Source organism: Pezoporus wallicus, unplaced genomic scaffold, assembly GCF_028554395.1.
Source record: "Pezoporus wallicus isolate ANWC-B61680 ecotype Strahan unplaced genomic scaffold, APGP_CSIRO_Pwel_v1 contig_818, whole genome shotgun sequence".
NCBI classification, from domain to species: domain Eukaryota; kingdom Metazoa; phylum Chordata; class Aves; order Psittaciformes; family Psittacidae; genus Pezoporus; species Pezoporus wallicus.
The window spans coordinates 1,630,336-1,774,514 of record NW_026636248.1 but is presented as its reverse complement, the minus strand read 5'-3'; the positions used below and the strand labels follow the sequence as shown (position 1 = coordinate 1,774,514).

The 144,179-nt window shown below is 42.6% G+C and overlaps 2 protein-coding genes across 2 annotated transcripts; one reads left to right on the top strand and one right to left on the bottom strand.

The window, feature by feature from the left end:
- Positions 1-27,759: 27,759 nt before the first annotated feature.
- Positions 27,760-115,798, top strand: BMP6 (bone morphogenetic protein 6). Its single transcript, XM_057399277.1, has 7 exons — positions 27,760-28,596; positions 91,568-91,760; positions 103,736-103,884; positions 105,119-105,316; positions 111,815-111,891; positions 114,084-114,194; positions 114,285-115,798. Exons 1-7 carry the CDS (start codon positions 28,170-28,172, stop codon positions 114,432-114,434), a joined length of 1,305 nt encoding a protein of 434 aa, XP_057255260.1. The 5' UTR covers positions 27,760-28,169; the 3' UTR covers positions 114,435-115,798.
- Positions 115,620-141,715, bottom strand: TXNDC5 (thioredoxin domain containing 5). The gene is made up of 10 exons (XM_057399278.1): positions 141,428-141,715; positions 136,626-136,775; positions 133,781-133,886; positions 132,418-132,514; positions 129,025-129,140; positions 126,704-126,790; positions 123,234-123,374; positions 120,268-120,350; positions 118,039-118,168; positions 115,620-117,291 (listed from the first exon to the last, which is right to left on the bottom strand). The coding sequence occupies exons 1-10, from the start codon at positions 141,670-141,672 to the stop codon at positions 117,169-117,171; spliced, it is 1,278 nt and encodes a 425-aa protein (XP_057255261.1). The 5' UTR covers positions 141,673-141,715; the 3' UTR covers positions 115,620-117,168.
- Between the last annotated feature and the right edge of the window lie 2,464 nt (positions 141,716-144,179).

Here is a 144,179-nt window from a genome sequence, read left to right as displayed (position 1 = left end):
TTATTTGTATTGTTTTGTGTTACAATAGTGAGTAGAAATCTGAACCATTTTGCTAGATGCTGTTCGAATACACACTACAGGACAATCCCTTCCCAGAAAGTTTGCAAGCTAGTTCCTTACCCTGAGAATAGAATTTAATTCCTGGATTTAATTTCTTGGTACATTTGAGTTCTTGTATCTCAAGAAAACTCAAATTTTCTCTGTTCTCATTTAATCCAAATTACTGCCTAATTAGGAGTTAATGTTTTTGAAGGGGGACTACCAAGAGAGTTTTCATGCAACTTGAAGCATTCAGGATTCTGTGAGCTAAGTTTCTACAGATGGTGTGTGCCTACAGACACAACTAGATCTTTCTAAGACATTAAGGAAAAGTTTAATATGTTTCATTTTGTACAGGGGGATTAGTGGTCCCGAGCTGTGCCTGAGACCATCCATTCTTCACAGCTGGTCATTCTTGTTAATCCCCAGGAAATGGCCTAGGTTCTAATTTCTTGTTTCTTGAATACAAGCTGAGCAAAATACATTCAAACATGATAGTGTAAAAATTGAAATCATACTTTGTGATGGATCTCAATTGTGAAGAAGTAACTTCTGTGGGGGTAAAAAAGTAATACCCTAGCTTCACCTCTGTTGTTTGTTTTGAAGGGTCATGGTAGATAAAATAGGAGAACATAAGCATCCCAGACACCCTTCTTAATGAACCCGAATGTATTTTTAGTCCGACTGTTGTTTTTTTTGTCTTTGAGAAAAGAGGTGTCAGCATGGAAAAACAGTAAGCTGTTATGGCAGTTGGGATTAACAGTCCAGAAGCCTGTTGATGTTAAAAAACGCCATAAACCAGGAAAATGCTGCTTTACTTTACTGATGTTCAATATGTTTGAAGTGGATTGCTGTAGCTTTGTTTCCTGAAAAAGGTGAAGTTTCTTAGGACTGTCAGCCCTAACAGTAGATGGTCAGCAGATTGCTACGGTATGACCTCATTTAGGGTTTTGTGTGCTTTCTAACTGTGTAAGTCCAAGCAAAAACCAGTTTGTCTCTTTGTTCCTCAAATGCTTATTCTCCAGTTGTAGGGACTGTGCCTGGCCATCTTTGTTGTGGCCTTCTTAGTTTGTGTGCCTGAGGCTTTAAAGAAGGAATTAAACTTCTCTTAGTTCCCTCCCAGCCAGTGCTTGGCTTTTTCCAGACTTCTGATTACTTGAGCACTCAAATTTATCATCCTGCTGGTCAAGAACAAATCACAGTTAGAGTGGAAAGTACATGCTTTGAAAAAGAACTTGTAGAAGCACAGGCTTTTCTCATAAGCCATATAAGAATATTAGAGACACAGCAGAGTGAGCAGCAGAGGAATATAATCTCTTAGCCTTACTGCTCCAGAGGCTTCCAAGGGCTTTGGTTACTCTGCTTGAGAAAAATATGCAGAGTTGTTCTTGTTCCTGCTTCTCCAACTGCAGCAGTTCTTTCAAGCCCCAGGTCAGCTCTCTTCCTTAGGTTGCATTTGTGCTTAAAGGAGTTAATTTGTGAATACTCTTCTTTTTCTGGCTTTTTTTGCTGCAGAGTTTTTACTTTACCAGCTCCTCCTTAGGAATAGCTAGCTAGCCAGAGAGTTGTGTTCTAGCCATGTTGAATCCTTTTCTTTCACTGTGGCAGAGCCATTCTGCTGGCACTTGCCAATGATGTCTCAGTTTTACTTTGACAGCGTAAGCTGTCAAGGGAATGCTTTAACACACAGCAGTTCATGTAATTGTAAATGGCATTTCTCCAGGAACAAAAACAAACAAAAAAAGAATTATTCTATAAACAGTGTGAAACTAATTTTATTTATTTTATTTATTTATTTTCTAAAACAAGATTGAAATTTGGAATTTTCAGTATAAAAATCTCTGTCCTGATCTCCCCATCACTGCATATGCTAAAATGGTTGGACATTAGGAAATGAAAAGGACTGAGTTTACACCTCTACTGTCTCCTTTGCCTTCCTAAAACTTGGTTACATAAATGAGTAATGAGATGTAATTTGCGTTTACTTAAGGCAAAAAGTTCTTAGTTCTCTACAATTTTCAACAAATGGATGAAAATTGGTATGTGAAAAACCTCAGTTATGAAATACTTAACATTTTACTTAGAAGTCCAATCATGTATTTGAACTGAAATTGAGGCTAGGTGAAATGTTTAAAAATGCCATACTGATTTTCTTTGGTGCATCTTTGATTTGTCTTGAACTAGTAAGTCTTAGTTTTGTCCTCTTAAAGATGTAGAGCAACATGTGAATCAGAAAATTCAATATCTATGCCTGATCCATTGTAAAACAGTGTGGCTTCCTTCTTTGTTTCCCACAAAAAGTCTAACCTGGTAATTATTTTAATTATAGTGATTGGAGTACTGTGTGACTTCTGAGAACGTTTATTTTCTTTGCATGGAGGCATGGCTTATATGGAATACCAGAAGAACCTAGTGACCTGTTTCATTCCATGCTAGCACATCTGTGAGGGTGAAACATAGGATGCATCTCGATTAGCAAATTACTTTGGATCAGGGATGTATTTCTGAAGTCTAGCTCCTGAATGTCCTCTCTTACTATGTTTTCTTTTATGTTTTAAATACAGAAGCTAGGTTGCTTCCACGTGACACTGAACTGGAAGATGCACTTCAGCGGCTGTGCTCTAACCACTGCCCAGTGTTCTGTACATGGGACCACACCAGAACTAAAGGAAAGTAAACCCACTTTGAAATGTCTGTAGTGCAGACATTGTATCCTTAGCAGTAATAATTCTGGGTTGCTCTACTCATTAGCATAGCCAGGGCATGTGAATGCAAAACCCAAAATAGGGAAAGCAAGTGTGCATGTTATTTAATGTGTCCATCTTATTCATACTATATTCATTTATGTTGAAAGTTTAGCAGCAGAGTAGTGGACAGGTGGTATGTAAAACCCAGCTCTGGAAACTCCAACCCATTGCCCCACTTCAAAGAATATATCAAAGAACTTTTGTGAATTGTCAAACAAAGATAGCAAAACAGGGAGAGACATTATTAATTGCTAATTTGAAGTTAGTGCCCTGCTGTTGTCTGGGTGGAGAACATTTGTATCTGTTGTTTATCATTAAAGTATTAGGAATGCTTGCTGCAGTTCCTGCAGTGTTAGTTCAAAAGCAGTTATTTACATTTGCAGGGAAAATCTTAGCAATGACACCTTGCATTTGGTTCAGTAGGACCAGCACTTATAATTAATTGCCCATATTATTATATTAACTTGTTTTTCTGCATCTATGCTCTCGTGCTCTGGTTTACCTTAGAAACTATCCAGCCTCAGAGCTGATTTTATCGTTGCTGTAAGTACAAAGAGAGTAAATTGAAGGCATATTCTACTCCCAAATTAACTAAGCTAGCAATTTAACCTCATTTCTCTGATTTAAAATATTATGAAAGATATGCCTGTGGACATATGTGTTAACATACCTGGGTACATATGGATGAGATTGACACCCTAGAGTATCAAATGTTGATTATTAGCCTTTAAATATCATTAATAAAATTAAATAACTCATTTTTATATGGCAGATTTTCAACACACTTTAAAAATACAAACTAAATGAGTGGGACTCTGTTTCTGAACTGGAAAAGTCCAAATCCAATCTTCCTGTCATTTTTGAGCTAAAACAGCTATTTCAGGGAAGAAGCAGTTAAACACCCAACCTAACATTACAGTTCTAAGTTTGGAGATGGCCAGGCTTTTGCAAGCTAGTTTTCTCCAGTGCAGTTCATTTTGCTATGTTAGTGAATCAAAGAAAATTAAATTAAAACTTAATGTGTCTTTACTTCTAATTACAAACCAAAACAAAACAAAAAAACCCAAACCAATTAGTCAGCTGTATAACATCTTATTACCCAGTAACTGCAGATACAAGCACCCTGCTTGTTGCAACCTGCTGGGATCTTAGATTTTCTATGATTTTTGTTTGAACTGAAGCCATATATGTGGCAATATAGCGACTAGCAAGGAGCACATTTGTCATGTAAGTCATTCTACTTCTCAAAGACACACAGAAACGATGACTATATCAGCATTTTGATTTATCATCCCATGAGTGTCAGAGGAGAGCCTGGAGCTTCAGGAAGAACAGCTCCACTTCCCTCGTCCTGGAACAGTGTTGTTCCTTCTCTCCAAGAAAAATATGCTGGGCCAAATTGACAGTATCTTCATTTACCTCCATAGAGTTGCAGCCTCCATGAATTCAGCTATCTTCTGCTCTCATGTCTCATGGTTTCTGTAGTGTGATTCACAATATCTTTTTTTGTTCTTTTCCTGCAAAGCTAGTTAACTCCCAAATCTTGAAAAAAACACAGGTATTCTCGTTATTCAGAATGACATTGTATTCTCTGCAAAAATTTCTATGTTCCTGATATAACCAGCTGCTTCTGAAATGTTAATTCCTAAGATTGTCTATGTTTTGTTTTGTGGGAAACTCTTTCTTAGGTTTTGCAGTGCCTAAGCCAATGGCATCCTTACATGGTCTGACTCAACAAAGGCATAATTGCTCTGCTTGTGCTTTAAACTAGACAGTCATCATGACCTTTTGGCTCTGGCAGAGCTTTTGTCTCTATGCCTGTGGGACAGTTGCTGGCATCCTTGGAATGAGGTAGAGAAAGCATTTAACCACTTGCAGTGTCTGAATGACCATGTCCTAAAATACCTTTTGGACAAGTAATGCAAAGGAGTACTGGCCACCGATTCAGGAAAAAAACAAACAGCAAAGCATCTAAAATACCTTAACTTGAGCATTCTGAATCAAAAGCAGTGGGAATAACAAGTAGTTTTTTGAAAACATCACCCTGAGCTTAACTATTCACTTTTTTTCTCAGTTTCCAGACTATTGATAATTTTATAATACTTATGATCACAATACTAACATGTACATAATTACAAAGCCATGCCACTTCTTATCCAAAAGAAAAAGAGGAAAGGAAGGAATTGGAAGCAGTGATACTGTAAGTACTACAAATTTATGAAAATGGTTGTAACAAACTTATAAAAAGAAAAGGAGGAAAAAAGAAAGGTACTTGTGTGTGATTTACAGTTTTATTTATTGGGGCATATGTGTGAGTTATATAGAGCCCACAAATGAACGGAGTGAGAAAATGATAACATTGAATTTTGTAGCCTTTCACAATGGTTCTGTCTGTTAAACTGCACATGGAAAATTCCTGCTTTCCTTTTATGTTCTGGAGAGTTTTGTGTTGTCATACAGTCTGGTATTAAAGTAAATGCTGTGTTCTGATTTCCATCAGTGTGATGTAATCAGCAGCTGAGTTTTCTTGCAGCACCTAAAAATAACAATACCTCAGTCACCCAAAAATGAATATAGTTTTCTCTGCCTGGCCCAGTTGCATGTACAGAGGAGGTATACCCTCAGTAATGAAACATGGCTGTGGATTGGAAGGGGATATATTTCTAGCATACACTGTCAAAACTCTCTGGAAGTATATTAAACCTTTTATTCTGTGTATCCATCCTTAAAATGCAGGGCACATGGCAGTTACAAGCCTGCAGTCTCCCTTTGTATTTCATGGTACATACACAGCCTTGAGAAGTGCATACCATCCTCCCTTGTCCAAAACACTCAAATTACATCATTTGCCTAACCTCCCTTTGGGTACCCCTTCATCTTGGCTCCAGTCATTGCAAGGCTTGCTTTGGCTCTGTGCTTGTTCTCTTTTCAATGCTTTGTGGAATGTAGTATCTCTTCAGGGCATAATCAGTCAGGGTGCAAGAAAAGAACATGGGACAGATTACCAGAAAAATCACTGCAATGCTGATATCTTGCTGATAGGCAAGAATCTCCACCATCAGCGTAGCAAGCATCTTATTTTGTTTAATTGTTGTGTTTGCTTTTTGGGAAGCAATGTCTTACTCACAGTGAGCACATGCTCTGTCTCTCTAGTCTTGTCTCAGTGCCAATGGTTGCAGCACCAAGACATTTGGCATTTTCTCTACCTTCCAGGAATCTGTGGTTTTTGCATGGATGCTCCATAGTGACAGTCATTTCTTCCCACTACTTCTTAGGAGGGGTAGCAGGAAATTCTGGCAGTGAAACAGTGTGTTAGACTGTAATTCAGGTGTTCCATATGGTGGACACGAACCCTTTGTTCCTTAAAGAGCCTGTCCTGCAGGTTTGCTCAGGATGCAGACTGGGAGTTAAAAGTTTTGCCAGTAGACCCCTGGCTCCACAGACATCCTGGCAAGGTTGATTTTCTTAGTTCTTCCAACTCTGTAGTTGCTGTTGGTCTGCAGCTGGAAGAGAATTCCTTCTTTCATGCTACTCTTGAATAGGGATTTGTTCTTTAAAATCTTTCTGGAGTAGAGCACATATATTCATAAACTAAGAACTCGGGTTTGCTTCTGTGTCCTTGGTCATTATCTTCTGATTTTGGGTAGGTGTGAGAGAAACAGCCCTATAGTGCGAAACTACGAATTCTGTGGGGTTACACATCTCAAGAACAGAGGTGAGGAGTGCACTACAGAGAGCTGCCTTTGCCTCTCATTCACAAAATATGTCGTCTTGGATAACCTCTAAGTTTGTTGGCCAAAGCTCTTTAGACCTCCTTTGGTACATTACATTGTTCTTCCTAGTTCAGACAACTGGGTTTAATTTTCAACACATAATCATTCTACACTTCTTTGTGCATTCCCTCTTCATCTCCCCCAGACTGAATGCATTTTGACAGTTACTACCAAGAAATAAAAAATGTTATATTCCGTGGTTCATTGGATGCAGTACTGGAAAGTGGTTCATTCCTTTCCTGCATAAGTGCTACCATATACTGTATTGACTGCTGATGTAGAATATATCACTGTGTCTTGCCTGATCCTATATACCCCTAGGAATCTTAAAAGTTCAAATGTCCTATATAGAACACGTATTTGAACATTATTAGGTCTGGTCCACAATGAATATCGTTATAGCCCTAGAGCCTTCCTCAGACACTGTAATTTTTAAAACCTGCTTAATCACAATAGTTGAACCCTCTCATGTGGCTTTCACAGACAGATTTAATACTTTTGAACAGTAGTTCTTGGAGACTCTTTTTAGCCAGAATATCCACTATTTTCTTTCAATCATTTACGACAATCTTCTTTTTTTTTCCCCCAATTTTCCCCTGGTTTAGATTTCTATACCTGATATTTTCTTCATCTCATTCATACTGAAAGCTTGAACAGGAAGTTAATTTTGTATCGGCATCTCTTTAGCATTCATGGTTGAAAAAAACCCTTGGTTATCTTTTAATAAGCTTTCAATTTGGGATGCAGGTAGGCGTTAGGTTTATACAGCTGTTACCAACTCTTAGTGTTCATTAAGTGCTCCTTTTAAATGGCTTTCAAAAAGTGGTTTCATGGAGAGATTTGCATGTTCATTTTTTAATCTGCCACAGCACTGGGACTAACTCATATGCTGAGATCTCTTCTTTCAAAGACATTTTTTACCATCTCAGGGATGGAGAACCAGCATGACTTGTTGATATATTTTTCTACTTTAAATATGAGGGCCTTTTCCTTTGGTGAGGGTAATACATCCTCATTTTTCACAACATGCCCAAGAAAGGTTCAGAAGGTAGTCCAAAGTCATAAATTCATTCTTAACCTATTGAGAGGAAATCTGACTCATTAGAATTCAATACACTGTCTTTCAAGAAGCACCCACGTCCTGGAGCAGAACATCTCTTATTGTTCATTATGGGGAGACACCACTTTGCAACGCTCATGGTGCAGAGGAAAACAAAATCCTTTTCATCTTCTCTTCTTGATGTAATACATAAAGTGACAAAGCTTTAACCTCAATCTACAATTTTGTCATTTATTTATTTAACAGCTTGAATCAGCTGTTTGTAACCTTTTTTTATAACCTGGCTTTAGCTGGCCCTTCAAGCTGGTTGCATTTTGTGGCAGCCATTCAGTCTTTGTAGGCTTCTTTCTTTCTGCTTTTCTTTATTCATCCATGTCTGGAAAGGCTGCTTTCTTCCTTGTGGGGAGATGAAATACTTGCTCTCTTCTCTCATTGTAATACTTTACCATATGGGCAGTAGCTGAGCAATAGGAATCCCAACAAAGAGCAAGAACGCCATTTATCTGTAAATTAAGGGTTTTGGATGGGTTTGTTCCCTGGAGAGACATGTTTTTTTCTATCTATCATCCATCCACCATCCATCATCCATCCATGTGTTGTTTGATCATGGATTCCAAGTTGTCTGCTCGCAAAGCAGTGGGACAAATTTTCTGCTGGTATGCCTTATCACTTCTCTGTACTTCAGAGGATACGCTGACTGCTGCTGGGGCAGGACCTTGCACAATTTTCTTAGCCCCACAGATAGAGCTGTTTGCTTGGGGTGAAGACACAAGTGTTCACTTAGAACTTTAGGAGTTGTGATTCAGGACTCCTGTAACACATGCTCACATGCTGAGGCATGTGCTTATCCAATGAAAAAGGCCTTCAGGAGGTGGCAAACATCAGGCAAACCCGTATCAGAAAAGAGGCTCGTCCCTTCACTGCTGCCTTGGGTTAGAGAGCCCTAAAGTGAAGAGTGAAAAGGGGAACTATTAGGCTATTGAGAGAGAAGAATTAAGATTACCTGTAACAGCTTTCTCCTCTGCCCTCTTATATATCCATTAGTGCTTAAAACTTGCTTCGTTACCACACAGTAGTTCTCCAACCTGCTGTTCAGTAGATGTAAAAAAAGCCTTCTACATGCATTTAGCATATTGCAGTCTTGAGTTAATGGGTGTTAATGAACATGTAGTGCTGTTAACAAGACATGGAGTACTGCTGCAAGCTGCTCAGAATATCCTATGACTTTTCCCTGCAGTTTTTAGATATAACTTACACCTTTGTAAGGAACTTTGAATTTCCATGGTGGTGTGAACAGTTATTAATGTGAATGAAAAAGGAGTACTTTGTCTTCTCTTACTTGTATTTTATAAGCATGAAAGAGAGATCTGTATTATAACTGTTTCTTTGTGTTTAAATATTTCTAATGTACAAGTCAGATTTCCATCTAATTTAAATTAGCGTAATCTCAATGATATGTCCAGGAAACTACTCCAATCTACTGGCCTTATATCTCTAAATATTACTTATAGGGCCCAAAATCCCATTGAATTTTAGAATTCAAATAATGTCTAAGTGAAACTAAAACACTCGAAGGCAGGATACCTGATTAGCATCTACCTAGGAACTTATTTCTAGCTGTTAGATTTTTCACAGAGTTTGAACAGATCTATCAAATATTATAAACCATTATGAAATGCTGTAGTCTGACCTAAAATCAGTTTTACAAGGGTGGAAGCTTCTAGCAACTCCTTCTGCCGGGAAGCAAATAACCGAAGAAAGCTCCTAGCAGAACTTAGTTGCAAAGATGCACAGTGACCATACTGAGGCTTTCACAGCCAGGGATCTGAAAGCATGGGAATATCAGCCTGGTGTCATCCAGGGTTAAAGTTGCTCCCATTGAAGCACAGCTGCAGTTCTTACACAGTTGGGTAATGTGTTTTCAGACTTTTAAAACTCAGAGAGTTTGACTCGGTATGAATTAAACTGTACGCTTTATTATAGACAATAGACATTGCTGCACTTATTAATTTGTTTTGAAAATAATGCCTTCCTAGCAATGTGCTGCGGGCAGTGAATGGGTTGGAAAAAAGTGATGATTGCCTAAGATTTATGTGTAAATTTTTCTAATCCAAGTCTGTTGCTTTAAATGTTCATACATTTTTTTTTCCTCCACCAAATTCTGAATTAGGCAATTGAGGCAACATAAATTTCCAGATAAAAGCAAACAGTGTCCTTTCAGCCTCCCCTGAAACAGCTCTTGGACAAACTCTAAGGGGAAAAAAATGTTAACGATGCTTAAAACTGCACTGACCCCAGAATGAAGCTTTCCTGGGTTCGCTGCTGCATAGTCTCCCTTTTCCGCGGTGTTTCGTAGGAGGTAATTTCTCTGCTGGTTATGATTTGAAAGGGCTGGCCCACAACCCGACCTCAATCAAATTGGAACAGCATGTCACCAAAGGTCCTGCTCCCATGGTATGTGCTTGGAAATACAACTCCCCAGTGCAGAGAGGTTTCTGGCAATTCAGTGAAACTAAACTCAATTTCCATGGTTAAAAATTGCTGCAGGAGCATTTCATTGTGTTGCAGTTGTTGCGCTCTCTGTGTGTATGTGGGGGTGTGCGAGCTTGCATGTGTGTGTGTGTGTCACTGCTTTACTGCTAACAGAGCAACTCTGAAAGTTTGATTTGTGGACAGAAATGACAAATTTCTGTTAAATTATTGACACAGAAGGGAAAATACTTTTCTCCTTTGAAGTTAACTACAACCAAATGGGATTGTTTCCCCACGGGAAAAGTAGGAGTTTAGTTATGATGCATCCCCTCCCAGAAATCTTTCAAATTATACATACTGTACCCTCTGTTTATATAAATATGAATTACATGATTGTGTGTACAGGGTCATTTGCAGTTCAAATGGAAATGCAATGCTGCTAGGCAGAGGCTGTGGAGAGATCGAGGGGATTCTAGGATCTGCCATTTAACCCTTTTCAAACATGGTATATTAAGTGACTTTGAGTAGATCTTCAAGAAAGCTTTGGCCCACTGAGAAACGGAGACAGCCTAGGTTTGCTGGTAAATCTGGATTTCCATGCAGCTTTAAATGAAGGGAGAGAGGCTGGTCATTTCTCATTTACGTGGTGTGCTCTGATTGTACATTGTTGTTGATGGTGACAACCAACAGTTTATGCTCTGCATTAAATTTGCTTATGTGTTCTCATTCAGCTGTGAAGTTCAAATTTTGCAAGGGATGTTTTCCCACACGCAGGATAACAAATTTGTCAGATTGACCTAAGGGTTGTTCTTTTCCAATTTGCCAGTGATTTCTTTTTAATTTCAGCTAACTTAATAATAGTTGGCTTAAATGTCTTTAAGCCATAAATAAATATTCTTTTGAAATGATTTTTCTCTGTCATGCCATCGGATTTCTGCCATGTATGTCAGTGGAGATACATACATATTTCAACTGGGTGTTTTTCTGTATTTCATCTCTAAGAATGCCTCCTCTGTGCAAAATTTCCCCCTTAGGTGAACTTTGCCACTGCAGGTGGGAAATAATCATAACTGGGTACATGCGGTGTCTCCTAAAGATTGTCAAGATCAGGCTAATGTATGTGTCCGTCTTACTTTACGTAGGCAAAACATTTCTCTTGCTGCAAAAAGCATTTATAAAACCTACAGGCATCTGGTTTATATTTGTTCTAGGTTTGCAAACTTAAGGTTGCAAACCTGCTTGAGAATAAGACCTTAAACCCTCATGATGTGCCATCCTTACTTTTTCTTTTGTCTTCCTAAAGCTCTAGAGAACTGGTTGACATTGATTTGGAGATACTTCTCAGCATGGGCAAAGAAGACAGGGCATCCAGCAAGCGCTCCTCAGCCACTTCTTCAGATGTCTGTTATTTTGCTGTGTTGGTGGCAAGCAGGGTGCAGGGTTTGTCTGGTGTGTTAAAAGACATAATTCACTCCTTTTGCGGGAGTCCTTTCTACTTCTTCTCCTGCAAAGGCATTAGGAGAGAAGTCCCTGCCTCAGAGGGATAAAGGCTGACTGGAGAGCCAGTGCTCCTAACACCAGTGTCCTGTACTTTCTGAGCTGGCAGAGGAAGGACTTGTTTCTTACCAAAGAGGCTTGGGACAAACTAGTCTGTTACTGGCAGAGAGCGTCAGGCAAGTGGCTTTCTACACTGCTGCTGACCTCTTCACTGCTGCATGTACTGTGATCATTCTCAGTTCATTATAAATCATTTTTTTGCAATATCAAGGGATGTGTTTACATTTCCATTAGCAGTGAATTTGCCAGAGGCACATTCATAGTGGCCTGTTAATAAAAAGCAGTGTAGGTGGATACAATTTCAGAAAGGAAATGCTTGAATTAGATACACGGGTATCAGTATTGGATTCACAGGTATCAGTATCTATTGACCCAACACTATATCTCTTCTGGTCTCACCTCAGGTAATGTTAGAGCCAGCAAGGTCAGTAGGCTTTTCCAGTTGAAATGGAAACAGGGCACTTGTATCACCTGAAATTTGTAGCAGCTTCTCTCATTTGGAGATTACTCTTGGTTTTTGACAGACATGTAACTAATACAGAGGGCTTGCTTTCTAAAAGTTAGTTTTCCAGATGCTTTATTTATGTAATCCTAAGACTCTTAGCCTCAACATACTTTCACTGAGCAAAATACCCAGGCTATTTAAAGTGTGTATGGATCGTTGTAAACAGCATCAGACTTATGTTCTTCCCTCTTCTGTTAAAGGCAGTAAGAAATCTGCTGCAGGCTGCTAAACCAGTTTGTGTTTGACTGACAAAAGATGTAGGCCAGGAGCTGAACACTGTTTTTAAAGTACTGGCCTGCTGAGAATGTGGGTTGCATTTTCTGACTCTACTCTTCACCTGCAGAGTCTGCAGCATCGAATAAGAAGCATGAGTATAAACTGGCCAGGAGTAAGTTTAGGCTGGAAATAAGAGGGTTCCCGGTATCAGAGCTCTGGGCTTCTGGAACAGTTTTCCAATAGGAGTAATGAGGGCAAGAACAAACTGACTAAATACTTGAAAGACGAATTATGATTAATGTACAGGACAGCATGAAATGAGTATGCAAGAAGAGTAAAACTCTGTGGGCTGACCACAGGACATGATCACATAGGTTATTTCTCTACTAAGTTATCAGTGATGCTTAGATGCTTAGCTCAGTGCTTCGCACTGTCCATTTATCCTTAGTTATTGCAGAGATACTGTAATGTGGATCTTGAGCAGAATGGGAGAAATCAATCCAATCTGTTAAACAAGGTGATATCCTGTCAGTTATTGCTGTCTTTCCCTACTGTAGCAACAGGGTTCTAGGGCTGTGTTGTCTAGCCAAAACCATAATGCAGCAAAGAACCTGATTATGTGAATTCAGTCAGTATTACCCAGCATTTTTAGATTGCTACCCTACTCTAATCTTCCTATTTTATATAATGGTGTTGAACTTCTTCTGCAGCCCAGTATTTAGCCGGCTCTAACACTCCCAGCTCAAACCCATCCTCTCTTCCTACTCTTGCACTCTGAGCTCAGGTAGACTAGCCATGGTGATAGTCAGCTTCAGTCCTCTGAAATCAAAAGACTCTCTTTGTCAGTGAGGTGATGTTAGGAAGAACTAAGGTAGGTTAGAAACAGAGAGAGAAAGATCCAGCCTTTTAAAAGCACAATCTGAGCATTTTACAAACATTTTCACATTTGTGCAGTAACATGCTGAACCTTAACTCTCTCATCTCTACAGCTTTAAAGGAACATTTTCTTAATGAGCACAGTAGAAGTAACTGCTTTTAGCTGGGTATTTATCAGTGGTAATTTAAATGTTGTTTTGTTCTTTGTCAGATTTGTGCATTAATTCAAAGCTCAGTTCAGTTCTGAAGAAGGAATCAGTGGAAGAGGCAGTGAGAAAAGCTTCATGTTCATGGACTTTCTTGCTCAGTTTACAAGTAAAAGTATTGGGTTTTCTAGCTGGTAGCACCTAAAAAACTTAACCTGGGCTGGGAAAGTCAAAGAGAGTTCTTTCTTCTATCTACATGACAACCAGTAACAAAGTTCCTTGTTGTCCAGACTGCAATTTGTGCAGCTGCATTTTCTAAACTAGAGATTTTCAGCTTGCGTTGCTCGGATCTTGGGGACTTCACAGATGGCTTCTACGCCTCTATGAAAAGTAACTAAGAAAATTGGGTTTGATAGTAGGCTTAAATTTATTTCCAGAGCTGCACTTCTACTGGGGAAAAAAAAGCCCCAACAACCAGTGTTAGCAATCTGCAAATACATAAATAAATAAAATTGTCTAAAGTTTATCCTACAGTCATATGGATGGTAACAGCCAAAAGACTAAAAGATCTTACACAGCTGTTACTGGGGACAGATGTGGTGTTGTGTATTTGGGCTTAAAGTTGTATTTAGCCTGTATAGGGAAGCTTTTATGTTGGGGATTAGAAGTACACATCTGTTAACTCTTGCTTAACCATCAGTAAAATCTTTGTCATTGAGTGGATTACCTTTTCCCTCATGCAGGTCTGATTAGATGGGAGTTGCCCTCATTCAGTTTCATTGCACTGATTGGTGTTTGGTATATATCATACCAGAACAGTCTCCAATAACCTAAGCAAACTGTACAAATAAAAACATAAACTGATTAAAAGAAATCCAGGATCAGCATGCACAGCTGGTGTGCAATGGTTGCAAACGCAATTACTGCAATGCAAAAGCTAGCAAATACTCCAGGTCAGGCATGGGTCTGAAGTCTTGGATGAAATTTTTGCATCCTTCATCCTATTTATCCAGTGAAGTGCGTTTAAGTGGAATTAGATTCTTCTGTAAAAACAGTATATAGATGTATATATATGTATTTTATTATATTTATTTCAATTACATTCTTCCTCACAAAAGTTTTCCTAAGCAGGAGCTGCTGAAAAAAGCAGTTCTGCAGTGCTGGTGGTCTTGCAGTATCTATTCTAGCCCACCAACGTGCTCTGGAGGAAAGAGCTCTTTGGAGTCCTCTGTGTCACTTTGATGCACTTTTGAGAAAGTGTCCATAGAAAAGACAAATGCTGAATACCTAAAAATGCTAAATTCACAGTGTGTTCTGTGCACATATGCACACACACAGATTTTCCATAGACAAAACCTTTCTTTTGCTGCAAATAGCATTCTTAAAACCTACAAGAGTCCGGTTTACATTTGCTCTAGGTTTGCAAACCCATTTGAGAATAAGATCTAAACCCTCTTGATGTGCCACCCTTTTTCTTTTGTCAGCTTTTTTTTAGTTGCCAGGTTTAAAGGCAAGCTTGAAAAAGAAGAAACCTTACAATGACTTCAGTTAACATAGTGATAAGTGCAAAAAGCCTGAGTTTGAATGAACCTTGGACATGTGTTGGCAATGCTAGCAAGGGACTTTGTTAATATATAGTAATCCAAGATGACTGTAAATTAAAATCAGTCCAAGCTGTCAACAGGAAAAGACAGAGATAATTTGCAAATGCTGGGTTTGGGAAGTGATGTGAGAAAAGACCATCATTCAGTTGGATCCATAAAAAGGCCAATTGTACTAGAAGTGAAACAAAGGAGAGACATTTATTAGATCAGTTAAGTACTCTAAATAGTTTGAATATAGTGATAAAAAGATATTTTCAAGTTTGTAGTTTGAACATACCAATTTGCAGTGGCAATGAGTAAAAAGCACCTTTTAAAAGATACTAATGTGCTTGTTGCCTAGAGATATACTTTTTAACATGGGATTTCCTGAATTTCGTAGATTGTCTGATTCCTATTTAAATTGATGGGAATTCTTTTTGTGATTTTCGAAATTCTTCTAGTGCCTCACAGCATGTTTGGCCCATAAATGTGTTTTAAAACCCAGCCTAAATGACTGAAGTAGTATTATTTCACCTACTTATTTACTGCCTGGGGGGAATAACTTACAACCTTCCTTTGGATTTTATGTTTATGGCCAATATTCATGGAGGTCACAGTCACGACACAGGTGTCCAAGGGTATCAGGACAAGTATCCCAGTGAAGGAGCAGTGGTGTACTCAGGGTGATTTGGCCATGGGGTCAAAGGGAGGACAGTTAGAAGATGCTGGCTTCCTGCACATGAGAGATGGGAACTTCTGCATCCACTCCTCAGCAGACAGGCCAAAACCCCAGGCAGTCTAAAACAGGACAAGACAGGCTTTTGGGTAAAGGGCAATAACAAGGGGAAGCTGTGGAAGCAGTTTTTCTGAGCTGTTTGGAGGACAAGTTGTGTTTTCAGTAGCTGGTTTTGTTGAACCAGCTTTAACAATCCCCAGTACCTCTCTGGTGATACCCACACACAGTTTTTCCTTCTGATCCAGTCCCTCCAGCTCTTGCATTGATTGTGTCTTATTATTTTTCTGCAACTCTTCCCACTCTCTCTACCCAGTAAAAGATTCAAAAGCTTTTGTAAGTAAATAGTTCACTTACAGTGCTACCATGACATAGGATGCTTCATTTATGCAGTTACTGTTAATTTAAATTTGACTAAAGGCATGCCTAGCAATTGTAACTACAACTAACAAATATTCTTCAACTAAAATCCTGTTAGTTCTTCCAGCAAAAATAGTTTGTGCACCAACAATGAAAATGGAAATTAGAAACATTAAATATGTTCAATTAAAGTTATAGCACAAAGTCCTATGATAGCTTATCCACAACTAAAGCTAAACATAACTTTCTGTTTCAAAAAACAAAGCAAACCCCTTATCCCAGTGTTTTCCATACCACATCCTTTAAAGACAGAGATATCTGGGAAATCCTGTTGAAGCAGACTGCATGAAAGCATTTTATTGAAGTAATTTCTTTTGTTATCCTTGTGGGAAATATGTTATGAAGAGAGTAGAGTTGTAAGATTACAGAGCCCCAGGTAGGATTTGCAGAGGCAAAAGTAAGTTTGAGAAAGAGAGTGTGGGGAGAAAAGAAGGGGAGAACTGTAGGCCGTCTCTTATGAAAATGCCCCTGACATTTGGGAATGCCTTTGCTGGGAGATAAAGGGAAGTTTTGATTAGTGCTGTCACTGTTACTTGCCTAGTGTATCTTAGCTGAAGTTTCTGTAATTCATGCATGTCTTGCACTAAAAAAAACCCCAACCACCTCCATAAACAGTTGCAACTGTGTTCCACAGTAGAAAGTTGTGTGCTCTGACTTAAACAGACAAAGATTTTATTGATGACACTGTAGTATAGTCAACATACGGGCCTCTATGTAAAAGGAAGTACTTGATCAAGGATACATCTAATTATTCATTTGTCAGCAACCTGGTTTGTTCTAATACTTTCTTGGATCTGAATTACAGTCAAAAATTGACGATGATGATGACCGTAGGGTGCCTGGGAATACAAAGCACTTTCACCACACTGGCTTCAATATGTTGTCATGTTATAATTATTATAGCTTATTCATTGTCACTGACCTGTTTAAATATTTGAGAACAAAGTGGTGTGGTTATATAAAACTTTGTGCAAGAAAATGCATCTCTCAGGATCTCTTTTAGGAGCTGCTGTTGTCATATGCAGTCCCCTTTGATCCCAACCACATATCCACATAGTAGCTCTGAGGATCTGTGAACCATTTCTCCCTTTCTCCCTGTTTCAGATTGTGGCTGATGCTGATTAAAACACTTCAGAGCATCTCTTTTGAAGATACATGGTGGTGACAGTGGCTGATCAAGACCCAGATGCTCAAAAACCTTGGTGGAGGAAGGAAATCCATATGTCAGAATCCTGTCACAGCTTGAATCTGTTATTGGAGGAAAATTAGGCTAATGCTTGCACTGACTGGGAATCAGAAAAACAGGGCTCAGCTCTCAGTTTCCTATCTAACTGTGGAAGGACTGTTTTCATTCTCTCTGTTCCTTAGTTCTTGAGGTGAAAATGAGTCTTTCTCACAGAGGATTGTAAGAGTGATTTCATCAAGTGCTTGCACAGAGCCAAGGCCTTTTCTGCTCCTTATCCCACTCCACCAGTGAGCACGCTCTGGGTGCACAAGCAGTTGGCAGGGGACACAGCTGGGACAGCTGACCCCCAGTGACCAAAAGGATATGACCTGTATGGTGTCATGCTCAGCCTATAAAGCTGGGGGAATAAGAAGGGGATGTTTGTAGTGATGGTGTTTGTCTTCCCAAGTAACCGTTACATGTGATGGAGCCCTGCTGTCCTGGAGGTGGCTGCCTGCTGATGGGAAGTAGTGAAGGAATTCCCTGTTCTGCTTTGCTTGTGTGCATGGCTTTTGCTTTACCTGTTAAACTGTCTCTTACCTCAACCCACAAGTTTTCTCGCTATTACCTGTCTTATTCTCTCCCCTGTCCAACTAGGAAGGGGGGAAAGTACGTGAGTGGCTGTGTGGGGCTTAGTTGCCAGCTGGGGTTAAACCACAAGAAAGGAATGAAATACTTATTTGCTGAGTCCAGCCTCATAGGGCCCCGAATCAAAAACTGGGGTCTCTTGGCCCTTTCATGATGCAAACAGTAATTTAAGATACATATCTGGCACAGTGCAAATATGGAACATCCAACATACATCGCATTCTGTTATCTTGCCTTGCTGCTATTAGGTTATTAGTATTTAAATATATCTTCCACAAGCTACTAGCCATAATACCTTGTTCAAGTACCCATTCCGTTTATTGCCACAAACTGTCCTGAACATCACATAAATGAAACTGTAACATCACTTGATGGGCTGTTATCATATTTTATTGCTTTATTTTATTTTAAATGGGAAGAAACCTGCCAAATGCTATTGTACAATTTGAAGAAAATTAAATGGATTTCCCTATTATTTTGTGTGAGGGGAGTCAACAGAGGCTTTTCTAATGGAGGTCAGCTGCAGGCGTTTGGTTCCACACTAGCAAGGGCCTATATGCTGTCACTGGTATATCAGTTTTGTCTTATGGCTGTAAGGGTCTGGAATGCTGGCTATTTCTTTCTTTCCTTTTTTTTTTTCTGTCTTTTATAATTAATTATCTGCCTCTTCTATCTCTTCAAAGCCGAGTGAAATAAAGACGTTGTAAGAGACTAGAATTACTTGAAGCAAGAATTTAGTTTAGAAAGGTTTCCTTCCCAAGTTGAATGCTGTATTTCCACTGGGAGCTCTGCTCAGCAGTTAGAAACAACTGCCCAAGACCTTGGGTAGCCTTTTGAAATGAGTTGTGGTTTCCACTCACATCAACTCATATGGTAGTTGCCTACCCAGGGCTGAGAGCAGTGCCCTTCTCCAGGTTGCCACAAAGGATGCTCACAAAGCAGGCAGCCTGCATGACAGTTTGGCAGGTGCTTGTGCTATGTCTGTTCCCATACATCAAGCAGTGCCTCTTTATGTTCTTAGGTCCTGGGACAGGCCAGTTGAACAGAGCAGTCTCTAGCACTATTTTGGCCTGTGTAAATAGTGCCATTTCAAGTGGTTCCTGAGATGAGTGGATGCTAGCACAGACCAGCGGCAGTCCTGGGGAATAAGAGAGCAGTAGTGTAGACATGAGCCTTTCCAGCTCAGGGGCTCAGTTCCAGAGAGCAATCCTGACAACGTTTACTTTCAAAGCAGGGAAAGTGTATGTCCAGCAGCCCTAGGCATGCTGGGGCTGTCCCACTGCCCCAGCTCAAATGAGCTGGAAGGTACCCGCAATGCTCTGGCTAGAAAGCCTCAGCAGAGCATCATGCTAATGTAACTATGCAGCTTCTGCTGTCTGAGCTGTGGCATTCAGAGTTACACCAAATACCTCAAAAGTATTTGGAAATGACCTTTTAATTGCTTGTTTGTGAGGCTGTTAGTCTTTTGCTGGCAGACTCCCCTAGCACAGAGTAGAATAAGCTATTAGAAGTTGGTTGTGCATCAGTCTGACAACAAAGGATCAGTAAGGTGCAGAGACCTTGTTCTGACTGTATGTGAGGTGCAAAAAGAAGGAGATGATGCTCTGGAGCTGCCATAGCAGCTCTCCCCTCTCCCCAAAACTCCTTTGAGCTGAGCTGCCTTCTTAGGGCAGACAAGGTGCACCTATACACTGGAGGTACTTGGTTTTAAGCTAATCCTACCTTCTAGCTGACATTATTTATTTATTGGTTTACATTATTTATTATAGTACGGTACTTGTTAAATATGAAAACAGTAACAATACGTTAGTGGTTACTCTTTCCACCCTGTGCAAGTCACCCTTTTACGTGTGAGCAGAGACCCACACAGTCCTGGAGCAGATTGGCTGCCCGAGTCTCTTCCAAACAGCTTGCAGGGGCTGGAGCTGTCAAGGGCAGGTTTTACCTGCTTTTCAGTGCCACGATGGCAGGCCTGCATCCACAGTTGAGCTCACCTGTGTGGATATGCTAGCTCAAGGGAGCAGTCATGCTGCATTACAGCCCAAAGACACAAAGTGGCCACATCCCAACCAGGTTTCCTACCTCGAGCATCAGCAGCTGTAACCTCTCAGCCTGCATGCTCTGGGGACTCAGCAAGGTCTGGGCTGCTGGCTTCCCACAGGAGGGATGGAGGCTTTGGAGCTTGTGTGTGAGCTGCCAGAAAATTTGAGCTCTGCTTTGGGCCAACAGTGCAACAAAGACAAGCCTTGCATTACAGGCATGCTGTTGCTCTGGAAACTTGAAGCCTCTCATAAGCAATGTAATTACTAGCTGGTTATCACTTTTGCTTCACCAAGGAGGATATTTTGTTAATTTAGAGAAGGCTAAGAACATAGAAATAGATTTTTTATAAGGCTTTCTCCTTCCACCCTTTAAAGAAACCACATTTCTTTCTCTGTGATTACTTTGGGATGTACTTCCAGAGAGCAAATGTATGAAATCTTTTCTATCAGCCTCTAAACATTTCCTGTAAAAAGAAAAAAGATGACTCTCTTTTCTGAGTCATCATCTTGAGCTGGCATGGAAACTTGTTTAGTGCACAGTAGCAGCTTTATCTCTTCAGCTTAAACTGATATACAGTCAGCTCTTCTCTTGACTTGTTAACAAAATGATTATTGCAATGTGCACCTCTTAAATCTAAGTATTAAATGGTGTCTGGGAACAACACATGTCCCTTTCCTCCTGGCTGAATTAGTTCCCTTAAATAACTAACTTATCTATAAGGCTATCGGTCATGACAGTAAGTAAGGGTGTTGAAAAATATCTTCTTAGGGGATGAGTGTTTTGTTCCTGAAGCATGGAAGAAAAAGCTCAGCTGTAAGACAACAGGGTTTTAAAGCTTTTTAAGCCACTACAGTTCTTGATGTCTAAAAATGCCTTTTTAGACTTGCTGCCCTGTGCAGTGTCTTCTGAGACCCTGCTTTTCCCTAAAATACCTGTGTTTGGGTTGGCACCATATGAGGCGCTTTTTAAAGCAAATGTGAATGAAAGCAAGTGGTATCTACTGAATGTCTGTAAGCAGCAAAGAACGTAGGAAATGTGTTTTATCCCCCAGAGCCCGAGGAGGCCGTAAAGCAGAAAGCCTCTTGGTGACAACTCTACCACAAGGTGGGGGAACAGAGGCAGTGGGGAAGCCTTGGAGATGGATGAGGGTGGGAGAAGGCACTGAGCTGCCTGCCACGCTCCCTGCAGCTACCCTACCCAGGAGGGAGATGTCCACTGGGGTTAGGGTAGGATGGGTGAGAGGTGGCTTGGCTTTCTGGTGCAAAATGACTACTGAGCCTAAGGCAGCAGGGAATGGTCTCTGACACATATTATCTGAGGGTGTTTAGGGACCATTGCCTTTGAAAGCTCACCTCTGTCTGCATACATGTAAAGGGAAAGGCAGCCCGAGTACAGTCGCCTCTACAATGGGATGCTGCTGGGAACGGTGTTTGTATTTTCAAATTTAAATAATCTGGCAGTCCCCACTGTGGCCTCATGCTATTTGGGTCTATCCCAATTTTATTGAAAAGTGTTGTTGAGAAGACATATTTTGCACACTGGTCAGAGCAGACTTTGTCAGAGTTACTTTAAATAAGATTTCAGAACTTTTTTCCACCTAGTTTTATTCTCTCCAGGATATTTTCCAGTCCCATTCTGCAATACTTGTTGGCAGTATTAACAGCTGTTCTTTCCTTAATTATCATTGGTCTTGTTTTCTTTGGTGGGTTTTTTTTTGTTTGGTTGTTGGTTTCTTCCCCCCCCCCCCCCCCCCCAAGCACAAGGTGATGATCAGGCCTGTATATCTCAAATGCACACTTTTTGTTTGTCTGTATAAAATGTGCATCTCTGGAGGTGAGTGAGGTCAGGTGTTCAGCCCCAGGAAGCAGTTCTAGTTGCTGCTCTGCAACATGCAGCCTCACCAGTATGTGTGGTCGCAGATGACACCAGGACGAGGTAGAAATGGAAGGGAATTGTTTCAGCCAAGTATGCTGCCTAATCCTGTTCTGTTGATGGGGAGTTGGATAGTGAGGGAACTAAGCAGCAAGTACCCTAGGCAGTATGGCATGGGGAATACACCTGAACCTCATCCTTCCCAAACCTGAGAAGTGTAACTCCACACAGCACATTCGGAGGTTATCGGTGGTATTGGAAACCATTTGTGGTTTTCCCAATTTCCAGTTTCTTTACACCTTCTTTCTTGTAATTTTCTGAATTACAATGGCTTTTACAAGCTCCAGGCTCACTGTTTACAATGCCCATTGCACAAGGGCAGAAATAGCAGCTCCTACAAACTTTGAAAGACCTTTCAACACTTGGAAGAGGGCTCATATTTTAATTTAGCTCCTTCTGTTAATTTGTTACGGTTTAAAGACAAACCAACCTAATAGAAAAGCTTTCTGTTTCTGTGTGGCTCTGTGAAAAAAGAACAGACATTAATTGCTAAGTAAAAACGTAATCCAGATTTAGGATTACTAATGCATGTTTATTAATTTAAAGCATTAGAACTTAAATCCAGACCAAATATTTGAAGATGGAGAGTCTCGTAAAGATCTACGTATCTTTTACCTTTTCATCCTTTCCCAGCCTTAGCCTATCATATAGACATCTAAACATTCATTCATTGTACCTCATGTGAGCCTAAAGGTCATGATTTGCCTGCTAAAATCAGAGTCAGTCAGTTCATCCTCACATTATGAGCTACCCTAATCAGTGTTTAATTTTTTCTGCTCACTACAGTAGACAACATAATGGCAGGACATCGGCTGACAGCTCACCAGCTGACACCAGCAGAGGATAGACTGAGGACCTCGCCTCTTCTCATCATGTCTTTTTGGCAGCATTCATGTGCTCACAGCCAGGTACTGCTCTAGTTTTCATCCTTCAGAAGAAATTAAGTTCTTTCTCTGAGACCCCGCTATGCAGGCTGGACAAGGTGCTATGCTTTTTGTACTGGGGTAATCATTACACAGCAGGTATAAGCATACCAGCACAGCGGTAGAAGGTCTGATTACAATACAGGTATGCCTGCAGCCAAGTTTATATGGATTATGATACGCATCATTGCTGCTGTTGTTACCTATGACAGCAGTAATAGTGGGGACCTATTCTTACTAAAATCTCATCTTCACTTTCTAGAGGTTAGAGGTAGACTCTTACCTCATGCTGGTTAACGTATTTCTACATTTACTGACCTTTCACTTACATCTCAATAGTCTCAATAACTCTTTTCTAGTCTAACTTGCAGCCTGTACAAAGCAGATTTTGCTGTTTCCCTTTTACAGTTGATGATTTGCTTTCCTCAGTTTTAAACAGAAAAAGCATTACTAGCAAAAATAAAACAACAAGATTCAGAAAAAATATATTAATGATAGAATATATTAATATTTACTTAATTGCTGTCATTTCAGGTCAGTTTCCCTCAATACATGACACTGTTGACTTCAAATAAACTAAGCTATAATTGTTTGCACGTAAGTATATCCCTGATAGGGTGGAGATGGTGGCCAGGGGCAGAACAGAGTGGAAATTGTTTGTGAAATACATGTTGGGACTTACTTCACTTTTAACTGTTTGCTTTTGCTAGGATAGCTGTCCAGTTGTGTTGTTGAATTAATATTTATAACCATTTTTTAAGGTGTTCTGATCTGGGAAATCATCATTGCGTATTTTTAGATGAGATTTCTGAGTAAAGAAAGTAGTGGTTTGCTATGTGCAAATAAGATGATGTTACTATTTTTCAACTGTCCCTACTTGCAGTGGAGAAAGCAAGTTCAGCAAGCGAAGGGAAAAATTTGAGCTTTCATAGCAAATACTGTTTTTAGCCTGCTTCGATCTTTGAACTAAGATTATACTCAACCACTCTTTCTCATTTCACAAGTAGACCTTGGAAACCAGTATGCTAAAATTAGGAGGCATGTTTGCATTTTCAACCTCTCCAAGGGCAGCACTGCAAATAGACCATTCCAGCTATGTCATTATTGTACAGCATAGGGTTTGGGTTTTTTTAGAAAGCAAAAAGTCATTTTTATTACTTACAGCTCTTCCGTGTTGCTTAAAAAAAATACCTACACTTGCTTAGCAAAAGGATTTTGTGAAGACAGAAGCTACCCTTACTTCAGTGTCCTTGCCGACCCCGTAAGCGCAGGAGCAGGGCCTGATGAAGGCGCTTTGGCGGCTGATGGTTCAGCTGAAGGGAAGGTGGGAATGCCAAGTTATAAAAGTCAAATGTCTTTTCTGTTTTCAGGAGGTGGAGAAGGGATCATTGGAATAGTAAGTTCAATACTATATTCAAAAACATAATTTTAGTCCTGAAAAAAAAGAAATTCAAGGTGTCTTGTTCTGCTAGAGTCATGAAATCCTGGCACCTGGGAAGCTGTACACCAGAAGCATTGAAAAAGGTTTTGCATATACCTCTTCCTGATTACAGATGAGGTGGTGTATTTTAAGGCATAGTAATGGAACCTCTCTCTTGTTCTTAATTTTATTCTGAAAGCTTCCAACTAAACTTAAATTACCACTTCAATGCTTTATCTGCCTGGAACTGCTTCTCATGATTTATCCATAGAATAACCAGGAAACCTAATTTGCTTAAACCAGAGCGAGGAATGATTTGCTGAATTAAGACAACAGAATACCCAATGAATCCTATTCAAGTAGAAACAGGTAGCCCAGCTTTTAATTGCATACAACCTAAACACTGGCACTGCCAGATGAAATCAAGTGCTGTAGTTAATCCTTGCTGGCACCATGCCACGTCTTGGAACAGGAGTCCTGTGGGGTATGGGCTCTGTTCATGGCCACTTGTACCACACGTTCCTCATGAAGCACTGAGCTGGTGCAGGTTTTTGAATACATACTGAAATTTTGTTTACAGAATGAAAATTAAATAAGGACTTTTCAGGGGTATGTAGAAGACCTCTTTAATTATTAGGGTTATGGTTTTTTTCGGGGGGGGGAGGGGGGTTGGAGTGAGGTTTTTTTTTGAGGAAAAAAGGTTTTACTGCTAACTTGCTGAGTGGACAGACCCGAGTTTCTCCGCTTTTCCACCAGATGTCCGTCATGAGCAGGAAAAGCCGGTGACCTGAACGATACCCAGAAGCCTGATTCCGCAGCATTTTTGAAGATGAAAGTGAAGACAGTGAAAGGAAAGTTAGAGTGAAAGTACATGTTACCGCAGAGCAATGGATGGAGGATTATACTACGAAGGCTCCTTGGCAAGCGAAAAATTCTGCTGGTAGCACTACAATATATTTTCAATTAACTCTTAAAACATGTGTCAGCCTGCAGCAGTTGATGAATGCAGAGCCTTTGCACTCCTTTGGAGAATTAGGTATGCAGCTCTCATCCGAAGTCTTAAAATTCTTTGCAGAAACTTGCTCTTTCAGATGGGAGGAATATCTGAAACCTGTTGCTGTAGGTGACCTCTGTAAAAGAACTTAATTCTTTCTACCCTGCAACAAGTTGCTGAGTGATGCAGTGACTTTCCTAGGTCCCATAACATTAGCTGGAACCCACAGTAAAGCATTCACAACTAGAAGTGAGATGCATTTCTGGGGATAAGTAGTGTACATCTTTGGGAAGCACTTCTGAAAAAAGTGACAGACTTATTAATTAGACTTAACAGAAGGTGCAATGACTTCCTAAGGAGGGCATTAGTTTCCTAGCTACACATGGGAACTTACCTTAAGAATATGGTAACTTAACAGGGAAGTACTGGAAAGTTTGCTGTGTCCCTGTCCCCAGGCTGCATCAAACTCAGATGCCCAAATGCTGCCAACTGTTATTACAGCTGCAATTTACTGAAGTGATCCCTATGCAAATGACAGTATTTAAAATATTTTTCTTTTAGAATAAAAACATAGAGGTGATACACATTTGAGCATCAGAGAAGCAGAAATGCCCAACAGCTGTCCTGGAATTCGCTAAAATGCTGTCTGCTGCTAAATATGCACCATCTTTGCTGGACTTGAAGGGAAGTGGGGGACACTTTGGATGGAAAGGTTCACACTTTGGAGATAATGGTATAATGAGACATTTCCCTCTGGTGCTGTCAAAACAGGAAACGGAGGCTACAAAGCTCTGCTGGAGACAGCAACATGAACTACATCCAAATGGGCTCAGACAGGGAAGTGAATGGCACAGAAGTAGCTGCTCCCTTTCCTCACCACCTGCGGGATAAGTGCCTGCCTGGGAAACCTCCCTCACTGACCTCAGGGCTCTTGCACTTCCTCCCAGCCTCCAAACGTCCTTCCATAAGGCTGCTATAACATAACTTCTTGGTGGGCTGAGAGGGATGCAGGACAGCTTGTGCACTGGGCTCTCTGCCTGGGAGCCTGGGTTTTCCCCAGTGGAATCCCACACTGCCTTGCAGAAGGAGAGGGATGTTGCTCACCTCCTCTCTGGGATTGAGCCCTCCTCTCCCTCTTTAATCAAATCATCACTGCTGCTCTAAGCTGATAGAACTGAATAAATGAATCAGCAGCACAGAAGTTTCTCTGAACACTGGCTTCTCCAGTCCTTAAGGGACGACAGAGACCTCTTTCATGATGGTAATGAAGTCCAGTATAGCAAAAGGAGCACGTTTAGTCCATGCTGTTGGACACACCCTCACTTTCAAATTCTATCAGTAACTAAGTGGAAAAAATAGGGGGATAGTTGCAAAAGTGACTTCCATACTCTTCCCTCCCATCCCCGTGATAGCTATGCTCAAATCTCCTTAAAGATGCATTTTTTTCCCCTCCAAAACAAGCTTTCAAATACCTAGTATTACAGTGTTCCTTAACTAGTGCAGTTAAAAGAGCCATCTGCGACCTTGCTTTCACAAAGTGAACGCTTGGAGTAACCTCCACTTCTGAAAATAACATACTCAGTCTTGAATATTCTCAGCTGTGTCTCTGGGAAACTGAATATGAGCTTATTGCCAGATTCTGATTCTAATAAAGTTAATGGAAATTTTGCCAGTGACTTCAAATAGTCCAGATATTACTCTCAAGGCCAACTCCTATGAAATTATCCCAGTTCAAACCTAGAGCAATTGCGCTGATTTCAGCGGGGCTAGCCTGGATTTACTCATCCAACCCGAGCAAAATCCATTAAGTCAGAGATCAGCATATGGATGAGCTGCTCCCTGCTCAGCTTCATTGCCGTTCTTAGAATGCTCGACGGTGATGGTGGTGGGGTTATGTTTTATGAAAAGGCTGTAATCACAGCTGCAACCTTAGCATTTGACTTTAGGAGTTGGTATGTTCTTTTACAGCGGTTCAGCCTGTTTCACAGTGCACAGACACAGGCTGGTACTTCATCAGTGGGGACTGGGTGTGGAGGGAGAGAGGTACCTGCACCATTTATCAGTGCTCAGTGCTTACTTTTGCTCGGTATTCCAGAAAAAGGGGCGGGATGCTGTAACCCGTTCAGATGAACGATAAGTTTTTTTTCAGATTCAGAACAGGTACCACTCCGCTTATTTTCAGGAGAAATAACCTACGTGCTCTAAGTGCTGGGAGCGGTGACCGAAATCCTCTTTTACGAAGGAACAAGCCAGGGGAACCGCCGAGGCCGAGGCGGCCGGCACCGCTATTTAGCGGAGCGCTGCTCCAGCTCAGCAAACCAATGATAACCGACGGGACTGGAGCTCCGGAACCTGCTCTGCCCCCCTCCATCCCCCGCCACTGTCCCGCCCGCCCCGCGGGGCCGCGCTACCTGCGCCCTCGCCCGCTCCCCGCCCCGGAGGAGCGGCCGCCCGCCCCGCCGAGAGGCGGGCGCGCTGGTGATTTGCCTTTGCCGGCAGCAGCCCCGCTCCGGCCAGCCCGCGGGAACCGGGGCTGCCGCCGCAGGAGCCGCTCGCTCGCTCACTCCGTGGCAGGGGGAAAGTTCGCTGCTCTTCCTCTTCTTCCTCCTTCTCCCCCGCACACGCAGACCCCGCGGAGCCCCCGGGCAGGGGCATGGCGGACTGACCGCCCGGCCAGGGCGGGGGGCGGCCCCGCCGCACCTGAGCGGCTGAAGGGAGGGGGGAGGCTGCCCCGTTGTGCCCCGGGGGCGGCCATGCGCGGCGGTGGGGCTGAGCGGTGAGCCCCTCTGGCTCTGGCTGCCCCCGCCGGCCCAGCCGATAGCCGCCGCGGGGGGGGGCAGGGCTGGAGGGCGGCGGGGAGCCTCCCCGGGGAGAGGGGGAAGTGGGGACCTCGCCTGCCTCCGCCCGGCCGAGCGCCATGCCGCGGCGGCTGGCCTGGCTGTGCTGCTGCTGGGCGCTGCTGAGCGGCGCCTGCCGCCCCGCCGAGCCCGCGCTGCCCGCGGAGGGCGGGGAGCCGCCGCCCGCGGCCGCCTCGGGCTTCCTGTACCGACGGCTGAAGTCGCACGAGAAGCGGGAGATGCAGCGGGAGATCCTCTCGGTGCTGGGCTTGCCCCACCGGCCCCGGCCGCTGCCGCGGGACCCGCCGGCCCCGGCGCCGGGGCGCCTGACGGCGGCGCCGCGCTTCATGCTGGACCTCTACCACGCCCTGGCCGAGGGCGCGGAGGGCACCGCGGGCGCGGAGCGGGGCCACTCGTCGCCCCCTGCCCCGCAGCCGCCGCTGCCCAGCTCGCAGGACAGCGCCTTCCTCAGCGATGCCGACATGGTCATGAGCTTCGTCAACCTGGGTGAGTGCCGCGGTGCGCGGAGCCCACGCGCACGGTCCGCAGACGCCCGTACCCGGGGAGGGGAGGCGGACGGCTGCTCCCTGCGGAGCGCGGCTGGGTCGGCGGTCCGCGGGGTTTGCCGGGCGAGACCTACCTTGAGCTGCACGTATGTCGGCCAGGAGGGCAGCTCGCTTCGGTGAAGGGCAAACCTACCATACCTCTTGCCAATGAGACAAAACCCCGCAAAACCCGAGGGGTACAAAAAAGAAGGGGGCATGTTATTATCATCTTCATTAATAGCATTTTTGCACTTGTTATGCTGATAGCCATCAGTCCGTCATTCAGGATCAAATCCACCCTACTCTGGTTTCTGGGCAGCGGAGTCGCGTTCACTGCGGAGCGCAAGTTGCGTTCGCTCCGTCAGAGGTCCGGCGACGCACAGATGTCTTTCGGGCTGGAGCGAAGTACAGTCGCCCCGTGCTGTCCCGTCTCCTCTTTTCTCTGAGGAGCTAAGCTAACATGGTGATGAATATGTGATTCCGTGTAGGATATTCTGGTGATTGAACCCAGGAATGTGATAAAAAACAATATGTATCTTGTTGGAATCTTGAAATAAGCTCTGGTAGACATCAACCTGTTCTTCGAACAAATCGTACTGTCAGCGTGTTACTGATGTGAAGGGCTCCAAGTTACCATGTCAGTGGGAAAGCCATTAAGCTTTTTACTTGAAGGAGCCCTCAATACTAGACTGCAATTGTAAAGAAATGGTGTAATTAGATTCAACCTAATGTGGAGAATGAAAATATTTCAGTTGGCGAATTGCAGTTCCTTTTCTAGGGAATTCCTGTGAAGCTCAAGTAGCTTAGCCGGTCGTCTGAAAACTGTCTTTTCACTAGTGCTGCCAGAGCTATGTGCCAGAACGATGACACCTGTGAACAGCTTGTCTTGTTTAAAGCAAAATACAAGTTGTGCATTTCCTCATCTACAGCAGTGATAAGTCACTGCAGTGGGAAGTTTCTCTGAGCTCCCATAACGGGTAGATGTGTTCAATAGCTTTGTGCCACAGTGTATGTGTTCAGTACAAGAGCTGGGTGGCTTTTGCTCTTGATGAAAATCCTGTAGTATGGTGGAAATGTGCCACTTCTGCTGCAAATGGTTGTTGAAGGATTTGTCTATGTTGAGATTGTGGCGACTGCAACTCATGCAGGCACAACAGAGGTGCCTGGGGTGCTCAGCCCCTGCAGCAGTGCACAGAGCCCTGTGGACTCCACGTACTGCAGTTACCCCTCTCAAGGTCTCAGCCTCCCATTTAAAATTAGCTCAGAGATGTTTAGTTGGTGCTGCTGTCTCGGAGCTGTGATGCTTTGGATTGAGGCATCCTCAAATCATCCTTCAATGAAGCCAGCGTGATCCTCATTTGGCTTGGACTCCAGGGTGTGGGAATACCATAAAGGTTTTGAGTCCAAAGAGCAGCTGCTTCTCTTTTTCTCCCCTCCCAGTTTCCCCAAACCTCTCTGTCCTCTGAATACACAGAACTGTTGCCACACTGTTCCTTGCCTTGGGGAGTTCCAGGACCTATGCTTGGAGCTGTGAGTTTAAGAAGTATGGTGTTGGCTGTAGATGCCTGTTAGAAATCCCTGTAGCACATTTTATTTAAAGGATGCAGAGCAAGGTACTTGCAAAGGGCCTGGGTGGTACCCAGAGGAGCTGATTTCAGGGAGAAATGTGAACATGTGGTGTTTTAGAAGGTATTTCACTGCCTGCTTTATAAAGCACCAGGAGAGAAGTATTAGACAGTAACCTGAAACTATGTTTCTTTTAAAAATAAAAAAACCTAAAATCATATGATTCAGATCAGTTCTGATAATTTTGGATCTAGACACTTATGTAACAACAAGGAAAATTATTCACGTAATGTAGTAAAATAGCATGATTGAAATGCTAGTTATGAGTCTCAGGAAGTATGAATCAACTGCAGAAATTTCTCATCAACTTCCAAGTTCCGAGTCATAAACCATAATGTCATTTAACGTGATTGTTTGTTACCAGAGTGTTGGCAAATCGAGGGGGTGAGACTGAACATCTGTTCAGCTGTTTTCTGTAGCTCCTCTGACGTGTCAGGGATTTTGGGGGGTCTTTCACATGTGTATTGACGTTTGCTTTTCCATTGAACAATAATTCATTCTATTGCAACGTAGAAACCAAAGGTGTGATAGGAAAGAGCCAGCCTGGGATCTATTAAAGCAGCCTATTAGATGTAGTCTAGGAAATGCAGCAAGAGATGGTGGGATTACAACAGAAAGGAGAAGCTCCTGACCTCAAGGACACTGACTATTCCAATGAAGTGTATGCTATGTGACCCTGAAATCCCACAGCTGGAGTCTCCTTATAAGCAGACACTGCTAGAATTATTTACTTGGGGTTTTCTGCATGTGATCAGACCTATAATAACTTCTGCTTCATTAAAATCGGCTTCTGAAGAGCTTTGCCTGTGTTCAACATTAAAGACTTCCCTTTCTACTACTGAAGGGCAGCTAGCAAAGTGGTGTGAGGAGCCCTTGGTGCTCCCTTGGGGTCAGGAGTGTATGGTATTATATGGGCAATACCTGTGTACAGGTGCAGGCTACCCTGAAGACGTGTGGGGCTGCATGGGTGTGAAGTCAGTGTGGGTGACCTACCTTCAGGTGCTGATAATTGCCTCTGCTGCAGCCCAGAACATTTGATGCGCCTGGTTGTGCTGGAAAGCCATCAATCTAGGTCAGCTGTGCAGAGAAGTCTTGCTTTGTCCTGAGAGTTTGCAAGTGTTAATGTTCTTTTAAAAGTGTGATTAAATTTTCCAGCCCTGTAGCCCCAAAAGAGTCAGTAGCTTGTAGTCACTGCTGATCTTAATGTGCAGTGCTCCAGCCCTTCCTGACCAGCACATATATGCCTTCAGTCTGGGGCTACAACTGATGTGTTTTCTGTCTGGGGAAGGCTATGCTTCCATATGTGCTCAGGGTACCAGTCCTCCTTGTCAGTGTCTTGTGAAGCCAAGGGACACTGGTGAGGCCTCAGATTATTCGGACAGCTCAGACTTGTCCCAGGCTCCAAGGTGATGTCCTGGGAAAGCTTCTTTTAAAAATAAAAAAAAAGAAATAAAATTTAAAAAGGAGGGCATAGAGGCATGGATGCTCTCCAGCTGCGGGGAGCTGCTGTCTTACATGAAGGACAAGAAACATCAGTCTTTGAAGCGCAGAGTCTGGGATTTGTCTTGCCTACCTGGTGATGTCTGCACTGTAGTATGGACTTGAGAGGTATGGGCAATGATTCCCAGTGGGGCTGACTATAGGAGAACTTTGAGTGTTCAAGGTTTCTAGGAGATGCTTAGCACTTTGTTTTATAAGGCACCTGAAGAGATGTATTGGGGAGTAGAGATACGTGTTCTGTTACAAGTAAAACCACATGTAAGATACAACCAGTTCAGGTAATTTAGATAATAAATTTAATTTATCAGCTTAGATACCAAAAAATAATTTGACAGAAAATATCATCTATCTTCAGTAAATTTGGTCCCTATTTTTGGAAGATGATCCTAAAAGTGCCTATTTTGGATATTTTCACTAGTTTGAGGCACCTGAAAAGTGCCTGTTTCTTTCCATTTCCCACATAGGAAGTCTGGATACTAGTACATGTAAGTAGACGGATATAAGGTGGATATAAGGTGCTGTGGAGCAGTCCTGTGTCAAAATGAGGAAGAAACTTTCCTGGTGATCACCCATGCCTACCTACCGTGGCATCCACACCAAGAGAAAAAAGCCACATGCTTCCCACAGGAAAACCCAAGGAATCCAGTGAGAGTCTTTGCAGGTTTCTGCTATCACCCAGATCTGGAGCTGCTGACAGGTGGATGTCTGTGCAGGAAAAGCCTGAACCCAGCAAACCCTCCAGGGGTAAGGACCATAAAAAGTGTGCTTTTTGGGTCTGGTGCCTGGTTGTCCGCAGTGTTGTGCCTTTTTGTAGTGGACGAAGAGCATGGATTCACTGTATCCCTGTATTTTTGGAGAGCGGGTTTCCCCTCTAAAGCAAGACCTACAGGTCTCCTGGGAGGACTTCAGGCAAAAGAATGAGGGAAAAGCACAGCTGTTTGCCAAGCAGTCCTACAGGCAGCCCTGAAGCTTTTCCATGTTATTAAAGTTGGGATCATGGTGAAAAGCCTCTTTGATCTTTGAATCCCCAAGCCCTAGGTGATCCCTTTCTTCCCTGCAAGACTTCAAGTATCTGCTGGGGCAAGAGTGCTCCCTTTCAGTGCAAAGAAGCCGCTCAGAGGTCAGTGTAAGGCTTGCTGTGCAAATGCTCTCTCTCCCATGGCCTATAAAGCAGCACCTTCTGGACGCGATGTCTTCCAAGCAGGCTTTTCATCTTTTTGGCAGCCATCACCTACCAGATTTCCTTCTAGGAATGAGCTTGCACAAATCCATGGCAACTTAGGCGAAAGCAACATGCTTTCGCTCCACATGGCCTTTCACAGGGGGGAAGCAGCACTACAACATCCTTATGTATGTTTCTAAAGCAGGTGAATTTTTTCATCTGAAGGATTTGATCGGCCCACCTGTCTTTTTCCTGGTATCATGCTTGCTGTCAGGGGATGTGAAATGAGGCAACCAAGATGTATCAGGGACGTTGCGTGATTATATTGATGGGACCGTACCATTCATACTGTCATCCCATCTGTTTATACTCTTGGCCACATGTTGTAAAGGTCAAGACATCTACTCAAAGGGAATAACTGGAGTGTGTGATGCTGCAGATCTGGCTGTGTTGCCAGCTGGCTGTGTACAGCCTTGTGCTCTCGGCGTGCGAGCAGCGTCCTCCACGTGTGTCCAGAGCAGGCCAGTATTAGAAATCATGAAGCTGATGATGGGAATGAGTTTACTGACTTCTGCCAAGCCTTGTATACTGGGCTTCGATGCCAAGACAGATCCCAAGCATTGGAGAGCAGCCTTACATTTGCTGTTCAACTGTTGCAGCTCAAGGTCCTCATTTATGTCATCTCCTTGAAGCAGTTGTTTGAGAGCTGCCTGCTAGTGTGCAGCTGCCTAATGACATGATTAAAACTGCAAATGGTCCTTTAGAAGTCCTCAGCTACTCTAGACTGAATTCGAGGGACTGCAGTCCTCCTTCTGCTTTTGGCAGGAGCCCTGCAAGATGCATAGCTCCTGGTGAAGCTGCTCTGCTGAAATGAGTAGAGTGTCACATTTATGTAAGGGCTAAGTGTCATCTGGACTAAGCTACTGGAACCAGACCATGTGGCATTAGTAGGACTATTCTCTATCTTGCGAAAGCTTTTCAGAGCTTGAAAATTTACCGTCTTATATTTGGGTGAAATGTTGAAGTCTTACAACAACCAACAACAAAAAGTGGTTGTAATTGGAAAAAGTCAGGATTGCCAAAGCAGTTTTGATGGATTTGACTCAGATTTGTATGTGCAAATAGCTACGAAATTGTATTTTGAAATACAAACCCAGGTGTGGGGGTTGTTTGAGTTGGTTTGTTTTTTGAAAATAAAAGCAATGCTTCCTAGTTCTTTTCCTCAAACAAGGTTGAAAATAAACCACTTCTTATGAAAAGGTTCTATTTAGGCAATTTTCTTACAGCTGGACATGGCTTCATCAGCAAATTGCTTGGGCAGCTGTTGTGGATGCCTTTTGCTGAGCTCCTGCAGGGACTTCATGCTGGAGGCTTGCACCTCTGCTGAAGAGCTGTAGGTCCTGCCTGGTCCAGCCTGGTGCATCACAGTGGTGACGTGCTCTCTTGTAGTTTTAAATATAAACTTTTAAGTGGTGTTTGTGATTTAGGAGGAAGGAAGGTGGTGTTTAGACTTTCCGTGCTGCAGAGGCATGATTCTTTTTAAGTCATCTTGCCTCATGGTGGACTTCGCGGGGGTTAGAGTAAGGTACGAGTTACTTAGGGCGTAAACAGTCCCACCGTGTGTTTCTTCTGCTGTATCCCAGCAGTTGCACAGTAATGCTGTTAAGTACAGTCCACCTACTAATCATTTAGTGTTTCCATGCGGCCATTTATATAGCGATGTGAAACAGAGAGCAAGCACTAATGCCCGCTAAAACAAATAGGGATTCCCATTTGTTTTAGTGGGCATCAGACCTCAAGAGGCTGTAAGACAGGTTAAGGACCAAAAACTCTTATGTGAGCTGGTGGAGTGCATGGAACTTTTCTATTCCAGTGGGGCAATGGTTTTAAACTGAAGGAGGTTTAGGTTGGATATAAGACAGAAATTTTTTACAGTGAGAGTGGTGAGGCACTGGCACAGGCTGACTGGAAAAGTTGTGGCTGCCCCATTCCTGGAAGTGTTCAAAGTCAAGTTGGATGGGCCCTTGAGCAACCTGGTCTAGTGAATGATGTCTCAGCCCATGCAGGGGGTGTGGACTGGACGATTTTTGACAATCCCTTCCAGCCCAAACCACCTGTGATTCCAAATGTGGAGAGAGCGTTTGGGACTTGGGATTCTCCCGTCTGTGATACACCTAGGGTGAGGGGCCATGTGTGAAAACATTCAGCAGGTTGTTTCCAGCTTTTTCCAGCCATAGTTGGCAGAGGTTGAGGAGTGGTGCCTCCTGCCACCCTGTCTGCAGCGCTTGCAGCAGGGCTGGCCGGCACTAGCACGCCCAAAAGGCGCCTGCTCCCTGAGAGCCACGTGGTCCTGTGCTTTGGAACCAGAGCAGGTTCCTAAGGTGATGGCTTTGGGAAGGGCACAGGGCTCTAGCTGCCACAGGGCTGTTGCAGGAGAAAAAGTTTAATTAAAGAAACAGCCCCTCTGGGACTGGAGGGGTGTTTAATACATCATGTTGGACTTTGATTCCTAAAACCTGCTATGGATTTGGGCCAGTATTTCCGAACTTTCAGATACTTAAGCAACAGCCTTGTAGTGTTGAGTGGATTTTGGAGCTGGTTTTTGTTTGTCGTATTCATGGTGGGTTTTTTTGTTGTTGTTGTTGGTCTGGGTTTTTTTTCCTTGGTGATGGCAGGAGATTACTTTTTGTTGTTAAGGGCACAACGATTTTGACAGCCCTGCCTTCAGCTCTTTTTACTTTATGTTGCAGTGTTCATCATAGCACAATGACAGAATTGAATCAGTGGTAGCAACAGTGGGATTTTTTTGGCAAAAAAGGATAATGTAGACAGAGCCGAAGTGTTCTGCTAACTAAAACAGTAGCTGTATTTTCAGAGAGCTAGACGTGACTGTTTTGATCCAATGTGGTGTTAATCACAAGAATACATAACTGCTTTCCTATGAACTTTCCCCTTAAAAATATCCAGTGATATCACCTGATGTTTTGCATGAATGCTCAGTATAACCAGAATTTAGAACAGCTGGCTCCATGTAAAGGTGGAATATTCATAGGTCAAATATTAGTGTATAAATAAAAACATTTTGAAAGTGAAAACAGAAGCACAGTATTTGAAATATACTCAGCGTGCAGATGTACTTCATGGCTTGAATAGCTTTGCAAATTCATCAAGACAGTGTTAACACTTGTTCTGAAGAAGTCAAATTTCCCGACAATAAATGAGAAAGTGTTTTTCAAACAGTATTCCAAAGTTGTTATTCCATGTCTTTTAGTGGTCATTTGCAGTATGAGACATGCAAGTTAGCTATTTGAAGCCCCCCTTTAAAGAAGATATATTTGATCAATCCAAAATCTTAATGGTAGCAAATTGAGAGCCACAATTTCTTTTATCAAGTGCAGGCTGTAAAATACACCTTGTTTAAAGCATGCACACAAACGTTCCTGGTGCTGTGTGCTGCTGTACGCAGGCGCAGATGCAGTAGTCTTATCTTGTCACTTACTGCATTGCATTCATGTGGCGTATATGGTCAAGGTATTAGACATTCTGTTTGTACAAGGGCTAAGGAGTGACATAATGTCTATTGAAGCACAAGCGTTTAGCTCCACACCAGGCAACAAGGCACACTTAAAAAGTGAGAGCAGATTAGAGTTTGTGGGCAGGTTTTGATAGTCACACCCATAAGCCAGGAGAAAAGAGTCTGCAGTTTTGGTGTGAAACGGAGCTGCTTTCTTGCACCCTTGTGTCCTCTGGGCTTTTCGGACCACTTGATAGATGAATCTGGAAGAGTAAAGCTGTAAGCAATCAATCCCAGTCCTCTTACAAGGAATAAAATTGTCCAAATGAGTTGGAAAAATGTTGGGCTGTTACAAGCATGTACCAGATGCAAAAGACTTCTCTGCCTCTAGCTTTGTAAACTCTCTAATAAAAGGTGTTTGGGCATGAACACTTAACTGCAGCATAACTTCCATTTTTTTCAAACCGTGTTAAAAGTATCTGGGTTAAGGCGCTTTATTGGGGAATAAAGACATGGTTGCAGCTTTAATTCCTTGTGTCACAGTGGTCAAACTCACTCTGGCTGAATCCAGATGAGCAGAGGTTGAAGCAGCAGTCTTTAATTGTCAGAGGCTCTGCAGGAAAAAAAGGAGGAAGCGTTTTCTGTCCCTTAGCGTATGCTTCCCATTCATGTTTCTTCTCTTCTAATGCCCACACTGGTGGCGTACTCCGTCTTAGCTGTGATAAACATTTCTTGGTGCAGGAATAGGCCTTATAAGCTTTTAATATACCTGTGTCTTCATCATGATGCCAAGGCCAGTTCATCAACATGAAATCATACAATGGTTAGGGTTGGAAAGGACCTTAAGATCATCTGGTTCCAACCCCTCTCCCATGGGCAGGGACACCTTCCACTAGACCATGTTGCCCAAGGCTCTGTGCAGCCTGGCCTTGAACACTGCCAGGGATGAGGGATTCACAACTTCCTTGGGCAGCCTGTTCCAGTGCCTCACCACTTTCACAGTAAAAAATATCTTCCTTGTATGTAACCTAAAGCAGTGAGAAGCTTTTCTGAGGGCCTTGTTCTGTATGCACAATTTGGTGCAAAATGGTAGGAGTTCTAAAATTTAAGCCTATTTTATGAAATTTTTATGAAATTGTCACTTGAATATCTACACAGAGGTTTGATCCACAAGTACAGAATCCAGGTGCTTGACTTAAACAGTGGAGCTTGGAGAAGATACCTTTCATTTTAGAAACGCAACAGTCTCTTGCCCACAAACAGTCATCCTGAGACTGCATTTCAAGAATGCAGACCCTTCTGCTTAATTATTGTAACATCAAATGTCTTTGACATGAAAGGGACTAAGCAGTGGCTATGTAAGATAATGACTTGTTTATAAAAATAATTTAAACAGCATATGAAAAGGATAAACATGCATGTCCTGCCAAAATTCACTGTATGTTCTACAGGCTTTGGTGATTGTGAATCTCTTGGCTTGCTCTCTCAATTTCTTTTTGTTGTTTTTTTCTTCTTAACCCACAAAGACGAAAAAGCAGAGGGGGAAGGGAGTGAAGAAAAAGGGAGCCATAAAGCTGTTTAGGGAAGTTCTAACTTACTGTGCTATGGAAAATACTTTTGCTTAACACACTACAGTAGAGATTTTCATTCTGAGATGTCTGTGTCTTGTCTCTTGCATGTGGTAGTTTTTACACTTTAATGTTTGTAGCAGCTGTCCTGTCCAAAAATGTGCCATTCTGCAGAATGTGTAATGCTTGTTACTTACTAGACAATGTAAAAATACTGCTCTCTCTCTTATTCAGGACCTCAAAGCATTTAGTAAGTGTTGAAGTCTCACATCGTGCTCTGACAAACATAAATTGTTACTATACTTGTGTCCAAATGGCTAAGCTGAGGCTTGAAGAGCGTGACTGGGCTGGGGCTGTGATGAGGTCTCTGAAATTCTTGCTTCCAGTCCTGTGATCTAACTGTGAAACTGAGCTCTGTGTTACCATCCTAGCAGGTCCCTAAGTGGCCTGTGGAGTCAGTGGAATACTAGGGTCTTATTTGGTGAAACCTGCCCTTTCTCAGGTTGCAGCATCAGCCAGTTGGAGACCATAGGTTCTCACCTGGCATAGGCTTTAGTACTTCCCACGTGTGTACCTTGCTCATCCATGTTGCCTAGTCTGAGCCTTCTGCAGCCGTGCTCTGTTAGAGATACGGCTCCTCAGACGAGCTTGCAAACAGCAAACACCTCTGATCTTTGTGAGTGCTACCTGAATGTGAATTTCCACCAGGCATCCCAGAAATCACAGAATTGTTTGGGTTGGAAGGGACCTCTGGAGATCATTGCTCCAACCCCCTGCCAAGGCAGGGCCACCTAGAGCAGGGTACACAAGGAACTCATCCAGGCGGGTTTTGAATGTCTCCAGTGAGACTCCTGGGCAGCCTGTTCCAGGGCTCTGCCACCCGTAACATAAAGAAGTTCTTCCTCACATTGAGGTGAAACTTCTTGTGTTTTAGTTTATCCCATAAGTATAGTTTCCCCCACTCCCACTGTATGAATCATCCTTCCACCTGTGTTGTGGTGTAGACTGGTAAGAACCTAGTGCTTGGGGTTGAAACCATCCCTGGGGTTTTCATCCCATACCTTGACTTCCAACGCCTTAAATTCCTCCAACTGCATTTTCTTAGCACATGTTTCTGCTGCACTGGGACAGTGACTGGGTGCTCAGGAGGTTCTTCTGCCCAGCCAGCTCTCTGCAGCTCCATCAGGTTATCTGTAGTCCTATGGGGGCAGACACAGCTTTGAGCAAAGCCATGGGCTCTCCCCTGCCTTAGCCCAACCGCCCCACAGGTCACTTGCACATCTCTTGTGGAGAGGTGTGATCAAATGCCCTCCCATTTGTATATGATGCCTACTATTTGCCCTAAGTGGTACCTTTTGGAAGAGAACAGCTTTTCCTTTGTGGTCTCTGAACGATGCAGGAGACACTCGGGTGCAGTGGATGGTAGCATGAGCGTGAGGGCAGTCTCTGGTTTTATGTGTGTGTTGAAGTGCGGTACATTGGTGTAAGCAGGCACCCCCAAGGAGCCGGATAGGAAAAATTAAAGCAGTCAGAGGCTAGCACAACTGTTGGAAAGCCTAATAAAGGTTCGTCTGGCTTTTGGTAATACCCATGATAATGGTGATGTCCATGCTGTGGGGTGGTAATGTTTTTTGGTGATGTCCATGCTGCAGAGTCATAATGCCTTTTGGTAGTGTCCGTACTGCAAGGAAGGTAATACTAGGTAGTCTTTTGAGTTAACTGATAGTTTTGTTGAGAAACTCCAAATAAAAATGCAGTGTAATGGCTGAAGTCAGTATAATGACTCCTTTATGTTTCAGAAGCTATTGGGATTGGGTCTGCCTGATACTTTTGCTATTGCTAGTCTCAGTAAAAACAATTTTATGGGGTCCCAAAACAGTCTGTTGCTTCTGGCAGCCGGAGAGCTGGCAGTCCCGACTCACTGAGGCTTGAAGAGATAGTTCATTAATTCATGGTACTTTCCAGAATAAACATGGCAAACCTCCTCTGAAATAACAGACGGTAAATTCTCCTTGTCACTCAAGACTGCACATTTGTCTTCAGAAAGGGGCTGTGAAAGAAGCTGTCCATCTCCTAATGAATGAGAAAATAAATAGAAGAAGAATTGTGCATTGTGTCATGCTTGACATGGCGAAGCTTCGGGGTGGAATAACAACAAACCTTTCCTCCTGTCTTATCCCTGTTACATGTGGACCTAAACCAAGCAATGCCCATTGGGCAGGCTATCAGATGGAGTAAACTTTCATAGCTCTTCAGCAAGGCTCCCTGGTGGGAACAACTGCCTTTTTTACTTCTTTGACTCTTTTGGGGAAGGTGGATTTCAGCACCTCTCGGCTTTGGGTCCTCAGGAATGGGACCCTCTGGCTTCTCTGTGCTGTGGGACTTGTGAAGGTTGCTACAAGCTGGGGTTGCTTGGAGCGCACAGATGTTTTGTGCAGCTTGTTATTTTCTATGTTGGAGGTTATGAGTCAGATTACTGTTACCAAAATGTTTATGTGAAATCATTTCTGAGTCATATATTTGCATCATATACAACCTGTCTGACAATCAAAACATTCAGTGCTCAGCTAATGATTATACTAAGTTTTCCAACACTCTACTCCAGCATAACATAATTACATGGCAAAGTGCAATATATTACTTTGACAGGGTTCTTCATGCGTCTTGTGATGTCAGAAACATCATCATTGCTATTATTTGAAATTATCAGAGAAATATGGACTTTGTTTGCACGAAACAAAGTTAAGAATAGCGAGAGGCAGTCCCTCAGAAACAAAATGCCTTGCAAATGCTCCTGGAAATGGGCTTTTTCCATCTTCAAGAAAACATATTTCAAGAAGTTGTATAGTGGTTTCAGCCTTGTTCTCTCCAGAAACATGCTTGATCAGGACTTACTGGTGAATTGACAAAATAGTTGTGGATATTTACTTGGAGAAATTGCCTGGCTCCCAGGATTCAGCATTTGCCCTGGGAGGCTGTTTGGTAGTTTCTGTAGAATACATTTTATAAGATAGAACTGGAGTATTTTTAGCAGTGTGGAAGACATAAGCAGTCTGTAAACTGCAACGTAATGCATGCTGTGTTTATCTCTAGCGTAAATAGGGATTGCTTACAGAAGTATTCTGAATAATTAGGGCGAACATTTAAAATTGTATTTACCTTCAGCTGTGTGAGAACTAGGGCAGGAGTATTCGTGGCCATGTTCCAGGGGATTCAGTAACTCCTTTTTAACTGTTTATCCTAGAATGGGATGGGGAAAAACAAAGCACCCCCCCAACTGTGTGCTACGGAAACAGTGAAGTAGATGAAAAAAAGGTAGGGGCATAGGGCTGCTCTTTTGTTTGTTTTTTAAATAACTAACAGTGAAAAAACATATGGATATTGAAATGGAGAACAATTTTAGGGCTGACTTGTCTAAATTTGGTTTGCAGTCTTTTGGAATTGGCTTTGTGAGCTCAATTAAAAGTGTGAAGGGCACTGGCAGGTCCTTTTTATAGAATATCATTGCATTTCATCACTCTTAGTGAACTGGCAGTATGCAAAATGCAGGATGGATTATGATTGCATTCTTTATGTTCCTAGTGAAAACAGTATGGACAATATAGTATTGGACTTTCCTGGCTACAAGTGTCTGAACTGTGCTTAGTAATTAGAGAGTCCACGTTTGGAGAAATAAAAAGCATCCCCATGCAGTTTTAGCAAGCACCATCTCTGCTGATGTACTCTCCTTGGCCAGCGTCAGTGGCAAATGCATAATTGGACTATGAGGACCAATATATTGTGAAGTGTAGTGGAAAATGGCAAAAAAAAAATTTCAGTTGGATAGAGTCCATTTGTCCTGTGCTAATTTCTAGCCCTGTAAACAAACACAGCTGCTGAGTGTAGAATCAGTGCTCAGAGTGGTTAAAAACAGTGATGCATTGCTAGTGAGATCACGGCAGAAAAAATATGTAACATATGAGGCTGCAGTAAGGATCAAGACTATCCTCAGCTCTGATGAATTGTTTCTGTTTGTATATTTTCATCAGTTTATGATGTTGTATGGTAACTGAAATGTAAAGATGGCTTTTTAATATCCAGACCATTCAGCTGAGACAGTTGGAGTATTAAGTATTGGTAACCTGGTTGTGAACTTTTGTAAAAAGGGTCTGAATCAGTGGCCGCTACGTATACGTATGTATTTTATATTTCTCTTTTTCATACCAATGTGTTATTGATTTGGTCATCTGGGCTTTATTGTTGTTTGTTTATATATATGAAGGATCCATGCAGGTTGATTTTCCTATCATTTCATCTTCATTAAAATGTCTGTAGAAGTACTGCAGTCCTGAACGAGGGACATGAGGCTTCAAACAGTAGAAACCTCAGGGCCAAGCCTGCTAGGTCATTGGCAAAGCAGCAGCACTTACACTGTAATTTGTCTTGTGGCCCAGTTATATGTTTTGACATCCCTGAGCTGACTAATTGCTCTGGGGAAAAAAAGGAAGAAAAGAATGATCTTGGTTACTGTAGTAGAAAAGACAGCTTCCAACCTTTTCTGTCCATTGCATCGATTGTTTATTGACTGCTGAATGGTCGTCCCCAGATCTACCAGATTAGGGCTTCTGTGGCTTGACACAATGCAATTATGTAGTGTGCTTGACATCATATTGTGCATCACCCATCCCAACTGGTTATTGAAGAGATTACTTTTTCCTTCTTGGTTTTGAGAAAAGAGAAGACTAAAGGTGCTAGATAGTTCAGGTGGGAAGGAGCGGAGAGTAGATGAGACAGAATATTAATCCCTATGTATGATCGATCAGAGGAGTTGTTGTTAGGGAATCCTCCAGTGCGATGCACTTGTATGTAAGCTGTGTGTTGAGGATGGCTGAAGTAGCAAGGCCTATGTGCTTCATGTGAGGCTTCACCTCTGACAAAGCTGTGGTGGTACCTGTGAAGGCTTTTTGCCAGGTGATTTGCGTGGTCCTTGGGCAGCTTTGTCGCACATGTGTTGCTGGGAGGCTGTGAAGCTGAAACAGATGTCCTGGCTGCTCTGCAGTTTGCTTTGGGCTCTGCAGTTGCAAGGTCTTCATGAGCTCCTGGCTCTCTGCTTCTTGTCCTGCCCCAGTGGCCTTCACAAGCTGCTTAGAAGCCCAGAGAATGGCAGGTTATCTCCTGCTGCAAATCTACATCTGCTTTGTAATATTAAAATCTTCTATGAGATAGACTTCGTCTTTTGAACAGCTCTGGTTTGAAAATTTTGGACATATCATAGCTATCTATGGCTTTGAATCGTGCAAGGCGCTTCACTTCATGCTCTCCTGTGGCGCACAGTGATGCCACCCTCTTCAGAAGCCTCTTGGGGCTTGAGAAATAATTGGGTGCTTGCATTGATGTGTACTGGACTGAGATACCATGAATTTCTCTGTGTCTGCAGGATGCGACCAGGGTCCGTCGGTATCCCAGGTTCTGGAAACTCCCCTTGCTGCTACCCCAGCTCAGCTACACGCTGGCATGGAGAGTTTAAATCTCGAACTGTCAGTCTGGCACTTTCCATAAACACTAAATTGACTCCAAGTGGCTAGGTCTAGTGCTATAAAACATACCGTTCAGGTCTTATTGCCAAGAAAAAAAAATTACCTGTAAATAGCAGACTTACAGCATAGGGGCTTGTTTCTGTGCTTATGCTTTTTACATTTCCATTTTTGCACCAGCTTGGCAAAGAGTTAACGTAAATGTCAAAACTATTTTTATGTAAATATATGCATTATCGAATCTCTTACTCATAAAGCAAATACTACTTTAAACCCACACAAAACAGCTGAAGCTATATATATTTTCTCACTACTGAATTTGGCTTTTAATAACATGGAGTGGACTGTCCAAAATAAAGTTAGGAATCAAGGGCACTTTATTTTCCAGCTAGCAATATATGTATTCTTGGCTTTGGACTGTACCAGTTTGAGATGGAAGAAAACTTGGATTTGCACTACAGATCTTCTCGGCAATTAGAGAGATCATGGTTAAATAAACATATTATTTTTAAATTAGCAAACTTTTCTGGAAGTCTATAAAGGTACAGAAAAAAGATGAAGGATATTAAGAAACCTTGAAGGCTTTGATATGAAACAGTGGCTTTCTAATGTGTTTCTCCTGCTGAAAGTGCAGCCTTGTGCCAGAAGCAGCAGCTACCTGGAGAAAAGGCTGTAATCTTCAGAGTCCCGTAGATTTCACTGATGCTTTTTGAGGAGTAAGGACAGAAAAACCTGAACTTAGCAGGTACAAACAAAACCAAAGCTGAGGTTAGGGATTGTGTACTAAGCCAAGATCATAGTGGCATGGAAAGAGATTATAAAATCATAGAATCAACTAGGTTGGAAAAGTCTTTTAAGATCATGTGCAACCATTACCCCAGAGCTGGCAAGTTGACCACTAAACCATGTCACTAAGGGCCTCATCTACATGTCTTTTGAACACTACCAGGGACAGTGATTTTACCACTTCCCTGGGAAGCCCGTTCCAAAGCCTGACAACCCTTTCAGTGAAGGAATTTTTGTTCTTCTTCTTGGGATTTATGGCTCGTCTCCATGCCAGGCGTTTTCTTGCCCCACTACTCTCCTGCCTGTGGGAAGTTATCTGAGGTCAGTATCAGTTCCCAAAGATAAGGTGGGAAAAGTCACTTCAGAAATTAATGCAGACAAGAGATTGTTCCTGAAACTGAAGAATACCTTGCCTTGCCAAGAAGCAGGGTGGAGGAAGAGGGGAATCCTCAGCTGGATCACATGCATTCTGCCATCCCACATTTCAGTTCAAAGTTTTAAGTCAATTATTCAGCAATTCAAACCATCTTTGACGGGGTTGCAGGATATTTGCCTGCTGCTGTATGTGGCATGAAGGGAACACGTTGCTATTTCTGTTGTTTCTGTTTGAATAAACCCAAGCTGTACTCAAGGAGAAAAAAGGCGTCATGCTTTCTGAAGCAGATGGGCTGCGAAAACTGCCTTGGTTATCTGAGGCTGAAGGTAATGTGAAGCACAACTGTGGACACCCCCCCCCCCCAAAAAAAAACAAAACAACCAAACAAAAAACTTTAAATGTTGAATACAAGACCAGAGTTGGAGCAAATGCTGCAGTTGGTCATGGGTGGGTCACATCCAGCCAATCTCTTGGGCTGGCTACTATGCATACCTGATTTCATGGACATGAAGGAGAGGGGAAACTTTGGTGGCTGGAGGAATGAACTGTAGTGCAGAGAGAGGTACGCATGCAGGTCCTGACTCTCACCCGTGCGGGCAAGTGAATCTGAAGGATGATGTCTAAGAGATTCCAGTATTCTAAAAATAATGTTTTCAGCTGGTTGAAACCACAGCTCTCTCTGAGGCAGCTTTTATTTTGCCTCTTATTCCATCTTTCCTAGTTTGCATGATTCAGACCTGTGTAAGCACTAGTAATGGTGACTTGCTGCTGTGAGAGCAGTGCAGTGTGAAAGAGGCAGGGCTCACATGGGCAGGAGGTTTGCCATCACTGATGATGATGAGGAAACAAGCATGCTCTCTGTCCTAAAAGCCTTTTTGTCCGTGAGATCCCCTGTGCATCTCTGGGTGGTATCCTGCTGAGCTCCCCAGATGGCTGTTGGAGTGAGGGGTTGAGCTGCCTCCGCCTGGCCGTGCCTGGGGCGGAAACCTGAGGAAATGGTGCTGTTCTGCTTTTCTTGTGATGTCCTCTCCTAGGAAACCTGATCATAATGTTCCTTATTCTTTCTCGTTAAATAACAGTGTGTGTTAAAAGGCTCTGAGAGTAGGCTACCCTGGGTTGTATTTAAATGCAAGCCTTAAGGAAAAAACTGAAACAACAGATGAATAAAATGGTTGTGGCTTAGCTTGCTCCATAAACACTGTTTTCCTTTTAAAATGCATTTTTGGAAGGTGAGGGGAAACCAGTTACAATTAAGTTTAAATCAAGCAGACTTTCCTTTATTTGACTGGGATGTGTGATTCATCTTGACCAGCTTTTTCTTCATGTTGAAGTCATTCTGCTTGAGCTGCATTCATTCCCTGAGCTTGTTTTGTTAACCTTGCCACCTGAACAAATTAAGCATGTGTCATCATGTGGTATTGCCTTAAGTATGTACCTGCTGGTCACAGCTGGGACACCTATGGTTTCACCTGCTTCTCTCTGTAGCCATAGGACAATTCATCTTCCAGATTTTTTTCCAAAATCTAATCTTTGAAATTCTTTTCTGGGTATTGTGCAGATTATGTGAATACACTTCAATGTCCTGTTTTTTTCACTGCTTTGAAATTTCTGTGTGTAGTGGGAGTAAGTGCAGAGGTAGTAAGCTTTGGGTCCATAGGTAGTTATCTAAGGTACAAGAGCTGATACTTTCATTAGCAGTGGTGATGCACACAAAAGGGCCAGATCCGAGCAAGAAAGGTAAATTGATGTTGGGACTAGCAAGGACCCTTAGGGCCATTGCGCACAACAAAGTTGTAGGCATTTTGTGAAGCAAGCTTCACAGAAATCCTTTCCAGTTTACCCCATGTCTCACAGGTCTCCTGCCAGCTGCCCTGGCAGGAAAAAATTAAGAGCAAAGAAGTAAAGACCAGCAACTACAGGTGTAAGCTGACTTTACATGTGAGGGATTGTCAGTAACTCAGAAATGGGTCCCAGCAGGCTCTTGCCCTGTGAAAGGCACTGAGGCTCTTTCTCTAGCTGGGATTGATATCCGATGCTTCACAGGACCACAGGAAATAAAAGCTTGGTCCATTGATATAACTCATGAAACATGGGACTACTACAGTGTAATAATGGGACAAACAAACATGGGAAGAATGGTGATCAGAGGTGATTGTTGCACTCTGACAGTACTAACAAATTTGACACCTCTGGCCTCACTTCCCAAGTTTCAGGTTCCTGTTTTAGGAGCTGCAAGAACGTGGCTAAGTAGGACAAAGCACACCCCAACTCTTCTCCAAGTTTTTCATGTGGATATGTATATGCTGTGCTCACTCTCTTGTACTTCCTCCTCAACACTGTCAACTTTTTCTTAGGAAAATCTAAAATTTGCAGCAGGAATGTGTTGGAGGTAGCTTGTGAGAGATGTAGAACATGGGTATTTCCTTGGGGAAATGTCTGCTTTTGTTGAAATTTGGCTTTTGGGTCTGACTTGTGCCATCTGTACTGAGGGTGGTGAGGCACTGGAATGGTTTGCCCGGGGAAGCTGTGAATGCTTCATCCCTGGTGGTGTTCAAGGCCAGGTTGGACAGAGCCTTGGGTGACATGGTTTAGTGTGAGGTGTCCCTGCCCATGGCAGGGGTGTTGGAACTTGATGATCGTAAGGTCCTTTCCAACCCTAACTCTTCTATGATTCTATAATAACACATGTATTAATATTTGTAGAAGCCATGACTGAATGTCATTGTTCAGTGAATGCCCCAGACATAAGTGTTGGTTTAGATGAAGTTTGACATTATCTCCTTATTATGTATATGATGAAGAATGAACTCAGATCTCCAACTCCACGCAAAGTTATTTGAAGCGATATGTGGCCAGTAGGTATCCTATATGAGGGTGACTGGTTTAACTGAGATATTTTTCAAGAAAATGAGACAGTTTAATGATAATGGGTAAAAAACCTAGAGTTTAACTGAAACAGCACTAACAGACTGTTTCTGTCTTGGAATGCAGTCAGCTAACAGTAAAGGTTTTTAAATAGATACAAAATTTAAGTGACCATACTCTTCAGAGAAAAGTAGCTAAATAAGTATTTCAAGAAAATAGTGAAGTAAAATTGCAATAAATTTTATTAGTTAGTGCACTTTTAAGGCCCCAGGACAGGAATATATCTGCATTCAGGAAAGCACTTAAGCATGTGCTTTCCTGAATAGGGACAGTCTAAAGCTTGTACTTAAGTGCTTTCCTGAACATGGGCCAAAATCTTTTAAGAGTTTATTTTAAAGACACTCTTTCCTTAATTAAAACACTTGGTTGAATTTAACAATTAGGTGTCGGCTTGCTTACTGTCACACAGCAGCTTTCTGTAAGAGCAGGCAGTAGCACGCTACAATGACTGAGGTCAGGAAGAGAAGACTACTTCATCAGTTGACACTAGGAAAGGAAACCCAATTTTTATGGGCCTCCCAATAGTTCCCTTCAGCAAGTGCCGGCCGTCTAAAATAAATTGAAGAACTCTGCTAAGAGGTGGCCCAAAACTGCTTACAGGGTCTGCGTTGGAGCCAGCCTGGGCTCAAGGCTTCTTCCCGCTGGTGCTACACAGTGCTGGAGCTCTTGCTGGTGCCGTTGGTACATGTGGCTGGACCGCAGTTGCTCTACCAGATGTTTTGTTCTGTTTATGCAGACATTACATTTTTATTCAGTCATTCCTCACTAGCATCCAGTTGCTCCTTTTCTCACTTTGGTGGCTGAGAGCCGGTTGTGCTAATGGCACTATCAGATGAGCTAGAGAAAGTGAAGTTATCGCAAGGCTGCTTCTCCCCCTGCCGAGGGCCTGACCAGTCTCTGTAGCTCTGAAAGGCAGGATGGAGTACTGCTGACTCTTTCTTGGAGGCAGACAAGTAACTTTGATGAGAGGATTTCCATACAGAGCCCACCACAGGTCCTGTACTTTGGGCATCCTTGTCCAGAAGCGATGTTGATGAAGTGCTGGAAGTGGTGTAGGACTCCTGTTTTGTTGGACTCGTCTTGTAGCAGCCTCAGCTGATCTATGGAGGAGGAAATTCACTCTTTCATTTTCCTGAGTTGGACTTTAAACAAGGTGTATATGGTTTGAAAACCGCTTGTGTTTTCTTTCTTCTTAGGCTTAGTGGACCTGCCGTTTGCTTCCTAACTGAAGCAGTTCAGTGTCTTCCACCCTTCTGCTGCCTGCACTTGGCTCCATTGTTACTATGATTGTCTTGTCTCATTTTTCTTTTCTTTTCTTTTCTTTTCTTTTCTTTTCTTTTCTTTTTTTCTTTTCTTTTCTTTTCTTTTCTTTTCTTTTCTTTTCTTTTCTTTTCTTTTCTTTTCTTTTCTTTTCTTTTCTTTTCTTTTCTTTTCTTTTCTTTTCTTTTCTTTTCTTTTCTTTTCTTTTCTTTTCTTTTTTCTTTTTTCTTTTTTCTTTTTCTCTTCTCTTCTCTTTTTTCTTTTTGTAATTTGAGATCTGCAATTGCAGCACAGCTTGCAGCAATCTAAGCCGTTGCGTATGTGTAGCTATCTTCCTATGAGTGACACCTGCACAGGGTTTTCCTCAGGTTGCAATAACCTGGGCATTTAATTTCTGAAGTTGATAGGTGTTAGCCATGGCCAGGCTTTTAAAGGTAAAGTGAGATGCGATCAAGTCTGTGCCACATTCAAAGCTTCTCCTGAAAAATTTTCCTATTTGAAATCTCATGTGCTGCTGTCCCCTCCTTGTCCTTTTGGACATGGTTTCTACCTGAGCTACGGAGGACCTGAGGCTTGCTCTTGGTGCCTTCTGGTAAGGAGGCGAGGAATGAAGGAGAAAGTATTTTTTTGTGAAAAAAGACAAAGGAGGATGTAAGGTTTGGTAACCGAAGACTGCAAATTGGATCCCTGATAGGCTGAATTTTCCATTTTATGGAGAATGTGCCAAAACACTAGAATAAAATACATACTGTTTTCTCCGCCTTCCCATTGTAAAACTTGAGAGTTGTGGCATATTAACCAGAACCAGACACATCCATTGAGTTTCCATACTCTGAAGCAGTATAGGGTGGGGTGAAGCTGGTGTTAATAGGTCTATTCATCACAATAAATTTTCCTGGTAGATGTGGGTGGTTCAGACTCAGTGAAGAAATGGCTCAGAAGTAATCAGCCTCCACCCAGAGAAGCAGGAATTTGTAGTAGGGAGTGTCCCACATACCGGTAATAAAAAATGATGGCTAACTGAAGAGTCTTTTCCTCAAGGGTTTGATTTTAAATTCAGGTGCACTGAGGTTTAGTTAGCACCAAGACTTATTTTGATTTCCCAGCTGTTTTCTAATGTAATCACCGTAGGTAAATCTGCGTTTGATTAGGAGCTGGCTTTAGGCTGTCATCTTCTCACTTCTGTCCCACTGCACCATAAAAATCCCTATAAAATATGGAGGCTCTCGAGGGAGTTGGTGTTCTCCGTGCTGACTGACATGAAACCAGCATTTTTTGGAATTTGTGTCATTAAGTTGTACATTCTCTTCAGAAATTTATCTATTTATTCTTCAGTTTAATTGCCTTTTTTTTTTTTTTTTTTGTAGTGGGGCTTGGAGTTTGTAATGAGAAGTCTGTGCTGGGCGTTGTACCAGTACATAACAGAGAAAGCAGCTCGGCCCTTGACCGCTAAGAGCGCGTAGTGGGCTGACAGGAGTAACAAAAGGGGTGGAGGACAGGGTAACAAAGTGTACAGAGATTAACAACTTAAAATATGTGGCCACCCACATTAAACAAATTATTTAAAATGCATTGTGTTATGTATCAGTTATACAGGAACATCTATTTTGTGTTGTTTCGTATGACATTTGGAGATGTACATGTTTTTTTCTGTTTAAGGAAAAGTAAGATTGAACAAAATTTATTTGTGTATATGTAGAGTAGTTTTCAGTACCTAATCACTAATGCCATGATGGTTGGGTTTAGAACTTGGATATCTGATCATGAGGGGATGATTTGAACTCTGCTCAGTGGAGAGAAGAAGGGTCAATCTATCGTGAAATGATGAATTTGTATTGATAATTGGTCTCAGCAGAACATACAGAATCATCCTGCTTTTTGGAGAGCATGGGCATAGAGACTTGGGAAGAGAGCGGGCAAATCTCTAGTTTAGTGCGAAGCCAAATCATGGATGGAAAGGAACCTTTTCCCTTCAACTTCATCTTTTGGGAGGATGGGAAGAGTTCATGTGGGGTTTGTGACATGAAAGAGTTTCTGAGTTAAAGGTAACCTGCCATTTCCTGCCTACACTGTTTGCTGTGGGCATCTTCAGAGATTGTAGGGATAGCTTTGCATTTGGTGTATATTCTGCAGGGGAGCTTATGGGCACCCCATAGGTTAGAAGCACATTCTTCCTGCATCTGATAGATGGACTTTCTGGCCTTCCTCCTGTGAATAGTCATTTTGATATCTTCACTGAGACCAGGTGGGACTTAAATAGGGGAGATTTAGGTTAGATATAAGGAAAAAGTTCTTTACTGTAAGGGCAGTGAGGCACTGGAATGGGTTGCCCAAGGAAGTTGTGAATGCTCCATCCCCGGCAGTGTTCAGTGCCAGGTTGGACAAAGCCTTGGGCAACATGGTCTAGTGGGAGGTGCCCCTGCCTATGTCAGGGGGCTGGAACTAGATGAGCTTGAGGTCCTTTCCAACCCAAACCATTTTATGATTCAATGATTTCTTACAGTAAAGCTGATGTTTGCCTCAGCTCTGAGTTTCTTTGCAGCAATTGAAGACAGTCTGTGGAAGAATTTTGTTCAGCTATGCAGTGGCTCGTAATTTGATCAAGTAATTCTGAGATGGTCACATTTTTGTGGATGAGTGTGGGAGGCTGTGTGCCACGTCACACCCTTGCAAACTCTGCTTTTACGGTTTAAACCTCATGTTTGCTGATTACATGAACACTGAGGTTTCATTCCTAAGGCTTTATTTCTGGGGCTTCCTATTCTTCACTCTGAAGAGAGCAGCCACCTCCACCGCAGTCCAGCCAGTGTTCACAATGTGCCTTCTAGGCTGGCTTCATACACCATGTAGTTTGCACTGATGAACAGCTGGTCCTTGTGGGTGAGACACAGTGGGTTCTAGGGTGAGTGTCAGTGCCTATGGGTTCCTCTGAAATACTTGCCATTGAGGAATTCAGATGGTACATCAGGCCCCTGGCTGGTGGTGGTGAGAAGATACCAGTGGTAAGGCAGGCTAGGGTGGGAGAAGTGGCGAGAAGCTGAGGACAGGCACCGGTGTTGGTCAAGGATGGAGGGGAGAGACGTGTTGTCTGGTAGAACAGGTGAGTTGGCAAGTTAGATGAGAACATTTCTGCAGAGATCCCTGGGTAGATGGCCGAGTGAGCATGGGAGTGAGTAAGGTGGTTTACCAGCACCTGGGCAAGCAGGTTAGGTTTCACAGTGAGCAAGGGTGCTACTGTGCTTCTGACATTAGCTGGGACAGCATTGCAGAAATGCAATGATTTTTGTGGAAGGGATAGTAAATGGCGACAACAAAGAAGTTGAAGGAGTGTTCTTAAGAGTAGCGAGATGCTGAATCAAGCAATGTATTGCGGGAGTGAACAAGTTTGCAAAGCAAGTTGCTGTAATTTGCTGCTGTTGACTTTCACTGGTGCTCCAGGCTAAGTCTCAACCCTCTCTGCAAGGAGAGGGAAACGGCTCTTGGGTGCTGAGTGCCAGGGTTCCTGCTGCAGGTTGTCTTTTGTCCTGTCCTCTGCCAGTCAGCCTTGGATGATGAGTTGGGTGTGTGCCTGGTCCTCTCCGCTTTCGAGCACCAGCTTGAACATCCCTGCCATGGATATAAAATTATTTCAAACCCTTCTCCAATATATTTGATGGAGGGGGATGTCTGGGCACGGCTTTTCCTTTCCCCTTCTTCTGTAAATGATAGAAAGCACCAGCTTGTGATTTTGGGGTCTTGGTTGGTAGTAGCTACCAGCATTAAGAAGATACAGTTTGACTTGAAATTCCTCATACTTCTTAACTTCAGAGGTGAGAGATATCATTATGAGTAGTTCTTGTAACTACTTATTTTGGTATTGTGTAAGTATGAATTTTCTTGAGTTGCATTGCTGGAATTTTGGCTTTGTTAGTCAATTTTTTTCAAAAATTAACATCTAGCTTTTTTTAACAAAAGAGCTTAAGTGTTATGGTTTGGGCTTTTTAAGGGAATTATTCATTTTTCTATTGAAACGGAAATGAAAAAGGGAAGGGGAAGAAAATGAAAAAAATAGAGTGTCTTTTTCATTAAGAAAGGTTATTTTTTCGATCCCTTTACTGGCGTATGTGGTGGATATTTCTAACAGTGTTCTTCTTTTTTATTTTTTTTTTAGGAGCCCCCAGCCGTATTTTCTTGGAGAAAATACTATAAGTATGGAAAAATCTTATTTTTAATTTGCTTCATTTTGGAGGGTTTTTTCTTGCTATGAGCTCAGTTTACCAATTGGAGTTACCTAGTTGGTCTCTTGAATCATTTTTGTCAGTGGATCTCTGCGTAACAGTTGTCCTTTTTTTCAAGAGCAGGGTTATGATGAGAAAACCAGCCAAAAGATACAGAGTGGGCCTAGGTTAAACTGTTTAGTCCAGACAAATTAAACATAAAATGTGCATCTCATGCACTGTGCAAAACACCAGGGGCAAAAAGTATCATCTTTTGAAGGTTGGCTTGTAGAGTGCAAAAAAAATAACTGGGTTGCTATACCTTGGATCAAATTTTTGGCTTCTTTTTAAAAATAATTGAAAAATTAGTTCTTTTCATACAGTCATGTGTAAGTATTTCTTTCAGAGTGTTGATCTTGCCTTTTCATAACTTTTTCTTGCACAGTACTTCAAAAAATTCCTTTGCTGTCTTTCTCAGATTTTATCTCGGAACATGTGTTTTTCTCATTAATTTCAGTCTTATGCATTCATTGTTTTACCAACTTTTGGTTGACTTACAGTCTATCTGCAGACTGTGTGTATCTTATTTCCAGTCGCTGTTCAGTTTGTCCTATAAGTGCGATTTCTTCCCTCACTCCCCAAAAGACTCACTTTTGTAGTGCATCAGTGTTACATTATGGAAGCCATTGCCAGTGGGTGTTGTGGAGGCCAGAGATATGAATGGTTCAAAAAAGGATGGAAATAATACATGTGCTGGTAACTGATAAATGTGATAATCTTCATTTTATAGAATCATAGAATGTTTTGGGTTGGAAAGGACCTTAATTAAGATAATCTATTTCCAACCCCCCTGCCATGGGCACGGACACCTCCCACTAGACCATGTCGCCCAAGGCTCTGTCTGACCTGGACTTGAACACTGCCTGGGATGGAGCATTTGCAGCTTCTGTGGGGAGCCTGTTTCAGTGCCTCACCACCCTCATATTAAAGAACTTTGTCCTTAATTTTCCATGAGGCTGCTAAGCTTCTGAGGGATGGAAGACTGCGTGCCAGGGTGCAGATACTTCTGTGTCATCTCTTGTCTAGTGTTTGTTCTGAAATATTTCTTACTGGCCACCCTTGGAGACAAGATGCTGGGCTGCCTGTGCCTTTGGTCTGGTGTGTAAGGCTCTTTCTATGATCTTGTGAATCTGACTTTGGTTAGGGTTCTGTAGTTTGTGGTGCAAGCCGCATGTAGGTCCTCAGTAATACAATGGTGGAAATCTGTAGGGAAATGTTATGTATTCCTCGTCTTTGTGACTGCAGTGTTCATACTTTTAAAGCTGAAGAATAGAGGTAACCACTATTAGAGGTGAGCAGAATGACAATTTTCAACCTCACATAGGCTCTTAGATGACACTAAAAGGATATTTACTTGTGTGCTGGATGAACTCCTTAGTGAATTCATTGTGCACACAAGGGAAGGATTTAGCTCTTGTGTCTTACCTGCTTTTCTGATGAACCATTTCAGTGCTCAGCAGAGGTGATGATGAATCATTTGTGAGGCTGTACCTTCTCTTCAAAGTACTCGACAACCTGGGACACCAAGAAGACCCAGAACTGGCAGTTTGCTCTGCAAGAGGGCTAAGCTGAGGCATGAAAGTAAATAAGCTTGAGTTGCTCAAGGTCACGTCACAAGGTCAGCCTCAGCCCTGTAGCAGCCTTTGGTGACTGTGTATTTTGATTAAGCAGTTAAAATGCAGGCAGATATTTCAGCTTTTGCGCTTGTCATTGAGCATTGTGAGGAGACTGTTGGAAATTGTTCCTTTGCTCAGTTGTTCCTGGTGGTCTTTCCTGGGAGGCTTTGCTTTGGCATTGCCTTAGAGAAGCCTGCCATCAGGACAAGAGCTTGTGAGCAGACTGTGATGGGCACACAACCACGCCTTTTGTGATTTTGCCCCCATCAGCTTTTTCCCACATGAAAACTGAAGGGAGTAGGGTTGCCAGCCTTTCTTTTTGTGTATTTCTGGAGCAAAAAAGAACAACAAAGATTGAACTCCTTAGGTGGTTTTCTTGGCTGAAAAGAACAAGATGCTTAATTTTTTTTATTCTTTGCTTTTTGGTTTTGGTGTGTTGTTTGTTTTTTTTGTGTGTTTGTTTTTTTTTTGTTGGTTTGTTGGTTTGGTTTTTGTTTTTGTTTTTTTTTTTTTTTTGTTTGTTTGTTTTTTTTTCCCCTGAGATTTCCTTTGGAAGCCTAGAAAGATCATTATATAGATAATTTAATAGTAAAAGGAGTTGGCTTTAGTTGTTGGCTCAAGGTTTTTGAATATGTGAAAACAAATAGAAGTGTATTATCAGACTTATGATAAAACTGCTTGATTTGGAAATGAGATGAAAAGCAATATTGATTACACAAGGCCATCAGCTGCACTGTGGCTGCAGGGAACCCCTTCCTGTTGGACCACTGGACAGATTTTGCACCAGGCAAGGTGTGTTACGCTGATGAGAAATGCATAGGTATCAGTAACTGCTATTTCAGTCCTAGACCTGTTCATTAAAGGTCCTTGAGCATATGCCCAAGTGATAAACTACGTATCTTTCAAAAAAGTAAACCCATTATTAATATGAGTTTTATGTTACAAGAGAACACACACAAGTAGTAACCTTATGAGGCAAGATTGTTTGATTTGGACATACCTACAATTAGATAAAAAAAGTGCAAACAGCTGTTTCAAGGTTTTGTTTTGAATAAACATATCCAGTCTTAGGTCAGGGTGTTTTTATGCCAAGTTCTGGTTCAAGGCCTCAGGGAGATCTTACAACTGACTTAAAAAGTCCCGAAATGACTTAGAAAACAAGAGCCAGCACAAACTGTAATGGTATGGAAGGTCATCGCTGACCCCTGGTTACCACCTTTGCCAAGTTATCGTACTGCAATGGGACTGCTTTGACTGGCCCTGGTGCACATGCTGTGTTTTGGGGGCAATGCCGTGTTTTGTGTGATTTTTGGATCTTGCAAGAATTCACTTGTTTGGGGGCAGCTAGGGTGGTGGGTCAAGTGAGTGGGCAAATGGGAAACTACCTACATGAGAGACAGATCCTGATACTTGCGTTGTTGGGACCTGGATTATAACTATTTATAGTGGGAAATTTTAATCATGTTGATGCTAGCTATTATTAATAAGAGTGCCTTTTAATTATGTTGTCAACAATTAACTAGAAGGACATGGGGTAAAAGAAAAAAAGTTTCTCAGATAGTTCTTGAAACATAAATTTGTTTAACTGTATGTGTGCCTCCTGTCTTACTGTTTGCGAATAGTTGAATACATTGGCAGGGATGTTGGTGAAGGGGTCAAAACTTGGCTGAATATGCAGTGAATTAGAAAGTGTTTGTGTTGGAAAACAATTAGACCAAAGCAGGGGAAAGAAACATCCCTATCCAGAAGCCTACCCAAATGTCCATGTTGTGGATGCTAAGTATAACAGTTCAAGATTTTAGTAGGGTTGGCTACATGAATGAAAAGAAGCTGCAGATTTAGTGTCCACTGAACAAGCCAGTAGGTTGGAGAGTGAACTGCTGCTGTGAACTGTGTGTCTGCAGCTGGCAGTCCCTGGAATTTAATTGTAGAAAACAGTGGAGTGGATTATTCCAACCAACAGATCTGGGATGTTCACAAAGTGCTCATTGATAATTGGCAAGTGGAGACTGGTAAAAGCAATAACATGTTTATGCTGGTTTAATCCTTGTAGGGTTAGTAACTGAGAACAGCAGTGCTGTTCAAACTAACTAAAGAGCAAACTAGCTAAAGAACATTAGTTCATGAGAATTTTTTTTGTTTCATAAGTTAAAATTCAGAAAGATGCATTTCATAGCAACTTTCAAGGAGAAGAGAGTGTGATATGAGTCACCCTCACCCTCCCTGATACACCTGAGAGGTATCTGCAGCCAAGCACACATCATTCCTCTCTACTCTCTGGGCCATTTGGTTTCTAAGAGGCAAGATTTGCTTCTTCCATACGCTTCTCTTTGGTGCTTCTGGCAATTTATCTCAGACCTTAAATTTTGTTGTGGCCATTTATTACTTCTGTGTGTTCAGAACACAGATGGTGCGAGTTTGGTTTGCAGTTTTGAGGATGTAAAAGGCACTTTGGGGAACTTGGCAGAGTCTTCGACTATATTCAGGGGAGTAGGACTTCGCATATGGATAAATCCTCTGTGAAGCAGGTGTATTAGCTTGAGGAAATACTTGTCAAGGAGGAAATGCCAGTAGTTGAGCCTAGCTTGTTTCGCTTAAAATACCTTGGGCTGCTGAGATACTGCTGAATCCGGAGTCCAGGAAACATTTGCATGTTGTAGCCCTGCCCTGTGGCAGGAAGTGCTGGGAGTTTTGGGGTCCCCAGTCCCTTCGAGGTACAACCAGAGGATCTTGACCATGGTCCCCAGCTGCAGGAAAAGTACATCTGACTTAGTCCAAAACCATACTCGAAAGAAATGAAAATTTCCTGACAACTGGAAATCCTGTTTTTCCACCAGCTCTATACCTGGCTCCAATTTCATCTCTTAATGGAAACAACCTGCAAGATCCTAATTACTGGCTGACAGCTTGGGACAGAAGAGGCAATGGCACTGTTAAATGCAGGAAGCAGATTTCATCAGTGCTTTGTCAAGTGTCCTGCCTGCTCATTCATGTGAGGCAATGACTCAGCTGAGGATCCCTGGTCCAGTCCCAGGTCCCTGCCTCAGACTGCAGTATGGATGTGATCTGGATCACCTGTGAACAGATGACATGGGATTTAATGCTACCTTGTTGCTTTTATGTTGGCTTTATATTACCTGTGGGAAGCGCAGACTGACAGATGACTTGGCCTGGAGCCTGCCAATACAAAGTCAAACCGGTAGCAAAGAGTCAAGCAAGCTTAAACCACCAAAGGAAATTTTTACCATATCTTGGTTCTTTATCACATTTTTTGATTTAGTAGTAGTAGTTTTAAAGCTGGATTCATGGTTCCAGCAAACCACAGCATCAGCATTAATACTGATTTTCAACCCTTTCCCTGTTTTATTAGCTAGATCGTTTTGCAGATTTGACCTGGAGCTTGGCTTCACAGACACTTCACTCAGCACAACGAGGGGCCAACAGCAGCTATCGGGGATGAGGATATGTCTAGAATGGCATCCTGGAAGCAGAAAGGCAGACAGCAACCTCTAAAACTGTCTCTGCCACCAAAGGTTGTATGTAGGATGTGGTGCTGCTCTCTCAGAGCTAAGATCTGCTATCCTGGCTCTCCAGGAGGCCTCAGAGGTTCTTCTTCTGGTACTGACTGTTATTCCCTCCAAAGAATGGTTCACCTTCCCTTCTTCTGTTTTTTGTTGTTTGGGGTTTTTTGTGGGTTTTGGTTGGGTTTCTTTGCCCTCTTTTTTCTTTCCTTTGGGTGTTTCAAACCAGTTGTTCATGTTTTATTTCTTGCTGAAATTCCTGACAGTTTATCATTACAGGCACAATTTACATCATTTGTTTTGAAGCCCAGCTGATGGGTCCTCTCTTGTATTGAATCTCACGAAGTGAACACAGATGATTTACTAGTACAATGTAGAACCTTTAAGTGGTGATTTTGTGTAGGACCTTGGTTCTGAGATAGGCTCATAAACAGTAACCCCAAGTGTTCTTTATTAAATCTGTGCCCCCAAAAATGTCATTTTAAGATTAAATGTAGATAGGCCTAATATAGATCTTGCACATACAAATGTGTATAAATGCATGTATATGTAAAAAGGGAATTGGATGCAGCTGTACGGAGGACAGAGCATTGGTTTTTTTTTGTTGGGCCACTACAGTATTGATACATTTAAAAAAAAAAAAGGGAAAAAAACAAACCAAAAAACCCAAACCCAACCCCACCCCCAGCCTTCTGTGGTGTGAAGACCCTCTGGGCTTTGCTTGCATCTCCTCTCCAGGTCTGGGTGAGAAGAGGTTCAGAGATTTGTTGTCTCTTAACTTCTTTTAAGAGGGTTTCCTTTAAAAATCTGTTTATGGTTGGGGAGGACATGCCTGAAAAAACATTTGCACATAAAACAGCTGTTAAGTGAATCTCCACACACTGAGATCAAGAGAACGTGAAGAAATATGTACTTCCAAGGACCTCTCTGCCAACTTGGAGCCTCCTTCAGAAAATAAATACAATCTCCCTATGAGTCTCTGGTAACTTAGTTACTGAAAAATAAATTGAGCTACTTAGACCCTTCAACCTTCTTCCCTCCCCTTCCCCCTTCCCACCAAGTCTGAAGCAAATGCATAAAATTGTGTTGGAATGATACGCACTGAAGCCAGATAGATTGCTTTTAATGTTCCTTTGGTATGTTGTCAGCTAGTCAAGTGCAGGCAGCGACGGAGTTTGTCTGTGTGTGAACTAACCACTTCCAGTAGTGCTGCTGCCGGCCTTCCAGTAGTAAATTTAAATGTCACAAATCCCTTTTTTAAACCTCCCTTTGATGCCACTTGCCAAAAAGAGTATCACCTATGAAGGGCTGTCAGAGTTGCAGTAGTGTTATTAAGGGCTTTTCCTTATTTAAAGTTTAATTTCTTTTTACTTTTCTTTACATGGCCCCAAAAGCAGAGGGCTTGCTGTGGTGGCACAACTCAGTTTTCCTCTGGTTTTATTTGTTGTGCTGTGGGGTGCTGTTCAGAGCAGTGTGCATCTAGTTGGGGTGTCTGCAAAATCCCAGTCCTCTGCTGGAACATCGTGGCCCTTTAAAACCCTCTGTGGCCGCAGCCAGAGGCAGTCAGTGGTGCGCTACAGATGTTTTTACAGTTCATTTCCAAACAGCTGCTTTTCCCTTCTTTCGTCTGTTTTTCCTTTATTTATCAAGTCCCTGAGGAAGGCTGATGGCTCACAACCCTGGCAGGGGCTCCCTCGTTCAAAGTCCTCGCACAGAGTCCTGGGGCAGACCCCTGGGTGGCACGGGGGGCTCACTTCAGCAGGTTGCAGTGAGCCAGGGCACGTAAGCCAGCGTACCTACAGCTTTTCCTAAAATGACCCAGGAAAAAGATGGAAAAGCACTTGAAATGAGGGTTGCTTGCACCAGGGGTCCTCAATGGCACCTGGAGCCATGTTCTATCTCGAAGACTCACCGTTCAAATAGGTTTTGCACCACTTCAGGTGCTTAAATGAGCTCCGCGATTAAAATATCAAGGCACATCCCCTACCTGTTATCCCAGAGGAGAGTGCACACTCACTTGCCTGCTGCTACTGTCAACCCCTGGTTTTCCCTGATGTGCTGAGATTTGTCCTGTACCAATATAGAATGTTTTGATAACAGGTAATGGGAAGCAGGAAGACCGAAGACAAGCCAGAGCGCCCTATTTGGCCAGCTGACAAAAATCCCCAGGCATTTGCGACTCAGTCCTTGGCTCATGAGCCGGATTTTTTCCCATTCATATTCCCTTTCAGCAGACAGATTTCTGTGGATTTTTCAAGGGAGGGGAGTCAAAAGATGAATCCTTTCTCCACCAGCTCTCTAACAAAGTTTTTTGTTTCTTAACTTGTTCCCAAGTCCATGAATATGCTCCATCTGCTGCTTTTTCTTTTACATTTTTTTTTTTTCATGGCAGTTCCTTACTTTGAAGGGCAAGTGAATGCTGCAGGGGGACTCTGAGGTTGTTGCAGCCCTGTTTGCTGCTGTTGTGTGACGCCAATAAATCCAGCACTGCCTTTTTTCTAAACGAGGTTTTGAGTTTTGTAACAGCAGGTTTAGGACGTTGCTTGGACCAGAAGATGCTGGTCGAAAGTTGGTTGAGGGTCAGGTCCGGCTTTGTTAACTCTGACAGCCTGTCAACCCTTTAGTCATCGTGTTGTCAAGTCTGGTGTGGGCAGATAATCACTTGTGACAACTTTGCAACGCTGAGAAATAAGGTTAATTTTTTCAGTGTGGCAGCTGGAAGGTTGGATGCAAAACCAAAGGGTTTGCTGGATGAAAATGTACAAAGAACAAATGGACAAATTTCTCTCATTCATGCTGGATGAAAGAAATGAGTGATAAAATGATTTTGCGTTTGTGCTGTTCTTTTGAAGAAGAGCTCAACTGGTTGCCCTTCAAGCTAAGTTAAATTAACTGTGTGGTCTTGCGAAACAGAGTGCAATATGCTGCAATTCTCTTTTAATAAATGGCCACCATGCTCTGGCTTCTTGCAGAGCGTATGGAGTTGGGGCAGCATTAGTATGGAAGGAAAAAGTACCAAGAGATCAAATTTGAATAGAATACATTTGAATAGAATACATTATGCGAGCTGGCAGGGAGCTCTGCGACCTGGAAAGGAGTGACAGGGAGCCTGAAGGCTGGGCTTCATCTTTAACTTATTTCTGGAGATCCTCAGCAGAGGCTGTGGTGGATGCTGCTTGCGGCAGAGGAGCAGCAGGGCTGAAGGGCAGTATCCCTGCTGGAGGTCCTGCCTGTCCAGGAGACGGGGAGAAATGGGTAGGGTTGGGTTGAGTTGCTGTCCAGTGTGTGTGTGTGTGTGTGCTTGTGCAGCAGGGAAGCCAGAGGGTAGCAAGGATCTCTGCTAGGGTGGTCAAGGCAGAAACATGGTGGTAGACTCTGGTCTGGGGTCTGAGTGCCAATGAAGGTGAAGGATGTGTAGGTAATCACTGTGAAGACATCCCCATCCCGTTTGTCCATGGAGGAGTACCTGCTACCCAGATTCCTCACATGGTTGAATCAGAGATGGACTGTTCCCTCTCCCACTTGTTGAGCAGCCTACTGCTTTGCAGGTGGTTGGGGATCTCCAAGTTGTACAGTGGATGCTGGTAAATTCCCATTTGTAATATCTTTTAGCTTAGCTCTTGAAAGTGAAGCACATAAGCAGACTGTAATAACAATAGATTGGTCTAGTTGGGGCTGGGAGAATTGAAACATTAACACTTTGCCAGTAAAGAAATAAAACCAATGTCCTGAAAATGGAGGATTACTTCTGCATCTTGCTTTTGCTGGCATTTGAGATGCATCACTTCGGTTAGAATTCCCCATTCTGTATCAATGCCAGTGATTTGCATCTCCCATGCCATGTTAAGTGGGTCCAAGCTGAACATGCCTGAATTGCATGGTACCGTGCAAAATAAAATGCTATTTCTTTGCCTGCTGTGTCCAAAGGAGGGCCCAAAACAAGGATGGTACTTGCTAGTTAACTCACTTCCATGCTTTGGGTATTTGGCAGTAGCTTTGAATTCTTTTGTTTCTCTTCTATTGTCAGGCAAAAGCTACAGCAGTTGGTTTATTTCAGAGCTTATCTGCTGTTGAAGTAAACCGTTCAGAGTTAGTGCGCTGAGAGGCAGTTTGGCAATGGCACAGAAGTTATGCAGCAAGTTTTTCCTGTAGTTTCTTCACTATTACGGCATGCAGTATTAGGAAATGTGCTATGAAAAACATTATAAGGCTAGAAAGGTGTCTTTGGCTTTCATATTTGTAAAGATGTTCTTTAGGACAAAACCACTTGTTAAGGTTTATTAAGATTTTTTTTTACATCCTAAAGTGAGACGCCTAAATTCCTAATAAATAAGAGGTCTCATTTCTTTTTTTCAGTTCATGTAGACCTCCCAGTCCTGCCCAGATGTTAGCTTAGAGAGGGAGCTCCTCTTTCTCTTTAAAACCTACTTGCTTCTGATTTAGGTTTGAATTCCACAAAAGCTTAATCTGATGCTTAAACCTATATACTCAGAGGAGACTCCTTAAAGTTCAGGTGGAATTTCTACAACTTGGAAAAAGTTGTAGACATGAATACCATTTTGGAAGACTGAGGCATTCATGGACTGATGAAGCAAAAATTTGCATTTAGGTTCAACTGAATGAGAGCACTGCTTTGTTCTGTTTAGCTTGAGAAGAATACCCATGCATCTTCCTTTCTGCAACCCCTCCTCTTACAGCATTGTTACTGACTACTTCAGTGGAGGATCTGCACTAAGAAAGTTTGTCGCCTGTGATTGTTGCATTTCAGCGACTAGTAAAAGAATACTGTACGTAAATTCACCCTTAAAGAAGATGATGGGAAAGCAATTAATTTCACTTCTGTTTAGGATTATTTTTGGCCAGAAATTTTCACCAAAAAGGGCTTAGTTTCAGAATACTAAATGTGAAAATCTGTACTGCATGACTTCAGTTATTAACAACAGAAAAGCTGTCCCATATGTTTTACTGGCAGAGAAAACATATTTTTACATAATAGAATTAGAGCAGAAAATATTGTTCCCTCTTGGAAACATTATAGTATATTAAATATGAACTTGGAAGCTACATTTCCAAACAGTTTGATTCCAAAAGCTTATTAAAGTTTGATGTATACTCTAGTATCTTTCATTTATATTGGTTGTATGCGTCCTAATTAGCAAGGAAAACGTCAGTTGACAACTATAAAATTATGAATGCGTATCTCGCCACTCCTGAGTCTTCAAACAGTTCTTAGGGAATACCTTTGTTTTTATGGTGCTTACCAGTGGAAGTGCAGATTTCTTGACTAAGTATGTGAAGAAAATGCATACACGAATGACCTTTTACCCCTTAAAAACTACTCCATACTGGGGCAATCACTGACATTTCTGAACATACTGTTTTGTTTGTGTTATGGTGACATCTGGAAGCCTTGATCCAAACTGGCCCTCTCCTATTGTGCAAGGCGCTCTACATAAGAATCAATCCATGTCTAGGAGAGTTTAGAGTCTAATTAAAACTAGATGCGGTAAGTAACTTTACCTAAAAGCCAAAAGGGAATGGGAAGAGGGAGGTAAAGCGTGGTGGTTTTTGTTGTTTCCAGGTTCACATTTAAGAACCCCCCCCCAAATTCATAGCAAAAGTGTGAAAGCAGTATTTTAAGCTATGAGGCTTGTTGTTTTGCTGGGACACTTTGTATTATTTCACAGATGGATTTATACAGCTGTGTTCAGATGAAGGTTACGATGGTAGAAAGATCTCCTGGTGAGAGCCTGGACAAGTGCAAAGCTAATGGAGAGACTCTGTTGGAGTCTTGGACCTGCATACTGCAGCCTCAACTGTCATCAGCTCAGTCTGCACAGACACAGGCAGAGGACTAACAAAAGTCTCTGCACTAATAACACTCCCACTGGGTATCCTTGACCAGGCATTTAATATATGCCTTGATCTGTTGATTCCAGGTTGCTACTGTTCCTCTCTCTGCCTTTGATTAAAAGCAAGCTGCAGCCCATGTCACTGGCTGGAATGAGCCCTGTTGGAACAAAGAGCACTGCCTTGTCTTAAGCCACAGGGTTGAAATACTGCCTGGTCCTCCTTAGCAGCCCTGCGAGGCCCATTTGGGATGGACAGGGCAATATGTACTTCACCGTGCTGTTCCACTGCTGTCCTCTCTCCTCTGCCTGGGGAGATGGTAGCTGCTTCACTGCTGTCCTCTCTCCTCTACCTGGGGAGATGGTAGCTGCTTCCCTGTTGTCTGTTAAAGAGCCTTTCTGCAGGGGTTGTCAGGAAAGAGTCCATCTGAGATGGCTTCCAGATGCTGACATTTCTTCTAGAACCTGGACTGGGAACAACCACTTACATTTCCCTCACTGTCTCCCTTGTAAATGGCTACAGACATTTCAACAGGAGTTTATTCGTTCAGGGCACGCTTCAGCACAGCAGTGCCAGTAAGGAGAAATCTTTGTGGAAACTGCTAGAAAAGTCACCATTTCAGCAGCACACCTGTGTCATAATGAACTCACTGTTGTTAGGAAAAGGAAGAAATTTCTTGCAACTCTGTACATATGAACTGAATCTTATATTCAGTCTTGGCTTCTTAAAAAGCCCACTTTTTAACATAGGATATTAGGGGAGACAGGGAGGAAAGAACTTTCTTCTTCAGAGAGATGCCTCCAGGCAGTAAGCGGAGATCAGAAAAATATTTAAAGACCTGTGTAAGCACATTTTAACAATACTGAAAGAAACCAAAGGCAAAAATCATGGTGTTCCTTTTGTGACTGCTTGGTTTTTGTTGGTGTAGTAAGTGTGCTTTTCTTTTCATCTCAGCTGTCTGGTCAGAGAGCTTTTCATGCACACATTCATTAGGCAGAGCAAGTTGGAGTATAACTTTTTTTAGTCTCTGTCTTTGTATTGTGTTGTGTGCGTCATGTTCATGTATGCTTACATGAACGTTGAAATCAGAATATTGACTTGGAGCACGAGTAAGTTAGGATTTGATTTAAGATAGTTGACATGGAACATGAACAGATGAGGACTAACGAATGCCCCTGTCAGGTGGGATCAGAGGGACCTCCTTGAAAAGGCTTCAGGCACTCTTAAAAATCCCACCCATAAATAATCCTGCAAAATGCCTCTTCCCTCTGTAACAGAAATCTAGAAGGTGCCATGATTTATCACAAAGCTGTTTCAGTCCCAGACTCTCTGGGATGGTGGCAAGCTTTCAGGCAGATGGGTGCTCTTTTACTTTGTCTTGCTTACCCTAACTTGTAAATGAGACTCTGCGCAGAGTGAGATATAAGCCAAGCCTGTGTGCTTGGCTGAGCTCTTGTGACCATCCTTGGTGGCAGTGGTGGTTGTGAGTGGCACCACTGATGGAGAGATGGACCAGGGGTTTGTAATGAAGCCCTTGCTAAGGCTGCCATTGACACCTTTTGCTGGAAAAGCTTCTGTTCACTTTGTTGGCCTTTGGCTTAGGCTCTAGGTTTTGCAGCTGGTGCTTAATCATGCTGGCACTGAAGAGCGGTGTATTTGTTCTTACCAGCTTTCCCATTACTACCTGTGTTTATGGACTGGTGGCAAGTGCTGTAGCCTATTAGCCGTCTCTCTGTGCCCACGCTGTCTTCATAACCAGATATTTCCGCAACAGAAAAGGGGATTAGTCACAGGAGGAAGCAGGTGTGTCAGGTATAGGAAAGAGCATGATTAAACAGTGGTATTTTCTGCTTAAGGCTTCTCCAGTGAACTGAAGGAGTCATCTTCGGCACAGCATCCCCTGCGGTTCAGCTGCAAGGTTCAGGGAAAGGAATACCCCCAGGCTAACACGTGACGGTCTACCAGCTGCATTTTGTGCAGAAGAATGCTGCCTTTAACTAACCCGCAGGAGGTTTTCTCCTTTATGCTCATGAGCCTTCAGTGATGGAGAAGAAAAAAAATTACTTCTTCAGTTCACTGCAGATATAGTTAAGTGGTAATTCTTTTGTCATTCTTTAGCTAAAGAACCTTTATGTCTTTCCCCATGAAACTATTGGGTTTGCTTTTCTGCTGTGTTTTGCTATCCCCACGACGGGTAGGGATCTGGCCACCCCTGGCTGAGGAAGGTGGTGTGAAGGGAAGATGAGAAGTTTGGGCTTGCTGCCGTTGGTGAGATATGTTGAAATCCAGTTGATACCTGGGAGAGCTTCCACTGTGAAGTTGGGTTTTGCCTGGTTCAGTCTGAGTGCTTTTTAAGGGGAAACAAATCCAGGTGAGGGGAAAATTGTTTCCCCTTCATCAATATTTTAGGAGTAAATTTTGCCTTCAGATTCATCTGTAGAGCTATCCCTGTGGCAAAGGGGGTCAGAATTTGGGCTTTAATGTTGTGATCTACTATGATTAAATACTGAGACAAGGTACAAACAGATTTTACCAAGTCACATGTTACCTACATATTTGTTTTTTTAATATACTCTCTAATAGTTCTAAGAAATGGCTGAAAAGGTCCATCAGAAAGCCAGGGTGTAAGTTTATTGTTATGCTACTGTTGGTCAGGCAATTTAGAGTAAAGGACTCTTTGGAAGAGCCAAAATAAGTATTAGGACTTCATGCCTCAGCTCCTTTCCATAGTTGCTCTGCATATCACTAGCAGTAATGAAGGAATAAAATTTACACATAGTCACTTCCCTCGAGTGGCTTCAAATGTGCAAACAGAATTTATGGAGGTGGCTTGTTGAGGAAACTTTTTTTTTTCTGTGGCAGATACTGCAACCAAGTAAAGAATGGTAAAATGTCATTGAAAATAATCCGTGTGTATTTTGACAGCAGCTTCCGAAACCCCCTATCTAGTCAGAGGATTATCTTAATCTGGGTCAAGAGATACAGCTGAGGATTTGCAGGAGGCAAAATCATTTGGGGTAGCTTTGTTTACTTCAGGCAGCTAAAGAGAGGTCACGGACAAATTCCATTCATAGTCTGATTACAGAGAGTATCCAAAAGGAGTGCAGATGCTGCATTTGGACTGTGCGTGAAGTCCTCTGATTGGAATGATCATTGCTAACAGGGTTGCTGTTTTGTCTGGTGGTCATCCTGGGAGCACTCTGTTGTACACCTGGGGAAAGAAAATGATGATAGAACACCAGAGAAGCAGCACCTGGGGATGGAATTAAGTTAGGGGGTGCCTGAGGAGGAGGCATGGGAAGGTGGCAGGCTCAGAGACATGTGTTGCTGCTGTCTCTAACCCCCATGGTTCAGATATTGTGTCATGAGGATGTGGCCAAAATGTTAGGTTCCTTGGTAAATCAAAGATAATTATGAGGAGCATGACAAGCCACAAATTTTGTGGGGAGGTTCGAATGCCAGTAGCCTTTCAAATACTGGTGCAAACTGATGGATTTTGTTCATAAGCAGAGCAGTAAGGCATAGCCAGTTGGGGTTGACAGCACTTGAAGATGGTCCCTGGAACAGTTTTATGTTCTTTCTGTCAGGGGCAGGAAGCAGGTCTTTTCAATCGAGAAAGAGCCTTGTTCCAACTGGTGAAAGGGCCAGAATCGTCCTTGGAGTAATTGTATCCACTACAAAAGGTTTTTGTGTGTCAAAGGAGCCCGAACTGATTCATCAGGTGGGTGAGGGGCTTCTTTAATTGGTCTGAAATGATGATTTTGGTGATAGACATGGAGAGCAATGATGTTAGGCTTGTCTAATTGCGGGCTTTCTGAGTAGCAATTAACATGTCAGAAACGTAGTTATGCTTGAGGGAAATGCTGAAACTTTCCTTGCCTCCTATTAAAAAAAAAAAAGGCAACCACAAATGGAAGTCTCCTGTAAACTAATGCAAACAATCTGGTAATGCTTCAGGAACCTGTTTGTCAGTGGCGTGACCCACTCGTTGCCTGTTGGGAGATGGCTGTAAATAGGGCTGCCAACAGCTCTAGGTTTGCTCTCACTGAAAGCAGAAAAGATCATGCTGCATGTATGAGGCTTGTTAATACCCCTGGCAGCTGTAAGAATTTCTAAGACTATAAAAGCAGCTTATCTCCTGAGGAGGAGAGCCCCCTCACCACCCCCCTCCAAAATTAGACAGATTAACTTCCTAAGAAATGGAGAGTTATTCCACCCCAAACCTACACTGCTCATTCAAGCTAATCTCTGGAGGGCTGAAAGGCCCCTTGTCTGTGATTGGAATCATATGATAAAGCCTTGCTTGCCTTCTCTTTTATTGTGCCAAAAAGTTTGTCTTGCTTTTGATCTAGCTGAGAGCTAAAGTGGCTTTTAGTGTGTTTGTGTGTCGTATGGAGCATTTTGAGACAGGAATATTGGGTCTTGCCTCTGGGCTTCTGGCATGGCATCTCCTCGTCCCCTGCATTGTGCTCTCCTCAGGCATCTGCTGTACCTTCCCCTTCCAAGTGATGGTTAACAGCACCTCCCAGGGGGGCTTCTCCACTGACGGGTGGGATTTTTCAGACCTGGGGCAGAATGCAGACTAAACAGGGAGGGTAAAGTTGTTATCTTAATTTGCAGATTAAATTCTGCAGGGCAAGGAGAAGAGAATGCTGGAGGTCACTGTGCTCATGCCTCCCCTCCTGCATCCTGGCCCCGCGGTAGGGATGGCACTCGTGTCTACTGCTTTACTTAGGCGTGACCTGTAAAAATGCTAACAGTAAACACTGGATTGTACTAGCTGCATGGTAATCAATAGTAATCAATGGTAAAGAATAGTCTCTGCCCTATTTTTCCCTATAATCTACTAATACTTGTTTGATAGACACTCAGTTTGCTTCTGAAGAGGTCTAGCTTTGGCACAGACATTGTGAAGGCTATAAATGTTATTCCCCCCCCCCCCCCAAAAGACCAACTTTCCACTTCATTAAAAGCTCAAGAGTCTTTTACATCAAAAATCTCTTGCAGATTTTTTCCTAAGAGCAAGCTCTCTTTCCTCCTCCCACCTAAAAAAAGTCCCAAGGAAAAAAGAAATCTTTCCAGTGTTCAATACATCAGGCTTGTAAAAATGTATCTAGCCCTCAGCACATGAGTGAAGTTTATGCTTCCCAGGACTGGATCCTCGTTTCTCTGCAGAGCTTTAGCAAATAGGCTTTGCTTGGATAGGCAAAGACAGCATTTCAGGAGGAGGAGTACTTCCTCCACACCATGTTTTCAGTGCTAGTGCCAGATGCTGCTGATGAAGTGTCCCCTGTGCTGCAGCAGCTGTGGGTGGCTGTTGTAGAAACTTTCTATTTCTTTCCATTCTGACATGAAGAGCCTAACCAGTGGGCTTGTGGCAGAGCCTGACTGTGCTAATAATGGGCTGGTGCTGGGGGAAGCTTATGGATGTGATAAGGGCTACAGACTCCCCCCACGTGGTTAGTCTGTTCTTTCCCAGGGTGCAGTAGATTGGTACCACTCCTGCTTTGTATATTGTTGGCTGGGATTGAGGGTCCTGGGAAAAACTTGTCCCTGAAAGCCCTGAAGGGAGAAAGAAAAGAGGAATTGCAGGGCATGTGTTTAGTTGAGCACATTTTAATTTGGGAACATCAAGGCAGCCTCCGAGGCTCGCTTCTGATAAGATGAAACAATCTAAACTGTGTCAAAAAATGAGGCTTCCAAAAACATTTGAATTTCAATCGCAGCTTGAACCTTGGCTCCCTTCTGACCTTATGTAAATCATGTAATCTCCCTGAAGAAGCATGAGGGGCTTTGCACTTTGAACCTGTGGTTCTTGGCTCATCCCTCTTCTGGCTTTCCTGTTCAACTCCTGGAAGCCATTCTTGTTTGCTGTTGGGTTGGGGAACTGGCTGCTCTGTCTTTGGAGCATTTCACATAACAATGGGAAAGATTCATTCATTCATTCATCGAAAACATTTATCTTGTTTCTGTCACAACCTAGTTTTTGCCTTCCTCATTTTTTTGTATCTGTCTTGCTGGTCTAAAGTCTGAGTGAGTGACAATTCAAAGCTTGCTTACCTAATGTCATGTGAGGAATAAAACATTTTTAAGTAATGGAGGGAAGACTGGCGTTGTTTTCCTGCACACAAGGAAAACATGTGCCAGGAAAACACATGTTTTCCTGATACAGGAAAACGTGATGTTCAGCACAGGGGAACCCGTTATTACCCACTGAGCATGTGGTACCAGGAGGAGAACAGAGCATCTGCCTTGCTTCATTTGAAAGAAATGAAAAATACAATAAAAAGCTTTTCACACGTGGTCTGTACTATGCCACATGCACTTATTCGTATCATTCAAAAGCATTGTTTTTAAAAACTCTTTGCAGTTTTCCATCAATTGATCAGAAATATGGTAACCAGCTTTGCTTGCACTGCGTTTTGCTTCCCCCATCACTTCTGTGAAGGTCAACATGGATGTTACAGTGGTTGCTGTAGGGGATGCTGTCACCGCGGGCTTCCCTTTATTTTATTTCTTTCTGTGATAACTGTAAAAACTTCATGTTTGTTAAAACATCTGTGGCATTTAATGCCCTATTGTTTTCCTGCTTTGCAGGCAGGAAAGGAGAGATGTAGATTTTCCTTTACCACAAACCAGCCTTTGGCAGGTGCTGGCTCACTTGGGCTTGGTGTGCTGAACTGCCGCAAGTGAGTTCATTGTAAATGTCTCTAACAATGTGTATGCCTCATGTTTTTTGGATTATGAAATCATATACTGCTATAACAGGTATGAGAAGGGCTCTGCATCCATTCAGCACAGGTGAGATTGTTATCTGGGCAGTAATTAGCTTGAATAGGACACTGGATTTAACTGCTTCCCTCTGATAACTTTGCACAGTTCAGACATTGAAATACTAGTATTTTTTGCATTACACAGGTTCTTTTTCTCATAGCTTATCTCTGTTTTAAATGGTTCAAAATAGATGGCATTTTAATTGTGCAGCTGTATCAAAGACTCTGGAATGAAACCAGATCTTTCCCAGTGAGGGTCATGCTGAAGTTTTCATGTAACAAGAATGACTGTGAATCAAATACTTGATACTTCATTATGACGAAAGAAAACAAACATGGCATCAACAGTGGGTTTAGCAGTCTTAGCTTTACAAAGAAACTTGCAGAACCATTTAAGGCAAAACAAAATCCTAGAGAGGATCATCAAAGGGCTCAAATGAGAGCATAAAATACTGTACAATGAAAAATGTCAGAAAACTTCAGTGCCATAGATACGTATGTGAAAAATTTCAAGCTGAGCCTTCCCACACTATGGGAGGTCATCAAATAAAGCAGAGTTAGCTCTGTTTATCTCCAGGCAAAGCGACACATGACTTAATTTGGGTTTTAGTCTCATTATTGCTGAAGTGTGAAGTGTCAGGTTAAAAAGACTACACGCTTTCCACCAATAGGATTTGCTCTGTTTTAATGGGTCAGGTCAGTGCTATGGCTCAAAGCGTTGCAAACGATTAATGTTTAATGGATTTTAAACTTCGGTTCGTGAGAATACAAAATTAACCCTGTGGATATCTGTGATTGGGCTTTTTGATATTCACCCGTTTCAAGGAATACAGTGTGCCATTACTGCTGGCAATGGAGAACTGAAGAAAACCCTGAGGAACATACTTTTCTCAAACCTTATTGTTCTTCAGAAAGTGATCCTGGCAATCTTGCCTCCTCAAAGATTGCAAAGATGAATTATGTTACATAGACATGTCAGTCTTGGACTATGTGAGGAGAGCAAGTGTCTAATCTAGGTCAAGCATGAAAATGTTGCTAGTCTTCCCCAAAGAGTTTTCCATTTCTGACTTTGCCTTCTACATTATTCATAATGCATACTGAAACTTAAAAACACAAAAAACAAACAAAAAGGAAAGAAAAAAAACCCCAAACCACCACCACCACAAAAAAAACCAACAAACCCAACAGAAAACCCCAAACCACGAACAACCAAAAACTTCAGCCAAACAAAACCAACCCCCCAGAAAGCCCTTATCCAGAAGGGCAGAGATTTCTACCCCATATTCTTGCAATTTTTGTGGCAAAAATGAGCAGATAGAATGCCCACATAATGTCCATAGGTTAAAAACACTTGATGGGGTTTTCCAACATGCCATGTATTCTCTCTGGTGACTTTTGACATTGTAACTGTAGTGCTGGATGTCTAAAATGAAGAAATCGGGCTATTCTTTTGTCTTGTCAATGATGTTACTTTCATGGTGGATTATCATAGAATCATAGAATGTTTAGGGTTAGAAAGAACTTTACGATCATCTAATTCCAACCCCCCTGACATGGGCAGGGATGCCTTCCACTAGACCATGTTTTCCAAGGCTCTGTCCAGCCTGGCCTTGAACACTGACAGGGAGGGAGCCTTCAGAACTTCCTTGGGCAACCCATTCCAGTGCCTCACCACCCTTACAGTAAAGAACTTCTTCCTTATATCTAACCTAATCTTCCCCTGATTAAGTTTTAACCCGTTACCCCTTGTCCTGTCACTACAGTCCCTAATGAAGAGTCCCTCCCCAGCATCCTTATAGGCCCCCTTCAGATACTGGAAGGGTGCTATGAGGTTGCCATGCAGCCTAAAGCATCATGTCTGTTGCTTACTAATAATGCAGAAAAAGCTGCCTAAGAAACTGCTTAATACGCTGCCTTTTTTGAAGTGGCATGAGGACAATTTGCCCTCATCATAATTTTATAGGAATGCAATAGTCTGGAGTATATAATCTAAGAGGAACAAATTTTTATGGTGGTAACATTCTTTATTCAGACCTTTTTTTTTTTCTTTTTTTTAACCCGGAGTACTGGCACATTTATTTCAGAAAGGCATAGATAATGTCAGTGTTGAGTTCTGTGGCTCTATAAAACAGTGGGGTGATGAGTTAAATTAGCGTATATTGATTTGTGGCTTACTTTTTGTATGGTTTAGTAAAAGGAAGACAAAATTAATTAAATGTCTCAAGATTTAAGGTCAGCATTCTTCTTCTAGATGTATCATCTGTTGGGGTCCTCTAATGGCTTTTGTTGTTCCTGTGTTGGGTGCCAGAGGAAGTACTCTGATCAGCAAGGTCTAATGGAGGGTTGTTCCTAAAGTGGAATTGCGAATCTCATAAATTGTTATTTCAGAGACCTTTTCAGCGTCTTGAAGCTGAACCCAGTGTGTCACAATCTGTTACTCAGAACCAAACGCAACAAATGTCTCAGTCAAAATTCCGGTTTTGAATATTTTATTATTTTTTTTCTTAATTGAACATTTGTTCATAGGAAACAGAAAGGCTAAGAAAGATGTTAATATTTCACCCTCAATGCCAGCACTAGAGTTGTCTATTTTTATTTACTTTGAGAGACAGGGAGAATTGGACAATTGGCTGAACCACAGTAACCAGCGTCACCCGTTTCTCATTATTTCCGATGCTTCCTTAAACTTCTGAAATCTTGAGACTGTAAAGAAATCATAGAGTCATTTCTTTTGAAAACCACACAGAATTTGGCAAAAATTCCAGTGCTTTCAAGCAATAATAGGATATACACTGTCATCTTTGATCCACACGTTGGGAAGGGCTTCACCCCTACCCTATCCCCATCCTTCTCCTCTTTGCTCTATAGTGTGGACTGTCAGAAGTGGTTCCAGTGTGTAACCCTTTGCAGACAGAAATAGATCAGTGTCCCCACAAGCACTAATTTGGCTGGCAGTCCTCAAAAAAAGGTTGGCAGTCCTGACATTTGTATCCCAGCTTATCTTGCTATGAAGCGCTTTGTAGCAGATGATCTGTCCTGAGGAGAAGTAAAAGAGCAGCTCCCGAGTTGGGAAAAGAATGCGCAGCATGGATGTTGTTTTTCTTTGTGGTTGAGTGCAGGCAGAAAAGGATGAAAATGTGGTTCAGAAATCAAATGCAGACAACCACTGTTCTCCTTGGAGAACTGCACAGAAAGCGTGTATGTGCAGGAGGCACTGCTGGTCACTGACCACATCCCACTCACCACCCATTAGGGATTTTCAGAATCCATAAGCAAGACAATGGCAAGAGATTTTTATCTTTATGTTTTCTTTCCTGAAGGGCAATTTATTGTGAGTATCCCTTTTAAGCTTTTGCAGCTGGTGAGCTGGGTTTATATTTAAACTTGAGGCTTCATCTGGGCTAGTAGGGGGTGGGAATAGTAGGAAAAGGTTCAATAGACAAAGGATCAGAAATTTACGCTGGGCATTTGCAAGCTCTTCCTGGGGATTTAAACTATTTGTAGACCTAAACCTCGGATTCAGCTGCCCTTATGGAAGGGGTTTTGTCTTCTCTCTTTTCGCCCCATCCCCAGCTCTTTGAGTAGAGTAGCATAAAGTTTTGAAAATACTGTATTGAATAGTCTCAGTCTTAAAAGGCTTTGTTTCAAAGCATAGCTGGCTATGTTTAGGCAGGTGGCTTAACCCTGTTCAACATGTTACATGTAGGAGTGTGTGTCTAACTCACTTAACACTTCAGAGGTTGAGCTCTGCCCCCCTGGAAACTGTGCGAGTGCTCCCAGATAATGTCCTGACACTCTCAGCATACTATGGGGTTGCACGAAGTTGGCAGAGTGTGAGCACCTGCCAGTCACACTGAGTTTACGTGAACCCTAGAGCTGAACTAGTGAAACAGACTCTTCCATCAGTCCTCTCATTAGCCTTCCAGAGGCCAAACAGAGGCCAAAATTATCATTTTCACTCTCAGAAGCTTTCCACAGCTCTGTTGATTCTGTTTGGTGTGCTTTTCAACATGATTCTGTTTGGCGGCTTTAGATACAACATAAAAAAAGCTTTCCTCCTTGTCCAGCGGTTCAGTGCTAAATTGAACATGCAGAAGTTTTTCAAGTTTCCAAAACTCTCCTTCCATTGATGAACCTCGACGCTTGGCAAGAAAAATCCAGAACTTTGCCACCAGTCTCCTGGTGCTGCAGGTGAATGTGCTGGGGGAACCAGAAACTAATTTCCCTCTCGGACTTTTCAGGGTGCTATTGAGAGAGACACACTTAATCTCCTCTCAGTATCTCACCAGCAGTCTCTGGCAATGCAGCATATAAATGATCTGATGCATGTAACAAGAAGGAAGGGAAGATTTAACTTCATTTAAATTTAACTTTTGAACAATTCTCTCAATCTCTTATTTGAAGAAGGAAGAGAAGTGGATGGGGTATAAATCTGCCATGGAGACACTTCTTGCTTCCTGATGGAGGCAAGTATCTATTGCCTGGAGTTGGTGTAGCGCTGCTTGTATTACGTGAATACAGAGCCATGTCCCTCCCTAGTGAATACCTGGTGGTATGGAGGAGCTAAGAGCTGTACAATGTGCGTGCGAACTCAACATGCAAGAAAATAATGAATTTGTACATCTGTGTAAAACATACCTATTACCAGTGTCTCATCATCAAAATATCCCATCCCACTATTGTTGGTTTAGCGAGTGTGTGAGAGAGCAAGGGAAAGAAACAACTCAGTTGGAGGGTGCAAGAGCAACATGCACAACTGTCCATTGAGAGAAGAATATACAGGCAGGAGTGTGAGCATCTGCTTATAGAGGCAACCATGGTCATGGGTCCTGTCCAAAAGAAGGGAAGTGGCAAAGCAAGGATTGTCTGGGAAGTGTACAAGGCACTTCAGTTGTGCTTACACAGCTCATTTTGCCAGGGATGGCACCAGTGGTGCTTGCAAAGCGCCTGCAAGTACATGTGGCATTTCCCAGAATGGCATTAAACTGAGTTCTGGTTCATCTGTGCTTTGGGAGCAGCAGGGAGAGCTGTAATTCCAAGGCGGTTGGTGAGGGAAGGCAGTCACTTGTGTACACAACGTTTTGAGTCTTTGCAAAGATGCAGGCAGGAGGAAGAGCTGAAGTTCATCTGTGGTTATACTGATGCATATGGTGATCAAATGAGAGGGAGGGTTTCATTCTTTTATTAATGCACCTATACTTGATACCATCTGCTTCTGAGCTCTTTACTGGCTATAAAACACAGTTACCTACAGTAAAAAAAAAAAGGAAGTGGTTTGCAAACACAGTTTTTTTACAGTGTTACATTTGTAACATAGGTAAAAGTATAGCAAGTGCATGCTTGTATTCTAAATGAGCAGTGGAGAGAAGGTTTTTAAGAGGTTAAATAGCTTTTTGGCTAAATAGATTATGCAGTATTTGATCATGTACTTTCTAGTCTTTCTGAATGTCTGCTCCTGTACCTTGTGATGTGAATGGTATTTCCTTCAAATGCAAAATTTTGTTACAGTTTTCTACTGTCTATAGGAATGCAAAATGAACTCTAAACAAATGGAAACTTTCTATTAACTATGTAGACCAAAAAGCAGATGTCAGTCTTTAGTTGGTGGAGGTGAACAGCCAAATAAAGTTCAGCCAATTTTATTGGGAAATGAGGAAAATCAGGTATTTTCCAGTATTACATTGCCTTGCTTATCCAGCATGCTACTGGTATTAAAAATATAGATTTGTTACAGATGCCAGCAAAATGTTTCGTCTTGTAGAGAGAAGAGCATTGTGAGGGAAGCTACAAAATAATTTACATTCTAGTTTCCCAAGGTCTTTCCAAGGTATTTTTTTTTAAACCAAAAGCAAATAGACTTGTGTTTGGTTTTATGTCAGAAGCAAATACCTGCAATCGGTCAAATGACTTGGAGAGAGGTTGCTTTGTGGAAAGGAGTTTTCATGAGACTCTTAACAATGACTCAGGAGTGGAAAGGGGTTTTCATGAGACTCTTAACTTAGCTGTTACAACTTTGTGAAAGGTGTGCCTATCACATCTGTTAGCCAATTTGTCCTATGGAGCTTTTAGTTGAGGAACTATTTAGACTGCAGTACTTCAAATAACTCAAGACTGTCCAGTATAGTTTTGGTTGAGCCTTCTTACCCAAGCAGAGGCAAGACCTTCTGTGTTTCTGATAGCTGTTTTGGCTTGGCTCAGCTCTTTGTGAGTTACCAGAAGTGGTTTAAGTGTACTTTTGGATTCTACCTGGCAAAGCAGCAGCCTTTGGTGAAACCAGGCATGTTTCCCTGAGCCCTTTCTCTTTGCATGCTCTGACCTCCCTTATGGGTAGTTTCAAGCAACACGATGCAAGTGCTGTGATCCACCCCTGTATCACCTGTGTTCTGCATAAAGCTGGGCTTGAATTCCTGAAGAACCCCTGCCTGTGTCTCTCTGAAAGGACCTTTTCTGCTTCTGTCCATAAGAGGAAATACACATAGTGCTCCATATACCTCCACGCAGAGGACTAACCTGTCCTAATGCTGGTGATGGTTATTTCTACCTATTGTGCCTTGAAAGGACAGTGCCACCCATACAGGCCAATGCTGTTAAGCTTTTTGGACAAGGGATTGGTGCTGTTTTGGAGGAACTGACCTCTACAGCACTCAGTCCCTCTGCTGGTCTGCTCTCCCTGTGGGTGTAGGAGTCTCCTCAGTGGAGAGAGCAACCCAAGGGAGCACCCAGTGCTGCAGCTGGGCTGTGGGTTGGGTTGGGTGCACATCTAGGGACAAGATTTTGTTTTCCGCTGAAAAAGAGTTTTCTCTGGAGCAGAAGTGTTTCTCAGGAGCAGGCTGATTTCATTCAAAAAATAATCAGTTCTACGACTTCAGAATAAATTGAGGTGAAATTAGGCTGGAAAAGAAAGGTGAGAAAGGACTCTTCCTTCACTCCCTTTCTTTGGATTTTATTAGGAAAAGTGTTGGAGTGGGCTTTCCAAGGCGCTTTGAGACTAGTAACCATGAGCAGACACTGAGGCTGAAATAGTGTTTGCATGGTCTGGCCCCACTATTGAGTGAAAGTGGTGGCAAAGGCCTGAAGGGCGTCACTGGAAGCTGGAAATTGCTGTAGGGGCTTGGTAGCTTTGCATTGAATGAGGAAAGCAGAAAGAAGGTTGTTTAATTTGCAGAGCATTCAAATCATCCAGTTGCCTATGGGAAAGTCATTTCCTTGGAAGGTGCTGAGCAGCATCAGTCTGTGTGCAGAGATGATTCCCCTCTTGAAGGCAATTAGAGACAGGAGAGGGGAGCTCCATGCCAGAACTGGAGAGTTTTCAAAGGCTTTCTGTCACAGTTCCTTCTGTGTGCAGAGGACAGTTGAGTTTCTTAAAAGCTAAATAGTCATACTGCTTCAGACACCTGTCTAAAGACCTGGACGTTGGCACTCGGTACCCAAACAGGATTTATTTGTAACACAGCCAAATGAAATATATGACTGGTAAATCACAGGTGGTATTAATCTCAGGTCGGTCAGGCTGTTAGTTATCAGACCACTGGCCATGCCCAATGCCTTTTTGAGTAAGATGCAGCTTCAGTAGGTCCTATGACAAATGATGCATTGGATGCAGGGTAGCTATCCCAGCTGCTATTGCTGCATTGGTGCTGCTCTTGTCACCATGAACAGTTATGAATAGATAGCAGAATGGCAATGGCAGAGTAAAAATACTTTTCACAAAACTGAGCCAGAAGTATGAGGTTAAAATACATATTCAAGAGGGTTTGTATCAGCTTTGCTGTTGTTGAGCATCAGCTTTTTTTAATATTCATAATAAAATCTTGTCTTTGAACATGAATATTTCTTCCCACTAAAAATATCTCACTGTGGAGTTTCTGTTTTCCCTGATTGAAAAAAAAGAAAACAAAACTCAAAATCCAAAATATTAACAGCATAATTATGAGAAAAGAATTTCTAATGGAAATACTTACTAGAAAACGTATTGTATTTACCTGCCTTTTTTAAAGTGCTGGCCTTATCTCAGTGCCTATGGTAGAGGCCAAGAGTTCTGTTTCACGCACACTCTTTCTGCCTCAACCAAAAGCAGAGTGCTTAAGCTTCTGATTTTTTCCACATGGTAAAGAAACTTTGTCTTCTTCTCATAGAAGCGGTTTTCTAACGCTGAATGGAAAGATCTTCTAACACTTTGAATAGATGCTATCCTCAATAAGATAAAACTTCTATCTAAAATATTTTCCATCTCAGATTTTCCTCTGATGAAAAGATATGGAGTGATTCTTTCCGTGCGTTTGGGTAACAGGGTGAGAAATAATGTTGCTAGAAGCTCTGCAGGATTTTGAAATACAAAGGTGTTGTTATTCAGGTTTGGGTTTTTTTTGTTTTTTTTGTTTGTTTTTTTAATGTCTTTGGATGAAAAGCGTGGGTCAGAAAGAGTCTGTGAGGTTATATACATCAACACCTCACCGAGACATCAAGCATGTGGAATTCTATATTGCAGTGATTATGCTTTAAAGAATGCCTGAAAGAATTCTCCTCAGCTACCCAAACAAGTGCACGTATATCGGGTAGTCCCAGGTCTTCAGAAAACAAACAAAAACGTCCCCAAAAAGCCCTCCTTGGAGTTGGCCTATTTCCTGTAATTTTCTAACTCGCGTAAAGTAGCCAGAATCTGTGGTCTGGACTGGTTTGTTCTGCAGATAATTTTTTTTTTCTTGGGGATTTACAAACCACAGAGAGTTGGAATGGATCAGAATAAATATTTGCTCTTGCACCTACTGATTAGAGCTTTCAAAGTCCCCAATCTTGTTATAACACACATGTGAGCATTAGCATTCAGGTAGGTTAGGTAAATACAAGGGGTTTCCTCTCTACCCACGTCCCTCCTTCTCCCCCTTCCCCATTTTCAGTATAATGGAGACAACGCTTTAAACATGGTGTGTTTTTCTTTTGGTATCCCGCCGTGTTTTCTGCCTGGCGATTCTCTGAGAGACTGTTATTGTACCAGAGAGCACATTTTTTAGAATCATTTTTATCCCTCTCCCTTAGTATTGAACATATTATTACTCATTGTAGAGCACTTCACACTGCTGTTTCTGAATTGGAGATTTCTCCAAGTATGATAGTATGATTAGCTGCAGCTAATAACATCAATTATACAACATTTAGGTTCCTGGTATTCTATTTTGACTGGAGGAAGTTCTTTACTAGGACATGCCATATAATTAATTGCCCTTTTTTGTGCATTCAGATGTATAAAGCTTTAGCCCTGCTGTCTCTACCTGAGAACAGCAGTAAAAACATTCAGTTATGTGAGCCACAACCCCACTTGTTAGGGTGGTTTAGCATTCAGGGGTAAAAGTGGTTTTAGTAAATGTGCATTAGAAAGGGGTTTGCTTGTCAGATCACCCTCCTGTCTATATATTTGTAAAGAAAGTGCATTGAGGTGCTAGACTGATCCAATGGTTGATGGTTTTCTTACTAAAACACAGAGCAAAACCATCTAGGTATGGCAGCTATCTCCTTGGAGTCTTGCTAACACTGTCACATCTATAGCATTATCATCCTGCAGTAACTTTAAAAATGAAAAAAAAATATATATTTTAAAGGCCCAAACAAACCCAAATCTTTTTTATAACCAATGTGATTGTCACCGAGTCATAAACTAAAATCTGTGTCTGGGCAATTCAGTTGTTGACAATGAAAAATAAAAGACTCATTTTGAGATGAAAATTTGAAATTAGTTGTGGGTATTTATTTCAATCATGATCTCCATATATTTACTAAAGGTTGAAGAGTCTTGATGTTTTTCTTCAAGGGTGGCATGTGACCAGTCAAGGCAAGAGAGGAGGGCAGTGATGACAAGGCTGGGTTGGGTGGGGCAGAGAAATACTGGGGTAGCCAAACAGCACATGAATCGCAGAGTGTGAAGATAGAGAAGCCAAGTATCTAAAAGCTAATGTGTGGGCAAGCGGCTCTGCTGAGAATTTTAACACCTTCTCTTTTCTTCTTTATGAATTCTGTATCCAGGACCCTGCTTCCTTAAATGATCAGTATTCAGGAAAAGGGTCAAGATAAACTGAAAGCCAGAAATGCCTACATACACTTGGTTGGTTTTAAACCAGCGAGATTTACTAGTTTCCTACTTGTTAACCTGAGGACTTGTGGAGTTAATTTATGTGCTGTTACTTTAAGACCATTTGTACGTAACTTTAATTTTTAAATGCCTAGAGCCCAAGGATTGCTTTGTGTATTTGGTGAGAGTGAAGGGATGGTGGGAGAAGAGAAAGGGGAAAAAAAAAGTAGAACTTGGCAGAGATTGTCCTGTTTCCTGCTGGATGTTTTTCAGGTGAACTACCCAGCTATGCTACTGTATTAAAATGAGTCCAACTATGTGGAACTAAGGATTATTCCACAAATCCTCTTTTAATAGTTCTTTAAATGGTGTTTTTCCTTAAGTTTTGCTTTTTCCCTATGAATTCCCAACCTGACCAGGACTTTCCCATTTTTCCCGAAGCACTGCATCTCTGGCTTTTGACTGGGCTGGGCACCCATGCTCCACAGCTGGGAAGAGGAGCTGTGTCCCCCACGGTCCTGGTGCGGGGCTGCGGCCACTGATGGATTTATCAGATGAACAGAGACATTCCAAGTATGCTTCTGGTCACTGGGGGATGTGGGAATATAAAAAATAATGAAAAAGGAAGGCTTAGAGAACAGCTGTTAAGCAAACTGGGGCTTTTTGTCAAGTTTTTTTTTTTTTTGCTTAGTTTAATTTCTTTTTTAAAGGGTGAAATTCTTTACCCCTGTGCAGATTGTTAAAGATGTGTGATGTAAGTTTCCTTTCTTTTTAAATACATGTTTTGAGAAGCTGAAAAGCTGCAGGTTAGGTAAAACTATTAATGACAATTCTGTGACCTCTGCTCCAACCGCCCGTAGCGGCTGCAAATTTTTAGATGTCTGATGGCTGCTTGGCTGTCTGCAGCATCATTATATTGGTTGACAGCAGATGAGATTTCAGAGGTAAAAAAGTCACCTCCCAAATTACAGCCTGGTGGCATGGCCAGTGAGCAGATGAAAAAATAGGATTTCAGTGGTTTGATAGGGTAGGAGACCTGTTTTTACAATTGAGGCATGCCAGGAACCCACTTTGGTTGATTCTGGCTGCATCCCTCCTGTGGGTTGCATAGAGGACAATGTGCCTGGAGTTCATCCTGTCTAAACCAAAATCTGTGTGGTGATAAGCAGAAGGGCTTATACCATGGTGCTTGTTAAGCGAAGGCTCTGGGGACATAATGGGTAGGCTTCCCCCTTCTGCTTCCACAGTTGTCTGCTTCTGATGGGTGCAAGGCAGATGGCAGGGTGGGAGGAATCAGGGTGGCCAGTGCTGGGGCTGCTTAAATCTCCATTTAGAGAGGGTTGGCTTTGCTTGTGTCTCCTCCAGTCCCCAGGGCCACATGTGATGCCATGTAGGTCTTCAGAGCTGTGGCATCTTCTTACCTTGACTCTCCTGGAGACCATTTGCTTTGCAGCCATGTTGAACATTGGGAACTTGTGGCATTTCCAGATTATGATTTTATTCCTTTAATTCTTGCCATCACTTTCTACCCTCTGTAGGTGCAGGGCTTTCTCCTTTCTCATGTCTTCTCTTTTCTCTGGCTGATACCAAGTCCAGTGTCCTTTGTGCTCTCCCACAGAGTACCCTGCCAGTTCCCCGTGGTCTTTTGTGGTTCTTTGGCTGGATGCTGTTTAACGCAGTCCTTTGGAATTGGAGCCCTATGTAAAATACTCAACACTAAATAATAAGTGACACAACAGCATTTCATGGTGTCCGTTAGAGTCATGTCAGTGATGCTGCTGTTACAGTGTGGTGGCATAGACTTCGGGACAGCATGACAAGCTGAAGCTCAGCTGATTTTTTCTGTGTATCGGTGTCTCGAGTGCTGGATTAAACCTTTTCAATAATTTATAAAAACCTTAAGCACTCTGGGCAGAACTTTTACAGGGAGTGATTACACTGTGTTCAGGAGATACCTCTTTCAACTGGGCTATTAAATGAAAAGCTGAAACCTGCCCGTGATGCTAAGAGATGAGTGCTCAACAAAATGAAAGCATGCAACTTACCTTTCAAGCAATTTTATGATGCCAGCTTTCTTACTTGTTGGTTGACTCACAGTCTTACTGATGAACACAAAACCTCGCCTGTGAAAAAAGCAGAGAGGGAAATGCCCATAAATTAAAATAAACCAAAACTTTCTCACTTTGTACAACCTTGGTTTTGAAATTTAGCTCAGACGTGCGAGTGAATTGGTTTGGGCTGCCTTAAATTCCTGCGGAAGGGCAGATAATTTTGGGAGATGATGCAGGATAAGCCAGGCAACTGCTACACCATGTAAAAACTCCTGAAAACGTTTCCAGACCCACTCAGTGCACCCGGGGCAGCTGTGCACTTCCAGGGAGCTGCGTGCCGGTGGCCATGCCAGCAGGAAATATGGCGTGACCTGTGGTGAGCCTGGAGGGTGGGAAACGCTGCGAGCAGAAAACATTTCCACGGGTGGCTCTAAGTGTCCCAGGCAGTTACTGTGTGGGCATGGAAGCAGGAGTAAACATAAAGCCAAGGGAGCAAACAGGAGCAGAGCATGCTTTTCCCTCCACGTGTGTAGCTGCGATGTGCTTCCCATCGTGTGTCCCTGCTCCCAGGCTGACAGCATTGCCTTCTTCCCTGAATGCTGGTCTGCGTGCCTGAAACCTGGCTGTGAAGTAGAAATGGTTTTTTGGAAAGCATAATATTATTTTAATCATAAATTATTTGGAAATGCAATACAGAAATAGCTTCAGATCAGTTCTTCCAGAGGGGTGTTTTTGCAGTCAGGGTATTTATCGACTTCTCAGTGGGAACTGCATTAATATTGCCACAAAAATGCAAACAGTAGTGCCTTTGATAAAGCAATTTGGCATCTCTTAAGCAGAAAGATGTTTTGTTTTCCTAAGATACAGCACTGTTTTCAGTGCAGGGACCTGTCGTATGTGCCAGCATATGGTAAGAAAATACCGTTTTTGTTAACATTTGTGTTTGGAAGCTGTGGGGAGAGGACGAAGGAGGCGGCTGCCTTTGCGGTTGCAAAGTGATCTCTGTTATTGCTAGGGGACAGCACAGGAAGCACAGAAGTGAATGCTGGTTGCAGAGATGCCGGTGGCCTGCAGTCAGCCTCCCGGGCTTAGCTTCCCCCAGACTGTTCTGCCAAAGGCTCTCCTCCTCCTCACATTCACTTTAGCAGTTCCCATCATGTGCCGGAGCAAGGCTGGTCCCCACTGCCGCCTGCCTCCCCAGTGCAGTGTGGAAAAGCTTTACTGGCCATAAAGTAGACATCTCTGTGGATACTGTAAAAATGTCTTTTAGTACTTTCTGTTGTCCCATGGGTATTGCATGTTTGGTTAGTGCATTATTTTGATTTTTAGACTGCCTTTGGTTCAAGAATCCTGAAAGGAAGCTTTTGAGCAACTGTTTTAATCTGATTTTGTAAGCTGATTCCAGCTTGATTCCCAGCACAAAGAAACAAAGAGGAGCTCATTGTATTTTTTTGTCCAAAAGTGAAAGGTCCCCCTCCTTTGAAGATCTTCTATAGAGTTTTATGTTTAGAGAGTGATTTGCTATTGTTTAAATTTAATCTCCATAATTACAGTGGGATTGGATTAATGATGGGTTATTTTTCTGAGTCATTATTTTCTGGCACTTGGGTATTGAGCATAAAGACAGGTCTTCATTGGATGTAAACTAGCATCTCTCCAGTGAAGTTAGTGGAATAATTCCACTTTATATTGTGGTGGCCCAGATTTGATATTATGGCTGTTTCGAAGAAAGCACCCTTTTGAAGTTTGTTGGCCTCGAATCTGCTTATTTTTAAGTTGTCTTGAATCTTGTAGTTGCATTATATTTACGGTAGCACAGCTAGCTGTTGTCTCTAGACCACATCAGCTGGTCCCACGCAGACCAACAAAAGGTGAAATGTCAGATTCAACCGTAAGCATCTTGGCTTTTTTTTCCTGTTTTAAACGTGCTTTTTACCCCCAAGAGCGCAGGCAGGAAAAGTTCATTACTGATGTCTGGTGAGCTTTTACATGCTCTTACCTATGTGAACAAACTGTAAATCCAGTGGCGATGTCTGGAAAGCAGAGGGAAGGACTGCTCCTTTTTTGAAATGAGCTATGTTTGCTCATTCTACTTTTCAGAAGGGGGTGAAGAGGGAAGGGATCTAGGGAGACCTTGTATGTAGGAACATAGCAGCGGGAGCAACAGGCAACACACTTGATGTAGGTGGTGGATTTAGGATGTCTCTGCAGTGGTATAGAGTGCATGTCTCTTTAGCCTGGTATCCAACTGACAGTGGCATGTACTATACATATGTATGAAAACCAGACACGTCAGTGATTCTTTCCCTTATGCATCCACTCTGCTTCCAGGAGCCATCTGTTTTTACTGCCTGATTGCTTCAGGTCCACTCAGTACAACTTCTGTTTCCTTGTTAAACACAGAAAGTAGCTGTGAAGCCTTTTAGTGTTCTGTTCTTTCCATTTAAGATGTTAAACTGATATTTTGTACTCTTTGGGTTGTTCTCTTTGCTCTTTTTTACAGAGTATTTAGGAAATACTGCTTATTTTAGTAATAAAGGTCAGCTTTAACTAGTAACACTACTTACCTAGTTGTGATGATCAGCCAGTGAGGTGGGACTCGATCAAGAGACTTGGTGTCTTTGGGAGACTTGGTGTCTTTCTTAAAACTGACCTAATAGGTTTGGAAGAATACAGAAAAGCCTTTAGGCATATCCTTGGTATTTGTGCTTAATAAAAAGCATGCGCTGCAGGTCCCATCCATGTTGATGCCTGTGTCTGATAGTCTATATAAGCACTTTTTATGCAATAGAGGCAAATTGTAAGACCCAGATGAAGCATGAGTCTTGCAGTCAGGTTGGACATCCTCAGCCTGGATGTACGAAAGGCTTGTGTACCTGAAAGCTCGTTTTTCTGTCTTCCCCTGTCATGTGTCTGTTAGTCTTAGGAAAGTACTGCTAACTTCTATATTAATCCTGCCCTATATGTTGATTCTTACTGCCTTTTGCTGCTTTGTACAGCAACTGTGGCCAAGGTTGAGGGATTTTCTTAAGCTTACATAAATTTTGTCCTGTGTAAACTATTGACAGTTATTACTGAAGAAATTCTGGTGATGGAAGCTGTAAGGTTGCAGCAGTAGATTGATTATATATGTACATGGTCCTTTTATTAAAGGGGACTGTTGGAGCTGTGGTAATGCTTAAAGTATTTGAGGTGTGATCCACCACTTCATTGCTCCAGATGTGATAAATGCCATTGACTTAATGGAGAAAACGGCGACGTAAACCAGAAATTGCCTCTGCACTTACTGTATAGCTGTGGTGGTGAGTCTCCCATTAACATCTCCAGTTTTCTGGGGCTTTTTCATTTTATTAGGTGGTGATCATGTATGAAGGCTGAGAAGAAATGAATGGGAATGGCTTATATTTGTACTCAAATATAACTTTTGTACACGTGTGAACATGTGTGCAAAACTCATAAGCTATGAATACTTTTTATGAAGGTTGCTTTTGCTGGAGTGAAATTGCAGTGGTCCTGCAAAACCAAGTCATCGCTGAAGATCTTGGGGTGCAAAAGACTCTTCAGAAGTTTCAGCCTTGGTGGAGACAGGACGAATGCAGAATGTCCCATCCCAAATAATCATATCTCATTCATTTGCAACCCCACTCCTTCTCTGCCCCCTTCAAGAAGGCAGATTGCTGTGGAAATTATTAATATAAGCAATTGATTTAAAAAATTAATTTCAGACCTCTAAGTTATAAGTATACATATTAGTATTTTTGGCATAAGCTCCTAGAGTATGAGCTAGAGACTTTCTTAAGCCACCATCAAGATTCTCACCTGAGCACCTGGCCTAACACAGCTGAGAGCTGGAGAAAACCACCAGTATCACGACATTTGGTGCTGCTGTTCTGAGTGAAAATTGTGTTTCCGCAGGAGAGATGGTTGTCCTGTTATTTCTGCATACCAGTTACTTTAGATCAAAAAAGATGAAGATAATTGCTATGCTTGAGGAAAGTTTATTTCCATGTGTGTCCTTAGGGTTGTATTTCCTTTGGTCCAAGGTGATGTGACACAGTCAAATGGAAGTTTATTGGTATAGTTACCAAAATAGATGCATTGTGTTAATTTTGTAATTAATTTGTGAGTGTGTGTGGAGTGTTTTTAAAGTAACAAGTATTGTAAGCAGTATGTTATTTTTAAACCAAGGACATTTTGTGCTGAATTTGGCTATTGCAACACTGAGTTAGAATTAGAATACACAAAATTCAAAACCACAGTAACCGTAATTTTGCCATTCTTGCCTTTTTAACTGCTTGACAATAGTGTTGTGTTTGTATAGTATTTAAAAATATTTGTTAAGGGGAATGTAAAGAGCTACTGGCAGGCTTCTCTGTTAACTGTTTGTGCATGCTCAACCACCCTGCTGTAATGAAAACTCTGGGGCAAATACTCCCAATGTCCACAGCTCAGACCCTGCTTGTCATTGCAAGTGAAGGAGCAGCCAAAGCCCCAGCTAGGGTGAAGGCAGAGATCTGCACAGTGGGGCTGACAGTCTGTTTTGCTCAGAGGACAGAACACCCATGATGGGCTAAAACTTCTGCTTACAGTCTCCTTTCCCAACTCACCCTGGTACATGCATACCTGGATCTACAGTATCTAAGGAGCTACTCTGTCAAATGAGTAATAATGTTCAGGATAATATAGCCTGACCATGAGGATGAATTTTATACAGCTACAGTTCATGTAATGACACTACAATCTCTCGTTTTGCCTGGCTTTGTCCTGACGTTCCAGCCAACTCTGGGGAGAGGTTATGGGAGGCCAGTACTACATAGGACTGCTTGCTTTCAACCTGCCCCAGCCGTGAGCCGCTTGATTTTCCCTGCAAGGGCTTTGTGCAGCTGGGGCATGGATGTGTCCATCTTAAGACAGAAATTAGCTTTGGATTTCACGTGTCACCCATCAGAGTGACCTGAATGAATTCATGTGGGAAAAATAATACTTGGAAAGCCGCTTGAGAAATTCTCCTTTTTACTGTTGTCTTGCATTTTGGTGTGCGCTGTCTGCGTTTTGAATACGAGGTCATCTGATGCATTGAATCGTGATAGCAATACAGACTGGGTAATCCTGGGAACCTTCCCTTTCCAAATTTTACTGTTCTAAAACTTGACTTCTTTGTTAAAAATGAACAGTTCCCAGGGGGTAAAAGCCCCCAGAGAAGATCTGTTGGCATTTTATATTTTTAAGCTGTCTTGCTGAATGAAAACAGTTAATTATTAACTTGATGGGGCGACAATGAGTATATAGAACTTAAATATCTCACCACTCCCACAAAGAAAAAAAAAACCCACCGCACCCTCCATTGTATCATGGGAAGATACATGGCCAGAAAAACTTTCCAACTCGTTAAACTTTTATACTGGCTTCATACAAGCTTAATGTAGACTTTTTTCCATCCTGTGATGTTGTAGGGATGCTTCTGACTGCATCTGAGGAGTTCACCATCGACTTAACAGTGTTTCTTTCCGAGCGTGCCTTTCCTATAATAGAAAAAAAGCTAAATTACACAATCTGAAGGATAAAAAAAAAGGTTTCCTTGTTTGTTCCAGGTTGTTTATTCTGTCAAGCCTGACAATGAAATCAGTCTGACAGTTTCTCCTGTAATCAGTCTAGTCAGCTTCTGTGATTGTGTGGGGCATTTGGACAAGGGCAGGGATAAAGGAAGAAAGTTTTAAAAACAGGAAAATACTATTGTAAATGTATCAGGCAAGTTATAAACTGGAAAAGGGTACTTGGAGTCAAGCATCATGCCTGCTGCTACTTTTGATGCTCTGTGGTAGATGTTTTGGTGGGATTTCTTCCCTTTGTGGCTTATGTTTCACTTTTTCAAAGAAGGGTGTGGGAAAATACTGATTTAAAGGACTGAAGTCTGGCTATATAACTTTTAAACTATGTATTTTGTAGTGGAGGGGAGGCTGCTGTAGCTGACTTGAGGTTGAAAAGGAATAACAAGAAGTGATGTTTGGGCTTGTTTTGAGCCCTCTGCCAGGCGGGACAGCTCTGAGCTCTCCCTTGTGTGCTTGGAGAGGCCACGTAGCATCTCACCATGTGGGGCTGTAGCTGGCAGAAAGCATCAAATATTCCCTTTGCTGTTTCTGCCTGGTGTAATTTTAGTTTTCCGGCACCCTGATAGAGCTTTGCTGCTTGCCCTGGCAGTGTCCTTCCCCTTGCTCTTCCTGATCCTCCTTTATCGTGTTCAGCTGTGCCCACAGGTCAGCTTGTCCCCGTGAAAGCACGGGAGGGGACGTGGGTTTTGGCTGGTCATTGCACCCGCGACCAAGGACTTAGCAAGTTCTAAATTGAGAATTGTTGCTTCATGCGCGTGTCTTTCCAAACCCGTGGATTTAGACATTCCCTCACCATTAATTACATCCTCTCGTCTCACAGCAGCAAGTAAAAAGGCTAAGTTGGGCACGTCGTCCTGCTGCAGGCAGATGAAGGTATTTTCTTGTTGGTTGGATGCTTGCAAGTTTCTGACAGTATGTGGCCATGCAGTTTTGGGAGGTGCATCCTGCAGGGCTCGCCTCAGGATGGGAAGTAACCAGGCAGCTCAGGCCCCTTCTCAGAGGGTGTGCATTTGAGTGATACCAGCCAGTCTGGTATTACCAGAGTCATTCTCAATTAAAAGCAGGGGCAGGTGCTTCAAAGGTGAGCCCAGATTGTCAGTAACTGGTGGCCACCTAGGTAATTCCTAGGTGGCACTGGAAAGTGATTCGTACCATCATTTGCCTTGGTGCAGTCTCTGATGGAAATGCTGGTTTTACCCCCTCATTTCTGTAAGCCGTAGGGTCCAGTCACCTGTGTTTGTCAGTCTTTTGACATCTAAACTGCTCAAACATATGCAATGCACAACTGCCAAAATTGGCAGTAGCATCTGGCTCTGACAGCAATTTGCAGGTTTGCCTGTTTGCCCCATGGCAGCTCTTAATGCAGCATTTCCAAGTGCAGTGTCCCACTAAATGTTCGGCAGCAGTCACGCGGAGGTGAAAAGATTTCCAGGCGAGCTTCAAAGAGAAGGATGTGACTAACTGTCTCATAGGGAGCCAGGACATGGACCCAGCCAGATGAGGCAGCTCACATGAAAGGGCTGCCAAAGGAAAGGGAGAGGACACAGACAAAACTGGGGCTGGGGGATGAAGTGGAGCAGGCAGTAAGGAAGGATAGAGGGGATAATCTCCATGGGCTGTTCCCAGCAGCCGGGAGACATAATGGCTCTTCAAGGAGGTAACCTGTGGACAAAGCAACGAACCTTAAGCTTGCTGGCCGTTCGTTGTTCCTGGCTCCACTGCAAGGCTCTGCTGCCTGTCCTTGGACAAGTCACTCTCCTGGTGACTCAGTATCCCAGCTGTAAAACGGGTATTGCTGCTTACCTCATGGGATGTTGTGAGGGTGGGCTCATGGATGCCTTTGCAGTTTGATGTGTTAATTGGGAGGGGTGGGAAGGGGGAGAGAGCAACAAAAAGCAAAGAGACAAACTTCCCTCACCACCTTCTCTTCTGAATGTAATCGTGTCCCTAATGACAATATAATGACGACTTATTCATCACTGAGATACACTCCTTCAGTTGCACTGGTGGGAACAGTTTTTTGGCCTCATTTTTTTCTCATGAGGGTTTTAAAGATGTAATTTTGTATGTTTATGTAATATGTTAATGTTTTAAGCAATTTCTAATCGAAAATTAGAAGAAACGATGAACAATAAATCAAAGTCAGGTTAAACCAAGATGTAATCAAGTAATACAAGAGTGGAACTAAAAGTATAATTTGGAAAGGGAGCCTCAAACAGAGAAAACACAAATCCTGAGGCCTGAAGAAGGAGGGTTCTAGTTTGCGTCTGCCTTAAACCCGATACCTGATAGCGTACCTGAGGAGGTCTAAGACCAGAAAGCCAAAGGGGTCACTCCTTCTCAGCACTCTGATTCTCAGATAAGCTTCTGCAAAAGGAAGGGGATCTCTGGTTTACTTTAACCCTTATAAATGTCACATTAATCTTATTCTGTTCACATGGCAGTCTGATGGCTAACACACAAAACCAGGAGCCAGAAAACAGCAGTTTTTAGGGCAGTTAGGGAACTGGTTGACCTGCTGCTAACACTTTTTTCTGTCTGTGCCTTCATGTGCTAAAGCAAAATGGAAATAATTGTCTCCTCTTTTGGAAGAGGGATGCAAGGCCTAAAGAAATGCTGTAAAGAACATGGAGATCCACAGGTGGAAAACCCTGGGGTGGTCACAGCTTCAGATCACAGGAGCAAAACACATGGTCATATTTCACCTGTCAAAGCTGGCTTTGCTTTAGAAAACAGGAAATCTCAAAGGCATTGGCTAGAGAAGAGGAACATTCATCTCTTCTCAGTACTGCATTTGAAAGGCTTTAACAACATAAGCTTTCCTGGCACTTGCCGAGCTATCTTTGGAGAAGAAAATAGGATTTTTAGGGTTTGTTTTTAGTGAGGAACAGGTGGCAGCATGTGGAAACCTGTTGTTAAATTTTAGTCATGGTCCCTTTTCCCTTTTCCTTTTCCCATCTACAGTTGAGTACGACAAGGAGTTCACGCCTCACCAGCGGCACCACAAGGAGTTCAAATTCAATTTGTCTCAGATTCCGGAGGGCGAGGCCGTCACAGCCGCTGAGTTTCGCATCTACAAGGACTGCGTTGTGGGGAGCTTTAAAAACCAAACCTTCCTTATCAGCATCTATCAAGTGCTGCAGGAACATCAGAACAGGTACGCAGGAAGGGGCTCGCTCTGTGCCACCAGTTGCTGTCCTGGGGAAAGTTAAGCTTGCACATTCATGTTGAGAGGACTGCTAAATAAATACCAGGATTGTGCTCATTAATGGGGTTTTGTTGTTTCCTTGTGGAAAATGGGCATGGCAGAGTGCAAAACGGACCTCAGCTGCAGAAAGTCCATGGTATTGTAGTCCACGTGTTGTCTTTAAATAGAGCAAGAATCTGCTGTGAGGAAGTAGATATTTAAACCAAAGTTGTTATGCTGGCGTTGCTCTTGTGTACTGAAATACATCTGTCCTCTTTCAACCTAGTACTACTGCATAAATAAAGCATAGCCTGTTTGAAAAATACTGGCAATTAGTGCAGACTTGACCTGCATTCAGCTGGACTTACATTTAAGTAAATAAAGCAGAAAAAAATTCAGCATGCTGACCACAGGTACAAAATCACTCCTGGGCTTTCAGTGGCAATGGGGGAGGCAAAAGACAGGGGCAGGGTAGGAAATGTGTTACAAAAGTCCAAACAAGTGTAAATGGAGTAATTAATTTTAAAAGGGTGGTGTTTAGCATGAGGGAATCACATAAGGCTGAAAGCTGGAAACAAAGGTCAATTAAAAGTCAGAGTAATGCTGTGGTACAAAAGCATTTCATTACTTCTGCTGAAATGTGTCAGCACTGTAACTGTTTCTTTTCTCTCTGAAGGTTTCCTGGGTATTTGCCTTTCTGATCCTTCTTTCTACATCCTTTCTGTGTATATCATTTTGGGGGGATCTGCCTTTGATTTGCTGTTGTGAGGACAGCATCAAGTAGCTGGTGGTTGTTCTGTGGGGAGAACATCTGGGCAAATGGAGAGAAATACTGGGTATATAGGCGATGGGAAGAAGGTGTTAATTTTAGATGATCAGCGTTCCCTTTGAGCTTTGAGTTGTGGGTTGCTGGAGTGCCTCCTTGGGTAACGTACGTGCTGGTTAACATGTTACATCAATGCCCACGCTTGAAGAGCTGGTGGAAGTCTGGATGGTCATGCATATTTCCTAGATGTTAGCTGTATTGTTCATTTAGAGCCACACTGAATAAAAAATGGTGAGTGTTGGTCTGGTTTAGATTTCACAAGTAGAGATTCTACTTCTGCAGCTGGAGGAAAACTTCTGCCAAGTGTCTGGAAGCGATCGATATGCTGCTCTGTGATGGTCACCAAAGCAGGGCACAGAGTAGGAGAACTGTCAACTTTTATGTGTATATAGCATTTTTTCAGAGTAAAGTCAGCAAGCACTGTGGGAACGAGAATAAAGTACAGGATATGGCCCCTAATGTACCTTGCTCCTAAAACTTCTGTGAATTCTTTTTTCTGAAAGGGGCTGTATGCAGCAATGATGCTGGCAACTGGTATCTTTGTTTTGAACACCATGCCAGAAACCTGCCAAAATCGTACTGCATTGTGAAGCTGGGACACATGTCCTATGGCACTGGCTGCTATGGCATCTGCAGGTCCTGGGCATCACTGGGTGCTAGAGAGCTCCCTTCAGAGAGAACAGAGGTGTCAGCTTGTGTGGGGATCACCAGGGTGGTCTCTCTCCAGAGCTGGCGAGTATTTCAGGTCTTTCAGGTCCCTTCCATCATGTTCCTCCTGCTGCTGCTGGCTTTCATGGTGAGGGGATCCCACTGTTGGGACTGGGAATCATAAAGCAGCTTCCTCCAGGTCCAGACTGCCCGCAATTCACCGTCCCTCCTGACACAGGCTAGGCGTGAACTGCTGACCCAGGGATGAGTGTCTGTAGTTCATTACTAACCTCTGACTCATCCAGTCCCTGAAGGCTCCCTTTCTGTTTCTTTTTCTTCTTTATTTATTTATTTTTACCGGTGGGAAGGAGGGAGACCTTTGGCTAAAGAAACTTGCGCTTCGGATGAGTCTAAAAGGACTTGTCACATCATCTGTGCAGAGGTGGGTAAGATGTTGCTCACAGATTCTTGCAGCTGTAAAAAGGATGTGCCCTTTTCCACCCTTTTTAGCTTAAAGGACTCTTTCATGTTCATGTAAAATATAAAACCACATATGAAAACATGTGTGCTTGTGTATAAATAGATGCCTGTGTATATATTCTCTGTATGTATCTAAAAGTGTGTATCTATTGATAGTCATTTGTATTAATTGTCATGTATATATTAAAAGTATACAGCTGTTAAAAGACAGATATTAGAAGCTACTTACCACTCTCCATTTGTACCTTCAGTTGAGGTTCTGACTCTGTAGGCTACTGCTGCTGCTGCTACAGATTGAAACATGCAGCTGCATTGGTGACCTGGGTGGGCTTTGGCCTGTAAACATTCTTGAAAACAAATACTAAAAACTTGCATCTAGCTGTTCACTTATATCTCTGCGGGGGGGGGGGGATTTTTCTGCTGTGTCTTAAGGAGCTTTATTCAGCTCATTTGGGTTTTGATTATCAGTTCACTTACATGCTTTTACTGGGGGTGGGGAGGGAAATCCAAAGTGATTTTTTCTCCTCCTTTTGTCTCAGTAGATTAATTTGGAAGATAATGTTTTCTTTTCCTCTTGAGAACACTACAAGGTTAAATTACAAGAGGAGAAGCACTGGGTTTTTTGAAGGAACTCGCTAAATATTTGTAAGGCTTCTGTTGCATTTTAGCAGATATTTTACGAGCCAGAAAATAACAGCTGCCTTTGACTTAAAAAAAGATTTACTAAAAAAAAGTTATGTCACACTTCCTTTGGACAGCCTGATATTTCCTGGCATTTTATGACACTTTATTGCATAAGGAAGAGTCTGTACAGATCTGGAAGTCTAGCTGGGGAACCAGCAGGTGAAACAGAAGGAGTTGACATAGCACATTTTTCCATCTTGTTCTGCTGACAAATATTCCTTCTGGTCAGGAAAATTAGTCTCTGAAGGCCACAGAAAGTGCCTGTTCAGTCAACGTTGGCAGTCTTCATAGAAAGGTCAAAGACACCATGTTAATCTTGGCTTTTATGAGGTTAACAGTTGTCTGAGGCGATTATTGGTAGCTAATAAAATACTTTTGGGCACAAATAATATTTAACAGGGCAGCTGGCATGAATGGATTTAAACCAGCAGTCTGCAACAGAAAGGCAGCATGCAGCTCTGAGGGAAAACATATAAAGAAAAAGAAACCTGCCTGTTCCTCTCAAAGAAATGAGTTTGGGAGGGCAGGAGATAAGAGGAAGCTTCAGTACACACAGATCTTCACCAAAGCTCAGAGACTGGACATATCCCTTGGCTGCAATTACGTGTAATGAAGTGGCTTAATTCAGTGTTACTTGAGCAAAGGAAAAAAAAACCTCATCTGGACAGTTACCACAGCATGAGCGTGTGACTCCAGCCCAGATGTGCGCGCTGCTGCATGGAATTGCAAGGCACTGCTGGCTGATCCCTGATGCCTAAAAAAAAACCACCAAGCCTGAGGCTAAAATTTCTTGCCAGTTACTGAATTATCGAACTGATTTTTGCCACTGTAGACAAGGTTAAAAGCAACGATTATACGGGCCCATTCGAGACTGTCTCCTAGGTAGGGGTGTATGTGGAGAGAGCATGAATGATCAGAGATCAATGCTGACTGAAACAGCACAGAAGCTTTGAGGAGAAATTTGACCCTTTCCTTGTTCAAAGCCATCAGAAATACGAGAACAATACTTGTGGAGGTTCCAGGCTAAGAAATGCACATTGAGGACAGTGTGGTCTAAGTACATTCTCTCTTAAAAGCAAAAAAATTTTTAATACTGACTCACTTGTGTCAGTAATATTTTCATCTCCCCATTCCTTCCACCCTTTGCTAAGGTAAAAAAAAAATAGTGCCTAGAAACTAGGCTTTTGTTTTCTAACTGAACTGCAGCTAACGGCTACATTTTGTGACAACGCAAATTGCTGGAGCTGTCAGTGGGATGCTGTGAAGAGATTAATGAAATCCTCAGGATGGGTCAAGTTTGTGGCCAGCCATCAGCAGTATACATTTCAGATTGCGTGACGAAGCAGCTTTACTGAACAGGGCTGATGTCTGGTTTGCTCTGAGGGGGATGACTGTGGGTTTAGAAGTGGGCTGGGGACTGAAGGGCCTGACGTGGGGAGAGAGAACAGGCAATACCTCTTCGGGACCTTTGGCTTCTGACTCCCAGAGCTTAAGAGACTGGGCTGTTTGAAGGCTAGGGTGGATTTTTCTTTTTACCCTTGGTATGTGCAGAGAGCAGGGAGATTTGCCAAAGCACCAGTTCAGGAAGACAAGTGGCATCAGCTTCCAGCTGTTTATCTCACCGTTACCATGTCGGGGGGGGGGGCATTTAGTTTCAACAGACAGGAGCTGCGCAACCTTGAATCTCCTCTTTTTTGGTGGTAGCGAAGCACAGCTAAGTCCTGCACATGGGCTTACGTCTAAGGTGTAGCAATGATTTTGTGGAAGAACCAGCAAAGCCCTCTGACTTCTGATACCTCTTGGGAGTGGATTGCCATGTAAGTGAGACCTTTGCAAGGCAAAGGAAGAAATAAGTTTGTCCTTGGAAACAGCTCATTAATTTCTTTTTCCTTCTCAAAAGTTTCTCTCTCTCACCCAGAGAGGTGTCAGGTCAGGACTAGGGAGGGCAGTTTATGGTTGATCAAAGATATTAGGCCTTGGTTTGGATCATCAGTATGTTTTCAAGTTTAAATATCCTGCTAATGCAGACCTCGGACCACTCCCACACTGTCCAAACAACTGATCTATGAAAAACACAGTGGCCTGTGTTAGTGATCAAAGGAAGATATGGTACCTTAATGGTCAAGGTTTATTAAACAGTTTTGTTTGCACCCAGAATGAAATATGAGGGCTTGATGTGCAGAAAGATTCTCCTGTATGATAAGACACGTGTGGACCCATAGCTGTGCCTTGCAGAGTGACTGCCTGGGGAGTATGTTCTTCTTCTACTGAGCACTAATTCCTTAAGGGTTAAGGTGCTCATTGGTTTTTAGCTGCCAGTTACAGTGGTAGTAAAGTCTTCCTCTTTGCGACAGGATATTTATACAAATGTGATCCGAGCGTCTAATCTAAAGGGCAAATTGATTTGCCGGCAGTGTTTATAGCTTAGAAAATAAATAACTGTCCTCAACTGCGTTTTGGAGTGGGTTGTGTAATACAAATGACAAAGCTTAGCATCAATCTGTTTCAAGTTGGGGTCAGATTTGTATATAGTGTGCATATATTTGTATCTGATAGAGCTGTTTCCATGATGCTATGGAGAAGTGTCTATCTGCGTTTCAGTTCAGCTCCCACTGTGGGGATGCGATTTGTTGTGGTTTAGGGTGGCTGCTTTTTAGTAGTTTAAAAGTCAGAGTTTTTCTGGATGAAACTTACTGGTTCCATAGCCAGCTGGCTTTTTCTAACAAAATGAAAAAATAGCATATCAGTGCCTTATTTCTTTTCATGAAAGACAAAGATAAATTATTACCCTGTTCCCTCTCACCCGTCTTCATGCCTCAAAGTGCATTTAAATTCTGAGGTGTATTATTGTAGCCTTCACTGCAGCTAGAATACTCCTTAGTCCATTAAATTAAGCAAATGAGAAACACATCTTCTGTCCCTGTAACGACTTTTTCTTTTTTTTTTTTATGTTCTTGTTGGTAAAATGTTCATTCCTCAGAGCCTAAAGCTCGAAACCTTGAGCTAGATGTGGGGGGACACCTTTGCACTCAAATATCAGTGTTGGCTTTGCTGGGGATTATAACAGGCCTGTAGGCTGAGCTTCCCACAGTCTTCGCATGGGGAGACAACATCCACTAGTTCTAGGCTGTCATCTTCCACTATTTGCCAGCTGTAGCCTTGAAACTAGTGTCTCGCTTTGCTGCTCTTCCAGTGAGTCTACAAGTCTTAGCCCTCTGCCCTTGCAGACTTTACTGCCAGGGGCGATGCCTGCAGTGGTACAGGACAGCTGCCTCAGCACATGGGAGCTCTTATCAGACAGAAAGGTAGTGGTGTGAGAGCTTACCTCTCCCTTCTGGTGTGCCCCTGTGTCTTGATACGTCCAGGATGGCTCTGCCCTCCCTGTGCTGAATTGCAGACCCCTTCCAGAGTGTCCCAGCATCCCCATTGTGTGCTTTTTCCTCCACTGGCTGTCAGTCTTTGCTAATCAGTGCCCAGTTGCTGGCCTTCTATTTCACCTTGAAAGTAGGTGTCATTGTAGGTGGACAGCTCTTGGTGTTTCCTTTGAAAAGGCTGCAATTTCGAAGTTTTATCTATTCTAGTTATTAGTCCGTCATTAGTGGATTAAGAGCAAAGAAACTTGCTAGTTTGCTATATGCAGGCAAATTTTTACAGAAGGTTGATGTCAGTGCAAACTAAAGACTCGGATCCCAAGGAAGCAGGAGAGTATTTAGAAAGTGCGTTAATTAAAATGTAAATCCCACACACTTCTGTGCAGAATTCCCTTTTGAGAAACTGCTGCTAGGCAGTCTAGACTATTATGTCAACTTGTCTTTGAAGAAAAGTAAACAAAAAGGTTCAGCTGAGGAAAGTTTTAGAGACTTACAGTAATTAATGCTTTGGTAAATGGCTGTTGATGCGTAACAATCCTTTAAACACCTGGGTAATCGCGAGCTTTGAAGTTAGGCCAAAATGTTGTTCCGAGATCCGTAATTAAAATAAGAGACCTTTAGCTTGGTCATTTTGAAGGTGAGATTTCTGTTTGTTCTCACTGCCTCCCTGGTAAAACTTCTGCCTGGTTGGGGAAAGAAGGCCAGGGAGGGTGGGAAAGTAAAAAACCTACTTCAACAGATGCTTCTTTAAATTTAGCTTTTTATAGCCTTGGTGTTTTTCCTGTAGCAAAGTTCCATGTTGTAATGTGTACCCAGAACAGAGAAATTATTTTAATGTGAACATTTCACTAAGTATAGTAACTGAGATTAAGCACTTGACCTGGTTACTAATTTGACTAAATTCTAATCTAATTAGTGTTCAATTAAAGAGAATTAGCACCCGGAGACATTTTGTTGAAAGGTTTACACAGAGGTTTCAGTTAACAAAATATTTATCTTACAGCGGGAAAAGCACTGAAGTTAAATGCAAGCTGTTTCTCCTGTAAATGCCCTGGGTACATGGTTGGGATGCCGGCGTTAAGAATAGTAGCTATATTTGATATTTATATCTGACAGATCAGCTCGCTCTCCGAGGACACTGGAGCTAAATCCTGCCTTCTGAATTATACAGGCCATATTTCTCCAGTAAACTGTGTACTTTCTGTTTACTCCAGCCACTTGTGATTGCTCTGTTGACCTTTGCTTCTCCATCCTCCTCTAGAGTCCTCTGAAGGCCATGGAAACACCTCCATTTATTTCCTGGGACTTGAGACCATACTTTAGGGCCCTGATCCAGAACAAAGACCTCCTGTTCTGAGTTGGGAATCTCTAACTTGCAACTTCCCGTTTAATGTCCTCTCTTGTCTCAGGAAAGTTGTTTCGGGTCATTGCCTCAGTTTCTGCCATTCTCTTGCTTTTCATTAATAATCTAAGGTTAATACATATTCTGCCTGCAGCACCTTTATTATGAAAATCATTAACCGAACTCATCCAGATGGTTAAGCACAGTGAAAGTAAAGATGAGACTGTCAGTCACCATAGTGACAATGAGATGACAGCAGCTGTATAAAACCACAGAGGCAGGTTTAGACAGAGAGGATGTTAAAAAGCTGCCTGATTTGGTGATGAAATTCATCCTCTGTACACTGAATTTCCTGCTGTGCAGGTGCCAGAGGTCCTGTGATGTCCTTTGACATGTGGGGTTGCTTGAGCATTAAACCTCTGGGCTGACTCTGCTTTCTTCAGCCTGTGTTGAGAGAGCAGGTATTCCTCTTTGCTCAACGATGCTGGCTCATGTATTTCTTCTGCCCTTTCTTTTTCTAGCTTTTTCCCCATTCTTCTTGCCCCCTTCCTGTTTCCCTTAGGTCCCATCTTGCCTCTGTTATTCTCAAATGCTGAAGTTTTCAAATAATCCATTAACGTGACCACGTACATGGTTACATGCTTTTGTTTGAAGGGCCACTGCCAGCCTCACAGCACAGGATCGATGTCACCAATTAATGACTAGGAATTCAAGAGTTTGTTGCATGCACCTTGCACAGCATGTGATCTGTTTCTCACCTTCTTGTCCACTCTTGAGATTTTGCTTTGACTATGGGCTTGTATCTACTTGTGCGTAGCACTCTCCAGCATGGTATCTTACAGCTTCCTACGCTATTTCTTGTTTTGACATGGCTATAAGGCAAAGCTAGTGATGGTGTTCTCATCATGCAGATGAGAAGCTGATGCAAACACCCATGGCAAAAATGGTCTTTGCCAAAATCGTCCAGCAGTCCAGCAGCTGGAGTGGCAATAAGGCTATGTAGCAGCTTTAGGTCTCATGCTTCCCACCTTTCTTTTGCAGCCCTGTGAGAGAGGAATGAAACAAATGTGTTTTCTGTGGTCTTCAGAGAGCAGAACAGGTTGGGGGGAAGAAAATTCCAGTTGTGAACATTGGAGCAAGACTGGAAGTGTAAGACTCACATCACTGACATCTGTCACTATGTTTGTTGGCAGCTGTGTTGCTGCAGATGACAGTGGTAGCAGGTTGAAGCCCTCTGTGAGCCATTGGTGCAGGAAGATTCCAGTAGTTTCCCTACTGCTTCTAGATGCAGAGGGATTCTGAGTCAGGGATAATGGGCCTGATTCACAGAGGCTTGGTGGCCACAAGTACTTTTTACTCTCTTTTCTTTGCAGACTTTTTCCCTTTATCCAGGGTCTGTCCATCCAGCCCTTGCATGTCCATGTGTCCCCCACCACTGCAGCAAATCCTTCACCCTTCCCCTTCTAAATAGATATTCTTTCTTTCCCACCATGGGCCAGCATGGGAGATCTCCCAGTCTCCATTCCAAGATCAGACATTGTACAGCCTTTTTGCAGGAGTAATAAGAACATTTCTTCTTGGCTATGTGGCTGTAGGGAAAAGCAGTTTGCTATCAGTTGGTACATGGTATCTGGTTTATCAAGCGGGTAAGGAGGGAGAAAGTATGTTCCCTGCATACAGAAAGTCCAGAGGATTTTGTTGCTAAACTCTGAATCTCTGTTGAGCCTGTGTGGGCGGCAGTTTTTAAGTTCTTCTGCTTGATCAAAATTCAAGTGATTTCCTTAAAGGAGGAAAGACATACAACATTTAGATTCTGAAAAATACAAAGGAGTGGTTAAAGACACTCAGCTAAATACTTGGGATTGGTTTTTATGTGAGTCATTTTCTTCCCTAATTTTGTTGGAAAGAGGTGACTCTTTTAAAAACCTTCATGCCGTAAAACAAACTAGTAAGAAACTATATGTAATTTTGTGCAGCCTGGTGAAGTTTGGGTGGCAAACATTAATTGAAAACAGGCTTAAGCAGAAAGTATTAGAACGTGTTACCTGCTAGTGTTTCTAGTATGACAAAACCATACCTGTGGGGTGAACCTTCAGTGTTGGCTTCCGGTCAAATGATGCAGAAGTCAGTTGAATAACTGATTGAAAACAAGTCCTGTATGAGACTTACTGCAAAGAGTTAACTGGATTGGAGAGCCCCATTGTCCATTTTTCTGCATGTTACAAAGGAATTGAAATCTTTCCAAAATGAGTGTGACATACTGGGGTAAAGTGGAGCATTCTTATTTGGTGGAATTGTACCATTGCTTTTACTTTCGTGGAGGACACTAAGGTGGGGCAGATCCACTGTAAGGCAGGTCTGAATTTTAAGTGCACCTAATCATGATGGCGGTTCAGTCTCAGGGCAGGGGGAAAGTGTGATTTGGTAGAGAACTGCATTTGGACCTGAAAAATCAGAGATGTAAGTACACCGTAGGAAATGACTGGGTTCTGTGTGGTTCAGCAGCATGAATCTGAGGATTATAGTGGATCACAAGATGAACATCAGTTAATAGTGTGAGTTTTGTGAAGAAGCCAAAATCATATTCTGACATATATGAGTAGAGGCATAGTCTGTGAGGTGCATCAAATGCATCAAGTCTGTGAGATGCGTCTTCCACTGCACTCAGTGAGATCAAGTGAAACACATTCAATTTCCTGGAAAGGTGGAAATTCCTGAGGCTGGAAATCTGTAAGATCATGTCAGGCAAACATCTCTCTGGAGTGATGTGGAGGTAGTTGATCCTGCCTGGAATTCAGGGGAATGTGCTAGATGATGCCATATGGTGGTGCTTTCAGGCTTTACAGCTCTCTCATATCTGCCTTCCCAAAGTGCAAGGCAATGGGGAACGTAAACGCTAAGCCTCTCATGTTTTTGAATATCTGACTACTCCCATGTGGTTGAGTGTTCATGCAGGTTTGCTCTTAAGGAGTTCCCAATGGCTCTCCAGCCAGACATGTTTGGTTTGGGGGGATGTAATGCTGAAGTTACTCTACTCTGGAGGCTCCAGCAGGCATTGTCTGGAGTGGATGAGTGCCAGGAAGATTATGGCACTTAGAGGAGGGAAGGTAGGAAAGGAGATCAGAAAGCAATTGGTGTGAGGGGGAATGTCAGGTGCTGGGAAAACCCCTTTTTGGATATAGTCCATCTCAGGCACTGGAGAGGACCAACGCGTAAGTTGTATTCAGAGGTGGGAATGACCTAGCAGTTCATTCCTCTCTTAAACCTGGACAGGGAAAGAGTGGTCTCAGCTGCAGCTGCTGTTTGTGGTCTCCTTTAAGCAACACTTCAGCTTATATACCCTGCCTGTGAAAGCCCAACTCTTTCAACCCTAAGGTTTCCAAAACATGTAGCAGCTGGCCAGCCCCAGATACTCACTGCTGTTGGAGGTGAAGGTCAGAGCTGTTCCTGAACCCTCTTCCCATTGGAGGAGCCATGGCAAAGACCCCTGTGGGAAAGGCTGCTGAGTCAACCACGGAGTGAGCAGCTACCAGCAAGGCAGAGGAAAGCCTCTATGTTGTAAAAATAGCTGCAGTAGGAGCCCTAATATACTTAAGTGCTTATTTTTCCACATGTGATCTCATGCAAGCCAAGCTGCTGGGCAGTATGACATAGCAGTTGGCCAAAAATAAAACAGAACTCAATCAAAATGTTGGGTTTTTTTCTGAAGTTAACCTTTGATGGGTGGAAGGGACAGGTACCTGTTTTCTCATTTCCATTAAGTTATTGTTAGAAAAAAAGAAATCCAGGGAGGAAGAGAGGTGAAGATGGGATTGACACCCAGTATCCATTTTGTGGTGATGGCCACAGGCTAAGGATAGGAATTGTAGCACAGGAAAGTTATGCCTATAATACTGTGGGAAAATGTACATGGTGCTTCTGGGTGCTTCTCCAGCTGATTTCATTGAACTCATTTCACTGAGTTTTGATAGGCATTTAATGCTGCAAAAAAACGTATGTATAGACTTGATAACATTTGAAGGTGAAGCCTATGAATGAGACCCAGTGCCAAGAGCCTGGGAACAAGGTGCTCTAATCCCTGTTGATATGCCTTGGAATAATGTCTTTATAGTGACCATCACTGCTTGCTGCTTGGCCTGTTAAGTTGAGTTTTATTTTTTATTTTGGTCAATTATGGTTTGTTTGTGTTTTGGAAAGGGGGCTGAAACCATGCAACACCTTTGACCAAGCCATGAAATGCCTGGAAATGCTGTTAGTTTGAGCACTGTCCTACTGGGCTAGCATTATACTCTTCAGGAGAAGAGTACCTTACTAATCCCTTGCTGGTGGAGAATTGAACAGATCTGAGGAGTAGAATTGCTTTTCTGCAGCCTAGAAAATAGTGAAAAGCCTTTGTAATCCTGAATTTCACATGTGCAAGCATGTGCATTTCATGGCAAAACTCTGGATACAGACAGGCAGATTTTAGGTGTTGTTTTTTTTCCTAGCTATTAACATCACTTCTAATGATTTCAAGTTTTGTTTCTGTAACAGCAAAAGCCAGGGGAGGAAATCCCAGACATCACAATATTGTCATTATGCTTTTCCTCTGCAGGGCCTCTGACCTGTTTCTGCTGGACACACGGGTGGTGTGGGCCTCAGAGGAGGGCTGGCTGGAGTTTGATGTCACCGCCACAAGTAACATGTGGGTGATGAACCCTCAGCACAACATGGGACTGCATCTGAGCGTGGTGACTCGGGATGGTAGGTTACGGGCGAGTTAATGCAAGTCACCTCACAGGTCTCTTGTATGATGTCTAGACGTGGTGCTGACAGAGACCAGTTGTGATATGGGGGGGTGAGCACCCTGCCTTTGTAGGCAGCTGTAGCCAACAACACGAGCAACAGTCTGAGGGCACATATAGAGGGCTGTCAGTTCTTGGCTATCCCATGATGGACATGTCTTTCCTGATGAGTGAGGTGAGGTGTCTCTGAACAGTACCAGGATGAGCTGGTGCAAGTGGGCTGGGGTAGGGCACCAATTCTTGGGTTGGAGGTGGAAGGGGGCATGAAGCTGGGGTTCCAGGTGGGGTGAGGTTTAGGGGTTAGAGGAAGAGAATTGAGCAGGGTTGTGGGTATGCACCTCCCCGTGTGGGATTATGGCAACCCTCCTGGCTGCTGCAGCTGCCATCACTGCTCCGATCTCATCAAACCTGAGGTGGGAGATGTGCACTGGAGAAGTGAATGCAGTCTCTGTGTGGGGCTGTTTCCTCTGAGGGTGGCTGCAATGATAGCATTTCACAGTCCACAGAAACTTTGCAAGGTGGAAAAGAAGAGAAGAAACTGCATGAAATTAAGTGTTGGAATATAAACAGTGGGGAAGAATAGGATCTAATGAGCAGAAAGTGACTAAAAAGATGACTATGACATCTGTCGTCCGTAGGAATCGGTCTCCAACCTTAGGTTTTCTTCCTATTGTTTCATGCTGGAGTTTGATGCACCTATGGGGTCAAGTGAGACCAGAGGGGCTATCCACTGTTCTCCCTGAGGAAACGTTAGTGCCAGCTTCCACCTTCCCAAATGGGCTGAGAGCTGTCCCTGTGCTCCTGACAAAAGCACCTCATCTCTTTGCCCTCTGCTCTCTCCTAATCCCATCTCTGCTTCTCGTGTTTCGTGGGCAGCAGAACTAATTTCATGACACATCTGGGCTTTGTAGTTTACATATCTATCTGTATACCTTTTCAGTGCCTAAACTGAAGTAGAGATGCCATTGGGGTACCAAAGACCCAGGTGCTGCAAGCCTCTCATCCAGGATGGATGGGGTGCTGTCATAAAAATATCCATGGGTCATGGTGGCAGGAGGGGAATGCTTAGTGATTAAAAAAGTGAAGTATGAGCAGGAAGAAAGGAAGCACTGCTGATGGGGATGCCAAGATGTTGGATGGAACAATCCAAACGCACTTTTTGTCTAACACTCCGCTTTCTGTTTGGTTTGAAGGTTTCAGTGTAAATCCTAGAGAAGCAGGCCTTATGGGCCGAGATGGCCCTTACGACAAACAGCCTTTCATGGTGGCCTTCTTCAAAGTGAGTGAAGTTCACGTACGGACCACTAGGTCAGCAACGAGCAGGCGCCGGCAACAGAGTCGAAACCGCTCTACCCAGGCTCAGGATGTTTCCAGGGTGTCTAGTGTCACAGGTAATGATCCAACACAGGTCATCATCCAACACAAGCTGGGCCGACTTCTTGTCATGTTTGTATTTGCTCTGAGTGCAGAAGCAAGAAGGGGTATGTAAGCTGGGATGCTCTTGGAGGAGCAGGTTGTATCTGCGAGGAAATGGAAGAGGGGGTCTCACTTAAAATGAGACTTACAGGAGACCTCTTGAATCCAGGGTGGAGTCCAGACCCCCATTTGAAGTTGCGGCCATTGAATTCATGGGGCTGAGGTGTTTTAACCCTGATTCTTGTGCTTCTAGGTTGCTTGCCACGCAGCATTTGCCCGGCAGTGTATAGTAGGTGAAATGCATTTTCAGGCAGGCAAAGAGGATTGTCTGTTTGCAGTGGAAATGTTGCATGTTGCAGGTGTTGTACAGCAGCTTTGTGAGTGCTGTTGTGGGCTGGTGGGACAATACAGTAACTCTGAAATTTTGGCAAAAATTGTGTGTTCTGTCTTCTGAGTCTTGTCTGTTTTCTAGCCACTGTTCCCCGCATCACAGTGCTGCGAGTTTTTCATTCACTGAGTACCTTCTTTCCTCTCAAACATTTCAGCCTGTTCCAAGTTACTTGATTAATTTGCTTATGCTGCCCCCTTCATTTCCAATAGGATCCCTGCTTTTCCTGTGTCTAGAAATGAGTATACCCCAAGGAGGAGAGGTGGCTGTATTTTTTACTCTATGTCCAGACACAGCACAGGGAGATAAGGCAGCATTGCCAAAGCTTAGCCAGCATGAATCAGTAGGCTGTCCCCTTCTCTTGCATGTGCACCCGAAGAGGCCCCACGCGTGGCAGGGCTGGAAAAGTGTTCACTCCAGGATGAAGCAGTATGTGAGCCCAGGGGTGTTACCCTGAAGGCTGTCTTGCTCTTCTAAAGGTGCTGTGATGCATGTGGACCCAAAGCAGGTGCAGAACTGGGATGCTGTAATCCCTTTGTGTGCATCAACCTGCCTGCACATCTTCCTCTCATTATATCTTACATCACATCAGATTTTTGGTCTATGGTCTTCCCTGAGCTAGGATTGAGACTGCCTATCAGGGGTTGAGGGCAGTTTTTCTCCTGGAGAACAAGGCAGCTGGCTGGTGTTGATGTTTTTTGTAGATTGAACCTTCCTTCATGTTTGTGAATACACAGGGCTTGCTTTCTTCAGTATAAAAATGGACCCGTTTCCCAAAAGATGCTGTGAGTTGAGGTGGAGTGGTATGTTTAAAAAAGCCCTATTTACTATCTAAATATGGAAAGCATTTCAAGTCCTGCTGTTCAGAGTGCATGAAGTATGCTGCTGGGCTGGTACAGGATCTGGTGAGCTGGCAGTGGGGGGGTTACATGAAGCCATGCTGCTACATGCAGGACTGGGACCCTGCTGTGCTCCCTTTGATGTGGAGCTGTCGTCCTGCAGTCAGCACCAAGTCCTCAGATACTGAGGTTATGGCTGTGGCATAAGAATCTCAATGGTCTGTATTTTTTCACCAAGGAAGCTCGTTTCCCTGTATTATCAACATGTAATTATGACTGGCTTTATATAAAGCAGAACTGAGTAACCCCCATGGCTATAAACTGCTTTGACAGAGAGTCCTGCATCAGTGCACTTCTGGAGCCAAGCTCTGTTCTTCTGCAGAAGAAGGATGAACAGGAAGAATAAGAAATATGTTCATCTGTTGAGGTGGAAAACCATATGCCAGTTCTAGCCCAGGACATGGAGGAGGAATGAGGTGGATGGGAGGAGCATGCAGGTGTTTCTATTCTGTTGGCTGTAAGACCTGGAGGCCCTCTCTCGGCCATGTCTTGAAATGGGTTTAGCTTGGGCTCTCAGACTCCAGGGCTGCCCCTGTAGTTAACCTAAAGAGCTGGGGACTCTCCTTAACATAACAGGTAGTGAACCTCGAGCCTAAGGACTTTGCTGCTGTACAGCCAGCTCCTTCATGACTTACAGTTCCTGTATGGGGCTGTCTCTGTCCAGTGGTGATAACCCTCCTCTTCTGTCAGACCTCGGGCACATCCCTTCCCATCAGCCCCTTCTTATGGAGAGAGTTGCATTTAAACATCTGACTTGGGCTGCACTGTCTGCTTTGAGTGAAACTCACGCAATACCCCTTTTGGGGTCCTCTGTCGCCACCCTTTCGCCTCTGGAGCTGCTGTGAGGTGTTCCATGAGAAATGAAGGGGCTCTTCTAGTGGCCTTTCCTTCCAGCAGACATGCACGGCACCAGGCAGATTTCCCCACAAACACGGGAAACCGAATACCACAAAGGGCAGCATGCAGAAACACTGAAGGCAAATAAGGCCAATTGCTTCCATGATGGCAAGGGTCTTGTTAACAAACATCATTATCTTGCGGCCAATCTTCCCTTTAGTAAGAGCACTCAGATGCAAACTGGAGCGGTGTGGCCAGCATTTCTGTACGTGCCTTCACATGCAGGTCCACGTCAGCCCGACATCTCCCGTCTTCCCACCCAAGCAGATCGCTTTCATGTGAAGTGGGCTGTTATTAACTGTGTGATCAGTTTACACCAGCTTTATCCGGACAAATCACCAAAGTCAAACACCAAGAAGAAGGGGCTGGCCTCGGAGACCTCTGTCAAAGCTATTTTGAATCACAGAAGCAATTAATTACTGTGTGGAATTTGGTAAGCTGGCACCTTGGGAGCAGCAAGGGTGTTCTCAGACGGATGGACCTCAGTAAATATTTATATATTCTTTGCCAGCACTTAACGTGGGAGAGGATATAGGAAATCTAAGGTGGGTGCATAAGTATCTGTAGGAGGAAGACCATTAAGTCAGGCTATTCTCTCTCCCCTTTCAGCAACACACATGCCAGTGTCCAGCCTTAAGAGAAACATCTGTGCTCACAGAAAGTCAGACTTGCGTTCTGATGAAGGCAGACAACATTCAGTTTTGTAAATCTCTGTTTTAGACAAAATAGTTTGCAGTATGATTAAATGCAGTGTCTTGTAAATGCCAAGCTACTGTTTCTGAATTGCTACATTCAGGGGGAAAAAAAAGACACAATTTTGCTAAACCCACAGTGAGCTTATAGGAGCTCCCTAAACTCACTGAGATTTTGGAGGTCTCTGGCAAACAATCCTTGCAAATCATGTCGTGGCGATGTAAGCTGGGCTGTGGTGGCTATTTGCAGGGACACCACCCCCCCCTCCCCACTGCAGGCTGCCTCCTTTCGGCCCTCCTGGCTCCCCATGGCAGGGCTGCCTGGAAGGGACATGTACCCTGTTGTCTTTTGGCAGTTGGATCTTCCACTGCAAACCACCTCGAATGGCAATTTGGGTTAAAACAGGTGAGCATGATGGATTGGGGTAGCTGATGCTGCTAGGCTCTGGGGAAAATGTGGAGGCCAACTTCAGTAGCTCAGTGAGCTCTATCTCACCAGCAGAAACCCTTTACTGTGTGGGTTCTTCTCCTTTTAGCCTGCATGTACATCCAGTGTGCATGGTGGTAGGGCATATGTGGAGCCCCAGACCATGGGGAATGGATCATTATTATGTATATCTGTATTGCTGCATTTTTTTCTCCAACTCAGAAATCCACTGCTAAGGGTTGATTAAAAGTTTGTAACATCCCTAAAGTTCAGCTACAGTAGATTCCATAAAGTAGACCTGGTAGGCAAACATAGCAAGAAAAGAGGGCGCAGGAGCTTGGGGTGAGGGCTAAGCAGGGGACAGGGCAAATGCCAGAAGGGATATTTAGTATGTCAACATTTAAGAAGGAAAAAAAACTGAGTTTGGGCAAGTGAGAATCATGGAGTATCGGGTTGGAAGGGACCAGTCTTTCTTGGCAAAAGCACAACCTAGACAAGATGGCCCAGCAGTCTGTTCAGCTGAATCTTAAAAGTGTCCAACATTGGGGAATCCACCACTTCCCTGGGCAGATTATTCCAGTGGCTGATGGTTCTCATTGTGAAAAATTTTCCTCTTGTGTCCAATTGGAATCTGTTTTCTGTATGATTCCTTGTAAGAAGGGAGTCTCAGTCTTCTTTGTAGCCACCCTCTCAGCCTCTCCTCAATGGCTTCCCAGCCCTCAGTGCAGAGTGTGAGTCAGGTCACTCCAGCTACTGAGCTGAACCGATCTTTGGGGGCCAGTTTCAGGCAGTGTGAGAGCGGACACGTTCATAACATGTTCTGCTTCATGTAGCTTGTTAAACAGCTCTTTTTTTTCCCCTTGTGTTTTCTTAAACTTGTGATTGCTCACAGCCTTCCTGCCCACTCCTGTTTTCTCTGCCTCCCTTGCCTTCTCCCCTTTCCTGTAGCTGATCTGGGTAAGGTGTAGCTGGATTTGGAATGTAGCATCATTCTGACCAGTTGATTGCGCATAGATCGACTCCACAGTAACTCCCTATCAAATACAGATGGTTTTCCTCTAAGAAAACTACGCATGTCCCATTGAAGAACAACGAAATTGTGGTTTTAGGTACTTAAATGAAAGCCTTTGACCGCTCAAAGTATCTTCTGCTCATTATGTTTCCCCTCGTTATGATCAGATCATTTGGAAACATCTCATGCTAGAAATCTGCTCCTGGGCCGAGCCAGGACTGAAAAGCTTCATCTGAAAAAACCCGCCACACCCTGGTTTCTACTGGGTATGTCTGGTTTGAAAATAGGAAGCTTGAATGGAGAGCCTCACCCCTGTCCTTGCTACCGAGTGCTCCTGAAAGAGCGAATGTTTATGCTGCAGCAGGCTGTTAACCAGCGCTGCTCACCTGATGAAATCCGTGATTGAAGCGAAGCTATTGAAAGCCTGAAATGCAATCCTTACAGTTTAAAACCCAAACTGCTTCTAAAAACAACTCTCTAATCTTTGGTGGTTTGGAGGGTGGGTTTGAGGTGTAGGGTTTTTTCAGCCCTCAGTGTTAACTGTACCCAGCTGTGATGCTGTGCTGCCCTTAATGTCAGTTGGATGTACTTTTAGTATTATAGTTTTTCCTTTGAATAAATATTTGCATTTGTAGTTCCCAAACTTTGGGGGGGTGGTGGAGGGAAGAAAAAGAAAGGCTTATTCAGAGCCAAGGAAAAAGCCACTGAAAATATTTTTCTATCCCAGCTGCCGCATCTGGGGAAAGCTACACTGGGAGGGTGCCCTTTCAAGCCGCATTAGGGGCGCTGGGGGGCTGGATAGCTGAAAGGCTCAGGACAGCGGGATGCAGGCACATCAGCATGTGGCATCTGCCTGCTGATGGAAACGCCTTTACTTGCAAATGAGGCGTGTGAGAGGAGAGAAGGCCCCTGTGGGTAAGGCACTGGAGGAGAACATGGCCAGTCTGTGTCTGGCTCTGGGATGAGCACACACATGTCACCGCGCGGATGGGGACCGGGGCTCCCACGCTGCTCAGCCGAATTTGCTGCCATCTCTTCCTCTTGTGTTTCCCATGGGGGCAAAGCTTGGGTTCGACAGCCGCAGCCGGTGGCCAAGGCACCCACCTGCAAAGGTGGTTTCTGTGGCTGCTGCACTGAGGTCCGACAGCCCCGTGAGGCGTGACGGAGTCAGACACTGCCCATCAAGGCTGGATGTGTGCAGCCACCCAGGGGTGAAAGGCCCTTCTGTCACGGCTCAGCTCCTCCGCGGTTCCAGGTGTTCGTGTGTGGAGCCGCTTCTCATTCCAAATGTAAATGGGAAATTCCACTCGCTGTCAAAAGCTACACTTTGTAGGGCCATCAGGAGCAGCTCCTGCATGGTTGAACCATCCTCATACATTGTGCCATGGCAAGGGGGAAGTCTATGGTCAGGGCTTTGCACCCTGTGCCCTCACTTTTCTATGCAGTGTTGGCATTAAGGAGCAAGTTCATGTTGACAGCGCATCAAATCCTGTGTTATCTGCAGATAAGCAGGTTATGGGAAGGAGAAACTTGTTTTTCAGAGCATTGCTTGTGAAGGTCCAAGAGTGGCAGTGATGCATTGAGTTGTGTGTGATGTCTGGGGCAGGCTGGGGGTAAGGCACGGAGAGGGATGGGGACATGGCTTCACTGCCTATTGGACATCTTAGCTGTTTAAGGACCAGTACAGGGCCACAAGGTGATGATTAACCTTCCCAGGGTTGTAATTCTCTCGGTAAGTATGTGCACTTTGAGCTTAACCACCTAGGGTGGCACACGTTGGAAACCACAGCTGTGGAAGAGGGGTGAGTTTGAGCACCCAGCAGGGATGCTCAAACAGGCCAGCCTGTCCCTGGCTGAAGGAGCAGATTTATTTTTAAGAAGTCGTTTTACAAGTGCTGTTTGTCAAGCTATTGAAGGTGACTGAAGGAATTATAAGCAAGTCACTGTTCCTTGGGTGCTTCCATTCCCACAGGCATCTTAAAAGCTTCAGTCCTGCTTTGGATGTCCCTCAACACCCTTATCCTTTTGGCTGCTGAGGGAGCTGCTGTTTCTCACTGCTGAGCCCACAGCACAAACACATCTGGCCAGCTGTGCCCTCCAGTGATGCTCTGCCTGGTTTACTTTCTCAATTCCTGTTTTGTTCTTTTTCTCTTAACAGATTATAACAGCAGTGATCTAAAAACAGCGTGCAGAAAGCATGAGCTTTACGTTAGCTTCCAAGACTTGGGATGGCAGGTGGGTGATGTTTCTCTCTGGGTAAACTAGACATTTTGTTATGAAATGTTATCTAAACAGTGTCACGGTAATTCCACTCGAGGCTGCCATTATGCTTTAAAATGTCCCTTGTGTCTCCTCACTAAAACCAGTCACAGGGAAGGGCAAATAAATATTGATAGTTGTGACATTTGATAAGATCCAGAGGAAGCTTGATACTTTATGAGATTCAAATACACCGTCATTCTCTGTCACTCATGGGAGTCACAGTACGGGCAAGGGCTCATATTCATGTGCCTCTAATGATAAGGAAAAAAATCTGATGTTAAGCAGTGATTTTAAACAAGTGAAGTTTTTTTCTAGTGATCAGCCCTAATTTTAACCTTGGCCATTGTATTGAAATCCTCCCCGTCCTGCCCCACAATTAGCACTGGCTGCGGTAGGTGGACTGAAGACTGGGTTTAGTTGCAACACCATGAGCGAGGCCAGGGAGTTGTTTAGAGTAAGTCATTTAGGACCATTATGTATAGAGTGTCAGCAAACATCACGTTTCAAAGAATGCCCTCATGGACTCTTTTTAATTTATTTATTTGTTAAAATTCTTTCAGTCAGCACTTCTGTGAGGGAGGTCCCGTTTAGATCAGCCAATGTTTTTACCAGATTGTAATTCAGGATGCCAGGGCTACCCCTGCTGCTTCTCTAATACCCAACACATGAAAATCCTCTCCCAGTTAATGGGACAGCAACATTTTTTTGTAGCTTATGTCAACTTCAGCCCACTGGCCACAAACACTGCTGCATACTGACTCCATTCCCATTACTTGCTAGTGGCTTTTCTTTTTACTTGTGCACAGTCTTTCCACCTCCTCCCTAGCTTGTTTGCCCTGCTTCCAGGCAGGACGTGTGTTCCAGTTGTGAAGTTCATGGACTAGAGGGCACTGCCTTCACCTTTCTAGTTGCAAGAAAGGTAAGATGTTGCCAAAGAAAGGCCACAGACCAACAGGAGCTGGAATGCAGATCCTACTGCATGATGGGCAGAAGCCCCCTGCAGTTGCTGGGTACTGCTTTCTCCTTCAAATCTTTTAGCAGAGCACTTCCCTTATACTGCATCAAACCTCAACTTTAATTACATGGTCTGTACTGGCTGCTGCAGTAGGAGAGTGACTGTCTCATGAAAAGAAGCTCGGTTTACTGGGTGCAAATTACGGGTCAGCTAGTACAGAAAAGTGGAGGAGTGGTTTTGCTATGCCCAGGTATTCTTATGTTAGCAATCAACCAGCAGACATGGCTAGCAAAGCTGCAGCAAGGCTCTGGCTGCTTGGGCCTGCTGTAGCAAACTGCAAGCTAACCCAGGTAATTGTTGTCTGGTAAAGGATCTAAGAATTGCGTGCATGTGAAGTGCACCAGTGCATCCTCCTGCAGAGCCTGACACCAAGGGAGGTGAAATGCCTCCTGAGAATTGCTAATGGTTTTAATTTACCTTTGCCTCTTTTGTGTCAGCAGCAGAGAAGTTGTAATTACTTTAATATCCCCTTGGTGAGGAGTCATCTTCTTCCATAGCATGGCATAGATTGCCAGTGGGGCCACCTGCTTGCACATGCAGCGCAGGCTGGCTGTCCTGTGTCTCCTTTAGGAGACTGGTAGAGGTAGAGAAGCTGTTACGGTGCTACTACTTCCCACCTTAGCAGACTAGTCTCCCTGTGTAAGAGCATATAAGGTAGAGTGTCTGTGAGCACTACACCAGTGTTTTATATTGCCATTCTGGAGCTCCCTGGTTGAACTGTTCATGTGTGCGCACAGATGCATGTACATGACTTTCTCCAGGAGGTAACGCCTCCTGAAACAGTGACTCAGCCTCGGAAAGGTACTTCAGCTAGAGGGCCTAACCTGCAGGAAATACTGGAAAATAAAAGCATCCAAACCACAGTCCCCACAGGGCAACCCAGCAAGAGTTTTAGGAATACAACTCTTAGTTCATGGCAGTAAAGATGCGCACAGACGTGCACCATTCTTTGCACATTAAAATCAGTGTGTCCATGGAAAAGTGATGGCTCACAAAAAAACCCGAACCCTAACAGCTTCAGTGAAAACACATTTTCACCCTCGAGAAAAAAGTTGGTGGAAAATTTTCATCTGCTCTTAATTGCATGCAGTTGTCTGTACAAGTTGGCAACTCTTTAATTTGAATCACGTTCTGTTTGTTTCCTAAAAAGGACTGGATAATCGCTCCAAAGGGCTATGCAGCCAACTACTGTGATGGGGAGTGCTCGTTCCCACTCAACGCCCATATGAACGCAACCAATCATGCCATTGTACAAACTCTGGTAAGGATCCAGAAAGCTCGATGCCAAAGCAATAGGTGAATTTGTAAATGAGTTACAATTGTCTCACTTGTATTTTCTTTTTGGCAACAGGTTCATCTTATGAATCCTGATTATGTTCCCAAACCATGCTGTGCACCTACCAAACTAAATGCCATATCTGTTCTTTATTTCGATGATAATTCTAACGTAATCTTGAAGAAATACAGGAATATGGTAGTAAGAGCTTGTGGATGTCACTGACAAACAGTCTTCACATGGACTATGCGATTCTACCATGAACTTCCACACCACATTCCCTGCTTCGATGAACTACCTGACCTTGGAGGAAAAATAACTGATGGACCACCTTTCAGAACACCATGTATGTGCCTTGTGGGAGGAAGGAGGGGGTGAGGACTACATGCTGGGGTGCGAGCAAACTGCTGGTATTCTTACCGACTGACCCCAGCGCCGCGGTGGCTGCTCAGCATTGCAGAGCCGGAGCGCGCAAAGCAGCAATATGCCCACACGTGCTTTATTTGTCTGGGATGGTCTTAATCTCACATAGTGGCTTGGCATTTAGCAGTTTTGGATGTGTGCTGCAGTTTTACCAGATGGGCACCGGACACCCAAAACAACTGAGTCTTTTTAGGGAGATGGGGAAAGATGAGGGGAGAGACAGGAGAAACTAGAGTAAGGAAGGTGATGTTAGTACTTCAGGCTTAGAGCATCCATCCTGTATAAAATGGATACTAAAAAATTCCTAAGATTAGGAATTGCCTATTGTCTAGAAGGACCAGTTACTACACCTAGCCTGTTAGTCTCCTGAAGTCTGTAATCATCTTAAATCGTGCCAAAGCAAATGTTTCAGTTCTCTTATTCTCCAAGCACAGTTTAAGTCAGTCTGATCCTGAGAGTGTAAGGTGGCTTGGCTGCATCCTGTGTTAGAAACATTAGTGTGAACTCAGGCGCTGGCTAGTCCTTCCCATTCACTACTAGACTGAGCAGTATGACTTCATACACTTGTTCTTACGCAACTTCCTTCCACTCCCCACGTGGAGCTGCCTCATCTACTACCACTTGCCCAGGAAAGAAGAGGGGCTGCTTCGACAGCTGTAATTCAGATGTAAAAGTTTAGGGGCCATTCGTTCTCTGGCTGGACAATTTATTTACAGGAAGACAGAATGTCAACAACATAGGCAAGTCTTTGGCCAACCTTCCCCAATCAACTCACGCAACTAACAAACTGGTATAAAGGACACATTCGTAGTGTAGCCACCGTTTGTCTAGCAGAAGCTAATAGCAAATTGTTTTGATCAATATTAAACTTGTATTAAATGCACTTACCTCTAATTCTTGCATTTAAAAGGCTTCTTGTAAATACAAGCTATAATTTATTGCACTTGTCACTGTATATTCATTGTGCTGTATCATTTATAGAAAGACTGCTTTTTGAAAAAGTTTTTATTTAGAAAAATCTCAGTGTAAACAATTGTACCACTCTGATTTTATACAAGAAACTCATGAGATTGTGCTTCACTAGAAAGTTGTTAAAAACATGATAATAAAGGCTTCCTTTAAGGCAGAAGTATACACATTGATCTAATACATCTGCCAGTACAACACTTAGCTTTCGCTGTGGCTTTTTCACCCTTACACATTTTTAGATTGAACAGAAACAATGTTCTGGACAGACAGTGAAGTACCAGGAGAAATTCACTGATTTAAAAGTTCATTGCTGGTTTGCCTTTTTTTTTTCCCTAAAAAATACCCAACCTACTCCATATGATGGACAAAAATCAGCATCTTGACAGCATAGTCAAATTAGCCATCCTCATTCCATGAGTTTCTGTGTGCACGACATGCAGAATTCAGTCCTTGGTTTGCTGTTCTCTTTGTATCGTGACAGTCTCTGCAGTGTAAATTCTTTGGCTTTCAGTTATTTCTGACACGGAACACCTTATGCACCAAAGAATAGATCCATATTATAATCCAAGGCACCATAGAGCACATGGTCCTGGCATTAAAACTTATCAATGCTTACAGCTTCGAAAAAGGTTAAGGCTCAAGGAAGAAGAGTGGGGAACTATTTTACACTACTGTAGAAGAGCTGAATGGGGAAAAAAAACTAAACATTGTACTATTCAACACAAAGTCTGGATTCAGGCGAGGGTAGGAAACACATGTCATCAGCTCTGAAGTCTAACTGATCATTTAGTATTAACGGAGCAGTTATAATAGCGCCTATTCACTTTAGCTCTATATAAGTAGAGCATAGTTACTCCTCTGGAGCTGGACAGAAGCAGCCTACGACAATCCACCTGACACATGTACACTATGGCATCAATAATGTTCAGGCACATGTTACAGTACCATCACTTTCATTATGGCTAGACCTCCCATGCTGAGAGGATTAACAGGTAATAACCAGCTCAGGGTGGCCTGGTATCTTCCAAAGGTGTGTGTATTTTCAACCTCCCATGACTTTCCATTTCTTACCAGAGCTATATTAAGACAAACAAGGTATAAGTACAGCAGTAGAGGCAAAAGTTACTCAACACCGTTGTAGCTTTTACCTTTCTAGTAATGGTAGGCAGTTTGTAAGGATTACTTTTGAACCAAATTTAACCTGAATACAAAAATATTCTGCTGGTGCCCTTAAGATGGTTTTCTTCATGTATTTTAGTCTCAAAGGAAACCATTTACACTTCATTGCGGGAAGGCAGAAATGCAGTAATACTACCAATGCTGAAAATATTCTCAATTTGCACAGTAACTACTTGTTACTTTTCCTTCGCACACAGGGTAGGATGTCTTTAACACGCACACACAGGGAAGATACCAATGTTTAGTACATTCAATTTCCTAAAAACAAACAAAAAAACCCCGCCCTAATCCCCTCCTCCCCCCAAATATACTATTTGAAAATTAGCAATGATTGAAATCCCTCAGCTACTGTACAGAGACAGCCAGGGATGGAGCATCTAGACTTTTATTACAGTTCATCCCTTGCCTGACGCAAGACAAAGCTATGCAGTGATTCAAGATCTCTCGTGCCATTGTGTTCACTGACTTTCTTTCCACCTCGGAAAAGCAGAAGTGTAGGATAACCACGTACCTTCAAAAGACACACACACAACAGAGACTTGTTACAGATGTCAAAATGCACTGGTATCCTTCACTTGTATTTACCTGACTCTGAAAAGACACCAAACCCCTCTAACACAATAAGCTACTTTAACTGAGAAAAAAAGCACCAAACCAACCCAACCACCACCCCAGAATTTCCAGTTATCATATTCACAAAGTCCAAACAGACATGCTTATTGTATAGTGACAGAGAGGTGCAATAAATAAAGCTAATCAGAGCAACTTGGTCTAGCGGGCGGTGTTCCTGCCCATGGGAGTGCGGTTGGAACTAGGTGATCCTTAAGGTCCCGTTCCACCCAAACCGTTCTATGACTCTAGGATAAGTGACTGGGATAATACATGTTAATCTAGGCTCTTGGAATGGCAGTTCCAGACCTACCGTCAGTTGTCTGCCTACCAGCACCAAAAGACTTATTTCCCCTAGAAATAGAACTTTGCATCAGCTACAAGAAGACTGCTTTGGTGTGCTCTCACAGAGGGAGGCTTCTTAAATTAGGGACTTCTTCAGCTTCATGCAATAATGACCAAGTCTGACAGGCCCGGAAAGAAACTGTGTCACCGGGTGCTGTTCTAACTACCTCTTGTTTGGCTAACGGAGAACACAGCTGTGCTGTCACCAGGCACCTGCAGCGTAGCAGCAGCTCTGCTGCATGCTGGAGCTGCTAACGTTTGGTACACAATACTATCCTGTTCATTTCAGATCTTTCACACTTACAGAAAATCTGCTGCAGACGTTACGTTCCACAGTGCAGTCTACTTCTGCTATTTTGACATCAGTCAAACCTGGAAATTGCTCTTTGGCAAGGTTCTCCCAAGTTGGAGCCAAGTTCTTACAGTGACCACACCTAGAAACAAAAGAGGGAGATCTGTTTAGCAGATACACCTTTCAGTTTATCTCCACTGTCTTGCTGCAATGGCTGCAAGTTTAACCAGCTGCCTTTTCTATCCCCCAGTGATTTGGCCCTCCAACTCCCTTGCACTATTGTGTCACTAAATGAGCTAAGAAAATGAGTGACTTTATGTAAGTGAAGCACTGAAGTAGTTTCTGGCTTTCATTCGTCTCATCTGGAATGCTATTTTGGATGTCAGTGCATTAACATTTTACCCTACAGAAAATATGAAGCCAAGTAAAGACGAGCACAGAGGATATTTAAATGAGGAAAAAACCCAACCAACAAACCGACATTTTAAGTAAGGCATAGCATGTCTGTAGTACAAATTAAATTTTCAGGTAGCATGTGCTAAAGCTACATAGCCCAAGTTTAATTATTTATGAGATTTTAATTTCCCTATTAAATTTCTTCCAGTTCCTAATGGCCTCCTTGTCCAATATATAGTAAAGAATTTTGTTTGTATTTTGAACTTGGCTTAGCCAAGTTCATAGCTTGAACTTCTTACTACTGCCTGCCTTCAAGAATAATTCCCAAAGCACTTCAGACTTTAAAGCTGTACTGCTCATTCTATTCTAACCCAGCTGCAGCTTATTTGGGTTAGTGAAAGAGCCTCGTAATTGCCTTGAGACTGGATCAGGGCATTTACAAAAATAATAGAAGATGTCTCAGCCAGAGTTTTCTTAATGCAAGCCAGTGTGTATTTGAACCACCTTGTTAATATACAGTGACAGCATAAAAGCATTTCTGACCATGCACAAAAACTACTAGAACAGGCTGATTTTATGCTTACTATGCAAGTTTACATTAATATTTATCCAAAACAAACAAAGACAGAACTAGCAAGCAACATAATAGCGTTAGCTGAGCCCTACACAACTTAATCCATTTGGAAGAGGAAAAGGTCCTTTATATGCAGAGCACTACAACTGCATACATGAGCCTGACTTTCAATGTTAAAACTAGGATAGCAGCTACACAAATATAGGAAGTATTTTACTCAACGGTGGATTTCTGAATATTGCAGCAGGGAGCACACTCTGGTTTATGAACCTGACTCTCTGCACCCTGAACCACCATGTCTCAGCTGACTACCCGACACTGATGGTATCTGTGAGATCCAGCAGCACCCCATCAGAATCTCATGAGATGAGGATATAACTTAACTTTTCTTACTAATACTGCACTTAATTAAAAAGGGAGCCTTTCTTTATCATCTCAAACTTTTCCAGAAAATTTTCTCAGACAATGAACTCCTATATGTGCCAACAAGCCCTGGGTTCACAAATCAGACTAAGAGCTGCTTTGTACACAGGTGTAAATTGAATTTACCAGCCAGTTCTGCTGGTGGTGTGGTAGGAGCGCAGGCACAGATTCCATATCAATCCCTCACAGCACACAGAGGGGATAAAGGGAATGAAGAAAGAGCACTGAACATGAAGGGGGTTATGTATGTGCGTATGGGCAGATTTCTTAACACAGTGGTGGCAGATACTTGCCCACATCCAAAAGCAGGTCTTTCAGATATAAGAGAGTACAGAAGTGGCTCTGAAGCAGTAAACCACACAGGTAAAAAAGGTGACAACACTGGGAAAGACTGCATCATTGAGATTACATAACACTCTCCCTGGTACTTTTTGCCTACAATAAGAAACACATGCATGCCTACTGCCAAAGTTAAGCTGCAATCTTTTGATACTCCTGCGTATATTTAAACATGGGTTGCATTTGCTTGTGTTGCTTTGTAATGGTGACCTTCCACTACCATAAACAAAAGATCTTTTTATATTTCATATATAGCGTTAATGGGATGGCTAATGATGAAATCAGTGATGTGTTATCTTTCACACAGCGAAATACAGCTTTATCTCTTCCCCCTCACCAGGCTTCCTTCTATTGACTGAGAGAATGGTCAATGGATGAGAAAGACAGCATGTAAGTTTCATTAAATTCATATTTTAGATCCAGACAACAAATACAATACTACACAAAAAGACCTAAATGCAGTGTCAGTTTAGGCCAGCAATAATCCTGAGTAAGAGGTACAAACTTACCACGGAGCATAGAATTTAATAAACGTGATCCCCCTAGCAATGGTTGCATCAAAGTCTTTTTCAGAGAGAGAGAGCACTGTAGCCTGTTCAAAAAACAAACAAAAAAGTGTCAAGACCTTCTGTATATGCAACATCAGCCAGATGAGCTTTTAGCTACCTGAAAGGGAAACTCAAACTGCAAAAGATAATGTTACTGATAATATAAATGAGTAGCAGGAGTACACCTCACTTTTATTCCTCAGTTACTTTCCTCCCCTGGAGAGCTGTAGACAAATGCGTATTTCACACTGAATCTCATCCATAATTGGAAAAACAAAACATCCCTGTTTTCAAGGGATTTGCCTGTATCCAAATTTTAGTTGCTGAGGAAAGAAAAAAACTAAAAAAAAAAAAAACCCACCACCTTCATTATAATACACTGCCATGAAAATGCTTCAAGGAACAGCCCTGAGAAGAGTTGGCTCAGAGCACATAATGGCCATCTGAGAGTTTAATGAGGTATTCAAGGCATACTATGATGTCTTGACAGCTGTTCTCCCTCTGCTATATCCGTGCATTGCATACATAGAACACTCTTACCAGAAAAATGTATTTGCCTGTCAAGAAAGAGGACATCACCACACCACACTTGCACGGACGCCAGGAGTAATTTTTACTCCTGATAACATCAGGAGCAAAGGCATGGGAGTGATGGGAGGCTTGCACGTATTGCTTACGGACAGTCTTACATGAGAGCACAGAACCATAACAAGTTTCATTTTTTGTGTGAGACCCTTAAGGGTGGGAGGGAATAAAAACCAACCAAACAAAAAAAAACCCCAAAACAAATCTCAAGCCTATAAAAGCTTCAAATTCAAATGAAAGCAAAACAGCAGTATAACTGACAATATTACCAATTCTACTTTAAACATAGTAAGAGTTTTATAAAGAGAAGCCAAAAGGAATTCAAAATCACAAATTACCCATTACCTTTAAACACTTCTGTAAAAAACTGCTAGTTCATGAAATTATTATTTCATTAAACTTAAGTGTTACACCCTCTAAAGAATTATTTAGAAATAACACTTCCTAATTATTAAATAATTACAAATAACTTAAGAAAAAAAATAGCAGTAAATAGTATTCTTCTATTCTGAATTTCCTAAAGGGATATCGGATGTTGCAGACATCATTTACAGTCTAACATACCAAATCTGAAAAACCCATAAATGCCATCTTCCCCATGACCCATATAGTAAAACAAATATTAAAGAGCCACAGATGACTATCAGAATAGCAATGTGAACTATATAACCGTAAAAATAAATTTAGTATTGGATAGCTCAATTTTAGCTTGCTTTCTTAAGAAAAGGCATCTTATGCAATCACATAGTCCAAGCATCTTTTGATCACTCTGCCTTAATCCATTTGGATGAGTAATTTTAGTCATGTCTGGTAGGAGAGAAGTCTCAGGGACACAGCAGTACAGCTTCTGTGAAACGACTGGCAAGTACTTGGCCTATGTAAGACATGGGGGAATCCATGTAGGGGCTCAACACTGAGACAAAAACTTGGAGTCTGAACTCAATTGCTTTTGCTGCCTGTGGCACCAGCTGTGGGCTGCTGATGGTAAATGCTGTCAGTGTGTGCTGGCTACATGGGCTAGCACCTTGTTTCAAAATTCACGAAAACAAAACTAGAACCAAGGTGCACGAAGATGGGCAACCCTAGTGGCATCCAAAGCTGTGTTTACAGTTGCAAAGGCAAGTGGAGCCCTACATTGTGCCTGTTACTTGGCAAAAAGTGCCCCCACAGTTCATTCCTGTTTGTATGTGTGCTGGTGCATGTGAGGTTTAAGTAGGAATCTGCATCACATGTGGTTTGCATTATCTCTATAAAAATAGAAAGACAACTAATTACTTTCTGCACTGTACTAACACCAGCTTCTTGGGATCTCCCAAATATGAGGTCAATTAAAAAAAAATAAAATTGAAGGGCATGAAAACTGCATATACATATCATGTTTGGTAAGCCACTTTATGCAAGATGAGTAACTGTTAGAAAGGTCAGCTGGGAAGGGCAATATTCTCCTGTGAGAAGCTGCATATAAACTGCATTTCTATAATAATGTTGATGCTTTTTAAGTACATAAGATCATTCTGCATCACAAGGGAGTGTAAATCACAAGGGAGTGTAAATCACTGTCCCTTATTTTCTAGGCAGAAGTATGTTTTCCACATTTCCTAACAGAGTATGCTTGAGAGCCATCCTTAATTTCTCAGCCTCACCAATTATACATTCATCTACAAGAAAAATGGCAGATGAAATACCAAAGTGATTATAAAAGAAAACTACACAACATCAAGTACAACTATGCAAAAGTGATAAAAGTTATTCCTGTCAATTCCTTGGCAACACTCACAACCCCTGTAGCCTACAGCCAGGATTAAAATAAGCCTCCCAACCCAAGGAGTATTCTTGTCACAGGACACTTTCCTTGCCACTTTTAGATCAGTCTTTATAATCTTTGCTTGTTTATTGTTTCTGCAGATAGTTTATAAGTATAGGACCCTGGCTTTTTTTAGGGGCTTAGCAGCATGTGCCATCTTCCTGGGTTCAAGTGAGAATCTTGCAAGAAACATTCACCTCCATACTGATGAAACATGCTGTCATACTGACCAAGATGCCAGCAGTTCTGCAGGCCAAAAAAGACCACACTGCTTCTAGCTAAACCATAAAAACAGAGCTCAATTTTTTTTCCTTCTCCTTTATTAACCTGAATTCATGAGGTTAATAAACGCATCACTAGGAATTATGGTCTGATTCCACTCATTAATTACTAAAAAAAATAACCAGGAAAGTATCTGGTACAGTTCACATCTAGAAATCGCCAAGCTATCAGAGCGAGAAACTCATGGAAGACTCAGATGGGCTGCTGAAGCAGTTTGAACATGTCTAACGTCGCTGCAAAGTGCAGAAACACTTACCTCAACATGGGGGGGTTCTGCGGGTGGCTGCGGGGATTCAGCAGGTTCATCTGCTGGTGGCTCTTTCCCAGAGCTCTGTAGTTGGGAATCCACATATTCCTTTAAGGAGTCAAAGTCCCTCTTCCCTTTGTACTGGTCATTCTACAATTACAAAATAGTTGTGCAAGTGTATATATGCAGTTAATCTAGCAAATAAATAATTAGAAAATAACTTCCAGAAAAAACTAACACAGCCAAATGTAAGCATATTCACAATAAATATGATTAGCCAGTAGTTAAACCTTTCCACAGCATTCCATACACTCCACATCTTCAGGATTTGCCATAGATTCTTCAGTCCCAAAAGGGAACAATCTAAAATTTCCTTGAAATGAAAGGTGGTTCAGAAACATAGAAGCAAATTTTAGGAACTTTTCCACCTTGACCCTCATTTCTCACTCTAGTCAGATCTTTCAAGGTCTTTGGTGAGTTTTTTTAACCTAAAAGCTACTGGAAGGAACAATAGCTGCTACAATAAGTATCTATCACTGTTTCATGGTGGTATCTGTTACCATGCGAGCTCTGTTCAGTGCTTTGAGAGGGCTGAAAGACTCAACTTGCATGTCACCTGACTACATAGCTGCCAACCAACACACTTGTCACACATTCTTGGAAAACCCAAACAGTAAGGCAATGGTCTCCAGGCAACCGAGTTAACCTAGGAGCAAGAGACAACAGCTGCCTGCTGTGGGGCAGGTATTTCCAACAGCACCAGTCTCATGAAAGTAAAGTTGCATTTCTGAACCTGCACATAAAGCCCTCAACCAGCAAGATCTGTGAGAAGCCATGGTTTGCCTTAGTTGCTTCCCCATATCTCAGGTACTTTCACAGCTCTAGAGAACAAGAAATTAGAGGACCTCTGAGCAGTTTCTAGTCATTCAAATCCACTGCTGGCCATCTCCAAACTGGCTCTTGCGTGACTGCCCATACTGTTCTTCGTGAAAATCAGTACTATTTTCTCTGTTCAAACACGAGATCATCTCTTGGAGACACTACATATCTATTTTGAGTAGAATTCATGAGTTTTGATTCCATGAGGTGTGGGCTAGAAGATACATTCCCTCTCACAGATGAGGAATAATCTTCAAGAAACAGCATACAATCTTCCATATGTTGGAAGGAGGAAAAGACGCCTCTTCAACTCTTTCCCACATTTTTGGAACTCTTTCTGACACTTTTGTCATTCATAATGTTACTTGTAACTATAGCTACTTTCCCCACACTGGTCTAAATCACAGAAGAATTAATCTGATGAAAGATGCCTGTACCTGCTTGTTTGCATCCATTTCAGCAGGGCAGTGGCAGTGCCCACTCATTCCTCCCAGGGTTTCTGCTGCATCTAACCAAGAAGTATGGTGTGATGCCAGACTTGAGTTATAACAACAGGGCTGGATGGCTGAAGCAGTTCTCCTCCTCCTCCCCTCCCTTACTGAACAGTGTAAGAGCAGCAAGAGAGATTTCCAGGAATTTCTTGATCAGATTAGTGGAAAACTGTTGGAGTTTTGTGGGGATCTTTGTGCTTGTTTGTTCTTTTGTTTGAATATATTGTATCAGCCCATGAAAAAACATGTGATTCTGGTGTCAGTATGCCACCAGGGAATACCACACTGCCAATGGAGAAAAGCCAGCCTGATGTCAACCAAAATACATTGTTCAGACCAACAGCTGAGATTCAGTTTTACCAAATACAAGAGCAGTGATCTGACTTTTTCTTTCACTGCACTCCTGATGAAAATAACTGAGCAATTCAAACTTCAATAATTACAAAGGGTCAAGAAAAAATATTGATCTGGCTGGTTGTGAAAAACCACAGCTAACTTTTCTAGATCAAGACAGTATGGTTCTGGCAAGGTTATCTTGCCATCTGAAAAATAAAAACAAACCAAATAGGTGAAAAACTATCCTGGATAAACAGCAAAACACTTCCCACATTTAATTAACTGAAAACACCTCTAACCTTGGGCACACCACGTTTGACTTGAGCATTCCCTCAGCTTCCATATCTGCTTCCAACATGCGCCAGGCACCACTGCTCAAGATCATGTATTTCTGGTGTGAATCAGGCTGGAATTCAAAAATCCCAGCGCTGCTTCATTAAATTCTCTGGAGCGTCTGATCTTACAAGAGTGCTTATACCAAACCTCACAGGCACTGGTATGTGTTTATGGTTAATTTCTCTTTAGAGCACCAGAAAACTGCCACAGGCAGCAGCCAGTAAACTGGACTGAGTAGTAAAACAACTCTGACACTGTAGATGTTCAAAAGGAATGCAACATGAATGCAAAGCCCTCCAAAACTCAGCAAGTAACAGCTGAAAGAAGAGTTGTAGGTTCTCTGCATGCAGACCTGTTTTTATTTCTTAGATTGGTTAGGGTTGGAAGGGGTCTTAAAGATCATGTAGTTCCAACACCCCTGCCATGGGAAGGGACATCTTCCACAAGATCAGGTAGCTCAAAGCCCCACCCAGCCTGGCTTTGAACACTGCCAGGGATGGGGCACCTGCAATTTCGCTGGGCAACCTGTTCCAGCATCTCACCACCCTCACACTAAAGAACTTCTTTACATCTAATCTAAATCTACCCTCTTTCAGTTTAAAGCCACTACCCCTTGTCCTGTCACTACACACCCCTGTAAAAAGGTACAGATTTCTTGTAGGCCTCCTCTAGGTACTGGAAGGCTGCTCTCTAAGGTCTCCCTGGCTTGTTCTCCAGGCTGAACAAGCCCAACTCCCTCAGCCTGTCTTCACAAAATTGTTGCTCCAGCACTCACTCAGATCATCTTTGCAGCCTTCCCCTGGACTCACGTATTTAATTAATCTTGAAAGTGTGAAGCATATGATAAGCAACACTACTATTTATATGTTTATTTGCTGCTGTTCATGTACATGGTATTTATAAATATTTTACTTCAGAATATTGTAATTTTTTTCATTGCTACAAGGAAAAGTGCCAACTGGGCCCACAGGACTTTCACAGTTATACGAAGTGTTCAGATTTATAAGAAGGAATTTTTTCACTACTGAAACATCACTTAGGTACCACTTACAGATGAAAACCTTCTGATACACACTGTGAAAATTACACACTTTTAAAATTATTTCTATTTCATCCATGGTTTTGTTTTCCGTAGGAGGTAAGGTATTAAGATAAAGTAAACACCGATTTCTCTTGCACAGTAGAATAACTGGAGATACTGTTTACAGATTTATGAACATCATATCAGTTAGTTGCAGAGCATAAAGAGCCAAAAAGTATCATTTATTTGTGGATGAAATATACTTCTTCCAGTATCCAACTGAACCTCCACCACCTCTTCTCTCACAAGCAGACTTTCATATATACCCTCTTGATCTAATTTTCCCATGACACAAACACAGTCCAAGTATTATTCAGAAAAAATGATCTTATCTTTTGCTGAGCTTGCAGACTCACCTTTTCACCGTTCCTAAACCACAGGAGCGTGGGATAGCCACGAACTTGGGTTTCAGAGCAGACTTTGGAATGCTGGGTACAGTCGACCTACAGTTTAAAAGAAATAAATAAACCAGAATAAATAAATAAATAAATAAATCACTGAGCGCATAAAATAAACATACAACAAGCATCATAGCCTCCCTGATGTTTACAATCTCAGAAAAATACAGGAACAAGCAATACAAAGGTTTGCAAAATTCAGTACCAAGTACTGCCTTGAGAATGATTATGTCTGCCTTCCGAACAGTGGTTGGGTTGTATAACTGAGAGGCTCTGTGTCTGCTTGATTATTTTATTACTTTGTTTTAGGAGGGATCAAGGAGGGACAAGAAAGAAGTAGCAGCAGTTGCAAAGAACAATGAAGACATAATTAAATATTACAGTCAAAAAGTACTTGGTACTCTCAATGAATAAAAATCACTGCATGGACAATAAGATACAAAATGCTAATGTGAGAGAGCCTTAAAATGAAGATATATTGGCTCATCCATTTTTTAAAAGACTACTCTTTAAAGACTTCAGAAGGCATGTCAACAGCTACCAAGTTAACTTTACCGAAAGGGAAGTTCCAAGTGCATAGCAACATTCAATTCTAATATGTCATAAACCAACCTGTGAAGTTATCAGTTAATCATCTTTTTTTGAAGCAGGAAAAAAAAGGTAACTTCAGCATTGGAGTCACTGCTTGACACAGCACTTGGATTATGAATTTTACATTAGAAACACTTTGCTCCAGATGACTGAAGATCAATTCTAAAGATCAAAGAGCATCCTGTCAGTGGTATCTCTGCTGTTAAGACACTATCCTCCCAAAATACATGATGGTCATGGTTCAACCTTCTCAGTTGTGTTTCCTGTTTACTTACATACTTACAATCTTAGCCAAGACATGTTTCAAATTTTTCACAATTTCACAAGGCATACAGTTTCATAAAATTGATTAGGTATCCAGACAAATCTCAGTGGCTTTATTAAATGGAACTACCAGTAAGAATAACTGCAAACACGACAGACAAGTGAATAAAACAAAAATTCTGGAAATTTTTTGTTAGTTTTTCTCTGAGTAGCAGAGAATGATAACTTCCAAGAAGCTGCTTAAGCTAAGCAAAGATTTTACCAAGCAGCAAGCAAGGTTCTCAAAAAGTAAATCAGCAGATGCAACATTTGGTACAGACAACATCAAAGGAGCAATAGCCTGCAGTATTTTATTCTAGAAAGAATTCAATTTTATATCCAGGTCTCAATTTTTTTCATACATAAATATATGTATGTCTTCTCTATGAAGTTCAGCCATGCTGACCTGCTCTACACCTGCAGCGTACCTTAATTTGTGGATTTTCAAAAGCATTAAAAATAAGAAAAGTCAAGCTCATCACCCCCAGTAACAACTGAAAGTGCTATGAGGGCAGAGGCAGGGAAGACAGCTGGGTTTTTGTCCCTCTGCAGGACTGACAACACTGCTAACCACTATGCAGTCTTTCAGATCACTGGTATCACTTGGAAAGCTTAAGGATATGGAAGTTGAGCCCTGTCAGTTTTCCACTGTTGGCAAGTACAGAGGGATTCACATCATGAGCACCTGGACTTAGGTATGGGTCAGCAAATAAAGCCAGTAACTGCAATTGCCAGACCACCTCCATACCTCAGCACAGAAGTCACTCCACGTACAAGTAACAAGCTCCCATGGTAAATACACCACAGAACCTGGTTATCAACCCTAAGAGAAATAGTAAAGCAGGACAAGATATCAGTTTTTAAGGTGAAGACCTCCTGAAACCTTTAGAAAGTTCTGGGGAGGTAAAGGGGAAAAAACCCAACCAATCAAGAAATAATTCATCGTAAGGAGCCCTGTAGATCTAAAGCTTGTTAAGGAATCCAGTGTGTTAAAGAGCAAATTAAAAGTCACTTTCCCATTCAAAATAAATACTGACATCTATCGAGTTCTGAAAAAGGGGAAGCATAATAAAAAACAAATCTCAAAATATTACTCCACGCATATGAAGTATTGGACTTATTCCCGTCTCTCTCTCTCTCTCAAACACAGGAAGCTAGCTATGGTTCTAGCAAGTCCTTGCTTAAAATGAGGGAGTCCTGTCAACTGCGGATGTATGGGGGGGGGGGGGAATCACCAAATTAAAATAGAAGCTGTGACTATAAAAGTATTTAAGAGGTGACAAACAAACAACTGTCGTTTGCAAATCAAAGCACAAAAGCTATGATACTTGGCTGAAATATGCATTCACACAAAACATCTTTTAGATGAAGAGTACTTCACCTACCTTGCCAATCTTGACAGTTTCTGAATGCTCAAAGGCTTGAGCCAGCTGTTCCCAGGTTGGGGCCAAAGCCTTACAATGACCACACCAAGGGGCAAAGAATTTGATGAAGTGATTACCTTTTAAGTCGAAGGGGGAAAAATAAAGAAAAAAAGAAAAAAAACAAAACACATTTAACTCATTTGGAATGAATTTGGCTGCAGTTAAAGACTAGGTTCTAATCTCAGACTGCAAATTTATCATGGTATTTCCTGAGTTAAAGATAGGAAACACTGTAAATCAAAGGCCAGGACAGAATGCTTCAGCAATTAGGTTTTCTATACTGTATGCAGTCCCAGTGTTGCCAATTTCCCTGAAAATCCAAAAAGCTTCACAACTTAAAGCCAACAAATGAGATATTAAAGCTGATAATTTTAACCTAACCAATTGCCAAAATGTCTAATTCTATCATGTCACTTGACCTATTAGAGAGCAGAAAGAACCACCAAGGCATGTGTGTTCATAACACCATAAATGAAAGTAATTATTAGACTTAAACTTACATATTTATTAGGAAACGCCACTGCATTAAGCCAATGAACTACCTAAATAATTTTGTTCAGCTTTACATTCTCCTTTTTCTGCCCTGCTCTTTGCATTTTCATGTTAACTACTCAGGAATCACTGCCTTTAGTAGACTTCTGCGGTGGTTTATAGAGACGTTTAGCTTAAAAGTATAAGCTTAGTTGCAGAGTACTATTTCCTCCAATTTCCTTCAAGTAATTTCCTTCAATTGAGATTACTATTAATTCAAGATGCTGCACTGTTTTGTACATATCAAGGCAAGACTGTTAATATGAACTAAAAATGAACTTTATTAAAACAAAGAAAAAACCTAATTTGAAGGAAACGCCAGCAACTGGAGAATGGCTCTTTCTAACAAAAGTATTCATAATCCTTTGAAGACTGCTTTTGGGCTGATACTACTAGAATTCATTTCCAATTTGAGGGCTTGCTCACAACAGGAGGTCAGAGGAAAGACGCCACAAAATAACTAGGAAATGGAAACTGCAGTAATACTGTACTGTAACTTGCCTGGTTTGCAAATTGAAGACTTTCAAATTGATTGACATGCTTTGCTTTGGTCAAGTGAACTGCAAACTGAAATTTCTTATGAATAAATGTCTAGCCAAAATCAGCTATTCCACGCCACATACTCTATGATATACCCTCCTCCCTGATAGAAACAAAATCTTTCTTACCCTAGAGCATGAAAAAGGTAAAGGGAGACTTTTTAAGAACAAAAGTTAACCTTCCAGCTGGAACTGCTAAGCCTCCTGCTAAAATGGTTTGATGTCCAAGAGGAGACTGGTGATGAGTGGCACTCCTCGGGGGTCAGTGTTGGTAATGGTGCCGTTCAACATCCTTATTGGCAACATGAACAGTGGGATTGAGTGAACCATCAGCAAGCCTGCCATCAACACCAAGCTGTGTGGTGCAGTCGACGTGCTGGAGGGAAGTGATGCCATCCAGAGGGACCATGACAGGCTTGGCAGTTAGGGCAGAACAAACCTCAGGAAGTTCAGCAAGGCCAAGTGCAAGTTCCTGCACCTGGGTCGGGGCAATCCCAAGCACAAACACAGGCTGGGTGGAGAATGGATTGAGAGCAGCCCTGAGAGGAAGGATTTGGGGGTACTGGTTGATGAGTAGCTCAACATGACCCAGCAGTGTGGGCTTGCAGCCCAGAAAGACAACTGTATGCTGGGCTGCATCAAAAGGAGCGTGACCAGCAGGTCAAGGGAGGTGGTCCTGCCCCTCTACTCTGCTCTCATGAGACCCCACCTGGAGTACTGCATTCAGCTCTGGGGCTCCCTCAGAAGGATGCGGGCCTGTTGGAGCATGTCTAGAGGAGGGCTGCAATGATGACAGGGTTGGAGCACATCTCCTGTGAAGACAGGCTGAGAGAATTCGGGTTGTTCAGCTTGGGGAAGAGAAGGCTCTGGGAAGACCTTATAACAGCCTTCCAGTACCTAAAGGAGGCCTACAAGAAATATGGAGAGGGACTTTTTATAAGGGCATCTTGAGATAGGACAAGGGAGAATGGCTTTAAACTGAAAGAGGGTAGATTTAGATGAGATATGAGGAAGAAATCCTTCACTATGAGAGCGGTGAGGCACAGGAACAGGCTGCCTCAGTAAGCTGTGGCTGCTCCATCCCTGGAAGTGTTCATGGCCAGGCTGGATGTGGCCAGTGACAGGGATGTTGGAACTAGGTTATCTTTAAAGTCCCTTCTAACCCAAACCTATGGTCCTATGACATTGAAGTACTGAACTTTTTGTAATTGAAGTCAGAGAGGCCTCAGCAGCTTTAGAGATGATCATAAACCTGCTCAGCCACTGGATATGACCATGAGAATATCTCCTCTGTGAATGCAAACAGATATATAAGAAAATTACAATAAAAATATTAAAACATTTACAGATACACTAAACTTAGCTATCGTCTCAGACTGTAAAGTTTTATAATGCTTAGCATCTCCCTGACAGCTTGTGGAAAAATCCACAAAGAATTTTGTTGTAATTATGTGCTAAGCCACACAGGCTGGGAAATTTTAAGTTACCTGCATAAAATGCTCTTTTACACTTGAAAATATTTCTAATCAATGAACGATTGCTTTAAGAAGCTCAAGTATCTACCTCACTGATGGTATCACATGGATACAGAAGATAATTTAATCCAGCCTTTGTTTTTTAGGAAAACAGATATCATCTGTTGTTATGACAGCTCAAGTTGTATGGTAAGATTCTGCTCATTCTTTAAAAAAGCCACCATGTGGCTGGCAAAATTTCCCATGTTAGGTATTGATCCTGGCGTTAATTTAAAAGCTTCCAGACAAAATATTTTTTAAAATGGCCAAACAAGTGAAGTGTTTTACCCACATGAAATTCTGGAGGAAGAAAGCTAAATAAGTGGCCAGACTGGAGTGGGACGGGGCAGTAAGGATGAAGTGGGTGGATTATATTTATCCAGAACAGCAGCCTGGGAGTAAAAATAAGCCAGCACCCAGTGAAAGAGGAAACTGGACTGGCAAAAAAACAAAGTGAGTGGCAAGGCACTCTAGGAAAGAAACAGTTTAGTCAAGCAAGCCCTGCTAGGTTCTTCCATGTGATTGATTATGTGCCTTAATTTTACTGCCTTCTAAGTGGGGTGGTTTTCTTAAACTTTCGCATGGCGTGCAATGTGTAAACACACTACTACATTTTTACACAGTCTGTAACTTTAATCCTCTTTCACTAGGCATCACTGGAAAATAAAAGTGGAAAGGAGGTACCTTGAAAACTAATATTTATGTTGCAGACTTCCTACTATTGATGTCTCTGTAAGCAAGTGTCCCTTGCTCATGAGAAAAATAGTTACCTTCTGCTATGTGCATTTTGAAATTGTCTGCTGAGAGTTCGTACATTCCCTGCTTAGGTTCAGGGGCTTTTGGTGGTTCCACATCAGGTTCTGCATCCTATTAATGAGAAAAAAAAAACAAACTTTTATTTGCCTTGTACAGTAAATAAACAACATTTGATTCCTGTATCACACCATTCTCTGGTAGTGGTGTAAAGTCTGAAATTTTAAATTCCTAAAGCAATGTCCTTATTTAGGTTGATTTAGATATCTAATGTTTCCTAACAAACAACTACTTGAAAGCAAAATGTGAAAAAGACAACCACACAGAAAAGAGCTAGCAGAGCTAGCAGTCACTGGAATTTCACCATGCTGTAGTACAGTGACGGAGCACAATAACTGTTACAGCATTCATCACATCACCATATATTAGTATTCTTAGATTACATAACAGTTCCTTCCTAGCATCACACGTCTGCCATTGCACCTGTTCCAGTGGTCTCTGGGCTATTTAAAAATAGCTGGTGAAAAAGATCTTTTCTTGCTCCCCTATTGCCAGAGAGAGGGACCTAATGGCTCCATGAAGACAGCAACAATGGGAAGAGAGCACACACTTCACAGGTATAACCTGCAACAAAACCATTGGCACTTCAGCAAAAGCAACTTTCTAGGTATGAGGGTCAGAGCTGGAATGAATTTAAGAACCTCAAGGTACATGTCTTCAAATATTTCAGCATTTAATGTTTAATTATTAAAAATACCATGTTTGTTTCAACATAATCACATTCTAACTGTGGTTCAGCAATTGTTATAGATTTATCCAGATTAGAAACAGCAATCAAATTTAGTTTTAGGCAAGGCCTGGCTACTTTATGTAAATGCTATCCCTAAACTCAAGGGTTTTCTTAGTGATGGTATTAAGTTAACTTATCTAACTGATTATTTTAAAACCTTTCTTTAGGCTTCAACATTATCAGACTATCTGATAACTGATCTACAGACAGCATTCATGATTTCAGAGGTAATTAAGCCCAACACAAATGCAATTTATAATGCATTATAGCTAAATTGCTTTTCTTAATCTATAAGCATTACGGCCTACAGGTGTCAACTGAATTAACACTAAGAATTGTATCTTAAAACGTCAAAATGCTAAGCATTTAAAACTACGTTATGTGCTGTAGTTTTAAATACAGGAAACAAAGGGCAGGTTACAGGATGACACTTTTAATTACTAAGCTGACTTATATGGAAGCTGCCCCATATTGTTATTGCCATCTGACTGTTATTCTCAGGAGCAGATTTCCTCCTGGAAAATGAAACCTAACCTATAGCAATTATAGATAAGCAAGTTTGCAGGAGCAAATATTTCCATTTCACTTACAGATGGTTCCTCATTTAGTTTCTCCAACATCCAGTTTTCCAGTGCCTGGAAGTCCCTAGGGCCTTGATATTTCAGAGGTTCTTGTCCTGGTTTAAGCAGCTTCAGGCTAAAGGATCAAAATGTAGAAAAGAGTGAGGTGAAAATTTGCACACAGGAAGCATTCTTGGGAAGCAAACATGTTTTGCTAATCCATAGCAACACACCTCAGGCTAAAGTAACAGCTCTCTTGACTATTAACATCAGCATCAGGCACCTCCCTCAACTTAAAGGGTCACAGCTAGAACTCAGGATGCTTTTTTTGTAATTCCCACATAAGCTTTTAAAGGATATTTTAAAAATAGCAAAAAGAAATACCATGTTAAAAATCAACATAGACTAATATTATTTCAGCCAATAAAGAAGTAACAAATAAAACATTACAGTGTTCAGTTCTAAGGTTATTCATTCATAATGCCTATGAATCCTAATTCAGTTTGTCAAAAAGCATCAATTTTGTTTTGCTCAACCCTCTACATCACCAGAGTAAAAATATCCAATGCTTATCTTCCCAGGAATTTCTTTCTCACATTTCATTCCATGACTACTCTTGGAATATAGGACTTTTCATGTGGTATTAAAGTGATTAAAAACACGCTCAAACGAGTCAATAGGTCAAAGAGACTACTAGGAGGGATTCAAGACTTCACGATTATTGACATTTAGTAACAGCTATCAAAACCTTTCCATAAACTACCTAAAGCGTTTACTATTAAATATTTAAGTTAAAATTGGAAATATATTTGGTAAAGGGGCAATACTGACTTCTGACCTAGTGTTATGTTTAAAGCAAACCCTAGTTTCAATCACTAATGTCAACTAGCCCTCAGTTCTCCTTTGCCAGCTGTCATTTTGTACTGCTTTTTGTTTTTCTCTCTCTTCTTGTTCTACAGTTGGAAAAAATGAACGTATGAAAGTGTTGAAAAAACACATAATACAAATATATGCAAAAGAAATAGGAACTCCCACATCCATTTGTTATTTAAGGTATTCCTGAATGTTCTTTGTGATGATAGAAAGTAAGGTGTTTTTTTTTTTTGGGGGGGGGGGGTGTGGGCAGGAAGCAAGTTCATAATAAGAAGGAAACAGCAAAAATGAAGCAGAACATCTAAAATGCACCTCATGGCAATACTTTTGAAAAGTAACAAGAAAAAAAAAAAAAAGAAGCTAATCAGCTTAAAGAGCCATCTACACCTTTATTTTCTTCAAATGAGAGTAAGCTTCTCTAGTTCAGTTGAGAGAATATTTTGTAGCACCAAATAATCCTGAGACAACTGTACTAACAAGCAAAGGGATCTGCTCAGCCAGTTTTACTCTCTGGGGGATGGAAAAGGGATGCAGCCTTTCCTTTGACGGGTGTCTGGAAAAGCAGTGTAGGGACCAGCACATCCTGGACTTGCGACAACCCCTCTGTGCCCAAGGAAACTGTGAAATTTCCTTTGCTGGAGGTTTTTAAAAACAGGCTAGTTCAAAACTGACTCAGACAGGAAGAGAACTGATATCATGAATTCCCTTTCATCTCTGTAGTTCTATAACTAGCAAATGACTGCCTTATCATTTACACTTTTCAAGCAGACAAAAGTGAGTGCTAACTATTCCTAAATATCCAATGACCTTAGAGGGTGGTGGGGGGAAGCAATATGTCCATACATCTTCTTCTTATTTAAAGTATCTGCCAATCTGCTTTACAAGGGATAGCACCACAACATAATCTATTCAAATATGCAGACACAAATACTCAGTTTTGGGGATATTAGAACAGAGTTCTATAGTCATTGTTTCTTAGTTTCACTAGTGGAACTAAGACACAAACTGCCCTTATGGCAATTCCTGTTTCAACAAGGACTTAGCTATTTATAACTCCCAACTTCTACTCAGTAGCACTCATCTGTGTCAAAGTGGGTGCAGCCAGGAGCATGCGTTAAGTTCAGGCTATTACCGAGGTCAGGAGTAACGCTACACGAAATGAGTAAAGGGTGGTGGGAAACCAAAAATACAGGCTGCAGGAGGGCTACAGATGACTACATTCTCCACCTATTCCCACTGAGATGAGTAATTATTGAAGTGGCTGAAACAATCCCATCCATTTTTGCAAGAAGCTTTAAAAAAGACACAAGTGAAAAAAATCCCTCTACTCCTCTGTGGCAGCTAAAAAGGGAGCACATGTGTTTAACCCAGAAGTACTATACAAGCTGACCTCTCATAGATATTCTAGATCATGTTCTGCCTACCAAAGTTGAGGTAGTAAGCCATATATCCTTTATAACAGGATAAGTTTAACAACCTCAAATTCCAAGTGAATTTCTCCTAGATCAATACATGCAAAATTAACCTAGAAAAGGTCTGTACAGCATCACCACTGCTATGGTAGATAACAGTCTTAATTATTTTATGAGGATTAACTTCACTCAAAAATTTAAAAGATCATCTATACATGAATTATGAATGGTGCAGTATACTGACAAACTTGTGACAAGTTATTTTGAAAAGTACCATTACCAGAGATCAGCTCTATCATGCATATCACAGCTGTGTAATGCACTGTTGCTTGAGAAAGAGGTACTCTTGGAGAAAAGAAACAGACAGTTCTGGACTTTGTTTAAACACAGCCATCTTCCAAGACATAAAACAGCTTCTTTAAAAGAGTAAGAGTAGTATGTATCACGAGTCTTGGCAACATGGTAAAACGGCTTAAAATGAACGTATGAAACACACTAGAAAACACAGCTTAGAAGTTAGCTTCAACAAATTGGCAGAGTATCATTTAAAACTAAAAGAGAAACAGGAGTAGACATCCTTTTATACTTACGTAGGGTATCCTCGGACGCCAAATTCAGAGCACAGTGGAGTATCTGTAGTACAATCCACTTTAACAACATAGACCTGTGTGTTTTCCATGTTGTTGTATTTATCTCCCAAATCATTCCAAGTTGGCTGGAGGCGCTGACAATGTCCACACCTGCGACAGAAGGAACAAGAGCTTAACAGTTGCTTAGAGGGGAATGAATCTGTGGAAAAGTCATATGCATAATGGTTAGAGATTTTGATGCATTTAAAAACAGTTAAGTCAGAAATCTTCCATACTCAAGCACTGTTACACTAAGCAACAGTCAAGACTATCAAGAATTGTGGGGCACTGCAAACAGATGCAAAAATCAAGAAATGACAGCTTCTTGCTACTATCTTTTTACATTACAAAGCCTACTGAACACCCCCATGAATGTAGTGAGGGTATTAAGAAAAGCACTCAGTCTTCCAGCTTTCTAGAAAAATCCTGCGAGGCTGTCTAGCTTTCTTTCCACTCTAACATTTCAATACACTGCATATTTTAGTGGCAGGTAAGATGATAATAGTTTCTAGCCTTATTGTAAGGCCACTCATGCTTGTGCGAGTCACAGGAATTGTAACTCACAAGCCACAAAACATATCAGGGCTGATATTTGGACAGAATTTCTCAAAATCCTCCTATACCATGCTTTGCCCCAGCAGCATACCACCAAGTATTTACATCTGCATATACACAGAAAAGTGTCCTCATACAGTTGCTATAACAGCTGGCTCCCAGAAGCAGAAAATCATCATTATTCTCACAGTTTTCTTAGTCTTTCAACTCATTATAGTAATACCTTATTCCTGTAACTAGATGAAAACTTTTTAAGGAATAGATTTTCATTTCTCTTTAATGGATGCTTTTGCCAACCCTGTAAGACATCTAAAAATACGTAATTGGATTAACAGAAAACATTTTCTACCTGACAGTATGAAAGCTCTTATCGCCCTTTGCATGACTTAAGCAGTCTGCTTTGTAAGTAACAACCAAAACACTATTAGGACTTTGGAGAAAGTTGCTCCCATTTAAAACATTTTCACTTACACAACCGGATTTGAATCCACTTGTAGAAAAGCTGCATGGGTTCACACCTTCCCAGGTATCCTGATATCATTAGGAAAAAAACCAAACCAAACCAAACCCCAAACCCCCCAAAAATACAGATTTACTTTAAGATAAAGAATGTCTTCTGACCTTAATAAGGTCCTGTAAGTCAGGTGCAGCATCTGGGGGATCCCCACTATATGGGGAATTCAGACTTCCCATATGATCTTATTCTGATCACCATGATCTCATCATGGTGAAGGGACACCATGTTTTATTACTAAATTTAAATATTCCTTAAATATTTAACATCAAACTGAAGTCCCTCCATGGTCAACTCTTTCGTGGAGCTTGACTTAAAAGCATTTTGGATTCCATGGTCCCTTTGCCTAGCAGTCATGGGGATTTTAAAATCCAAGTTAATACTGACTGCTCTTAAAAAACAGAACATGGAAAACTAGGTAAGGCAATCTCAAGCAATTTATACATTAAGTCAGTGGGGTTGGAGGAGCAGCCAGAGCAGCAATGATGGAGAACTGGACATCAATGAGAAGTCCTGCTGTTCCCTCCCTTACATGGGCTAGGAAGGTGCAAGCTATTCATAATCTCTGTTTACAAATGTAACTGAAGATCCAAAAGAGACTAACAAGGCTGTAGGAAAGGCTCATCCTTCTGAAAAACAAAACCAACCAAATCCAAAACTCTACTTCTTGTATGCCACTAACATCAGGAAATACGGGTGTAAGAACCTGATTTGTAAGAGTTTGCAGATAGGTTGCCCAATTTAAATCTGAGCAGCCACGTGCCACAGGTGTTCATGCATGGAGATTATTTTGCTGTGGTAGTATCTATAGAGTACCAGCCTGCTGTACCTCATGTTGCCAGGTCAGTGCTCCACCCACAGTACCAGCACTTCTCATCTGCAAAACTGGATGGTGGACTTCCTGGCAAAATAGGATGTAAAGGTGCATAGGGACCATATATGTCAACCTGCAGTAACTGATAAGCTCTCTGCAGTCAGTGAGGAATACAGACATTCCTGGAGGCCCTCAGAAGAGCTTGAGCTCTGCAGCTAGCAAGGGCAGCTCCACAGTAAAATACAGAACAAATGCTTATCCAGTTAAAAATGTTGGTAGACCCTGGGATAAACAGACATAATGGTACAAAGAGCACAGGACCAGTCTTGCTCCAGACAGAAGAACCCAGCTAAAGTAAAATCCAACCAACAAGAGTTACAATTCAACAGCAACAACCTCTGGTGATCAAGTCCAATTCAGCTAAGTGGACTTCCAGAGGTTTACCAAGAAACCACGCATGTTGAAAAGATACGTAATGGTCACAATAACACAATGGAACTACTCATTTGAGGTTCCTTCCAGGTAAGGAACCATGGGAACCTCATTCCTCTGTAGACATGCAGCTGGCATGGCCAACATCTTAACAATATCTAGTGTCACTAAGAGAGTAATCTGCTCATAGTTCTGTCACTTGCCAAGTGTAGCTACCAAGGGGGACAGTTTGACAACTAAAGACCTTAGACATCCGATGACAAATGACTTGGAATGCTCTTATCTTTGGACTAGCCCGCAATATTTTAAACAAATGTAGGACACAAATGTGTACCGCTGCTGTTTGGGAGTGAGGCCCTCAGCAACATTTGTGTCAAGAATCTGGAAGAGCTGTGTTGGCTCCAACGCAACTCTTACTGGTAGCATTGACAACGCAACATTAGCAGCATCCATAGCAATCTGATAGGAAATCCTAGCTTAATGTTGGATTGTTTGGCAGGCTTCTCCCTTGTAACTAAAGGCATCAGTGCCAAAACCCATGCCTCTCTGAGAAGCATTAGGAGATTAGCACATTAATATCACCTAGGAATAGGGCAAGAGGCTCTAATATAGCCTCCGGGGCTGTCAGGTTGCCACCTGATCCCACTGACGATAAAACTACTGGTGTGAGTATAAGCACCTCTCTCAAGCACTCAGATGTTCCCTTTGTCTTTCTGTTCCCCCTGGACCTGAAACCTGGCCCTGTTGCTGTCTGTCAGAAGTCCATACTGAAGGCCCTGAAGACCCAGATATCTGGAGGACACTTGCTACAGGTAAGAAGAACATCCAGAGAAGCCACAAAAAGCCTGGGAAACAACGCAGCTCCCTCACTCTTGATCTGAGCAGAGATCCTCAGCCCTCACAAGGGCACAGCATGGTCGAGGTTTACAAGGCCAGTGTACTCTTTGATGCACACTGAGGATGTGCAGCATACACTGGACCCTGCAACAGCCCTTTTGGCACAGGATCTCCCACAGTGTGCCGAGACAAAGCCCATCTGGTTTTAGGGATGTCTGTGAAATAATCAGTCAAACCTCAGCCAGGCACAGATATTATCACCTGAAAACAGAACAGAGCAGAAGCACTCCTGCTCTGCACAGGCATTTCTTAGGCCTTACAGCAGTCCCAGGCACAGGTCCTTCACCAGCAAGTCAGACATCCTCCGCTTCTGTGATCTTCAGAGAACAAAAGCAGGCATCTGCTCTTTCAAGCTTTTGCTTAACGTTTTCATACTGCATAAACAACGTGACATTAATAACAAAGTAGGAGTTCCTCAGTTTTGAAAGGAAATCTTTCTCTGCTATCGATTTCAAAGAGCATCATGACTCACACCTAAATGGCACTGTGCACCAATGGTTAACTTAGGATCAGAACATTACTTTTGCACATTGTTCCCTTAACTAAATTCAAGAAAATCTGGAGAAAAACAAACCAAATCAATCCTAACAACACAACTCCCAGTAACCTACACTGGATCTCAGATAAAAAGTGTAGGGGAAGAGATGAAGAAAATAGAAGACTATCAACAACCACTAGAAAGGCTCAGGGATGAGAAGTACTGCCCCATGAGAGTGTAACATCCAACAAAACCCTGCTCTCCCACGCAACTATTCTTGTGTCAAATGTACCAGTTCTGGCCATAGGCCCACTTGGTCTCTTGCCAATCTGAGAACTCCTCAGCTGTGCTATGGGTACCTGCAGCCTTGGGAACACAGCACTATCATTACAGTGCTCTCACTGCACATTTATCTTTAAATTCAGTGATTGAAAGAGAAGACAACTTGTTGCAACCGAAGCACTTGTGAGACTTGAGAACACACGGTAAATGACGGTCACCAAATCGCAACCGCTGCCACACACAGCGGCCGAGGACTCTCGGGCTCTTTGAGGAACAACGTGAAGCTGAGACCGGGGACCGGGGCCAGCTCCAGCCCATGAGAACCGGGGCTGTCCCAGCTTGCCCCCTCACTGCCCGGCCGAGCAGCTTCACCGCAGGCCCCAAGCGGGAGGCACCCACGGGTGTTCACGGGGCCGCTTCGGGTGCCTTCGATGCATTCCGCTGCCAAGGGCCCTCAGCAAAGAGGGGGCCACCGCTGACCGGCCCGGCTGAAGCCTCCGACAGCGCCAGCACGGCCACGGAGGCCCGGTCTAGGCACACACGAGGCTTCAGCTCTCCCTCCCCGGCCCGGCGCTCAGCAGCTCCCGGCTGCCATTAAACGCGTGCCCTCCCGCCGCTCCCAGGGGGAAGGCGCCCGCCCGGCCCCGGCTGTTGGAACTCGGAGCGGCGCGACCCCGAGGCCTCCCCCGCCGCCGGCCCGGCCGCCTCCCGCCGCCACGTCAATAGGGGAAGAGGCGGGCAGGAGTGCGCCGCGCCGGGCCGGGCCCAGCTCCGCCGCTCCGGATACCCACCACGGGGCGAAGAACATGACGAAGTGGGGGGCGGCGGCGGCGCCGTGCCGCAGCATCTCCGCGCTGTAGAGGTGCCGCCCGTGCGGGTCCGGGGCCACGTCCGGGTCCACCTCCGCCGCCGGGACCGGGTCCGGCTCCGGGCCCGGCTCCGGCTCAGCCCGCCCCGGCCGGCAGCAGAGGACGGGGCCGAGCATGGCCAAGGAGAGGAGACGCCACCAGGCCGGGCCGGAGCGGAGCAGAGCCATCGCAGCGCCGAGACAGCGACCGGCCAAAGCCCCGGCTTGCTCCTGCCGCCTCTCCTCGCCCCGCCCGCCCTACGGCTCCCGCCTCCCGCTACCGGCCGGCCCCCCTCGGGTACCCCCCTGCACACATCCCCCTGCGCACGCTGTCCGGAGCCATCCCTTCTGGGGATAAAAAATGAGAAAATAAAATAAAACAATGTTTTAAATATATTACGTATGTATTTATGTTTGATGTTATTTTTATATACCGTATTATTTGGTGGTTTATATTAATTATATTAATTGTAATTATGCTAATATATAAATCTATATTTGCATTTTAAAAACAACAACATAGATTTATATTTTAATATACACACAAAGAGACATACCGTGATGAAGCCTTTAAGTAAACCAGTGAAGAGGCAGGCAGGGTTAATAACGGTGCTGTGCCTCTGGGAGAAAGCCCTGCTGCCCAGGTCCTCCCTCCCCGAGCCGTGCCCAGCCTGGATAATGACTCTGACCCTTGGCTCTCCTGCCTGCTACCAAGGGAATGGGTGCTCGCACAACTGGGGGTTGCTTGAGTTGCAGCAGTACAGCAATAATCAGTAAATAATACTAATAAAAGCAGCAAATAATAAAGATGGGGCTTTGAGCAACATGGTCTAGCAGAAGGTGCCCCTGCCCATGGCATGGGGGTTGGAACTAGATGATCTTTAAGGTCCCTTCCAACCCAAACCATTCTGTAATTCTACAATAGTATGAGATAGCTGGAAGCTGATACAACATAGGAGAGGGGGTTGCTTTTCTATAATTGCTCCAACTTCGGTTAATTTCAGTCTAGATGTTAACTGCAAGTCCTTGAGCTTGGGGTAGTGAACCAGTTAAAAATCACCTGGTTTAACAAGAAAATGCATTTTGATGAAAATGTCAGGTGACTAAATAAATCTGCATACACACAGACACGAGCATACGAGGCTGACCTTTGTACTTCTGCAGACATCTGTGCTGGTATAACACCAGGGCTTGTGCCCAGCAAGATCAATGCAGCCTGACACCGTTCCTCTCTCTGCCAGGCTGTTGCTTGCAGTCAAAAGCACTAATGCTTTCAGATAGGTGGAGTTCATACTATATCTTCCAGACTTCTCTCTTCCCCGCATCCTCTCTTCTCTGAACTATCCCCTCTAACATCACCTCTTCCACGGGAAGCACCAGGTAGGAAGGAGCTTTCTGTGCTGCCTGTGTACACATCATGCAACAACCATTTCCTTGCCTGGGCCAGTTTCCAGTTAGAGCCAAGGCTGGGTCTGGTTGCTCATATCACTTTGATGCTACATCATCTTTCCAAAGGCCATAACTAGACCCAACAAGAATCACTTAAAAAAGTAAAGAATTAAAATTAGAGATATCTTCTACTTTCAAAAACTATCTACCTCAAAACTAGGCTCCTAACAATCCCATGTGTACATGAAAGAGTTACAAAAGACTCAAACTATGTTTATTGCCAAACAAGAAAAAGGTCAAACATAGGTTGTCCAGAAGAGTAGCTAATCACCAGAATTAGAATTTAAGTACGAATCAGTAACCTTAAGTACAAAGTAGCAGCCTTTTCTTTAAACAAGGTTTATTTCTGTGCTTCAGAATAAGTGATTGACTAATCATGAATTCAAAAAGAATTAAGAAAAAAAAAGTGCAGATTATTTCCCCCCTTCAGCATATGAAAAAATACCAACAAACCCCCTTAAACAAAAAGGCAGTTATCAGAGAGGGTAAGAATGACTAATTCTCAGACCTTGAAGAACAGTGTCCTGATACAACCAGGTGGGCTGCCTAACCACAGAAAGCACCTCACCAGTTAAGCAAGCTGGTTTCTTTTCCGTACAAGTATATTTTTGGTCTTCCTTTTTTCTCTGTATATCTACCACATTTAAAATTAGACTTTTAATTAAATTAATGATCCTCTTAATTAAAAATAGATTAATTAAAAGCTATTTTAAGTAATTTTAATAAATGTCTGAATTTAAGGTTTCCATCTAAGATACAGACCACATAAAAATGACATTACTTTCAGTAGAAATATGAGTATAATGGTTCAACATTCCTGAGACGAATAGGCAAAGATTACAGTTTTGCTTTTGTAAGTTAGCAAGAAGTACTGCTAGGGCAGAACTGCTAATAAGAATAAATCTTTCTCTGAGAATACTTCTTTCCATAAAATGCTAATGAGATTAATATTGCTTATGTGAATTAGTGTTTCCTGCTTGCTGATTTGGATCTTGATTAAAATTCTGTTACTGTCCACCACCTCGATCCAGCTCCCTTTTCTCTCTGTCTTTGGATCTTACGAACTTCTGTTCTAGCTCTCATCCTCCTATTTCTATTAACTACTTTGGGAATACAGCAAGGATAGGGAGAAAAACAGTTGAAGCAGCTTTGCAGGTAGCCTGGTGGCAACTGCTGTCTCTCAAAGTATACTTTGATAAACACCCACAAATGTTTCACACAATCTAAGCCACATTGATATCACATTA

Coding starts and splice junctions, on each gene's coding strand:
- BMP6 (XM_057399277.1), top strand. CDS start 28,170: ATGCCGCGGCGGCTGGCCTGGCTGTGCTGCTGCTGGGCGCTGCTGAGC. Junction 91,761..103,735: donor CTGCAGGAACATCAGAACAG/GTACGCAGGAAG, acceptor TTTCCTCTGCAG/GGCCTCTGACCTGTTTCTGC. Junction 111,892..114,083: donor TCCAAGACTTGGGATGGCAG/GTGGGTGATGTT, acceptor TTTCCTAAAAAG/GACTGGATAATCGCTCCAAA.
- TXNDC5 (XM_057399278.1), bottom strand. CDS start 141,672: ATGGCTCTGCTCCGCTCCGGCCCGGCCTGGTGGCGTCTCCTCTCCTTG. Junction 129,141..132,417: donor CAAAATGCACATAGCAGAAG/GTAACTATTTTT, acceptor TCGACTTAAAAG/GTAATCACTTCATCAAATTC. Junction 120,351..123,233: donor CAGAACCCCCCCATGTTGAG/GTAAGTGTTTCT, acceptor TTTTTTGAACAG/GCTACAGTGCTCTCTCTCTC.